This window comes from Epargyreus clarus, unplaced genomic scaffold, assembly GCF_041222505.1.
Source record: "Epargyreus clarus isolate Ecla_fem2 unplaced genomic scaffold, WU_Ecla_fem_2.2 ptg000032l, whole genome shotgun sequence".
NCBI classification, from domain to species: domain Eukaryota; kingdom Metazoa; phylum Arthropoda; class Insecta; order Lepidoptera; family Hesperiidae; genus Epargyreus; species Epargyreus clarus.
In genome coordinates, this window is record NW_027332237.1 from 1947810 (window position 1) to 2062911 (window position 115102).

The window sequence follows — 115102 nt, forward strand, 5'->3', positions numbered from 1 at the left end:
TCTATGTCATTCCTTCCTTAAAACGTTGTCATTAAATTTTCATCGGTACTTCTGGCTTTTTATATGAATGTTCCTCAAATTCCAGTAAACCCTACTTTTCTACATGCCTATCACCAATAACCTCTATTCGTTGTTTCGCCTTTTTGCAGTACATTCGTCAAGAGAACGAACCAACTTTGTAATAAAAAAACAGCACTATATTAATAAGCATATTAATTTTCCTAAAATATTATAACGCCTCGTGGCCAAGGGAACTTGGGGCGCTTACTCAAGAATGACATGACATGATTTTTCTACGCATTTATTTCTCTTTCTTCTTCTTTGTCGTTTTCTTCATTTCTGAAGGTCGTGCTCGTTCTCTTTTATTTCTTTTATTTCTCTTTATTTCTCTTTTCTCTCTCTCTCTTTCTTTATTCTTCTTTTATTTCTCTTTAGTAGATTCTTTATATGGTTGACATATCTCTATCTCATGCTTTGTTGGTCTATAGTGTAGCGAAAAAAATCTTAGTATATGGGCAGGGGATACCACAACGCTATTCTAGTCTCAATACTACAGACATTTTTTTACCTACTTAGTTAATAACGTAACTTTTACTTGTATCATCAACCCATTATTGTCCCACTGCTGAGCACGGGTCTCCTCTCAGAATGAGAAGGCTTAGGCCATAGTCCACCGCGCTGGCCAAGTGCGCATTGGTAGACTTCACATACCTTTGAGATTATTTTTTTTAAATCTCTCAGGTATGCAGGTTTCCTCACGATGTTTTCCTTCACCGTTTAGCAAGTGATAATTAATTTCTAATACGCACATTACTTTGAAAAATCAGAGGTGCGTGCCTGGGATTTGAACCTCGGACCCCTCGATCGAGAGGCCGAGTTTCTTAACCACTAGGCTATCACGGCTTTACTTGTAAATATTAAGTAATTATTTAAAACACCTTTAACCACTAAGCAGTTGCCTAAACGTTGAATGTCTCCAAACGACCTCGCGTATCAATCTGACACGGATTGACAAAAACAATCTCATTGTTTTGCAATTATGTATGTATCAATATGTCGGGGCGAGCCCTAGGGCTACGCGTATGACGTAATGTTTCAATGAAATTTACAAAAAGGCACAAATCGCCGCGGGGTGAAATAGTTAGGGTGGGTACACATTTTACTGATGGATTAAATAAATTGATAACTATGGATATGGAATAAGATTGGTTAGAAAGTATATTTACATCTCCTACCTGTCAACTACCTAAGGTTGAATGATGTGTTCCTACCTCAAAGGATTTAATTGCGATAACATGTATGTCTTCCTTACCACCATTTAAATTGGAACACAAAAGTACTTAACACTGCTGTTATAAGGTAGAAATAGGCGAGGTGGTGTTGTTTTCGGAGTCGAACCAAAACGAGTTATACCACCTTTAAATTCTGCGTTTGACTAGTTTTTTTATCAAATATATATTGTGTAAACATCTACATACTTCAGTAGGCATTATTTTTGTCTCTAGCGTCAATTACCACGCTTTTATTAGCTGGACCTGTATGTATGTATCGGTCGATTTTTACCTATTTTAACGTCCAGATTAATTCAAAATTTTAAATAATTATCTAGAACCGATGTTACACGATTTTAATACGTTTTTAATTAAAATATTTCGTTGTGTAAAATAATAATAATAAGCAATAAGTCAATCCATCAAATGTGCCGCTGCCCTAACATAATCCGTAAAGTTGAGAAAAGTTCATTGCAATCGTAAGAAGGACGCCGGACAAGGAATTTCGATTACCATAATTTATGTATGTAGATACGATAAATATTTATTTTGAGTGAATGCACTTGCTGGAGATATCGGTTATTATATGATAATACTTGCTTGATTAAGTAGAAGCAAGTACATATTGGTTTGAATTTATATTTGGCTGAGTCTATTAATACAGTTACTGTACGAATAATTTATAATTATTAATACGGTTACTGTACGAATAATTTATAATTATTAATACGGGTACTGGACAAACAATTTATTATTATCCGATTCGAACCGGTAGATTTTGAGAACTTATGGAATTCTGGAATTATGGAATAACCTAACCTAACCTAACCTAACCTAACCAATTGAATACGTTTAATTATATATATACGTTTAATTGAATGTACGAATAAATATATTTAAAAAAAAAATTGAATTTGTCACATTGGTTAAAGAAAAAAAAATGAATAAATGTACGAATAAATATATTTAAAAAAAAAATTGAATAAATGTACGAATAAATATAATTTATTAGTCCAGTACCTGTACAAATAGTCACATTGTTTATATTTTGTGGTCAGCGCGTAAACAAATATAAGTTTTTCTAAATTTTTGTATAGTCATCATCATCATCAACCGATTATTGTCCCACTGCTGTTCACGAGTCGTCTCTCAGAATGAGAAGGTTTAGGCATTAGTCCATCGCGCTGGCCAAGTGCGTATTGGTAGACCTCACACACCTTTGAGGTTAAATTTATTTTTTATTTGTTGTGTATAAAAGCAGTGTTTAAAGGTGGTGGAACCTCCTGGGATTTGACCCCGGCGGTGTTAAGCGCTATGTTCTGATTCGACGGGCGTGCTGAGGGAAACATTCTTTTCTGAGGCTTTCCAGTTTAGTCTTCAGGGGCAGTGGCGCATCTGTGGCCGACCTCAGGTAGGAATCTAATCTTATCTGGGGATGGTTACAGGTACATAATTGGCAATGGTCACTTACCATCAGGTGGACTGCATGCTCCTTGATTTATTTTTAAGCATGATTAGATTTTTAAGCAGACGGGTATTTTTGTAAATAATTGCTAGTTTTCACAGGAAAGATAATACTTTTATTTAAATTATAGAGGTTAACCAAACCCAAAATAAGTAAGTTACGAGTAGTTGCAAAATAAGACAGATCGCAAAATATAAGGTCTATAAAACTAACAGCATTAACCAATTAAGCTTTTATGTTCTGAATGATATTATATATTTTAAATATTTTCTGTATTTACTTATCGTTTGATATACCCGCCCAGTGGTTTCAAAGCCTTTACCGAACCATTAATCATTTGCGTCAGGGCTGTACAACGCGCGGTCCGCGATACAAATTTGTACGGCCCGCTTACAACATTTTTGAATAAATAATCATTCTATTCATTGTTTTAAGCGTTTGTCATAGATTAGTAAAGATTACTCACTCCTAACAAGAAAATGTACACAGTTTTGAGAATTGAAATAGTTGCGTAAAAAAGTTTTGCCACGTCTCCGTGCTAAAATGTCCTTAAATTATTTGAAATAATTATTTATTTATTATTATTATTGTGTAAATTACGCAGTATTAGTTATTTATTCGTAAATTATCTTTAAAAAAAAAAATATTTGTCAAGAATTCAAAAAAAGAACTTACTAAAATAAGCCGTTTGTGGCTTCAATCAATTTCAAGGCGGCGAAGTATCTTTACTAATCTATGGCGTTTGTATAAAACTCTTGTAGTACCTACATGGAAGCTAAAAAGTCAAATTTTTCTTTAACAGGTAATAACAAAAACTCAACAGCTTAAATATATAAGAAAAAGGAAGTAAACCCGATGTCAATCCTAAAATGTAGAAGAATGCAACGGTACGCTGTTATATATGTTAAAAAATGTATGTTTCGTCAAGCTGTCTGGGCTGCCAAAGAATGAGACTTTTTTTGTAATATTAGCGTAGCAGACGGGTATGGAGTCCCTCTGACGGTACGGTACGGTATCTGGCTACGGCCCCCCATTGACATCTGTAATCAACCCCAGATAGGATTAGATATTCCTACCTGCGGTCGGCCACAGATGCGCCGCTACCCCTGGACTAAGCTGGAACGCCTCGGAAAAGTATGTCTCTCTCACCACACCCTTCAAACCGGAACACAGCAGCGCTTAACACTGCTGTTATAAGCAGAAATAGGTGTGGCGGTGGTGCCGCCGGAGTCGAACCATTGAGAGTTCCACCACCTTTAAATGTACTTCATACATCCATCCATCCATACATACATACATACATACATACATACGCTTGAAAAACATTACTCTCCGCGGTCGGTTAACAATACCAGTCCCATAGTACTTTTATTGACCCGTAAACGCCTCTGACTTGGACAGCGTTGATTTATATCAACCACTAAAAGGACAATAAAAGGCGGCCTTTTTCATGTTTATCACACGTGTGCTTTATTGATATTTTATATACTTACTTAAAAGTTTTTAATATTTTAATGTGTGCAAATGTTAATGTATGTATCTTATTTTTATCGCAAAGTTGAGAGAGATAAAAAATGATTTTGTTAATTGTCTATCTTTCTGTTTGTCTTTAGAAAGGGCTATTCTTGGTTATGGCTGAACCAATTTCGAAAATATTTGCACATATTTTTCAGGGCTGAAATACGTTATGTTATTAACTGAAAAATATTTGCAATTATAATGAAACTTATAGAAAATTAAATATAATAAAATAAACTATAAGTAAATATAAAACAACTTATTTACAAAATTTACATATATACAAAAATGAAAAACAAAAATATAAAAACAAAAACACTACCATAAAAAATTGTCGCCGTCACTGTCTTTGGGCAAGGTTCCCAAGATGCTGGCAGCATTTCCTCTCTAAATTGCTATACCAATTCTTTGAGCAAAATGCAATACGTTATGTTACGTTATAATTTTTAATAGTACTCAGTACCTATTGATAAAGTCTTCAAAAAATGTAGCAATTACAACAAACGAGACGACAAACAGACAAAATGTATGTGTAACATAATATCTCATAAAAACAAATTTTTAGACATGATATCGCGCAAATAAGCATACCCACCCAAAGAGTATAGTACTTACAAAAATAAGTCAATTATTTCGCAACCACATATAGACTTAGCCACTTGTATTTATTTGGATAGATTTGATCACGAATATTCAATCCAGATATTTCGACATGCATACGGTCAGATGAGTTTACTTAGCGAACATATTAGCCCGGTGCGATCTCGAGTGATCAGCTAATTCACTCACGAATCTATGTTTACTGGTACAGGTGTTTTGATATGTTTGTGGTACAAGTTATGAGATGTGGCGATTGGTTCGCCAAAAATGGTAAAAGTTGTAAGCATATTGCCGTTAGTTACCGTACAAACATAGTTCTACTTTTTAAGTTACCACTCATAGAAAGCTATAGTTATCATCATCATCATCTGATAAGCAGTGATAGCCTAGTGCAGGGGTTCCCAAAGTGTGCGCCGCGGCGCCCTGGTGCGCCGTAGAAAGTAAAAAGGGGCGCCGTGAGTCGATCCTCTAATCATTGGACATCACAAATATTGGCGTTTTGGTTATCGATTCAAAATGAATATCCAAATTTAACATCCAAAGCATTAAACATTTTCATTCCGTTTGCAACATCATATCTATGTAAAGCTGGGTTTTCAGATGTAGCTGTGATAAAGAACAAATATCGGATCAATGTGGAGCAAGAAATGAGAATAGCAGTATCAAGTGATATTCCCCGCTATGAAAAACTGCGCGGAGATCACTTAGCTCACCCTTCACATTGATTTGACTGAATACATATCGTATTTAATTTTTGTTTTTTCTCAAGTCTTTCTTCTTGTTTTCCGTTTAAATTATTTTATAATAACGTATTGTACAATTTCATATTGTGGTGTTTTAAAATCGTTTCGATCAACCTAAGGTAACTACTATTATTGTAGTTACCTATTTCTTTCGACTGTCTTCTTCAAATAGTTAGCTAGGACAGGGCACAGGGCGCCGTGCAAGAATATTAAACTTGTAACTGCGCCGCGGGTTACAAAAGATTGGGAACCCCTGGCCTAGTGGTTAAGAAACTCGGCCTCTCGATCGAGGGGTCCGAGGTTCAAATCCCTGGCAGGCATCTGATTTTTCAAAACTAAGTGCGTATTAGAAATGAATTGTCACTTGCTTAAACGGTGAAGGAAAACATCGTGAGGAAACGTGCACACCTGAGAGATTTATTAAAAAAAATCTCAAAGGTATGTGAAGTCTATCAATACGCATTTGGCCAGCGCGGTGGACTATGGCCTAATCCTTCTCATTCTGAGAGGAGACCCGTGCCCAGCAGTGGGACATTAATGGGTTGATAGTTATAAATATGTCTTATTTATAGGTTACAGATCATTTGATATAAGTAACGAGGCTCATGAAAATGTGGGTTAAGAACTCGTATGTTTCGACTGGGGAGGTACTGCCAGACCTATTTCTAGCGTGAAGTGTGCGTTTTGTTAGAAGTGTGTGAATGCTGATTTATATAAAAGGCAATCATCGTAGCCCTCGGGATATCAACGACTGTGATCAGCTTCAGGTACAACCCCTATTATATATATATACAAATTTTCATGGGTGGTACTCGTATATATATAAATATAAATACTTACCATCAGGGTGGACTGTATGCTCGTTTAATATGAAATGAAATGAAATGAAAAATATTTATTATGTAAATAATTTTCATGCTTTGATGATGGTGATGATGATGATGATGATGATGATGATGATGATGTAAGATTACATACCTATGCGTTGCTACTCCTGAGATCTAATTTGAACTTTCATATATAAGTCTTTTGTATTAATTATCTGTGTGCATAAATAAATAAATGCCTCGGATACGTATATCTCCCTTGCAGACGGGACACCAGCAGCGCTTAACACTGTTATAAGACAGAAATAGGTGTGGCAGTGGTGCCGCCTGTCAAACAATAAATGTCGCCACTAGAAAAGAAGCGTCTTAAATAACTAATTTATTTGGACTAATTGGATTTGGAACAGTTTTACATTCAATTGCAAGCAAATGCATTGGTTGCAATTGCATTACAATTGTCAGCGGACAATTAAGTTCCTAAATAAATATTTATGCTCTTTGAAACACTCACAGGAATCAATCTTGTATTATTTAAAGATATTCACCATAATTATAAGTGGTTTTGTTTGGTGTTTAAAATGTATGATATCTTGTTACATAATACACGATAATTTGTACAGTCAGCTTCAAAAGTAGACGAACGGACATAAGAATGAAGGTTTTAAAAAATCCTATACACCCAAGCGTTCACAAATATTTTATTCCATCCATCTAATTATGATGCATCATAATTAGATGAACATCGTAAAGCGTCAAAATTAGATGAACACTAACACGTAAAAATCTGAACACCGTATGTGCAAACTGGCTAACGTCACTAATATGATATGTCACTGTTCTACTACTAGCTACTTTTTACACTGTAGTGTCCATCTTCTTTTGAAACTTTATGACGTTCATCTAATTATGTTGTTGTTGTGTTCAGCTACTTCGCTTGAGTGTATAGGCACGGCCGGATTTAGAGGTCTAGAGGCCTTGGGGCAACAAAGGAGTGGAGGCCCCCTGGCCCCAAATTATTTTCCGAATAAAATGAACAATTTTTTCAGTTGAGTTTTTCAATAAATATTTTATTGTGAAACGATTCTTCTAGTATTCATTTTTGAAAAAGTACTGTAGATAAAGGTAAAACAGCGAAAAAAAATATCAAAAGAAAAGATCTTTTTTTTACTAGTGTTCTAGTCGGAATTTAAAAAAAATCCGACGTCTCTATTGTGGGGTCCCCTCTTTTGTGGAGGCCCCGGGGGTGCCGCCCCGGTTGCCCTCGCTTAAATCCGGCCCTGTGTATAGGTAATATGTATTTATTATGGCGTATATTAGGAACCTTAATATGTTAATATACTTTTGGAGCTGGCTGTACAATTAAATGATAAACATTTCAATTACCGTAACGAAACTCCTTTATTAACACGCTTTATTAATTATGGTGTTAATCGTCGTTTAAAAGCAGGGCGCGATTATTTATGAATTATTTAAGTTATAGTAATTTGTCTTCAATTGAGCATGATTTGACAGTTAATCATTACTTATTGAGAGTAATAGCAATCACTAAATTATGGGACAAAAGTGGCGTTGCACTGTTACGTGAGGGCCCAGGGTCTCCCAAGACTCCCAACTGATAGGGGCTCAGAATATAAAAGCACTTAAAGAACTTTATACAACCGGGATTCTACTGGATGCCGATAAAATACGTTATCACTTTTGATGACTAAGATAGTCCACATCGACACTCTTCCAAAGGTTTTCACACTAGAAATAAGTGTAGCGGTGGTACATTCCCAGTTGACCAATAATAATCACACACATCAAACACACACTCACATCACATCACTTGAAAATCTATTCTCCAACCTAATCTACCTTCCAAGTTTTGCTTAAATTTTTTGACATATGCGTTCCTATTTCAATATTAAATCAGAACGGCGTATAAGACAATGTTTGTTAGTTTCCGCTCAGCTTCAATGTATCCATAATCGCTACGCTCATGACTCACACCATGACATAAGCCTCGTTCACGCTTATAGAACTTAAGTACAAACAAGTATGTGTGATCTTGACCTTATTATATTTTGGCATTGAAAGTATTGCGAATGGATATCGTGAGTGACATGTCAGGTCGCTCTTTAGGGTTCCGTGATAAATGACGGCTCGATAAGCTTAAAGCTTAGCTGACTAATGGGTTAAGCTTTGATGTTTGTTTTTATATGGACAGTATAACGTTTAAAGAGTTGTATGGTTCGATAGAATACCAATACCACACACATTTGTAGTGAGTGAAGAGTAGAGTGAAACAGGTCTTCGTTTCGGTGGTAGAATATGAACTTACTGAGACTTACTCACTTATTACTTACTAAACTTAGTGAGAATATTAGTCTTTAGGCGTGACAACGCAGCTGTCATTGGTTTCAAGTAGATTATATAATATGTCCGTTATTAATATTGAATCTATCAAATATTTCGACTCCAAAATATCGTCATTTAACAGTTTTCGCCTACAAGATCTTGTGAGATTGCCATATTTGGTGGGTTAAAATTCGATAAATTAAATATTAATAACGGCCGATAGGTTTAGTCACAGATTGTCCATGGATAGTAATAACCACGTACTATTTAAATTACAGTCGAATAATGAGTTCTACAGATTTTATTTTTAAATTAAAAGAATTGTAAAAAAAAATATTCAGGCAAAATTTCGTAACACATAAATAATACTTACCTACACATCAAACGTAACCACATTGAACTTGGTTTCAAAAACGACCAAATATATCACGTTTTGTATAACTTTAACTGTATTATTACGCCTACAGGAGGTTATTATTCAGCGCAACAATTTGTCAAAGTGTTACGTCTGATTAATGGGTATCGGCAAGTGACTGGGCGAGTCAGAGGTCGAGTGACTCGCCTCGTTTAAACGGGTCTCGAAATATTAAAGTTTGGTTAATAATTTCATTTTATTTGGTGAACGAATCCTGTAAAGTACAGTGGTGATTATAATCGCCCATGGTTCGATTTCGATTCGTGTTCGATTTTAGGCAATATCTCAGGCAGAACTTAATTTTATGTGGTGGTGCGATAGATACTTACTATCAGAAGGGCTATAAAAAGCTACGAAATAACTTCATAAAATGCTGTAGTCTATCTGATGGTAAGGGCGACTGTCGTCCATGGCTATCTATAGATAACCATTGATTATATCAATAAGGTGGTAGAACCCTTTGTGGTTCGACTCCGGCAGCACCACCGCCACACCTATTTCTACCTAATAACAGTAGTGTTAAGCGCTGCTGTGTTCCGTTTTGAAGGGTGTGGTAAGGGAGACATACTTTTCCGAGGCGTTCCAGCTTAGTCCTCAGGGGTAGTGGCGCATCTGTGGCCGACCTCAGGTGGGAATATCTAATCCCATCTGGGGTTGATTACAGATGTCCATGGGCGGCAGTAGCCACTTACCATCAGGTGGACTGCATGCTCGTCTGCTACTCCTATATTATAAAAAAAAATGAACCCCAGGTTACATAAGAGCTCTATCTGAGGTGTATTGTATACCTATCTCATTTTTTGGCACGCCGTGTAGCCCAAAAGGATTGACGTTTACGATTTTAAGATATAAGTTGTAACGACACAATGAAAATGGATTCGCCTAAATTATGGCATCGTCTGAAATCAACCCCAGATAAGACAAGTTTCCTATCAAATATCGGTCACAAATGCGTCACTACTCCAGAAGACGAAGTTGAAACCCCTAAGAAATGATATGAAATGAAATGAAATATATTTATTTTGTATAGGCCAACGACGGCACTTACAATTTGTCAGTTACAATATTTTTTTTAAACTACTATGTCAGCCTTGACAAGTATGTCTCCCTTACCCCACCCTTCAAACTCAAACACAGCAGCGCTTAACACTGCTGTTATTAGGCAGAAATGGGTGTGGCAGTGGTGCCGGAGTTGATCCAAAGGCACCTGTTTTTTTTTTTTTTGTTTACTAAAAAAGGGGGAACCATTCAAAAGGTACCCAGTGTCGTGGGAGCGACACGGGGTTATGTGGGATTCTTACTGCACTAACCCCAAGGTGGCCGTCCTTAGCGTTGCCAAGAGGATCTCCGACAGGCAGGGGCAGCATACCGTAGCCCTATTCTAGTCCCGAGACAACAGGGACAGATCCAAAGGCACCTACGGTCAATTTGACCCGCTACGTTTAAATGGCGGCCCTATACCCATACATTTAAAACCAGTAGCCTTTTGATTCGCAACAATAACGTATCATTGATATATAATCATCATTTATTTCTTGATAATGCAAAGGTTACACGGCAAAAAATAAAGTTTCCGAGCTCCGACCTTACCATTCGTACTATAAACAGCAATCGTATGAACAGACAAGACAAACATATATTTACTACCATTATCCTGTTGCTAAAGGATCTGTTGTTTTATTACTGAGACATAAGAACTGTTTTTTGGTGGTTCTTAAAAGAAAACTTGTCATTTGCTGTACCAATGTCGACAACGGAAGGAAATGAGGTCAAACGAGTCATATGTTTTATCTCGTATGGGAAAGTAGTTATAGATTAAAAGGAATTGGGTATCGGTCTAGTATAACATCATTCCTCTCCTATGCATGTTATTAGGAGATCCATACATTCCAAGAATAAATATTAAACATATTTATACAAAAAGAAATAACAAAAAAAAACGACTTCTATGTCACTACAAAATAAAAATGAATTCAAAGAAATGTTGGTTTACTTAGTACATATTTCTGAAGTCGACGCTCTATACATTTCATTGAATAACGGCGTAAACAGCGTGTCCAATATGAGCAATATATCAGGTACAGAACCGCCGGGAACTGCTGCCGTCAGTGAACTCATGAACGGTGGATAGCTGTCGTTAGCAGCCACAACAGACGACGACAATTAACGGCGATGGCGACAGTTTGCGATCGTCGGCGATCGTTGACTGTAGCCGCGTGTCGTCAGCGACCAACAGCAAAGCACGCCACTTTTCGTTTGTGTTTTCATCGGTTGTCAACAGCTAGCGACTGCCGTCGCTTCAACTGCCGTTTTTCCATTTGTATACGGAACCCTAATTGATAAGTTAATGAACAAAAGCGATAATTGCTGACAACTTATCCTTTCAAGTCCCTTAACGATTTCCTTTCCGCCAAGGTTCCTTCCTGCAATATTCAGTATGTCTAGGTCATCTACATACACACACATATGTACATGTCTCATGTGTGCACTCACACATGTGTGTAGAGGTAAATTGTACCAGTTTATCGTGTATTATCTGTTTATTGGCTATACATAGACATTTGGCAGTCGGTCTGTAAGTAGAGACTATCAGATAGGCTGCAATTCTTCATTAGAGTTTTCACTTTATCACTTCTAGCAGTTCATCTGCTGGTACATAATTGGTTAAGGACGTCGATTTATATGGACAATGGATATCTGTAATCAACCTTACGAGTAGATATGATAGGAGTTTTGTAATACATGTTGTTGGCTACAGATGTGTGCTACTCCTGAGAATTATATTGAATGTGGTAGAATCCTTTGTGGTTCGACTCCGGCGGCACTACCGCCACACCTATTTCTGCCTCGTAACAGCAGCGTTAAGCGCTGCTGTGTTCTGGTTTGAAGGGTGTGGTTAGGAGACATACTTTTCCGAAGCGTTCCAGCTTAGTCCTCAGGGGTAGCGGCGCATCTGTGGCCGTATGTAGGTATATCTTATCTTATCTGGGGTTGTTTAGAGATGTCTATGGGCGGCAGTAGCTATTTACCGTCAGGTGGGGTGCATCCTTGTCTGCTACCCCTATATTATAAAAAAAAACTCAAAATATTTCTATAATCGTATCACTGTGTTTAGAGTTTAGACCACGAATTCTGCATTTAAAAAGCTCTAGTAACATTTCAAAAGCTCGAAGGTCAAATTCACAATCATAAACTTTGATAACTCACTCACTTATCACACAATCTTATCAGTCAATCAAAAGCACTAGATCACTTAATAACATGAACTACATAACCGTGTTATTGTTATAACAATTACAATATTACATTACAATACGAGCAAGTATTTACATTTAATAACATTATAATCTTAATTATAATGTTCGTAATTGTGATCTTTAGATAATTGAGTTCTAATCGACAAACAAGGTCGGTGGGTGACCTCTGGCGTAAACAATTCCTAAAATTAATCTAAGTACCCAGTACCTAGTACTAAAGTATGACCTATTTGGCCTTTACTGGCGATCACATAGATAAATAGGGAAACAGTCTAAACGTCGTATTTATACACATGTAGATGTTAGAATCCATTAAAATGCTACAAATTTTGGTTCTAAGCAGTCAGAGATTTTTTGTTCTATAAGTTCTTGCTGTAACAAATTTTCTCTGATACCCAATAGTTTATCTGATAGAAAATGATAACAGTTGCGACCTTAGAAATTAGGATCTAGCAAGCCCCTTTTTACAATAACCTTTACAATAAACCCCTTGACATCTAAAAAAATTGCCTTCAACATTATTAATCTCTGCTACTTATTTTTTTAGATATTTTTTTGTAATACAGTGTACAGAGTAGCAGTCGAGCATGCAGTCCACTTGATGGTAAGTACTACTGCCGCCCATGGACATCTGTAATCAACTCCAGGTAGGATTAGATATTCCTAACTGAGGTCGGCCACACAGGCGCCGCTACCCCTGAGAACGAAGGAACGCCTCGGAAAAGTATGTCTCCCTAACCACACCCTTCAAACCAGAACATAGCAGCGCTTAACACTGCTGTTATGAAGTAGACATAGATGTGGCCGTGGTGCCGCCGGAGTCGAACCACAAAGGGAACCTTCAAAAGTTGCTAAGTAATACATCCTAGTTTTCGATACTTATAACTTTGCAAAAAATACCCAAAAAGTCGAATTTTATTTTGATCTTTTTTTATGCGTAGTGTATTATTAATACTTTTACCTAATATAGCTGAATAATGTACATACAAATAAATAGATAAGTCTGTTATTTTCCAATGGAATAGATACGGCCAAGATCTTGGCACATGACCTCAAACAGCGGTAGGTATTGCGAATACTAAACACCATTTGAAACTGTTGTGGAAATTATTAATGTTGATACACACTAACCTTTACAAATAGCGAACTATATAATAATATTTTTTTCAATCTAATAATTTTATGTTGTGTGTTTTGTGTGTGTTAAAAATGTTTCTTAAACGTACTGCCAAAATTCTATAGATTTTTATTACAAGGTAAGTAAACATATTTTTGACTGAAAATATGTAAGAAATTAGTTTCAAATTGCCAGAAATGAATATTTATTTAGAAATTCTAGTACTGTCTCTATTTAAGTAATTTATTGTTCGATTTTCGATTCTCTAATTCTTGGCCATGTTCCTATAGTCTAATATTTGTAAAAAAAAATATTTAAACAAATTATCTTTCAATGTGAATCATATTAATTTAAGCACAGATGTTACGTTGACAGTTCGGTAATTCTATTGATAGTGGAAAATTGTCTAAATCACCTTACATAATAAAAGGACGCCTAGAGTAAATTAATTAATATTCACCCAGTATGTATCTACCTTAACAGTTCGGAAATACCACAGTTTAGAGGACAACCGGAAGTCACGTTTATTGCGCTTTTCAAAGAAAACTAATTGACATGCGTCGCTCGTAATTATGTGGGTATCTTGGGTGCAGATAAACAATAATTAAACTCTAGTAATGAGTAGAAGTAATAGACGAGATTAATGCAATGGTGGCAGTTTTGTTATTGTTTTTAAGTTTATTCTAATCAAGATTATATAATTATACATTTAAATATGTTTTATTTTAAATTACAGATTAATAATTTTATATACATTTACGAATATTCAAGGCATTTCAAGGTTACAAACTGTCTTTATATTAATTAAGTATTAAATAATTTTAATTTAATTTTATACATTTTTTATTTTTGTTTTTTTTTTAATTATTTTTAATAGATGTTGTTCAGAACTATATACTTTTAAAAAATATTTTTCGTTTCTTAATGTACCTATATTATATTATATTATTTTTTCCCTATGTGTTTTTTTTACAAAATAAACAGTAAACATAATAGTATTTTTTCATATACCTAAGCAAATTAATTATTTTAACTTACACTAATAAGAATTTAGCATTATTTCATTAAAATGACAAGAAACTGCATCGTAGATTTACGAACTTTTTTTTATTTTACACAAAATTGTTATCATTAATTTTGTTCTTAATATCAGTATGTTTTAAACGATACCAATTGTTATAAACATTAAGTACTTTGTGGTTTGATGTAAGTACAGTGGTTTTGAATCACAATAAAAATAACTACATAATTTAATTACGCGCTACATTTTCCTTATGATACATATTTTTGACTGCCACGTCAACAGCCTCGGTGGCGCAGTAGGCAGCGCGTAAGTCTCATAATCTTAAGGTCGTGAGTTCGATCCTCACCCGGGGCATATATTTTTGACGTTTTAAATTGTTATTTACATTTTTCAAATGTTTGTGAATCTTCATAATTGACGAGATTTGCGATGTTTCTATTTAAAGTCAAAGGTATGTAATTATAATTTATTATTATATGTAATTTTCGTCAATTTTACAATATTATTATTATGTAATTGTTTATTTTTTATTATTATTAAAAATATCTTTTTATATGTTTCGTTTTACAGTTTCCAATTTCACGTTTTAATTCGACGTTCCTATTTTTCTTTTTATTTTGTTCTATTTTTTTTTGAAAACTTAATACTTGACTGACACGCAATAGACTGTCAAAAAATCATATGACAAAATTAAATAAAATCATCTTATATCATAAGAAAGCGGACGTTTATAAGCGGCGATGATATAAAATTATTTTATAATTCAATTAATTAAATTATTATAAATTTTTCGAAGTGCATAAAATTTTGCCCCGGGTGAGGATCGAACTCACGACCTTAAGATTATGAGACTTACGCGCTGCCTACTGCGCCACCGAGGCGAATGAGTAATATGTCAAAAATATTTAATTCTACTTGTATAACACACGCTTGCTACTTATCGTAAATTCAAACATATTATACGAAAAAAAACTAACGTCCATTCATAATTATAATTTATCCAATGTTTTGCTTAAATATCAATTTTTAATAATTATGTTCATTCTAAATACTATTACTAGGTAAAAAATGAATAGATTAATTATTCATAAGGGCGTTTAGTCTACGTGTATACATTACTTTTGATTTACACCTGTTATAATAATTCAATTTTTGCTTACCAAAGTTACAAATTGTCAATTTTTAGTGGTCAGAAACTGACAAATTGTTTTTTTATAACTTAGTACACAAACTTTTTTAAACGCTTTACACACAAGTTAGAATTTGTGACAGTTTGTTGGGGTTTGGCAAACGTGGATGCACCATTATAATTTTTCTTTCTTGCGACCTCAAATTGTAAATATAAAATTTACAATAAATACGATTCATTGTGAATACTTACTTAAAATATTTTGAAGATAAGCAGTTTTTATCACGAATTCTTCTGTCAATATGTTATTGATGGATAGTGATTTATTGATAAACAATTCGTACAAATATTTTGAAGTAGGTAGATACTCTCAAAGTGGGGTACCCCTTGGGGTACAACAGTTATTAGTAGGGGGTCACGCGAATTTACGTTGGTAATTGCGACTACTTGCTAAATATTTCAAAACTTACGTAGCGTAGTACCTAATAGGTGAAGGTGGTAGAACCTTCTGTGGTACGACTCCGGTAGCACTACGGCCACACCTATTTCTGCTTAATAACAGCAGTGTTACGCACTATTGTGTTCTGGTTCGAAGGGTGTGGACAGGGAGACATACTTTTCCGAGGCGTTCCAACTTAGTCCTTAGGGGATAGTGGCGCATCTGTGGCCGACCTCAGGTAGGAAAATAATCTTATTTGCGGTTGATTACAAATGTCTATAGGCGGCAGTAGCCACCTACCAGCAGGTGGACTGCATGCTCGTCTGCTACTCTTATATTATAAAAAATGTCGATATTCGCTACTCAAAATATTTAATGATAGATTATTGAAAACGAGCGTAAAACGCGATTGAAAACGCGGTGCACCGTTTGTATCACAATACATACTTAGTAGTAATTTAATTAAATATTCGTGTGCTCCGAATGTGCCGGAAAGTTCGTTAATCCTCGCTCCTATTCAGGGTTGACACTTTGATACTTTTTAGAAATTACACTATTTATTTCATACTTATTAATCATGTATATTCAATTTTGAATAAGATGTGTCTATTTTAGAATATTTGACAAAGCAACAGATTTTTTTTTTAATTCTTGAGTGTTTTTGTTATATTTATTGAAAATATACTCGATGTTTTATATTTTTTTAGTCTGCTGTCAATTTTGTACTTGCTTTTAGTATTTGGTATCAAACAACAGAATTTAACGAATCTTTTTTAATACTTTCTATAATTTCTGTTATTTTGTTCTAGCTACCTTTGTCTTGTGCAAATCTCTTTCTTTATGAGTTTAAAATTTTGCAATTAGGACATTATGCTAACAAAGATTGGTATAAAATTACCCTACAGTGAAATCCCACATAATAATTTACAAAGTACGATAATTTTTATTTCAAAATAATTTTATAAGTGATTAAAAAATAATATGTTAATTAGGGGCAGCCCTAGCTTAATAGAAGCCGTAGCGCCAACCCAGATATTTGGCGGACCGAATTGTGTCGAATTAGCGACAGGCACAGCTCCTGTTACCGCCCCTCACTGTGTGTGACTAGCGTAGCGTCACGTAACACTAGTCATCTGACACATTAAATGTATATAGAAAGTTTTTAATAACAATTGGTACTTAATTATTATAAAATTGGAAGGTGGTAGAACCCTTTGTGGTTCGACTCCGGCGGCACCACCTCCACACCTATTTCTACCTAATAACAGCAGTGTTAGGCGCTGCTGGGTTCCGTTTTGAAGGGTGTGGGTAAGGAAGACAGACTTTTCCGAGGCGGTCCAGCTTAGTCCTCAGGGGTAACGGCGCATGAGTGGCCGACCTCAGGTAGGAATATTTAATCCTATCTGGGTTTGATTACAGATGTCCATGGGCGGCAGTAACCATCAGGTGGACTGTATGCTCGTGTGCTATTCCTGTATTATAAAACAAAATACTGATTGCTTAAAATTATAGTGTTAATTTCACAATTTAGAAGATTCTAATGATTCCTAATTTCCTATAATTCGTCGAGGTATATGGACTGGTGGGCCTGCCAAAGAATGAGACTTACATGCATACGCTAAATCAATGACATTTTATACTATAAAGTATCTACTTATACTACTTACGTTAAATATTATCCCACGCAGTCGGGTAAAACCAGTTCATTAAAAATGTTTAAAAAATATGATTTTTATGATTCTCAGAAAACCCTTTCGTTTGATATTCATGTCATAAGTAGGTACATAAAATAATTGGTGCGCCATGTCGGGGCATCTGACATTGGATTTCTTGTAAAACAAGTAATTCCAATACCTAATATTTTGTGAGCGAGTATGATTGGCTTCAGTTTGACAGACAGAATACTTTTCAATTACTGTTTTTTGGATGCTTAAGCTTGCATCCAATAAACAGTAATTGAAAATTGGTGCATCTTGCATCCTGCACACACAATGCAATCATTAAAATCTGTAGTTATTAGTAGATTGGCACCAGAATATTGGAAATGTATCTCCTGCCTGTCGTAAGAGGCGACTTAAAGGGGATTCTAGGTGTTGCGAGCGGCAACAGTGGTAGTAGATGATAGTCGATGGTACGTGTGGCAAGTGGCAACGGAACTTCGTAAACACCTGAAGGGGATGATGCTAAGGGTACCTTTCCACCAGACGACGGCGACGTAGTTAAGCTACTGATGTGTGTCCGTCCACCAATAGGATTGCCTTATATTCATTTTTTTCGCTTAGTGCTAACCTAACCTAACCCAACTGGGGTGGCTAGCTATGTTTATATGAGGGGCTTTCCTTCACCTCCTTAGAGCCATCACGATCCCGAAGTAACGCTGAAGCAGGCCATCAAGGAAGTATTAGTGCGGAGTTTTTATGGTTGTACTACCTCTGTTCAGACCCTTTACTACATTATCGAATGGACTTTCCGTTACCACTATATTGAATGACTATGATGAAAGGTGTGACATCTTGCATCCTGTACATACAATGCAACCATTAAAATCTGTAGTTAGTAGTAGATTGGCACCAGAATATTGGAAATGTATCTCCTGCCTGTCGTGAGAGGCGACTTAAAGGGGATTCTAGGTGTTGCGAGCGGCAACAGTGGTAGTAGATGATAGTCGATGGTACGTGTGGCAAGTGGCAACGGAACTTCGTAAACACCTGAAGGGGATGAGGCTAAGGGTGCCTTTCCACCAGACGACGGCGACGTAGTTAAGCTATTGATGTGTGTCCGTCAATAGGATTGCCTTATATTCATTTTTTTCGCTTAGTGTTAACCTAACCTAACCCAACTGGGGTGGCTAGCTATGTTTATATGAGGGGCTTTCCTTCACCTCCTTGGAGCCATCACGATCCCGAAGTAACGCTGGAGCAGGCTATCGAGGAAGTATTAGTGCGGAGTTTTTATGGTTGTACTACCTCTGTTCAGACCCTTTACTACATTATAGAATGGACTTTCCGTTACCACTATATTGACTGACTATGATGAAAGGTGTGTTTAGTCTGCAATTCAAATGGAGATAATAACTTGCAACCGATATTGCAACGATTAATAAACCAGGAAGTTTCAAGTTATTTCTGTGATTAGCGTGTCTTGCGTAGGTTAGTAATTACTTTTACGATGTTAATGTTATTTTTATGATGATCTATTTGATAATTAGTTGTAAAATATTAATAATAAAAGTAAAAAACGTATGTGAAGCACTTTTCATCCTGAGAGGAGACCCGACAGGAGTGCGACAGTAATGGGTTGATGATGATGATGAATTTATTTATAATTATACCATAATTTATGCGTTAAAATAATCTGGATGATTCGTCGAAAATTTCACTGAGTAGCAAAATTTTATACCAATAAGCTTATAAATAAATTAAAGTTGTAAAATTCATAAGCCCGCTTTAGACTTAAATAAATTAAAAAAAAAACCATTCAAATAATCAATTTAACTAAGAACAAAAGATTGTCTCAGATATTGATAAAAAATTACAAGGTTTTTTATATATGTATATATATCCTCATGATGGTTTTCTTTACCGCAAGTGATAATTAATTTTTAATATGAGATTATCAGAGGTTACGAGGTGGTTCAGAGGATTCCTAGGATTGGAAAATCCCACGGTCACGATCGAACGGCCGAAACATTTTTATGATCGAAACTTCTATTAATAAGAACAATATTAATTTAGCACTCCCTGGGCAACTTATCTTAATTTGACAGATACAACATCTAGAACATGCGCTCCCGCTGAGCTCGGTTGTTTTTCAAAAAGAAAATAGTCGACAAGTAACTTTTTTGGGTCAATGTTGTCAACAATGACAAAGTTCATTAACAATACTTGTATCGAAATCGTGAAATCTTTGAAGAAAGAGAAATCGAATCGTTTCGTCTCGGTCACACCTCGATGGTAAAAATTTTTTTTTTGGCGGTTTTTTTTTGCATTTTGCATGTAGAAGTAGGAAATGCGTTACCATTGATAATAAAGGGTTTGCAAATAGACAGAAATATAAATTATGTTGTAAGAAGTTGTTCATAAATTAATTGTTATGTTGTTGTTAGTAAGGACTAAGTTAGAACGTTTAATGGCATGGGAATTCTTTTAATCGACTTTGAGAAAACAAAAACTAAAGGTTAACAATTCGACACCATTTTTTATTGCGATTAGAACAAATACAATTAAGGTTCATAATTAAAGAGCGGCAAAAATATCTCTTAGACACGAATGTTTTTTTTTTTTATTTTTCCAAAAAAATATGGTAGGAGACGCGAATGTTCTTTTTCTTATTTTTATTTTAACTTAGCAGTGATAGCCTAGTGGTTAAGAAACGCGGCCTCTCGAACGAGGGGTCCGAGGTTCAAATCCCAGGCACGCACCTCTGATTTTTCAAAAGTTATGTGCGTATTAGAAATTAATTATCACTTGCTAAACGGTGAAGGAAAACATCGTGAGGAAACCTGCATACCTGAGAGATTTATAAAAAATCTTAAAGGTATGTGAAGTCTACCAATACGCACTTGGCCAGCGCGGTGGACTATGGCCTAATCCTTCTCATTCTGAGAGGAGACCCGTGCCCAGCAGTGGGACAGTAATGGGTTGATGATGATGATTTTAACTATAAAAATATTCGAATAACAATAAAATTGGCAGTCCAGAAGCAAGAGCAGAAGTGGCACAAGGAAATACATAATTATATTCGAAGGGTTTTTGGATCTTTTTAATTAGCCTCTTTAATAACACCTTCGTTTTAATTATTTTGTATCATTTCCGTAGTTCCTTGAATTATTTTGGTAAACAATTTTAAGGGAGAGAAAGGGAGCAAGTTCCGAGACGCTTCTCAATGTTAAATTCTTGGCAACAGCTTCAATAAATTAATTAACTAGTTGGTTTAAATCTATACAACTATACATATAAATAAAGTTCGAGTGTCTGTTTTAAATATTGAAATAACCGCTTTTTACTACATGCATATGAATTTACATACGGTAGGTACATACACCAAAATAACATTTTTTTTAAATTTATTGTCTGTCTGTTTGTCTGTTTGTTCTGGCTAATCTCTGAAATGGTTGGACCGATTTTGACGGGACTTCTATTGACAGGTAGCTGATGTAATAAGGAGTAACTTAGGCTAGGTACTTATATTTTAGAACTAGCTGTGCCCCTGTTTCTTTTAACGCGGGTGAAACCGCGGGGCACAGCTAGTATTATATAAATGTTAAACTTCAGTGTATATAATGTTAGTCTTATATTAAAAATCTTTTACAAAAAATCTGGAATTTATGTTACACCATATTGTTCTAATAAGGAGTCCAGAATTATGCGAAAATTGATATTTCAGATTCAATTCTTGATACTTTAAGTTGTTAGATTCTCGCGTAGAATATTTTTTCGACTTGAAATAATAAATAATCTGCGAGTGAAAGTATTTTAAACAATGTATATATTATACTTTCAGATTTTAAGTACAATATAAATAAATAAGTATAAGTAAGGATACCTAATGTCACTCTACAATTTCGACGAGTCCTTCGATATCTCATATGTTAAATCCGTTAAGTCATTTGGTCTAAAAATTACGCATGAAAAACATTACAAATACGCATAAAAATCAGTAAAAACAATTTGATTCTTCGCCGACGAAAATACAATAACATTTTAAATTATTCAAATAGCTATGATCTCAGTTTCACTTAACAATTAGCGGATAATTACTTAGCAAAAAATCTGAATAGATAGAACACGCATGCGGCGCCGTTATCTGTGTATATTGCACACTTATCAGTAGATAATGTTTTTAATTACGAGATATGAGATCCCATTACTAAAGCTTAAAATGCATACAGATGATTTTTTTTAATTGTGCCAGTAGACGGCCAAATCTAGAACTAAGTATAAGTAATAGCCAAAAATAGTCAACGGAGTTATGAGGACGATTTTCCTAAAAGTGAATAAGTTTTTAATAATACTTATACTGTACTATTTGATCATCGGATAGTGTCGCTTATAAGCTTCGATCAGTTGGCATTACCGAAGGATCAAACTCATGATGAAGATGATGCAAACTAAAGGAAAAAAACGAAATTTTCGTATATTCTTCTTTAAGTATTTGTCGTTATTTCTCATAGTTTCTGATTTGAGCACACAAATAAATCGTTTCACTTCAAATCAAAAGTGACTGTGTTCGAATTTCGACCGCTGGGCGAACAAGCAATTAAATTAATTTCAAAGCTTACAAAACATTCAGTTACATTTATTAAGACATCCTATGCACGTTTTAATCACCAACAACCAAAACACAGTACGTAGCAACAGTATTCAAAGTATTACACGTAATTATTAACATGCAACGGCTAACAACAATAACAGACCATGACTGAATTCATTGCTCTCGATGATTCCGGCGAGGGCGTAACAAACAACAGAACGGACAGATTGGTAGTTACGTACAATTGTTTAAGCCTCAGAGAGGCATTCTTTAATGCCTTTAGTGCCCGTTCGAACAATCAGCGGATCGTTCTTGGTAAAGGTTGGATAATTAATATTTTGCATCCTAGTGTTCTCTTGCATGTGATAGAAGTGGTTGGTTGGAGTCTTATTTGAAGTAAGCTACAGTTCCACCACTAAGGATGGAAGAAAGGTCCCCTAAGGAATGGAGATGGGAGGTCAAGTGAATCTGTCATAATCAACTCTTCGAACTATAACAAAAATATATTATTGTTGACTTGCTATTCCTGAGGACCACATTCGAATGCTTTATATTCCTGTCTCCCTATAATGTTCGAACTAGAAAATAGTATGTACCGATGTTATTAGGCATATACGAGTAACTGTGGCGGTTGAGCTTATCTTTCTAGATATTTATTCTTTGCTGTTTATCGCAGGTCGTTTATCTGCATTGAATAGTGGTCAAGAAATCCAGATAAATATTAACACGATATCGTAGGATTACTAGAAATCAGTGGATCTGACAAATTTACTGGTTTATGTAAATGGTTTTTGACCTTAAAAGATTATTCTTTAAGTGGCTCTGTCAGTTTTTCATTTATATTCTATTGTGTAATTTTCTATCTTTATTCATTTGAGTTAAGAAGGTGGTAGAATTATTTGTGGTACGATTCCGGCGTCCGACCACACCTATTTCTACCAAATATCAGCAGTGTTAAGCGCTCCTGCTGCTGTGTTCTAGTTTGGAGGGTGTAGTAAGGGAGACATACTTTTCTGAGGCAATTCAATATATTCTCAGGGGTAGCAATGCATATGTGGCCGACCTCAGGTAGGAGTGTAATTACATCTGGCGTAAATTACAGATGTCCATGTGCGGCAGTAGCCACTTACCATCCTGTTGACAAAAAAACATTTTTATTCGGGGTCTTTTTAAAGTTCTAGAAATTTTATTTCTTCTTAGAATCTTTGAATGATTACTTCACTTATCTTTGAGTATCATGGAGTACTCTTGGTCTTGGACTTACAGATTAGCTCACAAAGTTTTCCATTTTTTAATGGGTTTGAATATTAAAACTGTGTAACTAATCCAAGTAGAATAAGATCGTCCGTTATGACAGATGTTACGTCATACATCAGGAGTTTCGTTACCATCACCCCAGAAGCCATGTGTCATGAGCTGATTATGTCGTGTAACAGGATCAGGTGGAGCGGTTACCATTGCGTAACTAATTGGCTTCGCGGATTATTATCCAACGATTGGCTGTTTCTAAGTTCAATAACTTTGCTGTTTCACCGATTACAATGAGGAGAGAATGGATGGATTTGTGGATTCGTTTTCTTTACTCGTAGTTTTGATTTAGATATGATCAGAATATTTCGATTGTTGTCCAATGATTGGCTGTTTATAAGTTCAATAACTTTGCTGTCTCAACGACTAAAATGAGAAGCAATGGATTTTAGAGAAAATTTATGGATTCGTTTCATTTATTTGATCTAGGAATCATTAAAATATTTGGAATTTTGTGTAACGATTAGCTGTTTCTAAGTTAATGAACTTTGAGAAGGGAAATTTGAGAAGGATGGATTTGCAGATTCTTTCCTTTTGTTTTGTAGGTTTGATTTATTTTAGGAATGATAGGAATATTTGGATTATTATCCAACGATTGGCTGTTTCTAAGTTCTATAACTTTGCTGTTTCACCGATTAAATGAGAAGGAACGGATGGATTTGTGGATTCGTTTCTTATTTCTGATTTCAGACTGATTAGAATATTCGGATGATTATCCAAAGATTGGCTATTTCTGCGTTCAATTTGCAATCACTTTGTCATTTGGCCGATAGAAATGTGTTCTCATTCCAAATTGATTTTTTATATCTCTTAGTAAATAAATTATGTATAAATATTTAATATGATTTCTTGGATTATTACTTCTTATCCAAGGATTGGCTGTTTCTAAGTTCAATATTTTTTTACGTTATGCTGATGGGAAAGAGAAGGTAATGGATAGAGTTTGGGATTAGTTTTGCTCGTTATACTTAAAAAAGATCAGTATTTATAGAATAAACTTTATTTTCCTTATTTCTTTCTTCAATACCGCCGACTGCTTGTTTGTTACCAATCTTATATAAAAAGATAGCCTCTCTGTGACCCTACAATGTATCATCCATTTCCATTAAGTATTCACCACCACATCCCGTACTTGACTAGGAAGTGTACTTGTGGATGTCGTGATGATTTTCCGCAAGAACGACCTTTGTTTTGTTGTTTTCCTCACCAACTGACTTACTTATACAAGATGAGTAAGAGTTTGTTTAATGTCATCGCTTATAGATATATAAATATATTTTTTTTATAATATAGGAGAAGCAGACGAGCATGCAGTCTACCTGATGGTAAGTGGCGACTGTCGCCCATGGTCATCTGTAATCAACCCAAGATTGAATTAGATATTCCTACCTGAGGTCGGCCACAGATGCGCCGCTACCCCTGAGAACTAACCTGAAACGCCTCGGAAAAGTATGTCTCACCACACCCTTCAAATCAGGACACAGAAGCTTAACACTCCTGTTATGTGTATTAGACATTAATAAGATATAATTAGTTACTTTAACGGGTAAGGAAAACATCATGAGGAAATCTATAAGGTTGGGAGTTCTTTAAAAGTTTTCAAAGATGTGTGAAGTCTACCTATTTGCTTGACTAGCATACTGGACACTAAACTTCTTACTTTGATACTTTGTCAATGAAACATTGCCCCATTGCTGGGTACGGATCTCCTCTCAGATTGGGAAAGGAAGGTTTATGAAACAGTTGGTAATTAATTTGTCTTATGCACATAAATTTGAATGCAGAGGTGCGTGACTAGGATTCCAACTTCAGACCATAGTTTGAAAGCCACAACCATTTAACTTTATCGGTTAATAGATGAAATATTGTTAAAGTTTATGTTAATATTGGTATTAATGCATGCTGTTTGTACCTATAATTGAGGTGCCACTTAGTTTGTCTCTGGTGACCCAACAACTGGCATGCATTTTACTCAAAGAATTGGTATAGCAATTCAGAGAGGAAATACTACCAGCGTCATGGGAACCTTGCCCAAAGACAGTGATGGTGACAATTTTTTATGGTAGTTTTTTTGTTTTTATATTTTTGTTTTTAATTTTTGTATATATGTAAATTTTGTAAATAAGTTCTTTTTTATTTTATACTTAGTTTATTATTTTTTTTTTAGTAATTGTAATTATAATTGTAAATTGTAGTCCTCGAATATTTTTTTTGTAAGACATTTAGTCGAAGCCTGATTATTGGAGGAGATGGTGTACACTTGATGGAAGTGATAAAGAAATAAATAAAGTTATTTTAACCAATTTTGTTATATTATTAATTTATTATCCTTGTTAATGTTTTATTCTAGCGTAAAAATCATAAGTCAATATTGGAAACATGTTCTCTTTATAAGACAAATTAATTACGTATGAGGGTTTAATTACTTCGATTATTATGATATTAGGTCGATATATAATTTATTATATCGTAACATAATTAATGCAACCTACTTTAGTTTTTTACGCTTATAATTATCTATTGTTTAGTTATAATATACTTTAAGTACTTAACTGAAACAGAGTTTATTTCAAAATAAATAATATTTCTGGGAAATAGATGTCTGATCTCTTTGTCTCGTATTGGCTACTTTTTTTGTAATTTTAAATGTCTGTTTGTTACCTAAATTAAATACCATACCTGTGATGAAAAAGGTACCTACATAGAAATAAAAAAAATACTTTAAGTGACTAGAAACATGGTTTTATCACGCACTAAAAGCTTAAAATATAATTAATTATAAATTGATTAATTAGAAAAGCGTGAAGTGCATTCATTAAATTAATTTAAAGTTGTACCCTTAGTTACTACCCTTAGTCTTTTTACAAACATACAAAGATGGTGCAAAAATAACCTATTAGATACTTTTTTTTATATAATATAAGAGTAGCAGACGAGCATGCAGTCCACCTGATTGTAAGTGGCTACTGCCGCCCATGGACATCTGTAATCAATCCCAGATAGGATTAGATATTCCTACCTGAGGTCGGCCACAGATGCGCCGCTACCCCTGAGGACTAAGCTGGAACGCCTCGGAAAAGTCTGTCCCTTACCACACTGTTTTTACCACCTATTTCTACCTAATAACAGCGTCTAACACTGCTGTTATTAGGTAGAAATAGGTGTGGCAGTGGCGCCGCCGGAGTCGAACCACAAAGAGTTCTACAACCTTCAAATTGTAATTGTACTTGTAATGGAGAAAAAAATTAAATAAGTACCTTTCCTAAGTAAGTACTTCATGAAAGTAAATAATCATATTAATTACATTACTGTAACGCGTTACAGTTAAAATTACCTGCAACAAAGCGATAAGTTAACTCAGCGGTTAAAATTAACTGCTTCGTCAGTTAATTGACTATTCATTAACCACACCCAGTACCCAATTATATTCTATTGTCTAGATACACATATTTTTTAAGTCTGCTTTATATTCAGTGGCTACACCTGGAAGCATTTTTAGCTATGCATATTAGGTATGTAGACATACGGAGATTTTTTTATATATTTTAGAAGTAAGAAACGAGCAGTAATTAGCTATGGAAATATATAATCAACCCTAGATAGAATCAGAGTTTTGTCAATCCGTTGCTACCTTTAACGCATTGTATAAAATGTGTTTCTATTTCCACTTCAAACCAAACCAAACCACTCTTCAAAGCGAAATAAAGCGCATAAAACCTATATTTCTAGAAACAAGTAAAAAATATACAAGACATAGTTATTTCTGTTCGTCGAGTCTCTCAATCATCATCATCATTATCATCAAATATATTTATCTCTGTAACTATGTTAGCTCTACATTTTTAGCGTAGCAGTCCACCTGATGGTAGGTGGCTACTGCCCATGGTCATTTGTAATCAACCCCAGATATAGTTTCCTACCTGAGGTCGGCCACAGATGCGTCGACCTCTGAGGACTAAGTTGGAATGCCTCGGACATATACAAATACGATAAAAATAAACAATGAGGCGTAAAAATAAATACAAGGATGCTCATACAAAGATATATTTTTTTACAAAACGTTATAAGTATTTATCTAATTAATAATGATAGGTACTCAATTCCTTTTATTATTTGAAACTAGTTTGGCATTTAAACTTGCTAAAATTTAAATAAAAGAGTATATGCTAACATTGATAAGGTCATTGTTGTTTGAACCGAAATGATTGTTAAAATAATTAGTTTTAAATATTTACAGAGTGCTAAATGTTCACGCCAGTGATGTCTGAAATTCGGTCTCTCAGTCGACGGGTCCGGGGTTCGAATCCCAGACAAGCATATCTGATTTTTCGAAGTATTAGAAATAATTTTATGATTTATCACTTGCTTTTAACGGTGGTGGAAAACATTGTAAGTAAACATATATGACAAAGTTCTTTAAATACCTTTAAGGTGTGCCCAGCAGTGGGACAATAATGGCTTGATAATAACTACCAAATTAAAGGTGGTAGAATATACGTCTTATTATAACAGCAGTTTAGTTACTGTGTTATATTTTATGAAGTCTACCAATTGAATTGACTATGTGACTTATGGTTTATGCCCTTCACGTACTGAAAGACCTATAACCAGAACCTTATTTACATAATAGTTTCTAGTTATCAGTAAGCAAGAAATTATCAAGATGGCACTATTAATTCTTTTGTGCTTTATTACTTAGCATATTATGTAAATATAGCACCCAGTTTGCCGAACCAATTCTGCCTGATACCAGTACAATCATCATGCTATCATAGCGCATTACTGATTCGCTTTGCAATCGCGTGCATTCAAATGGTATTTCGTGCGTGTTATCTTATTTAATGCGACCGATAAATATAGTTCCAATGCACCACAAACGGAATAATTCCAACATGTTAAATAATTAACGCTTACCGCCTCGCGCCTCTAAGTCTGCAATGTCATCTCATTTCGTTTCCGAACGCCTTTTACCGCACATCCCCCCGATATTATAAAAGAGCGGTGCACGCCGCCGCGCGTTCGCAGTCCGATCCGCGCTATCGAGTGAGTCGCACGTTCCTGTAATGCAATAGTGGCAATCCCACGCGCTACACACATGGAGGGGATACCTCTTAGCCAGGGCGTGACCGAACCGGACGAGGGCATCGCCACCGACCGCCGTCCGTCCTCCGACGACCATGCCGATCTCTCCGACACCGCTTCCGAGACAGGATCCGGAGGCGGAAAGGATTCGGGCTGTGAAGTCGCGCCCGATTCCCAGGAGCCACCCTACAACCCACCAGACGAGGAATTAGCCAACCGGATAGTGTCTCAAGTGGAATTTTACTTCTCCGACGCCAATATAACGAAGGATGCCTTCCTGCTCAAACATGTGAGACGCAACAAGGAAGGGTACGTCTCCCTCAAGTTAATATCGAGTTTCAAGCGGGTTAAGCACTTGACGAAGGATTGGAGGGTGGTCGCGGAGGCACTGAAGAATTCTACCAAGTTAGAGATCAACGAGCAGGGAACCAAGCTTCGCAGGATCGATCCCCTGCCTGCTTACGACGAGACTACTCCGTCCAGGACTGTGGTGGCTGTCAAGATGCCGATAGATCGTCCGACAGTTGAAAATGTTTCAAGATTATTCGCGAGTTGTGGTGAGATCGCGTTAGTTAGGGTTCTGCGTCCCGGCAACCCGGTGCCGGCTGATGTGCGGCAGTTTCTCAACAAGAATCCCAGTTTGGTGAATTGTGTGTGCGCTTTGGTCGAGTTCACTGAATCGGAAGCGGCCAGGGGCGCTCTTCGCCTCCAGAGTTCCGATGAAGAAGGTATGAGAGTGTATGAACTTAATGGGGTCCCTCGGGAGCCGAAACGGAAGACACAGGTGCGTCGCCCGACGCCTCGACGTCACGAATGCGAGTATTCTTCCTGTTGTAGCGGCTCAGAGCCCGAATACGACTACAGATACGGCACGCCGTACTATAGGAGGAATTCGAGCGGATTTTTCGCGCCTCGGTCCCCTGAAATCCAGACGTGGGTACCTCGACGACAATCGACGTGCAGCCACAGCTCGGATTCTGGGGTTTCCTTCTTTTGTGGGTCAAGACGGGCTTCCCAAGCGAGTACGGGCAGCGCTAGTAGTGCCGAAGGGTGGTTGTCGCGAAGATTATCCGGTTGTTCGCTGACGGGGACGGAGTGTGGCGGGCGGCGGCTGTCCTGCGCTCCCCGGTTCGAGCCGCGCACGCCGCTGGTTCCGGACGGCACCCGGGGCTTCCACGCCGCCGCACGCCAACGGAGAATCTCAGACCTCGCGCTGTATTCGCGCTAGAAAGCAGCGGCCAACCGTGACACCTTTCTAATCACGTTGGATAACTACCTTTCACGTTATGCCACTTGTTTAATATGAGGAAGCGTGTTCGCGTGTTATTATAAGTGCTGGGACGCTGGTGTAATGTAATGTAAATGTAAAAGTAAAGGAATGTAATGAATGACCAGTCGTTTCAGCGAATTGTATAGTTTGACGATTGTGATCGAAAAGCTCATTTAGTTTTAAACTAGTTTAAATTATGATGCCGTTTTTAATGTAATTTATTAGTATTTATTACTGTATTTATTGTCATTACGTTGTGGTCGAGTTTTCATCCGAGTATGTTGAGTTGTTAGCACAAAACAATTAATGCAAAGTCGACATCCATAGAGATTGTAGGCTCTGGTATACGAAAGTTGTAAATGGAAAGAGGTTAAATTGTTCATTGCAATGTAATGATAAATAGTATTTCATTTTAGTAGTAAAACTGTACTGTTGTTTAAAAGAGTATATAGGTAATTTACTGTCTAATAACAATGTTAAGCGCTGTGTTCTATTTAAAATATTGTGTTAAGAACACAGGCATTCGAATTTAGTCCTCATTAGTAGCAACTGTGGCCGATCTTAGGTAGGACAATCCTATCGAGGTTGATTACAGATGTTCTCTGCGGCAGTGACTTACCATCAAGAACTGTTATAAAAATGAATAGAAAGGCATTTGTTAAAAAATTGGATTATTTTTAGATGAAAAATGGAATACTATCTTAAAATTAACCTCTTTTCTTACTCTTACAAACATCTAATCAATCTAAGATTGCTTTCTACCGATAAAAATAAAGCCATCAGCGTTTTGACCGTTTGTTAATTAAATTTGTTAATTAAATTAAGTTAAGTTAATTTAGTCAGTCGCCATGTCATATACTTTCATTCTTTATGATACTGCCACATTTCACTTATCAATGTTAACATTAACATTTGTCACTTAACATTGTCACAAACAATAAATGATAACAAATTGTATTTAATATTAGTTAAAGAATATTTCCGTGGAATGATAATTATAAAAATGTTACAACAATCTTACTTAATTAGTGTGAGAGCGTTAAAAGATCTAACAAATCGTAACTAAACTTAACATTATGTTAGTTTATGTTACAATATTAGTTACAAATGATGTTACAATATGTTACTTTATGTTATAAATTTAGTTATTTAATTAAAGTTAATGAAATTGCAGTTTTAGTTAATGTCAATGTTTTACATATAGAAAATATATCTGGAACTCCGACGTTTGAATCCTTGGCACACACTTCTCAATTTTAAAGTTACGTGCAATAGAAATTAATTATTTCTTGCTGTAATAGAGAACGAAAATCTTGTGAACTATGTTTAAAAGTTTTTAGGAAAAATCTTAAAAGTATGTGAAGTCTACCAATCCGCACTTTGCCAGCGAAGTGGACTAAGCCCAAAATCATGCTCTAAAAACTCTTGCCTATCAATAGGTAGTAATGTAACAGCGTATGTTAAACACGAGTATAAGTGCAATGTGGCAGCACCATTTACTATAAGTTTGTTGTGATTTTATTATGTACGTTACGTAAGTAATGTTTATGCGGTCGGAAATGAGCACTGTAGGTATTGCGTGCGACTTTCGCCGGCCATTGTCTCAGATCAAAAAGAAAGACTAAACCTTTAACAATTTGAGTACGCTATTTGTTTTTTGTGTAAGGTTGTGGATGTTTTATGTAACGAGTACGGTACGCGATTTCTTTATTGTTAATATTACAACCGCGTATCGTGAGTATCTGTTGCCTATTATAATGTCACAATTTCGAGATAATTTTAGTCTAAAATCGTTTGTGTGTAAATTTGTTATGTATTGTTGAATTATTTGCACAATTTAGCGCCACAGGATGGCCTTATTATTTTTATGTGTGGAAAACGATTCTGAAATTTAGTTTAGACGTAATTGGCAATTTTATTGTATGTATGTAAATGTATGATGTATTTGAGAGGCTCAGTCTTTATTTTTTGGTCTGGGACGCGTACACTTTTGTATTTATTTCCTTTCTAACGCCGAGGCAAAGATACGTCTAGATTATCTGCTTGGTTCGAGGAAACATAAATACATACTATGTATATTATTCGGTTGAGGGATTTAATGAAACTGTCGCCATCGGTTCCAGGTTCGATCCCGGCTTAGGTTATCTAATGAATTTAGATATCTGTTCTGGTTTTTGTGTTTGCGTATAATATTGTGTTAGGTGTCTATCTATCTACCTACCTACCTGACTATTTTAGTCCTTAGTGGGAACTCATCTGTAATAGGCTTCAGATAGAACCTGAAACCTATATGATTATTAGTATATTTACGTAACACACACAAACAGAACGTCATACCAGGATGTCACACACACATCAATTTTTTGTAAAAAATCGAATGATTGTATGTGTCTCGTTTGGGCAGCGGTATCTAGACCTATCTTTTCTGAGGCATCGCTTTGCATTGCTTTATGAAACGCAATCTTTATTTGAACTGAGATTATAGATCTTTTTACTTTTTTTTCTTTAACCGACTTTCTTAAAGTATAAAGATTATTTATATCTACAGACAGTGAGCGTCATAAATCTAGTTTTATTTTATTGTGGAAGGTAATGTTTACCGGCAGTGGAGTGTAATGTTTTTCGAAATTGTGTGTATTTGGCATACTTTACAGTTCAAACGACTTGACGGATTTTAACATATGAGGTGTTGTTGGATTCGTCTAAATTGTGGGAGTAAGATAGGCTATATTCTAAGCATGTTTTTTTTTATAATGATTGGTAGTTCTATATAATATTTTGACAGAGTAGTATATAAATATGTACTTTAATGCACATTGTATAGGATACTATTTGTCTGTCAGACGTGCCTGACACGTGCCTGACACGCTCTATGCCTGTAGATATAAATAAATCCTAATTTTTCGTATTACTTATGTTAATAAAGAATTTATTTCCAATATTTTTTTTTGTATGATTAACTTTTTTTGCGCTTCAACCGATATTTTTTGAATTGTAGAGACATTTGGTTACATTTTGAAATGTTAAGAAAAGAAAATTCGAACTGAAAATGATGTGTTGAATTTTGTATTATTTTAATGTTTTTTTTATCTTAACAATTAAGGTTAGTTGGGGTAAGGCCGTATGAATTAAATTATATGTTTAGTCATATTTTTTTTCAAAAATAGCAACATTTTCATAAAGTGATATACTATGTTGCTAATTTTCAAAAATATGACCTAACTAGAGCGCCAAAAGCTCTGTTCTGTCACAAAAAATGACTAAAACTCCATCTATCGGATCGAAAAACTTCTTTTCAAGTTGGAAACATCAAAATTAACAAAACGTTTAAATCTATTGGAACGGTTTCAGATATTAGCATGTACAAATACGGTCACGTGATCATACGGCCTTGCTAGCGCCAATCTAACCTAACCTAACCTAACCCTAATATACCTTATTATTAAGAATGTTTGTCTGTCGGTGCTTACGCTATAGCGTCTCCTCTGTTAGATATTAATATTTTAATATAAGTTTTTGAGAGATTGCAGCGTTTTATTGACCTTCGGGATGGAAAGTTATTTTTGACCCCAGTTCGCCTTGATCGGTTCTCACCGTGCGACAGTTGCTTAATGTAAGGCCCGGTTTACACTTGCGACTGGTCGGCCATGTATGTCGGATGAATGATTCTTTTTTATGTTACAATAGTTGTAACGTAACCTTAAAAGTTGCTCTTATACATAATACCTACTTATGTATAAATCGATAAGAAACATGAAAATATATAATCAATTTAAATATTGATATTATTATCACAATGGTATGAAATTTAGTCATCTTTAATTGTCAAGTGCAGGGTTCGAACCCCAGGCCCTAATTTTAAGAAGTAAAAAGTAAAGTTAAGTCAAGTAAGTTTTTGATGTGCGCATGTAACATATAAATTATATCTCTTTCTTTAATGATAAAGGAAATTATCATTAAAGAAAGAGATATAATTTATATGAGGAAACCTACATATCAGAGAGAAAACAAGAATTCTTCCTAAAGTGGTGGCTTTCTTAATTCTTTGAAGGTGGTAGAACCCTTTGTGGTTCGACTCCGGCGGCACCACCGCCACACCTATTTCTACCTAATAACAGCAGTGTTAGGCGCTGCTGTGTTCCGTTTTGAAGCGTGTGGTAAGGGAGACAGACTTTTCCATCGGGGTTGTAGCGCATCTGTGGCAGACCTCAGGTAGGAATACCTAATCCTATCTGGGTTTGATTACACATGTCCATGGGCGGCAGTAGCCACTTACCATCAGGTGGACTGCATGCTCGTCTGCTACTCCTATATTATAAAAAAAATGTCTAACACAAATACTATGTGATATCCTTGAAAACCAATATGGAATGCCTTATATCGATAATTTCCTTTACCACAACCTTCATACCAGAACATAGCAACCTTATAAACACACATATAATACCGCTGTGGTTTAACCACGTTTGATTATAACTTCAATAAGATTAACATTTAGCAAAATATCAAGTTAACTTTGAAGTCTGACTCAAGAGAAAATGAAGACAAAGGTTTTCCTTTAGAGGTATTAATAGTGCTATGTAATTCCAGTTTTCATGACAAAAAGGTGTCCTTTTATGTAATAGTTATAACAATGTTGTCAATGAAAACATACAAAAACAATAATCCATTTATTTACGCAAGGAAATTATGCGCTAAGTAATTTCAGAAATGTGAATTTTTCACTTTTTAAAATGTTATAGGTAAGTAATATTTGTCGAATAAATATAGCTATTGGATCTGGTGCCTACGTCATCCTTCCTTTATCGTAGTACCCGTTGAAGGATGAAGTTCCTTGAAGTTGAAGGTAGAAGTCCCGGACTTATGGTGGTCTTCCCCAGTTATGTTTTACCGAGGTATTACCGGAGTAAGGTATCACATGGAGATTTTCAAAGGTATAAAAAGAGGTTATCACTTTTCTAGGTTTTTATACTACTATTTTTTTAAATAATAGCTAATAATGGATAAACCAATAAAAAAGTTATACATTTTAAATTTTTCGTCTGAATATTAAGGATTCGGAGTCTGTAGAATTTATAACTTTTCAACGATGGTCTGTCGCGATTAGTATGTAGTTAGTATAGATAGTTAGGTATGAGGACATTCACACATTGTCTCAGACTGTTGAATTATTATTAAATAAATTAATTTTCACACGATTTTGTGAAATCAATTTTGATTTTTCTAATGTACGAAAATTTATTTACATTGTACTTTATCTGTTTCTACCTTTAACAGCAGAGTTAGGTGCTGTTAGAGAGGGTGGGGTAAGTGAGAGACACTTATAGGTACTAAGCGTTTCAATTTAGTCCTCAGATTTTATACTTGACTTCAATCTAATCTTATGTGGGGTTGATTACAGATGTCTATGGGCGGCGATAGCCACTTACCATCAGGAAGACTGCACGCTCATTAACTACATCAATAACCAAAAAAAACTGGACTGCAAGTTTTAGCTACCCTTATAATTTAATTAAAATATAAGACTTGGTACACTACCGTGGGGCAGCGATCTGGCTCATTTATTTTATTTATAATTTTAGTTATTTTTCAAATATGTAGATACTGCAATTATTTTTATTTGATGTTTTTATTTATTTTAAGTTCTTATAATATTGTAAGTAATTAAATAGACAATACATTAATATGCAAAGATATACAAATATAAGACTTCTGTTTATTTTGGAAATCTATACTTATTCATTTTATTTACATAGACTAAAGATGCTTTAATCTGATACAATTAATTTTATGACTAATATAAATATCAATATCAAGTGACCTTTCCTCTCGCATATTAATTGTGTAAAGGTTAACCTTATTATATTTAATTAGTATGTTTTTAAATTGAAAAATACTAAAAGTTCTGATGGCTTAGTGGGTTGAAATTCGGTCATGCTATCTGGACCTCCGAGGTTCAAATTAGGCAAATGAAATCCTTTTTTCTTTTCGAGGGGGAAACCTTCAAAAGGTACCCGACGACGTGGGAGCGACGCCGGGTTATGTGGGATTTTTACCGCACTAAAACCCCTCCGGTGGCCGTCTTCAGCGCTTGTTGTAGAACTCCGGGATCTCCAACGGAACACAACCGGAGTCCTCCAAGTGCGATGCCCGGATCGGGCTCTGCCCTGGAGGAGCGTTTGCTCTTCCCACAACATCTGGTGATTACGACGGTATGCGACCACACATACCGCCGTCCTTCCCGGGGTAGCATACTGGACGGTTCGAGCTCCCACTCTTGCCGCCCGCAACCCCGGAAGCACCCTTTTAGTCGCCTCTTACGACAGGCAGGGGATACCGTAGCCCTACTCTAGAGGCAAATTAAATCCTAGACAATTTAAAAGGCAGACACACTCGAGTTTTTTCAAATTCTCAGGCATACAGGTTTCCTCACGATGTTGTCCTTCACCGTTTTAAGCAAGTGATAATTAGTTTCTAAACATATGTGGTAAATTTTTACATACATTAAAATATTACTACGGTGTAAGTAATTGTATGTGTTCGCTTTTTGTCGAAATGCGGAGGGTAATGTTTTTTAGTGTATGTGTGTATTATTATGTATGTATATAATATTATTTGATACGCCCTGCATTCCAAACCATTGAACGGATTTTCACATATAAGGTGTCGTTGGATTCGTCTAAACTTCGGGAGTAAAATATTTTAAAGCTATTCTTTTGTTATAATAATGCTGTAGAATACCTAAAGAAATATAGTTAAATAGCTTAATTATACAGAAACAATAATAAGGCAGATAATTATTAAATTTAAAGGTGGTAAAACCCTTTGTGGTTCAACTCCGGCGGCACCACACTATTTCTGCTTAATTACAGCAGTGTTAAGTGCTGCTGTGTTCTGGTTTGAAGGGTGTGGTGAGGGAGACTTTTCCGAGGTGTTCCAGCTAGTCCTCAAGGCTAGCGGCAAATCTGAGGCCATCCTCGGGAAGGAATCTAATTCTATGTGAAGTTGATTACAGATGTCCATGGGCGGCAGCAGCCACTTACCATCAGGTGGACTGCATGCTCGTCTGCTACTCTTATACTATAAAAAAAAATCACACCACTGTCCTTAATTTAGGACTCACAAATGTCCTTAATCTAGTTCACTGACCTAAAGTAAAATTACACGATTTTACTTTAACTAAACTACTAAAACTTTAACTTATTTTTTTTTAACCAAATCATTTAAATAAATCTAAGTTTTCAGTAAGGATACATTAGTTAACTAAACGCCTCTTTGTAACACTGAATTGTAAAATTACACAGTTATGTAAGATATGAGGTAATATGACCAATTATTGTAACCGTTAAAAAGATTATGTAAAGATGATTTAGAGCGATTTGACTGCGGTTTTGTGTAATATCAAGTAATTCAATTGTATGTTTGTTACAAGTTTACTGTTAAAATGAATAAGGAAAGAATATAAAATTCATGCTCGTTTGAAATTCGGCGTCTAAGACATCTGTAATCAACCCCAGATAGAATTAGATATTCCTACCTGATGTCGGCCACAGATGCGCCGCTACCCTCGAGGACTAAACTGGAACGCCTCGGAAAAGTCTGTCTCCCTTACCACACCCTTCAAACCGGAACACAGCAGCGCCTAACACTGCTGTTATTAGGTAGAAATAGGTGTGGCGGTGGTGCCGCCGGAGTCGAACCACAAAGGGTTCTACCACCTTCAAAATTAATAATTAAATCTACCTTTACAGCTTTGTACCTTTAAAATCGGCATAATTGTGCACTTATAAACTAGTACTAACATTGGATTTATGTACAGACAACATTTTATATAGATGCAGTGCAACTTACGAGTACATTAGTTAACACGATACACATGGATAAGCTCAAATGAATGCGATAATTAATTATCCAGTTTATGCATAATCGCTTTTTATTATATAAGAGTAGCAGACGAGCATGCAGTCCACCTGGCGGTAAGTGGTTACTGCCGCCCATGGACATCTGTAATGAACCCCAGATAAAATCAGATTCTTATTTGAGCTCGGCTATAGATGCGCCCTTACCCCTAAGGACTAAGTTGGAATGCCTCGGAACAGCATGTCTCCCTTATAACACCCTTCAAACCAGAACACAGCAGCGCTTAACACTGCTGTTATTAGGCAGAAATAGGTGTGGCGATGGCCCGCGGTGGTGCCGCCGGAGTCGAACCTACAGGATTTGATATATGGGTTCCGCTTTTACCTGATGCTGACCATAGATGCGTTTTTGGTTAGAACAAAGACCGCCTCATAATTGAATATGTGAGGTATATCAAATAACTAAGTTTTAAATTACGTTTTTTAAGTACATTTTTAAACAAGCAACCCCGCTGAAAAAACCCAGTAAAGCAATAAACAACAGCTGTAACGAAACAACTTACTTATTGTTACATTTTTGCAAAACCAACCAGATTGTATTAAGAGATAATATTTCGTTATTTTGTTAAAAACAACATTATTATAATTCCTCGTTACTTCATCTTGCAAAAAGGTGTCCAAGGATTTCGTGATTATTATCTAGTCATTAAGCTGAAGTCATTTCCATAACATTTTTTATTTTTAAGACGTAAGGCGTCGGTTTAAAAAGCCTAAAAAGACAAAGTCTTGTTAGTGATGAAATAACGTATCTACAGCAACAAAACTTAAAGAATAACAGGAAAATGCCGATAACTAAGTGATTATTAAGTAAGCGAAAATACTAGACATTTATTATAAAAACAGAAAACCCGAGTGCATAAATATATAGCGTGTGTCACTCCCACAATTGAGATGAATCCAACGACAACTCATACTCGTATCTTAAAAGCCGTTTGGGTTGCATGGCGTGCCAAGAATCGAAAACTAAGATAGTAAGCAAGATGACGGATGAAATCTTTTTTTATACACTACGAAATAAAAGGGCTTTCTCAGCAAAATTACGAAGAATACAGTTATGTTACAAAAATATTGTTTTTAATAACATTTTGTAATATTTTATTTTTTAGCTAGAAAATACAAAGAATACGCCTTCTATTAAACATGGAGGGGCTTATATGAATTACACTTACACTTACAAATCAATTACTTACATTTTTTTTTCCTATTATACTACTTGATCAAAACACGGCCTTAACTGAGAAAACACTAACATCATCCAAGTATAGCAACATTTAATACACTTGACATTATAAACACGTTTTACGTATTGAATAGTACAATGGTTCAAATAAATTCACAATAATCGCGATGTCTATCAAATGCATTAAGATATTGTTTAGATGAGTAACTCGTAAGATCATAGAGACGATAAGGTACAGTAGGGCAACGTTGTAAAATTATTAGGCTTTTATGGAACTACTGGGAGGTTCGGATTTCCTTTTTACTGACTTCCTTTTCGAAGTTTTTAGACTAGTGTTTTTTAGATTGAAATTTTATTTATTTTTAGATTGACAAGGTACTTAAATAAAACTAAATTAGTTAAAAAAATCCTCTGAATTACTTAAATAAAATTTGACCGCGGATCGCTGTACCAGGTAAGTGCCAATTTTTCTATTTATTATTGAAAAAAATGCATTGTTTCATTGTTTCTAATCAAAATACTCGAATATGTGTACCTTTCTAATAATACCTTTTCCAAAGTCTATCGAACATTGTAAATATATTTTGATACTATATCGCGTTAAATCAATTAACTCTGATTGATTGAGCATATGGTTGGCTCTGTAATTGATTGATTATGATGCTACAAAATTTATTGATTTTGGCTAAAGCATCCAACTTGCAGTGTCTCTGATGTCACAAAATTATGCGAAAATTCTATCTAATATAAATGCGAATGTGAGTTTGTTTGTTTTTTTGTTCGCTTTTGTGTCCTTACCTCAGCGATTCAGAAAAGGATATAGGGTACCTAATATCCCGAAAAAACGTGTTCTCGAGGGATTAATAATAACATCTCACTGAGAGCGAATCCGCGGGTAAAAGCTAGAATGGGCAAAGCCTAAACGACTTGACATTATTTTAACAAATGTGGTGTCATAACATTGTCTAAATTGTCAGAATGGCATAAGGTACAATACTTCCCGTTTTAATTATTTATTTTCAAACTGATTTTTCGCTTTTATAACATTTTTTTATTTTTTCATAATATAGGAGTAGCAGACGAGCATGAATCCACCTTTGGTAGGTAGCTATTACCGCCCATGGTAATCAACCCCAGATAGCATTAGATTCACCGCTACCCCGGAGGAGTAAGGTGGAACGCCTCCGAAAACTATGTTTCCTTTACCTTACCCTTCAATCCAGAACACTGCAGCACTTAACACTCTTGTTGTTATGCAGAGATAGGTGCACCTTCAACCAGTTCAAGTTATTTAAGTTTTATTTATCATTTTATTCTAAGCGTGTAAATTCTTGTAAAATAGTTAGAAGAAAATAAAAGTCACTTACTACAAGAGAACTTCTGGTCATTGTGTTGACTGTGGCCGGGTCGCTGGGTCACGAACGACGCGAGGTCGCGGTCAACAGTCAGGAAGTTGAAGGTGGTAGAAGCCTTTGTGGTTCGACTCGGGCGGGACCATACCTATTTCTTCCTCATAACAGCAGTGTTAAGCGCTATTGTGTCTTGGTTTGAAGGGTGTGGTAAGAGAGACATACTTTTCTGAGGCGTTCCAGCTTAATCCTCAGGGGTAGCGGCGCATCTGTGGCCAACCTCAAGTAGGAGTCTAATACTATCTGGGGTTGATTACAGATGTCCATGGGCGGCAGTAGCCACTTACAATCAGGTGGACACCATGCTCGTCTGCTACTATATTATAATTATTTAAAAAGTTGGGTAAAAACTTATAAAATATAAGTAAGGATAGGTTAATGTAACAGAACTTCTGGTCATTGAGTTGACTGTGGCCGGGTCGCTGGGTCACGAACGACGCGAGGTCGCGGTCAGAGTCAGGAAGTTTAATGGCGGCATTATTTACGCTGTGGTCTACCATACTAGATTTTTTTTTTTTTTTTTTTTTATAATATAGGAGTAGCAGACGAGCATGCAGTCCACCTGATGGTAAGTGGCTACTGCCGCCCATGGACATCTGTAAACAACCCCAGATAGGATTAGATATTCCTACTTGATGTCGGCCACAGATGCGCCGCTACCCCTGAGGACTAAGCTGGAACGCCTCGGAAAAGTATGTCTCCCTTACCACACCCTTCAAACCGGAACACAGCAGCGCCTAACACTGCTGTTATTAGGTAGAAATAGGTGTGGCGGTGGTGCCGCCGGAGTCGAACCACAAAGGGTTCTACCACCTTCAATAGATACATTACGTATGCATGCATGCATGACGCTTTCTACACTCATAGGGCCACATCATAGATGAGTATAGATATCTCACCGCCTTGTAATTAAGGAAGCCAGTAAATGACTTAAACGGCTGGAAATTCTGTCAGCTATTTAATGGCTGTCATGGTGTAATTTACGCGGAACAATGCCGACATGCGCAGTAAGTGGTGCAAAAATACGAAAACGAAGAAATAGTGCGGAGAAATATCGTTTCATTCGGACCCCTGGATGGGGAGACTGAGTTTCTTAACCATTAGGCTATCACTGTTAGATCCAGAATAGAGATTAAAATTTCTCCCTCGGAGGACTGACAGGGATTGAACCCGTAACTATTGATGTACGATTTGAAACGTTGATTTACAATCACATACAAAACTCAAATTAGTCAAAAAATCATTAAACATTAAATATAATTCAATTAAATTAAAAAAGAATCCAAGAAAAAAAAAAATTAAAAAAAAAAAAAAAACCAAGAATAATAATAATATTGTTCATGGGCGGTAGTGATCGTCATCAGATTGATTGTTATTTTAATTTTATCTTTTCTCGTTGTTTAATAAAATATAATTTTGAAAGGAGCAGTAAAATCAATAAAGAAGACAAGAAAACTATAAGAACTAAAAGAACAGCTTAGAAACGAGATATCAGATATTATTTTCAATGACGTAAGTCCGTAACATATCCAATTTACTTCATGTAGATCACAGACTAACTATACAATAGACTCCATATCAACCGCATGCCATTTTTGTTAACAATAAAAAGAAATAAAGATAGATTAAAAGATTTTTAAAAACATGCCTTTTATATACATTATTTTCTTTTTCGTATTTTCTCAGAAGATTTGATACCTATATAAAAGAGGTGAAGGCAAAATAATCTATCTGTCATTTTTGGACTGTCATATAGGTCTTAGAATGACGTCACTAAGGTGATCTTGCATTGTTATCCAAACCAAATGTACATGCAAAATTTCAGCTCACTTTCGGTTCGTATTAACTGTTGTCTTCACTCATCCAATCGACCAAGACGTAAGAGAAGACCGACAAGAACGAGCTTATGTTTGCTATGTAAATCGGCGTGCAATGTGCGCAAATCAACGTATAGTTAATTATATATTAGACGACCCGCGTGGCGGAGCGGTCACCATACCGGTCTGACGCGCAGTTCCCGGGTTCGATCCCCGGCCAGACAGAAATTTAAATGATGAATTTAGATTTCTGTTTCTGGGTCTGGGTGTTTGTGTATTTGTCTCTGTGTGTCCATGGCACCCACGACACAGGGAATCGTAGTGTGGGGCTGTGAGTGTAGAAAGCGTTGAAGCGTTAAAGCGTTATTTATTTATCATTGGGTTACACCAACAAAGTGAACATATACATTGTCTAGATATATCACATTGAACTGAAATCTAAGTGTCATCTCAATTACAGGTGTAAATACATTCTGAAAGCAACTACGTACTGAAACATTCAATAAAATAAAATAAAATTGACAATTAAATAGTTCTGTTCTATGCCTCACTATATTGTGACAAGTTTGATTATTCGGAGTCTATTGATTACTAATCAAAGTTATAGATGTGTCTTATATAATACCATTGACTGGTTGAAGACACGCCTACTTAATTTTTTTATATTCAGTTTATGAGAATTTTATATATTTATGGCGTTTTCAAACGACACGTCTATATAGGGCAGTTTGTTGTTATATGGTCATTATCAGTCATTTTAGTAATAAAACTTTTGTACGCGTATTTTATAAGTAACTATCTTTTTTTTAATAAAAATAGATGGTAACACTATTCTTTATTTGACTGTAGAAACAACACCGACGCTATGGTCCGAGGTTCGAATCCAAAGCAAGCACTTATGAAGTTATGTGTGTATTAGAAATTTTCTAATTAAATAATAACTGTCACTTCTTTAACGGATAAGAAAAATATCGTAAAGAACGTCTGAGAGAACATCTGAGACTAAAAACCATAATATAATTATCATCTGATTTTCGAAACGCGTTGAAAAGTATAAATAAAAGACTCGTTAAAGACATATGAAATTTAACAATCTTATAATAACAACAACTTAGCCTGTATAATGGATTATGGCCTAGATCCCTCTAAGTTTGCAAGGAGACTCGTGACCAGTAGGATAGTCATTTAGGAATTTAAGCGCTGCTGTGTTCTGGTTTGAAGGGTATTGTAAGGGGTCTCAGGGTATCGGCGCATCAGTGGCCGATCATAGGAATCTAATCTGTCTGGGGTAGATCACAGATGTCCATCGGCCAAAGTAGCCACCCACCATCAGGTGGACTGCATGCTCGTCTGCTACTCTTACATTATAAAAATACTATCGTAGTATTCGTAGTACTAAGTATTGAAGATAGTAACGTCGTATTCTACTGTTGGCGCAGCCTTATCATAACCCAAGACAATGCTAAACAAAAGAATTTGAATTTTACACGTTTCAAGGATGAGTGCGTGGGGAATTGGCGATATCAGAAATTCACAGCACGGCAATGTCGAGGAAAACAGTATTAACATTGTGTACAGGAGTATTCTGTAAGATCCTTGGCACTCTGGTCTGGTCGTGGTCTGCCATAGTAAGAAGAGTTTAGACCAATCATTTTTTTTAATTATTAAGTTTACCAATGGTTGTAACATTATACCTACATATTTTTAAATTAATTCTAGTTACAATGCAAACAATAAATGTAAGACCACTTAGAGGTAAACATCGCATGCAATACAGATGTAAACGTGTCGATGAGAATGATATATAACAAACTTTATACTCGTATACTAAAAATAAAACAACACAAAAATGAGAAAAAAGAAAAAATATAATATAATATTAATAGATAGGTAAATTAAAAATTAAATTAAATACTAATTATAATTTAAACACAGCCTTTCTAAAAGTGGTGGTCATGGTGGTCAATGTCAACCCTCATGGGTCAAAGATGACTTCAAGGGGGCTTTATGTGGGCGACAAAAGATTTGAGGGTCAATAAGATGGGAACGGGTGCTTATGGGGATCTACGATATTGGATCTTATTTTAGAAGGTTGCAGGTCTGTCAGGACCGCGGACGAGTGCTGTTAGCGTATCCATGGACCACGTTAGGACCACGGGACTAAAACCCCATGGTATTCCATGGGGTTTTAGTCCCGTGGTATTTCATGGGGGTTTAACCGGTAGGAGACCGGCATATCTCTCCGCTGCTGCTGCTTCGGGAAAACGTCGTAGGTGTAAATTTCTGTGACCCTTCACACGTTTTAGAAACTGTTTAGTCCTGCCCATTTTTCGCCGTTTATTTCTTTAAAAAAATTGGAGAATTCTACTCTCAGGCCGGACGGCATGAACCTCTTATTCTAAGGGATTAGCAATTAAAATATAATCACGACGCTTGCATTCCCCTATTCCGTTGTCTCTAGCTTCGAGTTTCATTTTCAAAACACGAATCCACGCACCTAATTATACTCTCCAATCGAGATTATATGTATTAAATATTAGTCATCTTGAAGGTCTTGAAGGCGTGTAATCTTATAGTCACATAAAAGGTACAGAGTAACGATATAATAACTATACGTAAGTAAGTTCACACTAGTGATTAGAAGTATTATAACTACACAAGTATCTCCGTTATTCGACTGTTCTTGCTGAAGTCTCCGACCAGAATGTCGCTCTCTGTTAATTCGAGCGCCGCCAAGGTGTCGTCCCCACTTCACCTACCCGCATCTGTTTTTAAACTGTAGTGTCAAATGAGTCACATATTACTTTAATGTAACGTTATAAAAATGTGATATCGTTAATATCCAAGCTTCTTATTAACGATGATAACATATGTATCAAGATTCGATCTTTATTACACGTAACTCGAATTATTGTTTCAAGAATAGCACCTACCTACAGGAAGGCGCAGTGAGTTCGTTTCGTTTCGCTGTTTCGACACTGATATTTATAACTGTAATTGCTCAACGTTTGATGTACGGTTTAATTGTTTAACGCATTTGATTGTTTTTTTGTAACTGCAGAAATAAGCGGACGTCTACACTTGAAGTAAATGAATACTTCTATAAAGGTCTGTATCTACGGCCAGTAAGCCCAGAATGTTTTCTCTCAGAATGAGAAGGATTAGGCCATAGTCTGAGATCACTAAAATACAATCTATTCTACTTATCAAAGGCCATAGTCCACCGTGCTGGCCAAGTGCGTATTGATAGACTTCACATACCTTTGAGAACTATTTTTAGATCTATCAGGTAAACAAGTTCTCTCAAGATGTTTTCTTCACCCTTAATGCAAGTGATAATTAATCTCTAATTTAGTACCGAACTTTAGAAAAAGTGGTAGAATCTAGTGGTTCGACACTGGATGCATCACTGCCTCGCGAACATTCTTATAACAGCAGTGTTAGTGCTGCTGTGTTCTGGTTTGTTACGAGGCATTCCGATTTAGTTGACAGAGAGTAGCAAAGTATGTGTGATTATTTCATATATCTTAATATTTATAGAGAACTAGTTTGTGCCCGCGGCTTCGCCTGCGTTTAAAAGGAAATAAAATAACATACTAACATACATAAAACTGAAAATTCGTACTTGCTAAAGATCATCACTTGATCAAATGCATAGTTTACGATTCAATCTTTACTAATATCGATTAAAATAATCGATGTTAGTAAGGTTAGTAAGGGTCCAAAAGATCGATTCTCCGATTAATCGATCTTAGACCGTCATCCCTAGTTCCTGTGGGATTTCCGGGATAAAAACTATCCTATGTCCTTTCTCGGGTCACGGACTATCTTTGTACAAAATTTCATTAAAATCAGTTCAGTGGTTTGGGAGTGAAGAACAGATAACCAGACAGACAGACAGACAGAGTTACTTTCGGATTTATAATATTAGTAAGGATTATTAAGGATTTCTAATATGATTCAAACCGCTTAGAAAGCTTAGAATGCTTAGCATCTGCTATTTCATGACAACAATCGGAAGCGAAGGCTCAAAGCGTCCTTCGAAATTTGGAAATGCATATGTTTGGCTACTAATGGTCACCCATCCAATTTTAAACCAATATTACTTAACTATGTAGATCGATTACGATTTACTCAAGTCGCAAAAGGCATTTATTTAGGTTAAAATCAATTTAATTAGATATTAAAACACCCATTACAGAGTGCCACTTGTTACATGTTACATAAACTATTGAAATATGAGTTCAATGGTCTGGTTAGGTGTATTGTATAAGTATCGTATTGATAATTTTAGTTGAAATTGTTATCTATCTTTCGTTAGTTAAGATGACAAAAAGAAAAGAAAGGAACTATTATAACAATGATTGCTTAATTAACGCTACTTAAGTTTACAATTTAAATGCTGCACCGTTCACTACGTAGTAGGAACTAAGATAACAGATTTGGGGGAAAGGTAGCGTAATAAAACCAATCCCGATGAGAGTCGGTTTTACACTAATTTATTGATGTGAAACATCTATAGCCGCACGTAAAACCGATTTCTTGCGTGGCGACGCGTGCCGTGGCGTCGCCACGCTATACGATGGTATATATATACAGTCTATATGCAGTAGTGTGTGTGGTGTGGCGACGCGTCGCCATGCGCTATCGAATTCAATAAATAGTCATCGTTATCTGGAAAAAAATCGTAATATTTTATTTTATCATTATGACATATTTAGTTCCTATCACAATATGTTCTTTTCTGCATATTACTTTTACAAAATAATGTCGATGTTTCACATCTGCCAGGCGTCCCGTGACGGCTCACATTTTTTTAAGTAGAATATGTAAAAATGATGACTGTGAAATTATGGGAGTGTGCATGAAATGTCTACATGTGTGCACTTACATACGAAAAATTGCTAATACGCATTATTGGCGTCACGTGTACGTGCAGTAGCTCGTACAAATGCTGATGTGGTAAGTAATGATGTGCCGAGTCGGCCATTTTTGGTATTCGAGTACTTTAGTACTCATATAAAAAATAATCGAGTCAGTACTCGAGTCCAAAGTATTCACAAAGTACTCGAGTACTTTGCACAACATAGTCCAATAGCACGGAAGAGCAAAAAAAAAAAAAAAAAACGCCACTCACTACACAAAATTAATCAAGTTTTTACTTGTACGAGTAGTAGTTGTAGTGTACGAGTATCGTCAGTATTCGAGTATTACTGGTACTTGAGTATCACTATTGGTACTCGAGTATGCGAGTTTATGTAAGTACTCGAGTCGACCTGACTCGGCACATCTCTAGTGGTAAGACTTGTGGTCGATCTACTTGACCGTAGGTAACTACACTAAATACTAGGGTCGTGTACCTAATCTAAATCGGAAGTTAACATAATAAATATATTATTAATAAAAGCGTAGTAAAAATTCTCAGATACTTGCATGCATGCCGTCCATCTAATGGTAAGTGACTACTGCCGCTCGTGGACATCTGTAATCAACCCCAGATAGAATTAGATTCCTACCTGAGGTCGGCCACAGATGCGCCGCTACCCCTGAGGACTAAGCTGGAACGCTTTGGAAAAGTCTCTCTCCCTTACCACACCCTTCAAACCGTTAACACTTGAGTTATTACGTCATCTTATAATATATCTTGTCAGAGCTAGCTTTCAACAAACGAAAAGCTCTAGTTAGCTCGGCCATTTTCCTCAATCATTTGTGCGAAATTAGTAAAAAAGACCAATGACGTCAAATGGCTTGTTTTACTTTCTACTTACTTAGCTACTTTTAGCTTCTTACTTAGTTTTTTTGCATGTATAAAGTACTCAATGAGTATTAAGGTACTTAATATTAATTACAATCTAGCCTTCTATAAGACTAATGGGTAATTCTAAGCTAACTTAAACTGCTAAATAATCATATAATGGTGGCGTCCTCTGACACTGCACTTCTTTGTTTTATCACTTAGCTACCAAATATCTTTTTTGCGCGGCTGTGGAGGGTAATGACACAGTAGAAATATTTGTAGTGTGGTAATGATTTTTGTATGTATGTATGTATGTATATATGTATCATTCTTGAGCAAGCCTTACAGCCCAAATGGCTTGACGGATTTGAAAGTGGTTGAGCCCTTTGCGGTTCGACTCCGGAGACACTATGCCATACCTATTCCTACTATTTCCTACTACATAACAGCAGTGTTAATTAAGCGCTGCTGTGTTTTGGTTTGAAGGGTGTGGTAAGGGACATATTTATCCAAGACGTTCCAACTTAATCCTCCGGGACAACAACGCATCTGTAACAAGTGACCACCCTAGATAGGACTCTAATCTTATCTGGGGTTGATGTCAAGCTACGAACGGCAGTAGCCACTTACCATAAAAATAATATAAAAATCTGTGCCACGTCTATTACAAGTAGGTATCATATATGATCCGTGACACGCGGGTAAAACTTGAAACTCCTTGGGAAAAGGATGAATAGAATTCTACGAAATCGTGTCTCATGTTTAACCATATCATCTCATTTAATTTAATAGGGTAAAACGCTAGTCAAAAATAGAAAATAAGTATAGTCTGCGTAAAACAGCTAGTCCGCTCTGAATATATAAATGAATCGCGTCGGCATAGTAAATTGTATGACTACACCTGCTTGCAACAACTTCAGAGCGGACTAGCAGTCTGGCGCGGACTATACCTAAGTCATAGATTAGTAAAGATTACTCACTCCTAACACAAAATCTTCTCTAAAAATGTTTTTATTTGTCAAGAATTCAAAAAAAGAACTTACTAAAATAAGCCGTTTGTGGCTTCATTCAATTTCAAGGCGGCGAAGTATCTTTACTAATCTATGACCTAAGTACAAATCTATGGACTTAAGTAACAAATAAAAAATAAGTTCATATTTTGATATTTGTTTTAATGTTTATTTGAATACAATTGAAACCGGATAATGTATTTCAATATCAACGTAAGTAAATTTAGCCTTAATAAAGCGCATACGGCGATTGGCGTTCAATTTTTTATATAACACAACATTTACTTTCACTCCCAGCGCCATCTTGCACACTCGTTCGGTGATCTAGTTTAGGGCGGTTACGTCGCTTAGGGATGGCGATCTGAGATTGATTGTCGAATCGATCTTTTGGGCCAAAATAATCTATTATTTTAGTCGATGTTAATGGATCGGTTCAGTGAATTGATCTTTCATGCTAGAAAATTGAAAGTCGATTTTTCTCGACGATGGCTGAATGTGTTATTGATTTTTTTTTGCTGACGGACACGTATTTCAGTGCTTCTTTGGTTGACCTATTTTAGCTATCTTTGCCCTTTTTAGTTGAAAAAATCGAAGATCGATTTTTGGAAAATCGATTCATTGGGCCTCGATGTCTTTGTGAATCGATTTTTTACATTTCGATTCCAATCGATTCGAGAATCGATCTTTCTCGGAAATAATCGCCATCCCTACGTGGCATACAGAATTAACGATCTGAATAATGAATTGTGTGAAAAATCAATTCATTTCATTCTAGTTGTGCCACTGACCTGAATGTTGACAATAGGCTGTTAATTCATTTGAATAGATATTGTTAGTAACTGCGCTGAAATTATTTCAGTTGACAATGCGTGGGTAGATTACTATTTTATTGGTTACAATACTCTAAATACATCCGAGCTATTTTAATTAATTAAAGTTATACTAACGTTATTTCGCTGTGTTGTTACATCTAAATGACTATACTTTTAATATTTTTGGTTGAATTTATTTATTTCGTGGTTGGTTACATATAGCGTTTTGTTAGGCTGAATAGTGCCATCTAGTATGTAATAGTAGCATTTCAATTTTTTATCAGTTACATTTAACGTTTCCAGCGCCATCTCGTGTCAAGTAGCTATAATAGAAGTTACTACACTATTTCACAGATGTCGCCATTTAGAATTTTTTCTTAAGTATTTAAAAAGAACAAAATTATATTCCACTTTCTATTTTTTTTGAACACAGCAAATTTAATGGTATTCAATACGTAGTTCTTTATTATTTTTTATTAAAAAAAGATAATTGTTTAACTTTGTTGTTTATGGAAGCCGCAGATGTCATAACCGTCGCATGTTAACAAAATTAAAAAATTGCTTTAGTTTATGGCGCTCCCGCCGCATGACAGTTGTGTAGAAAAATTGGGAATTATGAAGTGAGGTATTTTAGAAATTATTGTGTTTAAATGACAGCAGGAAAAGAAACCATGGGGTGAGTTTAATTCCCTGGATTATATTTTATTTGATTCGGCATAAAATACTTATGTTAATTGGGGAGAAAGTGTCGAAAACTGGAAATCGAGTTTCGCCAATGCCTGGGTATTTTAGGGAGGGGTGGTGGATGCACTTTACCCATGCGAAGGGATAATTTTAGGTGTTTTTCTGTGGAAACTGGGAAGACGTTCCTATTTTCGGAAATTGTGATTTCTATTTGTTGCATTCTAAAATTTAATAATCTTTTATTACAAAAATAAAATGATAGTAAAAACATTTTACGCTCGGTTCGTTCGAGTTATCGGGTGATCATTGATTGCACTCGATCGAGTGCTTTTGCCCTCTAAGGTCGTCAAGGGACGGGCTGACCTGCTATATATAAAGCTTTTGTTCATACTTGAGCGATCTTTTAGTCTGTAAGGGTTGAAGCTCTAGTTACTGTAATTGCGCTCATTACACTCGATTGAAAGATGGAAAATGATTTCGTATTTATTTACGTACTTTAAATTTTCATACTTTTTAATAAAAAAATGTTTTGATATTTGAAACGATTTTTATGCACCATTGAATACGAAATATGCATGTAATATCTGGTATAAAATGTTATTTGCATCAGAAAATCTGTTGTAAGTATCAAGTTGTATAGGACTCCTATACAACATATCTTAATTATTCCTAGTGTGGTAGGGTTGTCATTTCTGGAGGGCTAAGGTACATTACCACACCCTTCAAAGCAACACACTAAAGAGGACTATACATCCCATGAATGAACATTGAAACTTAATTCATATGAACAGTTTCTTCATCTACAGTCACTTATAATTTAAAAAAAAACGCTTTCTACACTCACAGCCCCACACTAGGATTCCCTGTATCGTGGGTGCTATGGACACACACATAGACAAATACAAAAACACCCAGACCCAGAAACAGAAATCTAAATTCTTCATTTAGAAATTTGTCTGGCTGGGGATCAAACCCGGGACCCTCTGCGCGTCAGACCGGCATGGTGACCGCTCCGCCACGCGGGTCGTCATGTTATAAGAATGCCTTGTTTTGGTAATGGACACATGTACAAATTTTGAGTAGATTCATCACATAGTTTTACACTTAATTACAAATAACATTTTCAATGAATATTTTTAATACTGCTGTATTTTGTCTAAATTCCAGTACTGCTAGTCAAAGTTAGTAGTCAGTTTAACAACAATCAGGTCTGCATTAGGTCAGTAATGGATTATCGGTGAAATAAATAACCAATGGTTTTTATACTCAACATGCTGTTAGGATTCATCTTTGCGCTTGTCGTGGATATAAATGGATTAGATAGAACTAAAACGGGAGTCTTCATTCACCAATAAGTTGTTTGTCTTGTCATAGGATTGAACCCGAACCTTCTTATTGTGAGAGTACACTACTGCGCAGCTTGTCCCTTATGACCTCATAATTTATTTTTTAATATAACTGATGGCAAGTGTAAATAAAATTCTAGTTAGAAATTGACTTACACCATACAGTAAGGTTGTATACCTGTAAATTGTTTTAGCATTGACCTTAATGAGTTATGGTTTGAAGTTACGCCAACAAGTCTGCCATGCATTGTGTACCAATTTACCAATGTTTGTTCAAACGTATGCAATAGTTTTTACATTTGCATCTTTACAATACCATTGACATAAGCGCAAATATCATGCACTTGAGAAAAAAAGCATTTGATTCATTTCGCCTTCAATTGGATTTTGATCCAATTTAATGTTACATCATAGTAGTATCAAATAATTCACGGTTATTATAGTCAGCACCACACTGTTAGTCTGCTCTGTAGTTGTTGCGAGCAGGTGTAGTCATACAATTTGTTATGGTAACACTATTCATTTCTATATTCAGAGTGGACTAGCATTTTTGCATGGACTATAAATGAGAGTAAGCGTGGCATTGGATCATTTAGCATTGTAATATGTATTTTTGCTTATACTACACTGGGTTTGGAAGGTGATTGAACTCTTTGGGGGTACAACTGTTAAATCTGTTTCTGCCAAATAACAGCAGTGGTAAGTGCTGCTGTGTTCCATTTTGAAGGGTGTGGTAAGAGAGACATACATCCAAGGTGTTCCAATTTTAGTCCTCAGGGGGTAGAAACACCTGACTTCAGGTCAGAATTTTTTCTGTAATCACAGATGTCCATTGATGGCAGCCACTTCCCATCAGGTGGACTACATGGGCATACTTAGCTTCCTCTATATTATAAAAAAAATACTGGTTATATTGCATGTTGTGGTGATGCTGTGTTCTGTTTAGAGGGTGTGGTAAAGGAGAGATACTTTTATGTTGCATTTCAAAACAGTCCTCTCGTAGTAGTAAATCAAATCAAATTTCTTCATTCAAAATAGGTACTTTTTGAATGTCAATACAACTGCCACCATAACATAATCTTGTATAGATCTCCGATCCTGTCTTGTATTTATTATTATAGATGTAAGGATGATTGTGAGCAGAGTAAAATACTGACCATGTAATTCACCTGATGGTAAGTGAATTCTGCTGTTCTTAGATATCTGTAATCAACCCGAAATAAGAATTAGACATCTGTTTGCAATTGGTGACAGATACCTTGCTTCACCCTGAGGACTAAGTTGAAATGCCTCACATAAATCTCTCCCATACCTTTCAAATCCAAACAAAACAGCACTAGATACTGCTGCTATTATGATAAAATATTTTTGAAATCAAAAAGATAAGAATAATTGCATAATCTTTGATATAAAATTCTCGTGTCACAATGTTAGTTACCATACTCCTCTGAAACGGCTCTACCAATTTTCACCAAATTTTATATGCATATTAAGTAGGTCTGAGAATCGCCTACTATCTATTTTTCATATCCCTAAGTGATAAGGGTTGTTCACCCTTAACATTTTTTCTTTATATGGCAACACAACGTTTGTGGGGTAAGCTAGTAGTATATAAGATAGTACATAGTCCCAAAAGTGAATAATGCAATTTGTTGCCATAATCTTATCAAAAAATTCCTTCATAAGTTTCTCACGCGGCTGTCATATTATTGATTGGTTTATCAAGTGCCCTAAATTTCGATTGAACGTGCAACTATGACCTTTAATACCAGATAATATGAACTTATTTGGTCTGAGAGTTTCGGTAACATTGATACATTTTATTCGCAATGTTGTATGTGTTGTAATAGTCCAGTTTCGATTGAGTTGTGTGCGAAAACTATTGTGTTGTAATGGATCTTAAAACCGATGTTAAGTAAGACAATTATTATTAGAATATTGGTTACTTAGATGTACTATATTTTAGCGAATTTACTTGTTTTTTTAACTTGATAAATGGATAATAAGAATTAAATTATGCTTTTTGTGTTATAAGTGTTGATGAAATGGTTGGAAGTTTTGTAATGTAAATTAAATTGTGTTTTTGTACAAGACTGAAGTAGCCTCACTAGTCGCTACTGTCACCTATGGTCATCAGACATCTCCAACCAACTCCATATAAAACAGGGGCTTTACTTAATTGACCACCTTCAATTAAGACTTAATTATTAAGTAACTTTTGTGGATCGACTCCGGCGGCACCACCGCCACACCTATTTCTGCCTAATAACAGCAGTGTAAGGCGCTGCTGTGTTCAGTTTTGAAGGGTCTGGTAAGGGAGACAGACTTTTCCGAGGCGTTCCAGCTTAGTCCTCAGGGGTAGCGGCGCATCTGTGGCCGATCTCAGGTAGGAATATCTAAACCTACCTGGGGTTGATTACAGATGTCCATGGGCGGCAGTAGCCACTTACCATCAGATGGACTGCATGCTCGTCTACTACTCCTATATTATAAAAAAAAATACTTTACGCCGATCATGGACGCGTTGCTACTTCTAAGTATTAAATCACCTCATCTTTTTGTCAGCCTATTTTCCCTACCTACTTTTTCCCGACTTTTTCACCGTACATATGTTGTATGTCTCATTCTTTCACACTCACGCCCAGCAGCCCAAAAGGTATGATGGATTTGAAAAAATGAGGTGTTTTCGAATTATTCGCGGGAATGATATTGGCTATATTTTTAAGCAGTCTTGTTTTGTATTTAATAATAATTTCTAGCCTTTATGAGGCTAAAACACTCTCAAATTAAGGTTGCATTGAATACTTCAGTTTTTTTAAACCTATGACACAAATACTGCGTTGGTGTAAACTGTATTGTGCTGTAAAATAAAAGGAACATACAATAACGATTTTTTGTGATGTAGTGACAGTATTAACAATGGTTATTTGATACATACTCAGACGCCACACCGACTATTGTGGTGTATACAATTAGTTTTCCCACACAGCAATGGCTTTGACAAATGGAGAATTCATTTACACATCGGCTCTGTATATTTATTATTATTTTACTGTAATAGTATATTTGAAGATGGTAGAACGTTTTGTGGTTTACTGACACTTATTTGTGTTGTACAGCAGTATCGAGCTCTGTTTTGGTTTGATGGGTTTGGTAAAGGAGACACTTATATGAGATGTTTCAATTTACGTCAGTAATAAATTTTGAATCTGTCCAATTTTTACCTAGCAAAATTCGAAGTTTGATAACTTTTGCCTACGTAAGTTTTCAAATTTCAAGCTGTGATAGGAAAAAATATTTAAAATTGATAATTTTTTGCGAGTTTTAGTCTTTAGGGATAGTTATGCACCTGTGACCGATCACAAGTAGGACTCCAATACTATATAGCGTTGATTATGGTGTTCATGGGCATCAGAGGTCACTTACCTTCAAGTGGACTATATGCTTGTCTGCTACTACTATATTGGCTCTAGCAGACATGCTATTTTCAGTATCGGCGATCGATACTTTACCTACTTTTAGAAATCTGGATGCAGCAATCGAATGCCACATCCCGCCCACGTTTGATCTCTGATCGCAGAACGTGTACGAACATCCACGAATTTTAACATATGAGGTATCGTTGGATTCGTCTAAATTGTAGTATTCACTACGTTACCTTCCCTTTATACCCGACAGCCAAGGAAGGGTTATGTTTTTCGAGTGCATCTTGTATGTTAATTCCTTTATTTTAAATTATTTTTAATTAGTCAGGTTCGTGGTTTAAAGGGTGTGGTAAGGGAGACATACTTTACCGAGGCGCTCTAGCTTAGACCTCAGGAGTAGCGGCGCATCTTTGGCCGAGCTCAGGTAGGAATATCGATCCTATCTGGGGTTGATTACAGATGTCCATGGGCGGCAGTAGACACTTACCATCAAGTGGACTGCATGCTCGTCTCCTACTCCTATATTATAAAAAATGTTGTTTTATAATAATTACTAGTACCTAAGCTAAGCTAACGGCTAACCTAACCTAACCTAACCTAATTTTGTTTTCCAACAGAGAGCAGCCGATCTTTACGTGCAAAGCGCACGTGTTCCACATAGATCCGAAGACTAAGCGCTCGTGGATGTCGGCCAGCTCGGCGGCGGTGTCCGTGTCGTTCTTCTACGACTCCTCCAGGAATCTGTACAGGATCATCAGCGTTGAGGGGACTAAGGTATGTGGTATTGTATACCTATATGGGCAGTGATAGGTTGAAACGTGGCCTCTCAGTCGAGGGGCCCAGTTCGAATTTTAGGCACCTCTGATTTGCGTATTATAAAAAAGAATATAATCATCACTTGCTGTAATGGCGAAGGAAAACATTATAAGGAAGCCTAAACGATTGGAAGATCTTTAAATAGTTCTCAAAGGTGTGTAAAGTCTACCAATTCGCTTTTGAGTAGCACAGTGCACTATGCCCTAAAACATTCTCTTTCTGAGAGGAGACCCGTGACGAACAGTGGGACTGTAATAGGTTTACGACGACGATGTATTGCTATAGATAATGTTGCTAAATGTGCTACTACGACTACCAGATTTAAGGGTTGCAGGAGTCTGTTAAACGATGGTTTAATTATGGTGTTTTAATTTATACGAATTGAATCACAACTTTTCACTTTCTATTATTGTTTCTCTGTGGGGGCGGTATTGATTTCAACGTCGGGTTGATTATTGCGTCGTAGGACTGCGATTTAATGCGATATTACGACTCGAATTTTCTCGATAAGTTCATTAATTTCGCTCGTGATGTTATATATAACGGAATATACGAGAGTAAAAGGAAAATTCTGATATTCATGGTCGATACATGTGTGAATGAAGAACAAGGTGGTACAACCCTTTGTGGTTCGACATTACCGCACATCTGCTTGTGCCCATTAACCCGGCGAGCATGAGGTGAAAAAGAAATGAAAGAAAGTTTATAATCATGAAATAATATTTTATTTTTAGTTTTTTTCTTACACTATGTAATTATGGTTAAAAAAATTTAAAGGTTTATTAAAATTAAATTTTCAACTAAAAACATTACTCTTTGGAGTGTAAATTGACTTAAAACATAAGAAAAATGAGATACTCTTCTAAGAAGAATTAAAAATATATTTTTTAATTAGAAAAATCAATTTAGGCACTATCGTTTAGATCAGCACAATTTTCACATGTCAATTTTGCATGCTCCATACATATGGGCTTACCACAAGCGCTGCATGAGTGTTTGGTTTTCCTATCCTTCTTGGATGGACAATCCTGGCATCTCACATATCGCCCTGGTACATTTACATGTTTGGGTGAGAGCTCGCCCAGCCGTTTTAGGATTCGCTGGTGAATGTAGCTGGGATTTTTTTTTTCGATTTTCTTGTACGAAGTTGTTCGTATATCATTGATAAACCCAAATTACGAATAAATTCTGTTCTCTTTATTCCAATGTCTTTATTCATGCTCGGTTATGATATTTTCTGACCTAACCCTCACATTTGGACGCTGAAAATTCTTGTACCACTTTGAACCATCTTTGGATATATAGAAAGGCCCACGTACATGCCGAGAAGCTGATACTCTTGCACTGAGAAGAGACAAGGGTAATTCATCCTCGGGATCGCTTTGTGGTTTATTAGTTACAGCATCTTTTTGTCTAATGTTAGACGAAACGTCACCGGGGTCATCGCCCTCTTGTTCCGTGCCAGAATTCACCGCGTGTTCACTACATTGATCAGTTTCTCCTTCCGAACTGGAGTCATCTGAAGAATCAGTTGCAGCCTCCTCTAACATAGCACCATCCAATCCATTCTTCTTGTCTTTCACGATCCATTTCGACCAGGAACTAAAAATAAAATAAAAAAAAAAGTTGCTACTAAAATATAAAATTAAAATGATATAAACTTGTAATGTAAAATCATAAATAATAACAAAAGTAATAAAAGAACAATAAAAATTAATTACATAAAAAAATACTTAAAAAATGACGTGGGGTATTACATACCCGTGACAGGTTTGCTCACGAATTACTCAGCCGATGTCCGGCGCAACACTGCGATCACGCCACTGTCCCCTCCTGCAAACCCTAGCCCGCAGGTACTGAGCGCACGAGTGTGGCCACACGAATATTTTAAAAAATACATAACTTTTTAAGTATACCCGGGTATGAAATACCCTGGGTCATGCTCGCCGGGTTAACAGCAGTGTTAAGCGCTGCTGTGTTCTGGTTTGAAGGGTGTGGTATGGGAGACATACCTTTTCGAGGCGTTCCAGCTTTATTCTAAAGGGGTAGCGGCGCATTTGTAGCCGACCTCAGGTAGGAATATCTAACCTTACCTGGAGCTAATTACAGATGTCCGTCAGTTGGACTGTATGCTTGTCTACTCCTATATTACATAAAAAAAGATCTGCCAAACATGAAAATTAGTTAACCCGTAAAACTGGAACACAAACAGACGCACTTATTTATACATTTTATAATATTAGTAACATGCTGTATACATAAAATCATTATTCAAGTCACGGCTAGTTTCAGATGAAACTACACGTAGAATATATTTACTAGTATATTGAAGTAGACACCGTTTCACTAGGGAATAGCTGAGAGGATACCAAAGGCTTCCTAAGATTATATATGACGCAGTAGGGTTGTATATTATCTTAGTTAGTTCATATACAGGATGATTTTATTATTTTTTTTTTGCGTTGAAGTGGGACTGTAATGTTATGATAATTATTAAGAATGCTAGACTAATAAAATGTTACAATTTTTGGTTCTTAGGGTGTAAAAATCTGGGGATGCAATTAAATTTTTATACGTCAAGAGAGGGTTAGTTTGAAGATAAAACCAAGTTTGAGGTGTCGTAACTTTTCAGCCGCTCTCTTGGAAAAGAGCAATTCAAAATGCTCTGACGTCAATTTTCTTTAAAATTGCTTCATTTTTTTAAATAAACTTTGTTCAAAAACGAAGTTAGTAACACAAAAAGATCAAGCTTTTTTGTAACTTACTTCGTTATTTTTGATTATACAACAAAAACTTATAGAAGTTGTCGATAATTCAATTTGGGGCGGCTCTTCGAAATTTTCTTTGTGGTGAAAACAGTTCACCTTATAAAGCGTGAAAAAGATTTACTTTAACCTGATGATAAGTGGCTACTGCCGCCCATGGACATCTGTAATCAACCCAAGATAGGATAAGTCTTACGATTCAATTTCGGGATGCAATTGTTTTTACAAATTTTCTTTGCGGTGCAAACAGTTTACCTAAAGCGTAAAAACGATTTACTTTATAATTATTTAGGGATACAACGTAAAATTGAAAAACCATTCCGGGAGCACGATTGTACTACAGTTAGTATCACGTAACAAATAAAGCAATCTTAAATCTCAATTCCCGTAGCGGATTTCCGACTGCTATCTTACGATAAAGATCGGGCGATCTTAAATTTCAAATGTCCCCAGGGAATGGTTTAACGAGATGTTTAATGATAACAATCATTATTGTCTACTTGTCTTACAGCTAAACAATAGTGTTGTTTGTTTAAAGTGGTATGATGTTTTGGTTTTTGTTTGATTGCGGAAGGTAATATTGTACGTACTATGTTTCGTTCTTTAGCACGCCCTGAAGCCCAAACGGTTTGGTGGATTTTGATAATTTTTTATTTTTATTTTTAATGGTAGTAGGTAAAAATATAAGTAGATAGCAAACGAGAATGCAGTCTATCTGACGTCTAGTGGCCAGTGCCACCCGTGAACATACATAATCAACCTCAGATAGGATTAGAGACTAAACTGAATCACCTCGGATAAGCCTATCTCCTTTACTCTTCAAACTAGAAGCACTGCTATAACGTATGCCTGCTCCAGATCGCCTTCTGTAGTGGATATACCCATGTCCATCAGTGGGACGTACCTAAAAGGCGAGCATTACGTAGCAATATATTATTATGAGGAACTATTTGACCTGATGCCTACGTCACCATTCCTCCATCGCACCACTCACCGAAGGATGAAGTTCCATCCACACCAACTGGACCCGTGGCGGTCCTCCACAGTTCGGTTTGCACGGACATTCTTGCCACGAACGTGCAAGATGTGGAATGAACTTCCTCCTGAGGTATTCCCAGAGCGCTATGACATGGGGCTCTTCAAAAAAGTTGCAAAAAGAGCTCTCCTTCAAAGCCGGCGATGCATTGGCGACTCCTCTGGTGTTGCAAATGTTCATAGGCGACGTTGCCTACTTTCCATCAGGTAGCACGTCTGCTTTATCGGTAGGCTCAAACATATAAAAAAAAAAAATTAAACATATTGCAATACGCATTCATGTGTTATGCGGAAGTGCGGTTCCGTTCAGTTGGCGTTTGGATTTCTAATGGCGCTTACATTGACCTGACAGCTGATGGACTTTGGTAAAAAAGGAAGAATATAATGTGTTACAGAATACGGAAAAGTATAGTCCGCAAGGTCTAAGCTGAGTTTTGCATTTGTGTGAGTGCACATGGATAGTGTAGGTGTGAAGTCAGATTACGTCGTTTAATTGATTTAAACCGGTTTATACTGCTTTTTGGCAATCGTTCATCTTCTTCACTTCTTGTACTGGTAGCAGATATGTTTAATTTTTAATATTTTGTTTTTGTGTTCGATGTTTAAGTAAAATAGTATCCGGTATACATAAACGTGAATGTGGCGAATAATTTAAAATATTATTTTATTTTTTGTTGAAATGTAATTTAAAATAACACATATATTTTTTTTAATTAACTAAAAATGAAACGTTAATACTAGGTGCAATTCACGAAATTGAATCTTATAAAAATGTGAAGACAGACTAAAAATTAAAAAATACTTTGTAATAGTTAAATCCACCATTTTTCTACATTGTACAATTTTCAAATCACAGACTTAGTTCTAATTCTATCTAGACTTGCGTGAAAATTTTCGCGATAAGCTTTTATTATAGAAAATCTAAACTTTTATTATAAAAATCTACTATGTAACAAAATGGTGGGTTTAAATACTACAATGTTATTTTAATTAATTTCATCGCATATTGTAAAAACATTTTTTACTATATATTTTTTTAAACAAGAATACCTCTTCAACTATGTACCGAACTAAAAATAATAAAATTTATTTTTGAAAGTTTTTTATCTGACTCTACTTTTGTGTTCACTCACACTAATGCAAAGCTCAGCTTAGAACTCGCGGTCTTTACCAATATAATTGATTTTACTACCGAGTTACCATTGTAACGCATAATCGCAGATTAATTGTCATTTGTTTATCAAAACAATTTTTACAAAAAATACAACCGATTTCTATGTCACTACAAAGTAAATAATTAAAAAAATCAAAAAACCCGACTGCACTATAAAAGCTGAAGTAGAATTACCAAAAACGGTGAAATAGGTCTTTTATTATTTTTATGCAGAAAGCCAAATACAAAGTTTCATAGTAGGTATCTGCTTCAAAATCAAAAGATGTTCAACCAATATTATCCTATTTTATTTATCCTCGTATAGCATTTACGCTATATAAAGAACCTATGAGTAAAAATCCAGCACTCTCAAGTTCTGCGGTTTCCCTTTGCGTTGATCTTTATCACAGCAACACACCAACTCATTTAGTCAGACAGTCATCTCGATGAGTTATATATATGTATATATAATAAAATGTATGTGTAATCTCTTTTAAGTCGCTTCATTTATTTTGATATCCTACTCGATAAGTTTGGTTAACTTTTTTTAAAACGTGTTACTATTTCGCAAAAACAATCCACCATTTAGGCTCCATAAAGTATATAACTTCAGTAATTCAAAGTTCCGGTCATTATTTTACCTCATAATGGTTAGAATTTCATTATTTTTATCCAACAAGCCAAATACAAAATTTCATAGTGTTTGCTTCAAAATTGACGATTGTTTAAATGAACTTTTAACCCTTATTTTACGCTCTACGGGGTTAATTTTTTGGATGGGGATAAATAGGTGTGTCCTTGTTCCTATCCAGAAAGCCAAATACAAAATTTTGTAGCAGTTGCTACAAAATTAAAGAATTTCAGAAAAATTGTTTTCCCCTATTTTACCCTCTTAGGGGTATAATTTCCAAAAGGCCTTTCTTAGTACTTATTTAAGCTATATAGCAAACCTTTGTGCAAAATTTCAGAACTCTAAGTTGAGCGGTTTTGGCTGTACTTTGATTTCTAAAAAATGAAAAAGTCATTTAGTTAGTCAGTCAGTCAGTCACCTTGCTGTTTTATATGTATACAAATATGTTTTCATAATCTCCGTTTAATTTACTTTCATTTGATACCCTATTCGATAGGTTCGGTTAACTTTTTTTTTTAAACGTGTTACTATTTCGCGCCAAAAATCCGCCATTTTATTTATTTTTTTCTTATACCTATCTAAGGACACTCGGGTCATTGAGACGTATATAATGACAACTTAACTGTCGAAATTCATCCAGCCGTTTGTTAGATCCGATCAAATAAAGAAAGACAAACATACAAGATACGCGCGAAAAACATAACCCTTCCTTGGCAGTCGGGTAAAAATACTCAATATATTTTGTTGGATAACGGCGTAAACAGCGTGTCCAATATGAGCGCCGACTTCAGAAATATGTACTAAACCAACATATATTTCAATAATTTTTTATTAGAATTTCAGAAGTGCCAGGGATTTAAACCTCGGACCCCTCGGCTGAGAGGCCGAGTTTCAACCATAAGGCAGCTCCTATATTATATAAAAAATCTCTGCAACAACAACTACAACAAATGGTCGTCCTATGCCGCGGTGTGACTTCGCCGCATGGCGCAGGGTTTTCGGGCCTCGAGGGATCCCTCCTCAAAAATCCCAAAAATCTCTACACATAATCTGTTTTGTTCGCAGGCGGTGATCAACAGTACCATAACGGCGAACATGACGTTTACCAAAACCTCCCAGAAGTTCGGACAGTGGAGCGATGTGAGAGCGAACACGGTGTACGGGCTAGGCTTTGCTAGCGAGAGTGAATTGGGGAAGGTGGGTACTATATTTCATTTCCATATAAACTTTCTATGTTATAGTATAGTTGTTATTGTCGTGTAGTACACAATTGGTTATATATGTTAAGTTGTGATCGACGGAAAATGGCGCTACTATCGCTTGAGCAACTTTTAGCTTTAGCGACCGACGCGACTGTCAAAATTGCTTGGCGATTCCAATAGATTAAGGATCAAAATTGTTGCCTACGCAACTATTGCTCAAGTAATAGTAGCCAAAGGCTGGTTAGACTTAAAAGTGGTAGAACCCTTTGTGGTTCGATTCCGGCGGCGTCACCGCCACACCTACTTCAGCCTAATAACAGCCGTTAAGCTGTGTATCTGTGTATGTAAAAGCTGAGTCCTGATCCCCCCTTATCAGACCCTTCAATTTTATACTTTCACGAGGCGTTCCAGCTTGGTCCTCAGGGGTAGCGGCGCATCATATATATTTTACACGCCACAAAGACAATAAGCACTTACTTATCGTGACGTTTAATAAAATCGATTCCTTTATAGCGACCAAAATTAAAATTAGTTTTCAAATTCTTTGATATAAAATTGTTTCCAATTTATGAAGCTGTTGTGTCTATTTTTGTAGCGGCATTTTAACAAAATAAAAATCTTTTTCATACCACGAGAACGAATACACTTTATATAACGTAAAAGTTTCTTCAAACAATTTCACGTTTTATCACTCCTAAGGCTTCCCTTTGTCGGCAGTTCATAGAAAAGTTCCAAGAGGTGAAGGAGGCGATACAGGCGCAGCAGTGCGGCGCGGCGAAGGGCGCGGCGAACGGGTCGGGCGCGGCCACGCCGGTGGCGAGCGCGACCGCCAGCCCGCTGCTCGCCGCGCGCGCCACCGCCGCCGACGACGCTCTGCCCGCGCCTGCGCCCGTACAGGTGAGTGCATATACGAGAGATAGATAAAAACATATTAGAATAGGGGAAACTGGGGACACTTGATCCTTACTGGATACTAGGTACACTGGATTTACAGAGCTTCTGTGAACACTATATGTGGTTAGTGTGACAACATTGGTTGTTTATGATACGTTATAACTTTCTAAAGTCGGTACTCTTGTCCAATTTGATATTCAAGCAGATGGCGGATGATTGTGTGTTTCATGTCGCAAGAAAATCTTTTTCGTAAGTTTTCATTTTGATTAAATAATTGGTTAGTAAACTTATTTTGGGTAAGTATCACTTTTAAACTATTCATTATCTATGTTTTTTAACGTCTGCTTTATAGAATAGTGTTAATAGTAATAGATTTTTTTACAATATATTTTTATAACCACAGTATAGCTAGGGTACACATGGTACACTTTCTTATGGGAGATATGATCCCACCGGATCAAGCGTCTACTAATGTTTATTTTTTAATATTTTTAGGATTTAATATGCCTAGAGTATATAAAACAATAGAAGGTGCAAGAAAAAAAATATCTACCATAAGATTCTGTGATAATAGGAACATTAAGTAATGTTAGCTGAAAACATAGATACTCGTACATATGATTTATCAAAACAGTGGATATGTTGTTGTTGTTGTTTCTACTTTACCTACTAAGCAAATAAAACAATGACAAATCAATTGAAACCATTTTTTTTTCATTTTGGTATCATATGAAAATATAGGAGACTTATTTCCCTTAGGATCAAGTGTTCCAGAGGGGGGGATCAAGTCAGACATATATATGGGACACATGATATCATTCCCTATACGAAGTTTTCGTGGGCTGGTTACAAAATTTATAATAGTATAATAGTATAGCCAATGAAATTCCACGTATTTCAGTACCAATATATCTAAAATCGGATCAATATTTACCAAATAGTGGTCAAAAAACAAAAGGATCAAGTGTCCCCAGTTTCCCATATTGTTGGCACAGGTAAGTGTGTAAAATATAATAAAAAAACATGAGAACGACAGGAGCTAGAAACGTTTCAAGGAGTTACGGAGGTGGTACGGCATGGTAAGAAATGTAAAACGAAAAATATAGAAAAATAAAAGAAAAAAGTTGGAAAGATATAAAAATGACAATAAATAGAAATGTTCCAAGAAGTTGCGTTGGCGGTATGGTACGGTAAGAATTGTAAAACGTAAAATATAGAAAAAAAGATATTAGAAAGATGTGAGAATGAGAGTAGATAAATTTTACGATTTATATCAATTTCTAGCGGAAAGGTGGTAAAAATCTTCTAAAATTTGATTAAAGGATACTGAAGGGTTAAATTGAGAGTAAAACATCTAATGTAATTAATAGACTCTTATGTTAAATTTGAATATGTATGTAACAGCCGTCAATAGCGCTTATTGTTCGCTCGTTAATATCAATGAGTTTCAACTGTGCTTTTGTTTCAGCCTAAACCAGAGAACGATGAGATGATGGTGCACCAACGCGCCCATTCGGTTTCTTCCACACTTCAGGTACAAAATAATACTTGTTATATTTCATTACTTTTATAAGATCAGAGCTTCATAACTTTATCGTAATAATGGATTGTTTAGCACAGTTTTTGTCTTGAAATATATCACTAGTAAGCAAATTATCTTGCCGCTTTAATAAAAAGAAAGATTTTTTTTAAAACCTGTTTGAAAAAAATTGAAAAGAAAGGTCCTGCTAATTTTGAGATTTCAATAGGCAGAAATCCCCGACCAGATATTAGATATATAAAGATGATTTCTATTCCGGGTCTGTTTGCTTGTGTATTTCTCCATGTGTGGCATTCACGCCAGGAAATTCCAGTGTGGGTTGTGAGTATACAAAGCGTCTTAAGAACTAAAAGTCTTAAGAAATTTATCTTTTCTCACCTATTCCAAGAGGAGGGGAGAAATTCGGGCCTGCTAACATTAGAAAACTGGTAGGTGCCGGCCCGAACCCTTGTCCTTTAAGAAACACTGACCTTAATGTGTCTCCTCCAGGGTGGTTACGCGACAGTGGGCAGGGCTCCGCGCGGGCCGCTGGCCGCGGCGGTGGCGCCGCCCGACGTGGGCGACAGCGCCGAGCAGCAGCTGCGCTACGAGAACGACAGGCTCAAGCTCGCGCTCGCGCAGAGGTTAGTGCACACACACACACACACGCGCGCGCACAAACACACGCACGCACACACTCAAACACACGCACGCGCACACACAAATACACACACATACATACACACACACACACATACATACATACATACATACATACATACATACATACATACGTCAGCTAAGACCTTCCCCCGTGAAGAAATACTTAACGGTGATCCCACGGGGAACAACGAAGGCAGAACGAAGGCAGTCGGTACAGGTCGCTACCAGGCCAAGTCCGACATACGGGGTCCAAAACATCTAGACCCTTTTTTTTTTTTTGTTGACGAGGGGAAAACCTTCAAAAGGTACCCGATGCCTTGGGAGCGACACAGGGTTATGTAGGACTCTTACCGCACTAAAACCCCCCCGGTGGCCGTCCTCAGCGCTGCGTAGAGGACTCCGGGATCTCCCCAACCCGTATAAGTTTTGTAAAACATCTAGACCCTATGATACGTAACAAAAACAAAGACACATACACGGAGACACACATACACAGAGAGGCACATACACTCAAACACGCACGTACTTATACACACACAGAGAGAATGAAAGACATTTCGTCGTATAAACATGGCACAGACGTAGGGATACGTGTTCGTACAAAAGCGCGCATATATTTGTACCTACGGACTGAAGAATAAAGAATAGCGAATAGGCATTTGAATTTTGAATGTGATATTGATGAAGCTATATAACCAGTTAAAAATTTTTAATGAATATTATACCAAAACCTTTCTTGGAAAATAGCTTTTAAATAACGAAAATACCAATGAAATCGAATCAGTAGTTTTTGAGAAAATCGCGAATATAGATATCCGGAATTATTTTTTAAAGTCTGTTAAAAATATATATTTTATTAACCAGAAGACTAATGGTAAACGCATTAAAAAAATACACTGCTTTTTGCTCGCTTATAAGAATTAACTTATAAAAAACTATTCAACGGAAAATCGGACTTTAATTGTCTTTTAATAAAATAATATGTACAAAACTTATAAAAAAGTTTGTATGAGAACGCATGGAACGTTTTTCTTCCGCTTCCGCATTCCGATGCTAAATTATATCCTTCGTTTTGAAAAATGCACACGCGTAAAATATGAAAATTTACCTACATTTACAAAAGGTAGTTCACGTTCCAACCATGAAATCTAAGCCTAAACCATAGATTAGTAAAGATACTTCGCCGCCTTGAAATTGAATGAAGCCACAAACGGCTTATTTTAGTAAGTTCTTTTTTGAATCCTTGACAAATAAAAACATTTTTAGAGAAAATTTACGAATAAATAAATAATTTACGTAATAATTACGTAGTAATAAATAAATAATTATTTCAAATATTTTAGCGACATTTTATAACGGAGACGTGGCAAAACTTTTTTACGCAACTATTTCAATTCTCAAAACTGGGTACATTTTCTTGTTAGGAGTGAGTAATCTTTACTTATCTATGGCCTAAACGCAACATAAATGAAACAGCAATATTCATAACAAAAAGTTTATTCGATAGCAAGTTTTTGTACAATACTTATTTCTACAAAAAATAAAAAAAACAATACAGTCTCATTAAGATAAAAATAGTGTAACAAGACAAACACACAGACAATTTTACTCTAATAACAAGATTCATACAATAAATAACAACAAAATTTCACAAGCATTACTCATTTTTTTCTATATATATAATTAATTTGAGCAAAAACAAAAAATGAGTCTACTTGCAAAATATCACAAGGGTACTGCAAAGTTTTATTCTATATTATATGATTGTATATTCTCAAATATTTTTAAATTTTCGGAATATTATTAAAAAAAGATTTTTTTCATCTATAAGTAAATAAGTCAGTCAGTCATTTTAAAAACTCATGCAAATTATTTAAAATTATTAATTTAACATTTTTTTTCGTTTTGTCTTTACGACGAAAAACTAAAAAACAAACTGAATATTTTTTTTTCTGTGTCTACAAATGGAGGCGTCGTAAACGAATAAATTCTACCTTCATTAATAAAAAAACTTAAATCACATAAAAATATTTAAAATTGAGCAATAACAAAATTAAAACAAAGATAAAATAACAGGTACATTGCCTTTACAGACTTGTAAGATAAAGCTATGCCTCAAAATTATATAAAGCTTACATAGAACATAGTCTGTAGAACAAAAAGTGAATATTATTTAAGTTATGTAGACAACCTTAAAGGGTTTAAGTATACTAGGTCAATTTAAGACTTGGTTTTATAATCTGTTTCGAAATATATGTTACAAATTTGTAAAGTACGAATTTTATAATAATTTATTAATAGTTGCATTTCCTTTGTTGTAAAAAATATCTTTTATATTTGTTTCATTAAAAAATGATTTTAAGAACCCAGCAAAAATCTACATAATTATTATAATATTTCGTATCTTTACAACAAAAAATATTTATAATACTTTTTTTCAATAACTATATAGTTGAATAATAATACACGACAATTTTTTTCATTAATGGAATTGTACAGTTAACTAGGTTTGTAAAGAAATACTCTAGCTATCTAACTAAAAACTCAAAGCACAACAAAATCTTGACTATTAGCTAAAATAAAAATATACAAAATGAAAAACCGAAGTCAATTTAACATTATACCACCCTCAGGGCTTTAAAGATCTAATGTTCGTAACCGCCCACAACGGGCACGAAGCCGCCCTGGTCGAAGTGGTGCTCATATTCTGGTTGGTAGTGTACTGGCTCGTAAACGGGTTTTGCCAACTGGAAGTATGGAAAATTATAATAATTAGCATTATATACAAGCTTGGTCAACGCGAATAATATAATCAATTTGAAAGGGTCGGCATGGCTTGTCCTGTACCAGGAGTGCCGGCAGGTTGTATCGTCACGGGACTCTAAACAGTTTGATTCGTCGGGCACTTGCTACCGTCTCTATACCTGCGACGTTAGAACCTCCAGGCCTTTTTAGAGACGATGGCAAGAGACCCGATGGAATAACTCTAGTTCCATGGAGTCTCGGACGACCCCTGGTATGGGACGCGACGTGCGTAGACACCTTGGCCCCATCGCACGTAAGCAATACATCTGTGTGTGCGGGGGCCGCAGCCGACCATGCCCAGACTCTCAAGCGCCGTAAATATAATAATTTATTAGACAATTATTTGTTTGCGGCGCTTGCAATAGAGACAATGGGTCCATGGTCATCTGACATGAAAAAAATCATGTCAGATATGCCGGCCAAGCTTGTAACTGCTTCCGGTGACCAAAAAGCTGGCGGCTACTTTGCTCAAAGGCTAAGCCTGACCGTTCAACAAGGAAACGCCGCCAGCGTTTTGGAAACCATGCCTCGCTCGGCAATTTTAGATGGTTTATTTTATTTATGATTTTATCTTTTTTACTCTTGATTGTATATATTGTTAATTAGAAATAATTTGTATATATTTTAGCTTTAATAATTTCTTGTTATTTAGTTATAAATTTCTTATCCGTAATTGACAATAAATAAAAATAAATTTGAAAGCGATGTTTTAAGAAGACTAGAAAATAATTGAAAAAAAGCTAATAAACTTCGATTCGAACTGGAATAAAAAATAGCATTATACACAGGCTTGGCCAACGGGACAAATATAGTTAATCGGAAATAATGTTTTCACTTTTGGAAAATGTTTTAAAAGGTGCGAATAATCTTATGATGCTGTATGTTAGTGCCATCTTTAAGATCCATTATGAGAATACTAAATCAGTATTGTTTTTGAACTGAACCTTGTGTTTTATAATTACTTTACAATTTTTTACATTTATAATTATTTTTTGGAATTTGATTATTATAAGAAATATTATCGTTTAGTTTTTTCTACAACGAATTAGTTATGTTCCCAACTTGATCTGGGAATTCCCAATTAGAATGGAAGGTTTTTTTTTTCTAAATTTCAGTTTTCGCTATTTCTGATGTTTCGGATTAACTATCCACGCCTAGTTGTAAAATTCACTACTCATATATAAAACACTTTCATGTACCGGTCATATCACGATCATAGTACGGTACGGTGTTGTAACGTTCTACTCACCTTATATTCCTCGTGGTCTTCCTTCGGCGTGCCGATCTTGTGCACGACAGCGTTAAAGCCGTTCTTGTCGTCCGCTTCGTATTCCACTACGCGTTTCGTTCCGTCTGTCTCCATGAGTGTGTATGTGCCTGTTGCAATGGATTGGTATAATTTGTAACGTTAGATGATAAATTGAAAGGTAGTAGAGTCCATCGTGGTTTTGCCGAGAAATCTCTAACAACTTTCTGCTTTATTTTATACTAGCTGATCCGGCAAACTTTGTAGCGCCTCAAAATCAATTTATCAAATATATTTCATATAAAATATAGCTTATGTTACTCGTAGATAATGTAGCGAATGGTGAAAGAACAAACAGTGATAATAGTCTAGTGGTTGAAACTCGGCCTCTCGATCGAGGGGTCTGAGGTTCAGATCCCAGGGACAAACTTCTAATTTTTAAGTTATGTGCATATTGGAAATCAATTATTGTTTTAACAATTATTGTTTTGAGAGATGTTTACAAAAAGTTATGTGAAGTCTACCAATACGCACTTGCCAGCGCGGTGGACTATGACAGAGGTTCATTAGCAGCAACGACCAATTTACAATAATAAATTAAATCAATTAAGTGGATTGTATGATCTTTTCTTATTCCAACTTATTCATAAAAATGTGTACCTGTTATCGGAACCCAAAGACCTTGATTAAAATTTCTAAGTAAAAATATTCCATTGAACTTGTATAAATAAGAAATCGTTTTTATAATTAGTAAATTGTGTACCTTAATCACAAGGAAAGCTTTGATTTATTTGTAACAAGAATCTCTTAACTTTATTGGATTTTTGTAAGTAAATGTATTTACATCCGTATTGTTTTCAAAAACAAAGTACCTTTGTAGGTTGTTGTGGTAACTCTCCCTGTGTGGTCGTACACAGGGAACAAGTCTTCAAATGGGGTTGGAATAAAGGATGTAACTTTTGAAAATATCGATATTCATACAGAAGACAAATATTGATGATCGATAATATCGAAAATTTCACGCAATACTTTGGATAATTCGTAAAATTTTCAAAAAAAATAAAGATACATTCTCTTTTAACGACAAATTTCAAACATTATTAATTTTGTCGTCTTTGTTTTTCGCCGACCTAGTCCTATCACTATATAAAATATTTAAAATTTCGATATTGATGTTTAATTTTTTTTCGATATGACAATATCGTGTCCACAATAGCCTCTATGTCGAAAAAATATCGAAATTCAGGGTTGGATATTATCGACATCTCGATATATTGTCGCATCCCTACTTATGGTGCTCATGGTGTAGGATCATAATTAGAGTAATTGCACTGAAGCACGTTTCAATAGTGCACACTGCATCAGCGAGTTAGCTTAATGTGATTAGTCTAGATCTAGAGTAAGTTTATTAACTAGTTTATTGATCTGAAAGTTCTGTGGTTCTGGATTTCTTAAGATAAATAACAAGAATTTGTAATTTTTATAAATGAAATTATCGCTATAAGATTCTTTTATTATATAGGAGTAGCAGACGAGCCTGCAGTCCACCTGATGGTAAATGGCTACTGCCGCCCATGAACATTTGTAATCAACCCCAGATAGAATTAGATATCCCTACCTCAGGTCGGCCATAGATGAGCCGCTCCCCCTGAGGAATAAGCTAGAACGCCTCGGAAAAGTATGTCTCCCTTACCACACCCTTAAAACCAGAACACAGCAGCGCTCAACACTGCTGCATTAATTTGGAAAATTCAAAGGCTTACGATTCATATACTGAATTCTATTATTTACTTAAAATTGAAATTCATTTTAAGGCTTTCACTTCCCAACCATTACCATAATATTAAAAGTTTTAATAAAATATTCGTAAACTATACGGGGAAATTTTCAACGTAATCACTCATTATTGCTACCTCGTGGGGTAGGCGATAATAACATTAGCCTTTAAAGGCTATAGTTTTAATTGCCCTAATGGATAAAACGGCGGTCGTAAACGTTTTTGTATGAAACCAGAAAATTATTCATAAATTTAGTTTGTTATAATTTACTGGGAAGGACTGGAAAATAACGTTTGGTAAAGATAAAAACACGCTCTATTTAGTAACGCCTAATGTAAAAGTATGCCTAAGCAAAAACTTTCGGTTTACTATAAGATTTTCACTAGGCGCCAACATTTTCGCAAGTCGATAATGACTCGTAAAGTTTGAACTTTGACAATTATTGCCCAGAAAAATAGATGATATCCTCTATAATATCCATATTTTCATCTTTATTAAACCATTTCCGATACGATATTATCATATTGAAAAATATATATAACAAACTAGTGAAATGAATTGTTTCTTCCGCATTTGTAATTCGGAAATTTAATATAGCATTGTCGGCGAAAAATATGTTCTTATTTATATATTTTCTAAAATTATCGATCGCATTGCAACTTCGATCTATCGATTGATATAAATTATATCGATTACTTCAACAACATGTAACTCTACCTTCAACCCTTGGGCTTAGAAATTAAGTCTCACCCTTAACTTTGTCGCCATCCCTGGTCTCCCAGTGTTCCTTGTCGTCTCCCGTATGGGGGTCCTTCACTGAATAGTCGAATGAGTATTTGGGATGCGCCTGGAAAATAGATAAAATACATTAAATTAGTTGTATGTATTTAATATCGTGTTATATAACTGAGAAAGTTTGGAAAATAAAGCGGAAAATACGAATATAGGTTTTACCTATTTTCAGTATTATTTTTAGGGTTCTGTATCGAAAAGGTAATAACAGGAACCTAATACCCTTTTCTATAAGCCTTCCTTGTATAGAATAATATTATAGAATATTATTATAGAATAATACTAAAAATAATATAAATTAAAGGAGGCCTATACAAATAACAAATACCTTTCGTCGTTATCGATTTATCAATTGAACCGTAATTAATAGGCTATTTTAAGGATAATAAAAACTAAAATTAAAATTATATTGAAAATTTGGTGACCGTTGAGCTTAACGCGCATTTGGGTAATTCTTTTAGCTTTTTAATTACTAATAAACAATAAGTAATTAAATAAACGCTTGTAATCACTGGCTTGTAGATATCTAAGACTAGCAGAGGGAGGGAAAAATTATATAATATAATTTTTCGTTTTAATGAAATGAGCATATTAAATTTTAGGTTAAGCATGGAGACTTCAATTCAAAAAGTGTTTTTAAGGACTAAATTAAAGGATGTTTTAAACTTTTAACACGTTTGTGAATTTGTGAATTCAATATGAATTAAGATAGCGTCTGTAGAAGTTTATAGTTTAAAAGGTGGTAGATCCCTTAGTTTTTGACTGGCGGCACCACCGCCACACCTATTTCTGCGTAACAACAGCGGTGTTAAGCGCTGCTGTGTCCTTTGATGTGTATGGTAAAGGAGATATAACTTTTCCGAGACATTTCAGCTTAGTCCTCAGGGGTAGCGGCGTATGTGTGGACGACCTCAGGTAGGAATCTAATCTTATCTGGGGTTAATTACAGATGTCCATCGGCAGTATCCATCTATTACCAGATGTACTGCACGCTCGTCTGCTACTCCTATATTATAAAAAAATATATATAGAAGTGGTGGTTCTTCTGTCTCTTCTTAACTCTTACTTCTTCTGTCTGTACTTCTTCTGTCTCATCTTAACTCTTGTCTTTGTCTCTACCTTTCAAAATATTTATTAATAATGAATACTCACATGGTAATCCAGTTCATACTCGTCACCATGGTGGTCATCCAAGTGGTTGGCGATCTGCTGCTTGAGATGGTAGCCGTCGAAGCCGTGGCTCTCCAGCTCGCCGTAACCCTCGTACTGGGCGAGAGATGATGCCACCAGGAGTAGTAGAGGGGTTAGTCGCTGGAATGTACAAATTTAAGTGCGTTTTATCAGTTGAAATAACTATTGTAGATCCGGTTCGTATTAAAATAATATTATATATATTTTATTGATCTGTCCATAATATTGTAAACAGAATAAAGAATAGCCACATTAATATTAAATTAGGCGGACAAAAATAAAACTATTATTTTTAAACAATGTTGATAATAACAAACAGTTCCTATTTCTTTACTTGTTTTGTTTATTATTATTATTATTTATTTCAATTGTGGAATAATTGTGCAATAATAATAATTTAATAATAGTCTCAAGTTTTTCGGTCATTCTTCTTTCATTTCTTTATTATTTATTTCTTCTTTTCAATTCATTAGTCTTTCATTCTATTGAATTATTTGAATCTATTTTGATAAAACATTATTTAATCACTTCCGAAGTTGCCTCACGGTGTTAATACTTTGAGGACAGTTTTAAAATTGGTTTCTAACGCGCCTTGATTTATGTTCTGTGACATTGTTTAAATTAGTAGGTATTGTGTTCTTCAATGCTAGTTGATAATATATATGAATTAATGAACATATTTAATGGTGTTCATCTTTAGTGACTTTACTTTAACCTTCGAAGTATCATACTTTTCCAAGGCGTTCCAGCTTAGTCCTCAAGGGTAGCGGCGCATCTGTGGCCGACCTCAGATAGGAATAACTAATCCTATCTGTGGTTGATTACAGATGTACATAGGCGGCAGTAGGCACTTACCATCAGGTGGACTGCATGCTCGTCTGCTACTCCTATATTATAAAAAAAAAATCTTCCACGTCGAATCACTAATGCTTCTACTTTTAAATTATTATTGAATATTATTTTTATATTTTATTAACGTCAATAAAATAATTAATTTGTGTTTTTGAACATAAGCAAGCTTATGAGCATGACCTAACGGTAAACGCTGCCCATCGACGTCTGTAATGTATCCCAGATAGTTCTCACATTCGTTTCTATCTCTGAGTACTAACTTGGAGTGCCTTGGGTAGGTATAGTCCGCGTAAAAGTGCTAGTCCGCTCTGAATATAGAAATGAATCGCGTCGCCATAGCATATTGTATGACTACACCTGCTCGGAACAACTTCAGAGCGGACTAGCAGTTTGGCGATAATTATAACTGTCTAACTTCACACCCTTAAAATCAGAACACAGCATCGACTTACATTGCAGGCAGGAATTGACGGGGACAGTGCCTCTGAAGTCGAACCACAAAGGGTTCTACCAGCTTAAATTATATAGATTTCTTTGAACTATGATTCTGGCCGTTGAAATGAGTGTTGTATGGGTTACTCGGGTATTTTGCCGATTTTTTTTTATAATACAGGGCAGATGATCATGCAGTCCTGATGTTAAGTGGGTATAGTCGCCCATGGCCATCTGTAATTAACCCCAGATAGGATTAGTGTTCTACCTGAGGTCGCAGATGGGTTGTTACACTTACAGACTGAGCTGGAAAACCTCGGAAAAGTAGGTCTCCATAACACACACCCTTCAAACCAAAACCCGGTAACGCTTAAAACTGTTTTTATTAAGCAGAAATAGGTGTAGCGGTGGTGCCGCTGCAGTCGAATCACAGAGGTTTCTACCAGCTTAAAAGACACAGATTTCTTTGCAATACATCTAAATCTAATCGCAAAGTCGATAGTCGATCGGCATGTATCTCCCCTACAGCACTATCACATGTGCAAAGCCGATTTGCATATTCAATTAGAGCGGTAATCTCTTCCGGTTGCGGTGCACCGCGACCGCTTCGCGGAAATGGGAACTTCAGCTGAAGGGCTCGTAATTGATGAGGTTTTAATAATTGGATGAATTTGTAATAAGTTCCAATGGTTTGTGCATTTTGTTTATCAGTTTAAGTTATGATTTAGATTGTAGAAATTAGTGTGCGACGGATACATAGAGCTTTTTGTGCATACAACTTATCATACATGAACACAGATGGCGCAATTGGTAACGCCTTGGCGTTGATTTATTATATGTTGATTCCCTTTTATGTTTAACATTTTTTTTATTTTCGATGATTGTAGTTATAGCGCCTACCTTATATATACTCTACAGAAATTTCAAGTGCTTGTCTATTACGGCTCAAGAGATAGAGTTCAGTGGCAGACAGGCAGACAGCGGAGGCTTAGTAATAGGGTTCCTTGGGGGAATCTTAGTGCGGGGATTTGAGTATAGTAAAACACTTTCTATACTTCCAGCCTCACACTAAAATTGTCATGTGTTATAGGTGCCATAAACACACAAAGACAAATACACAAACACCCAGACCCAGATATCTAAATTCAACATTCAGATATCTGTCTGGCCGGGGATCGAACCCGGAACCCTTTGCGAGTCACATCTGTATAGTGACCCCCCGCCACACGGCTCGTCGTTAACGAGCTATTGAGGTTAAATTCACGCGCGAAGTTCAACTTCTCTAAAGTTTACATGTGTTCTGCGACTAGCAAGTCTCCGTCATTACTGAAAATTGTACGTGATGCCCGGTAATGACGTATCATTACTGGGATTTAGTAAGTTTTAATCAAAGTTATGATTTTAAGTAGTCAAACTGCATGTATTTTCAGTTTTGTGCAAACGACACATACGCATACATTGAAGGTGTTTTGTTGTTCGACTCCGGCGACACCACCGCCACACCTATTTCTGCCTAATACCAGCAGTTTTAAGCGCTGCTGTATGCTGGTTTGAAGGGTTTGGTAAGGGACATTTACTTGTCTGATGCGTTCCAGCTTAGTCCTCACCGAAAGCAGTGTATCTGCGGCCGATGTAAGGTGTGAGTCTAATCTTATCTGGGGTTGATTACAAATGTCCATGGGCGGCAGTAGCCACTTACCATCAGGTTGACTGCATGCTCCTCCTATATTACAGCTATAATATAGGAGTATTATAAAGAAAGACATCTGAAATATTTCCAATTAGTGTTCAGGTAGTTAATCTTATCTGGGATTGATTACAGAAGGAGTGGACTGTATGTTCGTTTGTTACATCAATGTTAAAAAAAATGAAACGTGTGCAAAAATTGCGAGCCCCTCTCGCACTTGACCGTCGTCTTATCGCTGAAACATAAATGGGTTAAGAGAACGACGTAATTAACCGACGACATAATTAAGAAGGACGCTTAAGAATAAAGCAATTTATTCGTAGACTTTTAACTTAAGATGGAAAATTCTATTCAAAGGATTTTGTAGGCTACGTCTTAATTGTTCGGGCGTTGTGAGTTATGTTTGAATTAAAAAGTTAAATAGCACTAAGTCGTATAGCTAGCCCTTGTGGGAAGGGACCCATGTCATAAAGTTTGTACTCATACATGGGCGCTGGCAAGGCGTTGCCTAGGGGATACACTTGCACCCCCACGCCAGGATCTCTGAAATGCGTATGTATCAGCGAGAAAATAGCTCGTCAAGACCAAACAATCTTTAAAATGTGTATGGGTATATCAGATACTAGCTGACCCGGCAAACTTTGTACCGCCTCAAAATCTATTTATCAAATATATTTCATATAAAATATAGTCTATGTTACTCTTGGATTATGTAGCTTTCGAATGGTGAAAGAATTTTTAAAATCGGTCCAGTAGTTTTTGAGCCTATTCATTACAATCAAACAAACAAACAGAGTTTTTCTCTTTATAATATTAGTATAGAAAAAAGAAACTTGAAATTTCAGATAAAAAAAACTTGATATATTCATATATTCACTTGATGGAAATTCTGTTAAGATTTGCAATAGATACGTCACTTCCCCTGAGGACTAAGAGTAGCCTGGGATAAGTATGCCTCCCTTACCATACTAAGATGTAGAGATGGTGTATCGAGAGTCGAACTACGAAGGTTCTTCCTTCAAAATGTTATCAAAATAGCATCAGAGACCAGATAACGTTATACACTTGTATTTTGCTTATTGTATTACATGAAAACTATATTACAATACATAGACCTCTGCACACCATTTCATAAATTTTATTAACAATTGAAACAAGCTCCTAGTTCAAAATCGTGCGTGTTTTAGCGATTATGCTATCGAGCTTTCACGTAACCGAATAAAATGTCAGCCTTAAGGTAGATAAGTGGTGGATTTGTATGTGAATTGTGATATGGTTATGGTAAAAGCTAAGCTCTGTATTAGGAAATGGTATATACCCTGTAAGGTAGTTATTTACGCTTGTATATTTTAAAGGTGAGCGAGCGCCTACATTTTATTGTTGGTGATATATAAAAATCTTATATATAAAATTCTCGTGTCACAATGTTAGTTACCGTACTCCTCCGAAACGGCTTTACCGATTTTCACCAAATTTTATATGCATATTCAGTAGTTCTGAGAATCGGCTGCTATCTACTTTTCATACCCCTAAGTGATAAGGGTTGTTCACCTTGAACATTTTTTTATTTACATATATGGCAACACAACGTTTGCCGAGTGTATATATAAAAATGACGCTTTCTACACTTACAGTCCCACATTGGGATTCCCTATCGTTCTGTATCGTGGGTACCATAGATGACAGAGACGTATACACTAAAACCCAGACCCACACCAATTTTGTGAATTTGATTTTTTTTAAGCGAAATAAATGTTATCCATTTTTTGATAACTGAAAAGATTGATTTTTTATAGTTGTGCTAGGTTTGGTTAAAACATATTTCTGTCATAAAACATCTGCATCATTCGTCGTATTTTGGTTGAAAGGGTGTGGTAAGGGTAACATCCAATATCGTCAACAACCCATTATTGTCGCACTGCTGGGTACGGGTCTCCTCTCATAATGAGAAGGATTAGGCCATAGTCCACCGCGCTGGCCAAGTGCGAATTGGTAGGCTTCATTTACCTTTGAGATTTTTTTTTATATAAATCTCTCAGGTATGCAGGTTTCCTCACGATGTTTTTCTTCACCGTTTTAAGCAAGTGATAATTAATGTGTAATACGCACATAAATTTGAAAAATCAGAGGTACGTGTCTAGGATTTGAACCTTGGACCCCTCGTTTGAGAGGTCGAGTTTCTAAACCATTAGGCTATCACTGCTTCACACATACAATATGTGTCAATTTAACTCCGATGTCAGAAAAGTGAAATACGTACCCTTTGAATTTGAACCCGGATCTCCATTAGAAATCTGATCTATGTTTCTGATTATCATTTCCATTTTCTATACCCATTGGTTTATTTATCTGATATTGTTTGCAATATGCCGCATAAGAATTAGGTATATGCCATTTTGTAAGGCCTTATATAATATCTGCGATCGTTTTCTGCTAGAGAAAGCTAACAAACTTAAATATAAGTAATATCAACAAGAAACTGATTTGTATGTAAACTGTTATTGTAAAATGTTTGTTTATGTGTTTTTGAGTGTACTTAAGTATGGTGTTATGTCCGTCTTAAGTATAATATATGTAACGGTAAATATGTATTTTTAACATATATTTTTACTTAGCACTTCTATGTAAGTTTTATATTGTTTTAATATCACACATGCTGTTTTTTACGCGACTACGGAGGGTAATGTTGTTCGAGCGTATGTATGTGTCATTTTTAGGCATGTCCTATAACCTAATTGGCTTGAAGTATTTTAACATACGACGTGTCGTTGGATTCGTCTTAATTGTGGGACTGACATAGGCTATATTTTTATGCAGTTGGGATTTTTGGTTCCTATAAATTATTTAGTTATTTTAAAAATTGTCTGTATAATGTCCATATATTACCATGTGAGTTTTGTAGTTCAAAAACATTAAGTCCCTCTTATGTTGAAATATAATATCTATAACTAAAACATAAAATGTTTAATTAGAACCAACAAGTAAGGTAAGTAAATTTATAATCATGAATATACGGTAGCAACTCTACATTAAAATAAATAAACTAAAACCAGGCTTTTAATATTGATAATGATTATGATGATAATAAATCACACGCGCTCTCTAGCTTACAATAAGCGGTCATCTTATAACGATAACATACATTTTGTAAGGTAAATGTTTGCAAGCTTATATCACATTTCACAGTTTGGTTTCATAACGTAACTTTTGTTACGTTCGTAACACTAGTTTTGCCCTAAACATGTATACGAAGTACGAACCGAGTTTGATACGTCAGTTCCCTGTATTTGTAACGTAAACATAAATTTCAAGGAACGTCAGTTCCCTGCCTTAATAATACAATTCCAATTTATACGTATGTAAGTGGAGAATCGATCGTAAATAATGAGATTAATTATTATTGTTTGCGGACGAATGGAAGACTATTATGTCAGAGTGCCTGATGTATTGCGAAATGAATATATGAGTTAAGTCTTTGTGAATAAATCAAATTAAATTCTTGTACTCGTATTTGGTAGAATACGCACCTATATTTTTTATTGAAATTTTATTTTATTTGAAATTCAATTTTATTGTACTTGTGTTAACTTTGTTTCTTTTAATTTTTTGATATTATCAATTAATGTATTAAGGCCGTGTAAGTTAATTTAAACAAATAATGTTATTTTATTGGAAAAATAGCGTCATTCGAGAAAAAAAAACAGATGTTAAATTCTTAACAAATTTCAATTTTACAGTGTATTACTTTCAGTCAAGACGTAAGCATTACTCGCAAAAGCAATAAAATACGTGTGTGATAATTTTATGGAGACGTCAGTACTGTGGAAGCGGATTTCGTCGAAAGTTAGTGTAACATAGATTAGCTTCGGTAATTCACAGCATAGTCTCACATTAAGCCGACACACGATATTCTGTCAAGTAACGTGTACACACATTGCGTCACGGCCATCAATTTCGCGTGACATTGTAACTTTCGTCCCGTTCATTACGCTTATACTAAGCCGTGTTTAGCAAGTCACTAACTGTAATTATTGCGGACGCAAATACAAATGACCGGCCACACACTTGATTATGTTTGATAAGAGCGGTAGTAGCGTAGTGGGTGTTAATGAGTGTCAAATAAATACGTTTGCTGTGTAATTCGCAATTGCTTTGCTAATTTTGGTTGTTTGCTCTGTTCAAAATTGCGGTGGATTGGAGAGTCTGAATGATGTTAGTGTTTAATTAAAATATTGCTATTTCAAATAAGTTCCCGCGTAGTTTTAGTAATATTATAGCAATTTCGGCTCATAGACAGTGTAGTGGAGTTAATTGTTACATGAGACATTCCAAATAATTACTTCAGAATAATCTCAAGTAGGTTTATTTTATAATGTATTAAAATTAAAATTCATGTTTTTTATTTTTTGTCTCTTAATTACCATCGAGCCTGTTTTTTTTTCTCAAAATGTCTCAATTCCGCGATAATTTTAGTCTAAAATCATACATCGAGTATGATCTGATATTAAATATGACCAGTAATATTCTGTAGTGCTCCTTGATTGGTAATCATAAATAAGTTGCTACTTAAGACATTGGATTTGTCTTAGCAAATCCTTCAAACCTGAACACAGCAATGTTACTCTCCTGCATACATAATTAGGTGTAGTTTTGTGTCAGGCAATAATCCGAGTTCCATTACCTTCATTAATTTGAACAATATCGCTTACTCAGTTATTCTAACCATCACTAATACATCTCCGTTGCGTGCTCAACGCTCACGCGACTAGATTTCACTCTACGCTTTTTTTATAAAACGATGTGTCTAATGTTTTACTTTTAGTTTTGAAATATCATCGATATTGAATCGAAATCGCTGAATAAGTTTCACTGTAACGTTATTGTACATTTTATTGGTGTTACGTCAAAACACGTGTATCTGAAAGTTACTGGAGGTATTGATATTTAAAAATCTGGTGTTAATGAAATCCTAAGCTACATCATCTTCCCATTTTTTGAGAACTTCTCTGCAACATTGGGATAATCATGTGTTAATGAGAAAATATCAAATGGCTCTACTCCCTTTTATATCCCATGTATAAGGGTCTTCCAAACAGTTGAAGAAGACCAAATATGATCCGTTATAGAGCACTTTCCACTACCTTTAGTATGAGTTTTTACAAAAATGACTGTTTTTGTATTTGTTTACGTATTTCCCATACATTTCTAATCAGTTCTGATACAGTGCGCTAGGGGAGCGGATGGGAAATGTATGGGTAAATTTAGTAATGGGTTTTTACTCATACTAAGGGTACATGTTTCAGTCATCGAAGCAACTTTCTTCAGTCATCGAACACTAGATGACAGCAAATCTATTAGCAATAAGTAACTCACACGAGAGGAAACGTTCAATTATTTCGCGTGCCGCAGAACGGTTAGTAACTGTCGTTATGCGTTTTCTTTGCATGATGATAGGTAACAATTTTTAATTTTTTTTTTGGTACTGTTGCGTGATTTATATAAGGAAAACTAATATGATTAAGAGGTAGAGTGTCAAAATGATATTTTCATATACAGATATTTCGTATTTTAACTTATTTTATTTAATATTCTTCACACTTTGTAAAAATAAACATATCCTTTATGAAATACGGTCACAGATTAAAGTAGAATTTAGTATGAAGTAGAAGTAGCATTTTATATAGCGACGTCTCCTTGCACCACTTAAACAATTATAGAAGCAATACCACAACACTACATTTTTAATGATATCGTGACAGAGTACTGATTATGTAAAAAAACCTATTAAAGCGTGCATAGTTCCACAACGATGACGATATATGACCACGAATATTCATTACGATAACTCATTACCTTACTAGGAAGCTGAGAAGGAAACGTCAGGTTTAGCGTTGACTTATTAGCCTCAGTACCCTGGTTTTTTCGGTAATTGAATTTCTAAGTGCACTGTATAATCGATAGTCATTATCGTTTTATTAAGTGTATTAATGTAATAATAATTTTTAAATTCTATTATTCATAAAATGCTTTTGAATTTTAAACAAAGCTTTAAAATTTTACGCTTGATAAAACTTTTTTAATGTCCTCTAAAATTTTGGTATTGCTAAAATATAATAGCTAAGTCAAAGTAGTAAGGTGATATTAACCTTACCTTATTAAAAGTACTTTTATCAATTTAATTCTAATGACAAATTTAATAATTCTTTTGGTTTCGTAAAAAAACCGCTTAATTTGTCAGTTATCCCTACACTAACTTAACTTTTTAGATAAATAAGTTACAGTTGATGCCGCCCATATTTTTTTCATGGGGCTGATATGTAATATCCAGTAATCATAATTCGGTTCATTACTGAACAAGGAAATGACGCCAATACGTCAATGTCAGTTCCCTGCCGATGCGTTAATGGCTTCAGAACATGCATGTTACATGCGTTAGACTTGTATTGATGGATTATATGGTTTATGTAAGCCAATGTTATGCACGATATAGTGCGGTTATGGATTTGATACACGAGTGGTTGATTTTAGGGTTCCTTAATCCTCCGCTAAGTCCCCCCTGTCCGTCTGTCATAAGGCTCTCTTTGTTAATTTTTTATTATTAATCTGTTAAATTTTAACTGACAGACACTTGATTTTATTATTATTTAGAGTGTGTATAACTATGACCGCTATAACAACAAATACAAAAAATAATTTAATAAATGTTCACAACGCATATATTATTATAGTTGCCATGCTGTAATTATATAGCAGTATACTAAAAAATGAAATCATAAAAGAAAACAATAGCAATACGGAACCCTTTGTGTGTGAGGTTGACTCGCAATGAGAATATATTATAATTATTCGTTCGCTTTTCATTGTCGAATTTAGAGATGGTACTAAAATATGCGAATTTTTTCGTCGAAAAATGGTAATTTAGTATTAGATAAATTAAATTGTTTAAGTTATTTACAGTTACACTTATTTAACGTAATAATGCATTTATGTGAACGGAAATAAGATGGATTAATAATATGATCACTTGCGTGAAAAGATGATTTTATGGAAAATTGTACATTTTCATAAAATCATCTTTTCACGCAAGTCATTGGTAAAAAAATATTCTCTTATTATCTTGGTAAATTCATATGTGGTCAAAGTGGACGAACATTTCTTGAAGGGAATGTAAGCGATATTGTTATTGTACATATTATGTTTAAGATATTTGAACTTTTCGATAATATCATTAGACTATTCTAATTAAATAATAACACTTAACTCTTATTAATTTTCACGACACCACAACCACAAAAACTCGAAAATTACTCACGATAGTAAACTCCATTTTTCACGTATGCACTATATTTGAAATTTAAAAACAAAAAATATGTATTTTATCAACACTCGTACCGATTCGACGTTCAAATGTAAATTATTTCTTTACGCGTGCCCACTTATACCCGAGAAATAGTTAATTCTGTCCATCCCTCCACCGTTTCTCGATTCTAACACGCGTTTGTGTGAAGTGTGTGTATGTGGCCTCTATTCGCATCGGTGTAAGGTCGATTGTAAATGAGAGATGAGCTTTGTGAGAACTCGGAGTAGGGGGCGTACGAAAGTTCTTGGGATTTGTAATGCAAGATGTTTATATATAGTAAGGTATACTTTGAAGATGGACTCGCACTTGAAAACTTCAATAAAAAAATCTTTACAGGAACATTTCTAATACATTTTAAAATAATTCTATCCTTATGAAAATAATTATGGGTATGCTTGTGATATTTTAATTTAGTTCTCTTCTTTACATTCATGAATTATCATTTATGTGTATCTGTTTAAAGTGATTTACCTCGTAGAACACTGAAATTATTCAAATTAATCCAATAGCAATAATTAGGCCCAAAGGTACTTACTATGCCCTCCGTAAATATAATCTTGAAATCTCGTATGAAATTTAACACTAGCGGGCACCCATTCAACACCCGACTGCGATCGGCATTGCTTAACTTTGAAGATCATGTAGGTTCTACATACGCAGAAGCAGACTAAACTCTCTTCAACCCGAAACAATAATGATTTATTAGTTTAAAAATTTAGATTTTTTTAAATAATTGCTTAAATTGGACATAATCGATAAGTGATTTTCTTCAACGTATTGCGAAACGCCAATACGCATTTCTTAGTAATTTGCTAACGCGTCCAGTGTAACGGATTACCATCCTATTATTGTACCATCGTGTTATTAGTAATAAGCTATGATTTGTTTCAATGAATAATGTATTTGAAAATGGCGGCTTTTGCTTGTATGTCTCACTTACACACGGTAGAGAACGAGTGGAACGAGAGGTAAATAAACATTACACTATTCTGAATTACATTATTTGCTGAAAAAAGTTAAACGCTAAAAACGCTATCTACACTTACAGCCCCACACTAGGATTCCCTGTGTCGTGGGTGCCATGGACACACACATAGACAAATACACAAACACCCAGACCCAGGAACAGATATCTAAATTCATCATTTAAATATCTGTCTGGCCGGGGATCGAACCCGGGACCCTTTGCGCGTATGAGTTGTATGTATAAACCGTGGTCATTGCCGCACCATACAAATCGGGGGTTCTATTTGAAAACGATCACATAAGCGGACTTCTGATCTAAGATGTTCGCCTCATATGTCATATGAGTCAGTTGGCATCCACGGCCTTCCACTGAAACGCAAGAACTGCTCCATAAAATTAAAAATGCACGCCTGATGATGGCACGCCTTTGTAGCACATTCCGCTTTGGAGCTCTTATAGTTCCGACGTTATTGAGTGTAGACTAGTCGATACCTACTTACAATTTTAAGAAATAAGTTATGAAGGAGAATGTTTTATCTCAATCGCCGCCGTTGCCGTAAGCTTATAAAAATGTCCTCGGAATTTTCACAACATGAAAATGTCGGGATAATCTTTTGGCAATGCATTCGACACGTTCAATGTACCCGACTACACCCCACCATCCCCCTCATCCCCCTGTCACCTCCTTACCCAAGTCCTCATGCTTGCCAAACTTAAACAAACCGTTACAAATTCAAACGTGAGGATGGAGAGTTTGACTTGGTTCGTGTAGGTTTGCAAACGCTAAAAAAACAGTGTTTTAGAAAATCAAAGGGAATTTGCCGCAAGGACTTGCAATGCATGCACACGATTGTGCGTTTGAAGCGTAATTTTTTTATGATACGAAGAGTAACAGACGAGCATGTAGTCCACATGATGGTAAGTGGCAACTGCCGCTTAAGAACATCTGTAATCAGCCCCTGATATGATTATATCTCTATCTGAGGTCGACCACAGACGCGCCGCTACCCCTGAGGACGACGCCGGAACATCTCGGAAAAGTATATCTCTCTTACCACACCCTTCAAACCGGAGTCGAACCCCAAAGGGTTCTACCACCTTCAAAAATACGCTTAACAATTGCGAAGCGTGCGGTTACAACATAATATACTCATATCTATACTAATATTATAAAGAGGAAAACGTTGTTTGTTTGTTTGATTGTAATGAATAGGCTCGAAAACTACTGGAACAATTTTAAAAATTCTTTCACCATTCGAAAGCTACATTATCCACGAGTAACATAGGCTAGGCTATATTTTATATGAAATATATTTGATAAATAGATTTTGAGGCGGTACCAATCCACGGCCCGGATTTGTACAAAGTTTGCCGGGTCAGCTAGTCTTTAAATAATTTTCCCTTGTTCCTTTTTATTTTATATCTTTAAACAATATTGCCGTTTGTTTGTAAAATGACGATGAATATTTTATGGAATACTCAATGTTATTGCACTCGACACGTTCAATGTACACAACCACTCCCCTGTGTCCCCCTTTCACCCTCTTATATATTCATATCTTTAAACAGTATTGTTGTTTGATCTCAGATCGCTATTTGAATATGTTTTGAGGTAATTTAGCTTTGATCTTTTGAGGGTGGCAGAACCTTTTGTGGGTCGACTCCGGAAGCACCATCGTCGTACCTGTTTCTGTCTAATAACAGCAGTCTTCAGCGCTGCTGTGTTATGCATGGAAGAGTGTGGGTAAGGAAGGCATATTTTACGAGGCGTTCCAATTTAGTCTTCAGGAGTAGAGAAGCATCTGTGGCCGATCTCATGCAGGGCTTATCTTATTTAGGGTTGACACATGTCCATGGCGGCAGTAGCTACTTTCTATCAAATGGAGTGCATGCTCTTGAAGGTGGTAGAATCCTTTGTGGTACGACTCCGGCGGCACCACCGCCGCACCTACTTCTGCCTCATAACAGCATTGTTAACGCTGCTGTGTTCTGGTTTGAAGGGTATAGTAAAGGAGACATACTTTTCCGAGGCGTTTCAGCTTAAACCTCAGAGGTAGCGGCGTATCTGTGGCCGACCTCAGGTAGCGATCTAATCCTATCTGGGGTTTATTACAGATGTCCAAAGGCGGCAGTAGCTACTTACCATCAGGTGGACTGCATGCTCCTCTGCTACTTCTATATTATTAAAGAGGTAAAAAGTTGCTCAAATATAACTACAATCAAAGATTTCGCAATTTATCCCACATTTTTATTCTGATTACAGTTTAAATTATCTGTCCGCATATTTGTAACATTACGAGTGGTTTAACGATACACGATAATTTTATTGCAATAGCACTTGCATTCCACATTTATTGATACATTTGTAATAATCACTTTGTATAATGAAATAATCACTTGTGTTCACGTAATTCATCCACTTCATACCGCCATTAATCACTCGGGGCAACGTTCTTTCATCCAGAAATAAAAGTTGAATTGTGTTGTGTTGTGTCTGATGGTCCATGTGGCGTAGTGGTTGGCCTGATATGCAAACGGACCGGGTTCGATACCGATCATGTAGACGTCTATATGATAGATTTAGGCTTGATTTGGATGTTTGTGTGCTTGGTTTTGTCGTTGTCTCCACGGGATTTGGGGAAATGTTATGAGTCGAAATTCTACCAAGATAAGTAAAATCGGGCGTGGTCGCATGTGATGGGTGACCGTTGGTGGTGACATTAGCTTCGAAATGCATGGTAAGCCGTTTCGGTTGTGTAAGGCCCGTGTCAGATACAGGCCGTGTATTCTGGTTTGAAGGATGTGGTGAAAGGCATTCTTATTGGAGTCGTTCCAACTTAGTCCTTATGGGTAGCAACACACTTGTGATCTACATCTTAATCTTATCTGGGGTTAGTTACAGATATTCATGGGTAGCAGTTGTCACTTATCGCCAGAAGGACTGCATGCTCAGACTTATCCGAAGCGTTCCAAATTAGAGCAGAGGTAGCAACACAACATGTAGTCTTCCTCTTAATTATGATTAATCTTAATCTAAAATCTAAATTCATCTTATCTGCGGTTGATTGCAGGGGGGTTACTACCATCTCATAAAACAATATTATTTTAATCATATTTTAACTTTTTTGCAGAAATTTAACTTTTTAAGCAAAATATGACAATTTCAGTTGGTTTTATACAATTGATAAGCGAAAAAATAATAAGGGTTTTAGTTTGTTCAACTGTGTATGACGGAATATTTTACTGTTTTAAGGAGGCAATAAAACTTTCCTGAACTATGATGGTCTTTAAAAGATGGTGGTAGGCCCCCAGGTGTCCATAAGCGACTGTTGCGACTTACCATCAGGTGGACTGCATGCTCGCAGTACCGCTCGATCGCCGTCAGAGCAATACCGTGTTTGTTTACTCTTACATTATTTTGCTTTAAAAATAGCGTAAAGTACAGTTGTATAGATAAAAGTTATATAGTTTTGTAGCTAGAAAAAAACAGTATTTGGTGCAATTTGTTTGGTGCGAATCGGTGAAGAATCAGTGGTGATATAAGCAAAAACATTTTTAAATATTTCATAACCGTTCGAAGACCTGACCTATCCCAACCCGCAGTTCTCTCGCATCGTATGCATCGGGTCAATGACCGGCAACGGATGAATCACGCACTGCACTTCACGCAACACTATTGACCACTAAAACAACGAGTATAAAGTGCACTTTTTTACTAACGCTTTACGCTTCACGCGCTTTCTTACTATTGACGGAACTATTCAACATGAGTAATTGCGCTATTTGTCTTGCTTTTATTTCGCATGACGATGGGCTGCATTGCATGGCTGGCAAATGCAATAATATGTACCATCCTACATGTGTGGGCGAGGTGAACCCAGGTAAGAAATTCTGGTTATGCCCCGAATGCCGCAATGCTTCTAATATCACTCACCGTAGAAAGCTGGCAGCGAATGATATTACGCCGGAATTAACCGAAGAAAGTCAAGCTTCTACGGCTATGCACTGTTTGATGCAAGAGATTACGTCGCTGAGGCAACTTCTTCAAAATTCCGTCTCAGTTATACAGAACAACGAGACCAGAATTAACCACTATATGGCACAAATAGAGTTGCTACATGGCAAACTGGCACACTATGAAATAGCCAATGCGGCACTTACCGCGGAACTTAAACAGTGTGTAGCCAAAGTTGAGCGGATTAGTAGCGAAATTAAGCTTCCTCAAAATGCTTATGTCGGGCACGAAAACGAAGGATTATCTTCTATTATTGAGTCACCCGATACGGAAAATGAGAGCACTAGACAAGAAGTCGCCGAGGCACCTATATCGGAGGTTCAGCCAACGCAAAGCACTAAAACTGTCTCGTCTCGCCCTAAACGCACGCAAAAGCCGAAATTGGTGAGTGAACCATCGTCTAAGCAACCGAATAGCACAAAAGAAACAGATGAGACGAGGGATCACTTAAATCAACTGAAGGTAGCGTGGACAGAGGTTAAGTCGAAGGGCCGACGACAAACTTCTTTGTGCGGCAAAGCTGGTCCCGCCGTAACTACCTTAAAGGCGGTCGAACCACGCAAACATTTTCACTTGTGGAATATGGAATCCAGTGCTGATGACATCAAGATGTACCTAAGCCGAATTTGCCCTAATGGAACGTGTACAGTGGAGGAGCTTAAGGCGAAGGGTAATTACCGATCATATAAGGTAGGTGTTCCAGTACCTTATTACGAGACCTGCTTTTCTGTTGACGTTTGGCCAGTGAACGCAAGAATAAAGGCATGGGTAAACCTTCACAGACCGATTGGTAACCGGGTACCACCAAAAAATAACCAGCCCTTTCGTGACATCCCAAGCACCCAATAAGGTCAATGTCAGGTTGAGCTTTCTATATCAAAATGTCCGTGGTCTTAAAAGTAAACTTCGAGTGTGGCGCAACCACCTAGCAACTCTGGAGCATAGCTTAGTGGCCGCCACAGAAACGTTCCTCGACAACTCCGTAAGTGACTCGGAAGTGAGCACTGGTAATTGGTCCGTGTTGCGCCGTGACAGACACACGCCGTGCGGTGGCGTCCTGCTCGCCGCGTGCGCTAATATAGTCATACGCCGTCAGCGTAAGCTTGAAACAGAACACGGCGAAGATCTTTGGGCAGTTTTTACATGTCATTCTCGTGCCTTCTATGTATGCGTTGTTTACATCAAGCCTAGCGCAACTGACGAAGATTACATGGTTTGGTTCACTACGGTAGAAAGACATATACATGAACTGAGTGGTGAAGTAATTATACTTGGGGACATTAACCTAAACCGTGCATCGTTAAATGTTAAAAAATATTATTGTTATTTTTTGGCGATTTGTAATCTTACTGAGAAAAATTATGTTTTCAATGATTATGGTGGTAAGCTTGACGTTGTATTAGTTCGGGAGAGTGCCGATATACGAGATGTAGTGGTTACTTGCACATCGGGATTAGTTCCCATCGACGTTTATCACCCGGCTTTGGATATTGAAGTCAATTTAAAAGTAGTTCGCACTTGCGAAGTTATTCCCCCCAGCAACATTAGTTCAGTGAAGGATTGGAATTTTAACAAGTGCGACTATGCTAAGTTGTATGGTTTGCTTTTGTGTGTCTCTTGGGACAAAGTCCTTAATGCAAACGATACAATAACAGCATTACACCATTTTTATGACATCCTATATAACTTATTCGAGTTATGTGTGCCTAAAAAACTTCGTAAGAAAGATGCAGTAAACCGGTACCCGGTCTGGTTTACATCGGATATCATCCATGATGTAAAGCGTAAGCTGAACCTGCATAGGTCTTGGAAACGCAATAAATGTGACGACACTTACAGGCCTTTTCAAGCAATAAGAGAATCCTTGAAACATAGAGTTGCACTTGCTTATGCTTCCTATTTGAAACAAACGGAGAATAACTTAAAAAGTAATCCTCGCGATTTCTGGCGGTATATTAATAGCCTGCGATCCAAGGGGGGGTTCGAGCCGGAAATTAATTATCAGGGTGAATCTTTCTCGGGAGTCGCAGCAGCCGAAGCTTTTGCGCGGTTTTTTGCTAGTGTTTTTTCTCCAAACATACCACGTTTAGATCATACATTGGCGCAGTCAGAAGATTTAAAAAGTAATAGCGATTACATAAACATATTTAATTTTAACATTTCTGATGTAACGTACGGCATAAACAAATTAAAAGTGAATAGCTCTATTGGACCGGACTTTATACCTCCCATACTTCTAAAAAACGTAAAAAATATTATTTGTTTTCCTTTGTGTCACATTTTTAACGTCGCTTTAAAAACTGGTATTTATCCTCACCTGTGGAAGATATCAAGAGTTTCGCCAATACCGAAAACATCTAATAAATCAGCTGTTGAGGAATACCGACCGATTGCAATTCTTTCTTCTCCTGCCAAAGTTTTCGAAAACGTGCTACACCGTTACATCTATTCGCAAGTTGAAAAACATTTGTCGAATTTCCAACACGGCTTCAGGGCAAAACGCTCTGTCAACAGTAACCTTTTAACGATTGCGAACTATATTTCAGCACATTTGGACTACGGTCATCAAGTAGACGTACTGTACTTTGATTTTAAAAAGGCATTTGATAGAGTCGATAATGACGTATTGCTTGCAAAACTGTGTAATATCGGATTCGCTCCTGGACTCCTGAGACTACTCGCTGATTATTTGCGTGACCGCCAACAATACGTTAAATTGGGTATCTACGAGTCATCCCCATACCACACACGTTCGGGAGTGAGTCAGGGGTCGATACTAGGGCCCTTGCTTTTCCTCCTGATGATAAATGACCTACCGGACGTTGTTGCGCACTCAAAGTGTCTTCTGTATGCGGATGATCTTAAACTGTACGCAGAGATACGATCGGAAGCTGATTGTTTGTTACTTCAGGAGGATGTTCGTGCGGTGCATGAGTGGAGCACAGTAAATAAAATGGAATTCAATCTTTCCAAATGTTATGTTATGACTTTTGGTCGAATGTTGCGTCCGATTATCTTTAATTATAAAATTGGCACCACTATCATGCCAAGAACCATATCGATGAAGGATCTGGGTGTAACATTCGATCAAAAGTTGACATTCCATGAGCACATTGTGCTTATTGCAAAGGAATCTTTCCAACGGTTAGGTTTTGTTCTAAGAAACTCGCGTGAATTTAAATCTGATCAGGTAGCTCGTCTGTTATTTAATGCACTAGTACGCAGTAAATTGGAAGCCAGTTCTTGCGTTTGGAATCCTCACGAGTCTTTCTACGAGCTACTACTTGAGAAGGTTCAGAAAGCATTTCTAAGATACCTTTACACACGTAAGTTTGGATACTACCCATTCATGTACCCCACGGCATTCCTCCTGGGATGTCTTGGCTATAGCTCGCTTAAGACCAGAAGAGCGAACGATCAATTAATAACTGCATTCAAAATCTACAGAGGGATGATCGATGCTCCTGATTTACTAAGTGAGTTGGTTCAACTTTTCGCCCCAAACAATTACTGCCGGTGCCGTAAGCACGAATTACTTGTGGTTCCATTTAGCAGAACAGTTGGGCGCGCAAATTCACCGATACCTCGTATTCTCTCAGCTATCGGCGCTCTCCTAAAAGCTTTTCCTGACTTTGATATTTTTGCGGATTCATGGCAAAACGTGTTAAAAGTGTGTCTAAAGCACACTGACAAATAATATTGATTTTTTATTTTATTTTTTTTTTCTTCTATTTTGACATCGACAGTTATCATTTAATGTTCATCTTAAATTGTATTTTTTTTTTGTATTCTGTTTTTTTTTTTCTTTTTTTTTTAAATATAATTATTAGAATTTTGAATAATCATGGAAACAATGTAACATTTTATACTTAACTATTGTATTTTCATAACTTGTCTCTTATCATCATTGACATTATTTTTTTTTATTTATTATTATTATTATTATTTTTTTTTTTTTTTTTTATTATTATTATAATCAACATCGACATTGTGAAATGATGTAATTTATTTTATCTGTCTATTGAAATTTATTATTTATAATGATTGTTAATAAGTGTAATTGGTGCATAACCGTTCTTCTTAACATTAAACAATAAAATAAATAAAATGCTCGTTTATTACATCAACATTATAAAACGGGAGACATACTTTTCCGAGGCGTTCCAGCTTAGTCCTCAGGGGTAGCGGCGCATCTGTGGCCGACCTCAGGTAGGAATATGTAATCCTATCTGGGGTTGATTACAGATGTCCATTGGCGGCAGTAGCCACTTACCATCAGGTGGATTGCATACTCGTCTGCTACTCCTATATTATAAAAAAAAAGAATAGAATCATATTTCATTAATTGAAGCCTTGTTTTAATACACAAATATGTCATCGCGATTGGTAAGTGGTACGCGTGAGTTGAATTGCTAATTAACTAGTAGGAAATTGTAAAAACACGACAAAAAGCTGAATACGTCTTTGTTGTAGATTCTATTGAAGTAGGAATTCCTATTTATTTGGGCTTCTTTTGTGTGATACTGAAGTGGTAAAAGTATGGAGTCCACCTGATGGTAGGTGGTCGCTGCCGCTCATGGACATCCGTAACCAACGTCTTATAGAAGAGGGTTCTACCTGAAGAACTCTTCAGGGTATCCAGAATCAAATTAATTATTCCTTGTTTTAATGGTGAAGGAAGACATCATAAGGAAGCCGACACCTTGACAGTGCTATATTAAAAAAGAAGTTCTTAAATGTGTGTGAATTCTACCGATTCGCACTAGGCTAGCAAGGAAGGCTATGGCCTAAATCCATCTCACTATGATGGAGACCTGTACCCTTAGTATGGGCTTTTACTTTTTTACAAAAAAGAAAAACAAAAACAGTCATTTTTGTGAAGCTGTGTTATCAATGGAGCAGTAAAGGGTTGACGATGGCTCTACCGTCAAGAAATCTATACAAATAAATAAATTGAAGTGCCTGCTTGCAAAATAACAGGTTTTTACTTAATGCATATGAAATGAAAAAAAAATTGTACTTTTGTCTGTCAAGATCAGCCATTCCGGCAAATTCTCGAAATGGCTAGACCGATTTTGAGGGGAATTTTACTGGCAGTTAGCTGATGTTAAACAAGGAATAACTAAGGCTTTTATTTAAAAAAAATATGGGGGTTACGAATTTTAGATAAGGTCACGTGTCCTGCGAATTTAACATTTTTTTACCCATATAAAGAATAAAGAAGTTTTCACTAGAAAAAAACAGAAACCATGATATCTCTACATTATTTACTATTTATATACTTTTAACGCGGATGAAACAAGGGGCACAGCTCTTAAGGAATATTTATAAGGAGTAAAAGAATAAGAGGATATAAGAACGAACGATGTTGTAAACGGGGCAAGCGCATCGGCGTAAAAACAGAAGAGATATAATTTCGCATAAACGTAACTGTATGTTATTACGGACGTAATTCACTTTACGTGCGTGACACGCGAATTATATTATTATTGGTGATTTTAAGGGTTGCGACGAAACGTAAATATTTTCATGCGGAGAGATAAACTTTCGTAAAAAAATGGAAAAATAAAATTACAAGAATTTTTTTTCAATGACTTGTATGTAATATTTTCGAGGAAATATTTACTTATAAGAGATTATTATGATGTGTTTATTTATCTATATGGTACAACTACATGACCTTATTAGAACAAACAATTTGTATACAGAACAATTTGATACAGGGGACAATTTTTAAAGGAACAATAAACGGTTTATGAACTTAAATGTAAATCGTATATAAAGTAGAACGAATTCAGTATCAGTACAATGAAAAAAAAAGATACGTAAAGTGTTGTATAGTTTTAAGTCCAGACGTTTTCTTTTGGGACGTCGGATAGGAAATAAAATAGTATGTTTTTATTAAAGGTGACAACCCTGATATCCATCCATAGCACCTATGTTATCGTCGTTTGAGTTGCGATGTTGCAGTGACAATCATTTTATTGGCTCTATAAAATCCTTCAGTGAGGTTGCAATGTCTAAAGGTACTACTACTAGAAACTTTCGGAAATGACGCGCGATTCGCAACAAAACAGAAGATATCGCGAAAGTGATCGTTACGCACAATATGGATGTTACGAAAATGCACTTGAAATATTTTGAATCTTGTTGATTGACTTGCATGACGCATTGGCTATGATACTCATATAGTTACTAGTGTTTTTTTATAGTAGCAGACGAGCATGCAAATAGGTAAAACATAGAACTCCGGTTGCGTTCCTCTGGAGATCCCGGAGTTCTTTACGCAGCGCCGAGGACGGCCACCGGGGGGGTTTTAGTGCGGTAAGAATCCCACATAACCCCGTGCCGCTCCCACGGCATAGGGTACCTTTTGAAGGTTTCCCACTCCACTACCACTACCTGATCGTAAATGGCTACTGCCGCGCATGGACATCTGTAATGAACCCCAGATAGGATTAGATATTCCTACCTGAGTTCGGCCACAGATACGCCGCTACCCCTGTGGACTAAGCTGGAACGCCTCGGAAAAGTATGTCTCCCTTACCACACCCAAACCAGAACATAGTAACGTTTAATACTGCTGTTATGAGGCAGAAATAGGTGCGAGTATCTGAGTTCTGAGTACTACGCAAAATTTCTCGTGTCTTTCTTTCACCACGCCCTTAAAGGGTTGATCCTAATTCAGATAGTACAATTAAATGATGAAATCAGAAATACGTACTGGGTCTAGGTGTTTGTGTACTCACTCTTTTTGTGTTCATCGCACCTACGACGGCCGGAGTCCTTCTAGGGGATCATGCGGTTCGCTTTTTGTTTCTCTCTATATTTTTTCCAGTTTTAATCCCAAAAGGGCTTTCAGTTTTTACTGAAGTGTGCTGAAGCTTTTCGGATATTTATTTGCTTGTATGTTGTAGAATATGTCTGGATTTTAAAAGTTTTTTTTTTAAATCTGAAGTGCCTTAGACGTGAGAATATTATTTTCACGTCTAAGTATTTTGTTACATAATATGTATAACGTTTTATAACACATGCAATAAATTAGTTTACTTGATGATAAGTGTAGCTTATGGATATTTATAATTAATCTCAAATAGCACATAAGTTCTACCTAAGGTCGGCCAAAGTTGCGTTGCTATATCTGATTACTTTTTGGAGAACCTTATACATATAAGTGTCTCTCCGTCCGTATAATCGTTGTCATTAGGAGGTATGTGTGTATAGCTGGTGTAGTGGTGTCTCTGGAGTCGAACCCTAAAGAGTCCTATCACTCGTTTAATTTTTAATTTCATAACATAATTTCTATGAGCGATGGCCAATCGAACTTTGAATAAGTTAGAATAATTACATGGCTCCGGTTGAACGCGCTTCAATTATTACCGCTTCATTGTGACTACATATCAGTCGGTTATTTATCGTTCTAATCAAACCACCGGTACGGAACGGTAAAATGATCCTTCCTCAATTTAAACTCATATGCATATTAAATATATTTATGGTAACGTATTAATTTTCTAATGCAATTTGCGCACCTGCTTTGCGTAAAGAAAGTTTTTTTTTTTTAAATTAGGAGTTGTTATGTTTAGTTTTAGGGTTCCGCACTCAAATGGTAAAAAACGGGTGTCTATTATTAAGCATCTGCGGTCCGTAGATTATTATTGTGATCACAATTAGGCAGGTACTATAAAATACCCTTTTAAAATATAATGTTATATAAATATTTTATTGACATTCTTATTCTTATTTCATCTTCTTTTTCGTATTCTTAGAATATCCTTTAATTTGATACATAACATAAATTTGAGACGTATATAAAAAATAACAGATCCGCCATCTTAGGGCGTCCGCCATATTGGTTTTAGTAAGGCGTTATAAAGCTAATCATGTATTATCATCCAAACCAAATATGTACCTTTGTTAAAATTTTACATAATTTTAGCTCAATTGGTTCAGCTTAACTGATTTAAAATTAAGTACGAACTAACTAGCAAAAGCCTGTAAAAAGATTTTCTTCTCTCGAATGGAGTATTTTTATTTTATTTCTTACTAGTGGATATAAATATCGTACCGATAGACACAGATACATAGTAATGTCCGTATGGAGTAAATGTCATGTCAATTCAGGTGACAATATTGACGGAGCGGCTACGGGCGTCGGTATAGGTGTAAACAGATCCATTTATAGTCCCAATTTATACACGAAAATAAGATTTATGGTACAACCCATCGCGGTTCGACTACAAAGGCACCATCGCCACACCTACGAGGGTGCGTTTTTAAGTCCGCGGAATGGCAGGGTTGGAGGGGGGATAGCGGGCTCGTTAAGGGCGGTACGTGTTAAGTGACTCATAAATAGTATAAATATAAAGTTTTATCACAATTGCATCATTAGTTTTAAAACTATCGACAATTAAACAACTCAATCCGGAAGAAAATTGGAAGTATGGAGAAAATCGAGCATCGCGCCGTTATAAAGTTCCTTACCAAGCAAGGAAAGTCTGTGCAAATCATAATGGAAGAGATGTCATCGGTTTACGGGGACTCTTGCCCTGGAAAAACGATGGTTTACAAGTGGAACAACCTTTTTAAGCAAGGCAGGGATTCACTTGAAGACGACCCACGACCAGGACGGTCTGTTGAGGTGACCATTCCGGAAACGATAGCGGAAGTCGAAAAATTAGTACTGGAAGATGCTCGGCTAAAGAAGAAACAGCTTGCAGAAATGGTTGGAGTATCGGATACAACCATTTTTAAAATTCTGCATGACCATCTTGGCATGACTAAGGTCAGTGCGCGGTGGGTGCCGAGAATGCTCACGCCGCCTCAGAAACAACAGCGCGTTGAATGTTCCCGTGCGTTTTTGAACCTCTGTGGAGAAGATAAGGATATTGTACAGAATCGAATTGTTACTGGAGATGAAACTTGGGTTCACCATTATGAACCTGAGTCTAAACAAGACTCCATGCAGTGGCATAAAAAGGGTACAGCACCTCCTAAAAAGTTTAAGGTGTCACAATCGGCCGGCAAACTCATGGCGACAGTCTTTTGGGATGCAGAAGGAATTTTGTTAATAGATTACAAAGATAAAGGTGTCTCTATAACCGGAGAATATTACGCAACAATCTTGGAGCGGTTAAAAGAAGCCATCAAAGAAAAAAGACGAGGAAAATTATCCAGAGGTGTCCTGCTGTTGCACGACAATACGCCCGTACACAAGAGCCGTATTGCACTGGCTGCCCTGCATAAGGTGGGCTTTGATATTTTAAATCACCCACCCTATAGTCCAGACCTGGCTCCCAGCGATTATTATCTCTTTCCAAAACTGAAAAAAGAGCTTCGTGGAAAGAAATTTTCTACAGACGAAGAAGTAAAGGACGCAATTTCCTCGTATTTTTCCGACAAGGACAAAACATTTTTTTATGAGGGTTTAAATAAGTTAATACAAAGATTTGAAAAATGCATTCGTCTTGCAGGAGAATATGTAGAAAAAGAAAAATAATTTTGACATTTTATTTTCGCTCCTTGTCCCTCATTCCGCGAACTTAAAAACGTACCCTCGTATATCGATACCTTAAATCGCAAATCAGCCAACTCCACTTATTATCAAAATGTTTTTTTTTATTTATTTTGATTTCGTTCAACGCCATTTGCTATCAATATAAATAAAAAAAAAACATTTTGACAAAAAGTTGAGTTGGCTGATTTGCGAATTAAGGTATCGATATGTCACTTTATAATAGCCCTGTTGCACGTTGCTGTCCTGTGGAAATGCTTTGTACAGTCTCTACCTACACTTATTTGGAGTGTTCAGGCTCAGACGAGGTGACAACTTATAGGTATGTGGCTAATCTCTAAAATATATAACTCAAAGATGACTGACTGACATAGTGATCTATCAACGTACAGCCCAAACCACTGGACGGATTTGGCTGAAATTTGGCATGCAGGTAGATGTTATGACGTAGGCATCCCCTAAGAAAGGATTTTGATCAATTCTACCCCTAAGGGGATAAAATAGGGGATGAAAATAATAATTCGTAACGCGAGCGAAGCCGCGGGCAAAAGCTCGTCTCTAAAATGGATGGATTTCAGTGTTATTTAAAATTGATCATAAATGTCATTTGCGACAGTGACCATTTACCACCAACCGTAAAAAAAGTAGGCGCCTTTGACATTTGCAACATTTCGTCAATTATGTCATTGATGATCAAAAATATGCTTAGAATTTCTCACTAGTGGGGTATAAATAAATTTCTGTATCACACACCTAGTAACGTCCGTATGGAGTAAATGTCACGTGAAGTACAATAGCAGTGTACAAGGGGACAATATTGACGGAGCGGACGCCGGCGGCGGCGTCGGTATGGGTGTGAACTGATCCATTTATAGACCCTATGACCCTTCCGACCTAATAAAGGTATGTTCGTGTAACGGCGACACTTTTTAATTAATTTTAGATGATCGGACAGGTGTTTACGTGGATTTTTATTTGGAATTCAACAAGTTTGCTTTTTTGACAGTTTTGATAAAGGTAAGGGATGATAAATTTGTGATTAATCTATGGTGTAATCGCGTCGGTAGATTTAATTTTCATTATAGCCTTGTTGCTGATGAAAATTATGAATAAATATTCTAACCTGAATCATAATCATAATATAGATAAGAAAGAAAAAATAATGTTTATGGAATGTTAAAATTATGATTCGATGAAACGACAGTAAAATGTTGTTTTTTTTTCGTAAGATCGTAAGATAGTGGAGCCATGTAAAGTAAGGATTTTAGCCAGAAAATTATTAATGTCATCCAATTATTCGTCCGAAATTTGGACGAAACGAATAATTACGTTTCTCGTGTATAGTCATGTTCCTCTCTCAGTTACGAGCTCCGTCGATATCAGAAAAAAACGCTTTCTAAACTCATAGCCCCACACTAGGATTCCCTGTATTGTGGGTGCGATGGACACACAGAGATATACAAAAACACCCAGTTCCAGAAACCTAAATTCATCTACACTAATATTATAAAGAGGAAAACTTTGTTTGTTTGGTTGTAATGAATAGGCTCAAAAACTACTGGATCGATTTTAAAAATTCTTTCGCCATATGAAAGCTACATTATCCACGAGTAACATAGGCTATATTATATATGAAATATATTTGATAAATAGATTTTGAGGCGGTACAAAGTTTGCCGGGTCAGCTAGTCATTTAGATAGCTGTTCGAACCCGGGAGCTTCTGGGCGTCAGATCGGTATGCTGACCGCTCTGCCACGCGGGTCGTCAAAACATTACATTAGCTCAATTGAATCTCCGTTCGCCTCCTGTAGCACATCTCGCTTATTGCAAAAACTGTAACAGCCCGCTGTTGCATTATTGCACAACACAAGAATATAGCTCATAATATAATTGAGCTCGGCGCGTCGTTGCTCAACCGTTGTTGCTCGTTACGATCGATCGTTGGGCGCATTTTCCGGATATTTCTGTAACGAGCGTGAAGATCGAATGATTTCCCGGTGCGGTGTTACTGCTCTATATTGTAGTACAGAACCTCCAATAAGGTATGTAAACTTTTAAATATTAAAAGAAAAGAAAAACTAACTGATTAAATTTATTACCTGTAAAGGGAAGTAACATTACTTCTCACTTCCACAATTTAGACGAATCCAACGACATCTCATATGATAAAATCCGTCAAGCCATTTGGGCTTTAAGGCGTGCCAAATAATAAGACACACGGTCGAAAAACATTACACTCCGCAGTCGGATAATAAAATACAAGTAAGCCCAAGTTTATACTTAGTTATATGCCCTATTTAAAAAGAGTACTATCAATTAAGTGATTATTTCACTGTAAAAACGGTGTGGTCTAAAGTAGCTCCAGCTCCACATGTATCATTTGGTTAAGTTTACCATTGTAAATATTTTTTTAAGATGTTTGTTATTGAGTTTCATTCGCCCCTTCTTCTCTATAACGAAACACCTTGTGAAGTAGCTGTAGGTAGATGTATTGACGTTCAAAAAGAGTTCTACAAAGGATCTGTTTTGTATAAAATAATTTGATTTTATTTGATTTAGGTATCTTAGTATGTATGTACATCATAGAACCACCGCGCCACATTAATCCTACTTGAATATTATCTTTCCAAAAGTCGAGAGCTTTACCTAATATCTACTTAACAACCCACGACTTCGTAACTCATAATGGCCCAAAATAAAAGAGCCTCGACATTCATAAAAAGGTTTCAGTTCTAGAGGCCTACATAAATTAACAGTTTACATCTTTTTATACTGAAACAAAATCTTCTTTGAAAGCTAAAACCGGTCTGTTCTATTCATGTCGCGAAGGTGACATGAATATCACCTTGCTTGTGGACAAACAAACTTTGTGGTACATATCCATGTATATGTACTGGAATGTGGTATAAGATAAATGTCAATACCTATTTCTGCCATATTTCAGTGCTAAGCGCTACTGTGTTCTATTTTGAAGGGTGTGGTAAAAGAGACGTTCTAACTTAGTCCTCAGGTTTAGCAAGTGTAGCAGCGTATCTGTGGCCAAACTAACGTGGGAATCTAATCTTATCGGGGGTTGATTACATATGTCCATGGGCGGTAGCTACTTGCCATCAGGTGGACCGCAATCACCTTTGCTACTTCTATATTATAAAAACATATTATTATTTTCGTGAGCATTTGCGATATATTAATAATTCTGCATCTACCCTACTGATATTTGGTATAAGCAGCTTATAGGTTCTTCTATTAGTAGCAATCATAACTAAGTGGTTGGAACTTAGCTCAATAGCCCATCATCATCAATTATTGTCCCACTGCTGGGCACGGGTCTCCTCTTAGAATGAGAAGGATTAGGCCATAATCCACCGCGCTGGCCAAGTGCGTATTGGTGGACTCGATTTGCCTTAAATTGAACTACACATTCCCCGATTTAAGGCCCCATTTTAAACCAAGAGGCCATCACTTTATAATACAATTATTGTACTTATTCGATTACAATGGAAATGCGGGTAAAGCGAATAATCGAGATTCATAAGCGAGATGGACACGCATACCGGCTGGTCATAATTGATCCATCAGTACGTAATACAACGTAATTTGATATAATCTGCTACATTCCGTTGCTCACGTGACTCCATTCGAGAGGTCCTGTAGGGAAGTTATGATAGGATTTCTATGCCGTATGTCTGTTATGTGGTAGATTTAGGTGTACCTGACTTTTTCTTCTTGTATTTTATTAAATGGAAGTATCAAACAAGATTGAAGTTTTTTTTAACCAATTTTTTTTTTTTTTTTTTTATAATATACGAGTAGCAGACGCATGCAGTCCACCTGATGGTAAGTGGCTACTGCCGCCCATGGACATCTTTAATCAACCCTAGATAGGATTAGGTATTCCTACCTGAGGTCGCCCACAGATGCGCTGCTACCCCTGAGGACTAAGCTGGAACGCCTCGGAAAAGTCTGTCTCCCTTACCACACCCATCAAACCGGAAGTCGACGTGATATAAATATATGTGATCACAAATAGTTTCGATATGACCAAGATACGTGCAACTTGGTCGAAATTTCGGCAAAAGTGAAATTAAAGACCGTGTATCGTAATTACCAGTTATATATTAAAATATCTCAATTCCGCGACAAAATAAGTCTAAAATCATAAATCCTAAGTAGGTTGGTCAATGATGCCTTGTTATCCCTAAGTACTAAGTTTAAAATGTTTAAATACCTCGTATATCTCGTACCTTACCATACTTTACAACCCAAGCCACACTTAACTCTGTTGTTATAAGAGTCAGTGGTGTGTCTTCGTGGTCGAGACACGAGGTTTTACCACCGTTCTTACCTTGAAAGTGATAGCTCATGTCCCACAATAACTTGGTTAGTTAACCGTTCAATGTGACTATGCAAATCACAACGAGAACACTATGAGCGCGCTCAGCGTGTAATACTCGGTAATAGTTGCATCAAAACGAGAAAAATTACATACGCGTTATGATTTTATCACGTATGTGGACCGTTAAGTTGAGACTTTACGATCGAAAGTGTTTGTTTCGGGTGTTTTCACACGAGACAATGCACGGCAGCGCATCGGGTCGTTGGTCTTTGGGTTTCGCCTCGTTTTATCGTATCGGCGTATCGGATTTTATTGAAGTATCGATCGGTAGTAGGTAGTTAGGTATAGGAACGAATCATTTCAATTGTAAGCGTTACTAGCACGGCTTTAAAACATGAAGATGATGAATGATGATGAACATGATGAAGATCTCTCTGAGGTTTGAGATGAACGAACTACGGCGGCACCGCTACCACACCTATTTCTGCCTAATAACAGCAGTGTTAAGCTCTGTTGTATTTTGGTTTGAAGGGAGACATACTTATTCAAGGCTTTCCAATTTAGTCTTCAAGGTTGGCAATGCATCTGTTACCAACCTCAGGTAGAAGTATAATTTTATCGGGGGTTGATTACAGATGTCCATTGATGGACGTAGCCATGTACCACAAGGTGTGTACTATGGTTGCATGCTCTAGTTGCTACTTCAATGTTATAAAAAATTTGGCTATTAACATTTACTTGCTTTACAATGTCTGTTGTTTCTTGTTGGTTAAGACTTTAAAACTCCTGTGAATCGCCTCGTGATCCATGGTTAGTTGAAACACATATTTTCTTGTTTTTTATTTTTTATTAACATCTCGTCCAAAAAGCCGAAAATATAGATTGTATATAAGAGCTCTACGTCATCTCGCTAGTTCAATTTCGGGTCGATAAATGAGGTCACACTCCATGCAAATACGTGAAACATGTCTTATGCATAATAATGAAATCGAAATGAAGCTCAGTATTGCGTGGTATTGAATGTGAAAGACTAGACGGTGTGTTGGGATAATAGGCGTTATTGGTGTTGCATGTACTTAGTTCGTTATAAAGTAATTTGCTAACGTAATAATATATAACGCTTTCTACACTCATAACTCGTGCGTATTACTATTACTAAATATATAATTAGGCGTATAGGCAATAAAGTATAGTAGTGGAGCTCGAAGCAGGAACGCAGTGGACACACTTCTGCCATACATATTATACTGCATACAAACTTTTTTTTTTGTTTTTGTTTACGAGGGGGAAACCTTCAAAAGGTACCCGGTGCCGTGGGAGCGACACAGGGTTATGTGCATACATACTTATTACGCCTTATACTGTCAGTGTTAAGTGACGCTGTGTTCTGGTTTTTAGGGCGTGGTAAGCTAAACAAGGCTGTTCGAGGTAGTCCTCGGCGGCAGTAAGATGTCTATAGTTTATGCTTGACTTTGGATAGAATATAAATTCAATATGCTGTTAGGACGAAAGCTCGGAAATCTCGGAAAAGTTTGTCTCCCTTACCACACCCTTTGCACCAGAACACAGTAGCGCTTAACTCTGCTGTTACTATGCGGAAATAGGTCTGGCAGTGGTGCTGTCGGAGTCTAAACACAGGGAGCTCTACTACCATTAGTCAGTCGTAGGGAATTTCAGTAGGGGACCACAAAGGATTGCAACCATGCAGCCACGAGTATCAGTGGCTACTTAACGTCGAATACAATGCATCGGTTCTCCTCAATCTAAATGTATATATAATAGATGATTTCTCTTGTCCACCAGCTCTGCCAACGCGAAGAAATGGGAGGTGGAACTGGCGACACTGAAGAGCAACAACTTACGACTCACTGCGGCTCTGCAGGAGAGCACTGCTAATGTTGACGAATGGAAGAGGCAGCTGCATCAGTACAGAGAGGAGGTGGCGCGCGCCAGACACTATGCTGGGAAAGGTAAGTGCTTATGAAGAAGAAAACGAGCTTGCAGTCTACTTGATGGTAAGAGTTTTCGAAATTGCTGTAGAAAAAATGCACCCCGTTTGAAGGATTGGTGCGAGGAATGGATATGGAGTGCTGATGATGTTGGAGTATCAATAGAGCAAGCTGTACATTTGATAGAAAGATGCGGGAAAATCGAAGTAAGCTGTAGTCAACGATCATGCATGATGATGGTAATCTGAGGAGAAAGATGATAGATTATTTACGGAATTAAGGATGGGAAGGATTGGAAGTAAACAGCCTGACATGGATAAAACCATCGGTAAAAACTGCAAATGGAATTGGAATTCAAACTAAGGTCAGCAACAGATGCGGTGCTTACGTGTAAATTCGAATGCCTCCAATTGGACATAGTTGATTGAAGGCAACAATTGATAGGGCGCTTGCATTTTGTTACTTTTGCCTGGTGATTAATATACAAAAATCTATTTTTCAGGCGGTGATGCTAATGAAGTGGAGCAACTTAGGCAGCGCGTGGCTCAACTGGAAGCAGAATTGGCACAGAAGAACGAAGAGTTGGCTCAGATCACTAAATCCAAGAAGAGTGAGCAGGTAAGGATTTTGCAAGAGATAAGCAAAAGGATGTCGTGGAATGGTCTTCATCTGTTTTAGTAATATGAACAGCCTAATTTGATCCTTGGCTATGAAGAAATCATGAATTTAGATAGGTGTTTTCGGCCTAGGTATTTTTGGCGATCGGTAACAGTGCAACAGTAATATAGTGGATGGTTCATTTTGGTATCTCATTGCTTGGATATCTCATGCTACCTCTTTGAGCGTCTTCCATTTTTCCAGTTATTGGCTAGAACCATTCAATGGAGTGCCTCGAAAAATTAATGTTCTAAGCAAAAAACATTTGTCATTGCAGGATGCAGAAGCAAAATTAGCTCAGAGTCAGCTGGAGCTGGCTCTGGCTGCTCAAGACGGTCAGCGGCAGGTCATTCAGGCTTTGAATGACCAACTGGCGCGTCAGCTTGAGGAGCTGGTGAGTGTCATTAATTTTTGTCATGCTTTGTGCAGTAGCGATAAATTCCCATCTAGATTGTAATCTAGCGTGAAATTTAATGTACAAATTGAAGTAATTTTTGAGCGATTTTGAATTGGAGCATTTGTGTATTTATTTGTTGGTTTTGTGTAGATACTATCCGTGCGATTACTATTATTTTACATGTTTATCTATTTGTAGTAGACAATCTGTCATGTGACTTTAACGTGATACATACACAATTACACACGCACGTAAACATGCATGTACGCTCGCTCTCAAGAACATACACATATGCACGCATATACGCATTGACACATTTACGTATAAAAACACGCACTCGCTCATACAATCACATACACACAACTACACACACAAACACACACACACACACACGCGCGCACACGCACACACACGCTATACATACACACAACTTTAATTTACATTTCAAACACATAAACACATAAACTTTAAATTTACATTTAAAGAAGAAATTTACAGTTATATTTAAGAAATTTACAGATTTTCAATTACCAATTGTCTAAGCGTGTTTAATAGCCACACTACATTGTTACTCTTTTCCAATCATCCTGTTTATCACGATCTATCCGACGACGATCCACATTAAACCTACCATACATGAGCCTACTATACATCACTACAACTTGTCCGCAGAGCACGATCCACCGCGAGATAAACACGGCGCTGCAGACATGAGGCGCGGGCGGTGCGCGGGCGCGGCGCGCGCTGCCGCTGCTGCTGCGCGCGCCGGGCCCCGCGGCGCCGCGCGCGCACAAATGAACGCCGCTCCGGGTGTTTCCGCACGTGCACGAGGTTTTTTGAACTATTGTCTCTTTTTAGAATTGGTTTCGTTTTGTGTGAGGTGTTCTAGTTTCGTGTAGAAGTGGTTTTAGGGTCGTGAAAATTAGTTAGCGGTGTAATTTTGTTAAGTGTCGTAAAAATCAGTTGATCTCCATTTCTATAATAATTCTCTCTCTTTCTCGCTAAAATTTTGTTCTTTTTTTAATGATCAGCGTTTCAATTTACATTCAGTGTAAATAGGTTTAATAGTAGTAACATATCTACCACTAGTAATCATTATTACGTGTACTTCTTCTAAACCTTTTCTAAAACATGTATTGTTTTTTACAATTTTTATGATTCTCTAAGGGGAAAAAGAGAGAGATTAGTATTTGACGTTACCGGCCGGTTGATATTTGATTTTCTTTAACTGTCTCGAATTTTCTATGTACCTACTGTTCGTATACGTAAATGCTTACTGATTATGTTTATTTACTCTATATTTATTATTTTTTGTGGAATACGTAGTAGTGCCATCTTGTGTTATAAAAGAAGTTTTTTTACTTGGCTCGATTTGTCTCGACAATTTAAAACTATTGTGTTAATATATTGTCTTAGTATTTTTTTAATTGACAGCTATTTATTCAAAATTGATATTGTATAACTTAATTTATCATTGTATTATTCTTTGTAAGAATCGCTCTGTGTGATTTGCTTTGTAAAGATACAATTTTAATATGTATAGAAATGTATGTAAAGAATAATTGTATGAAAGTTGACATTTTTTGCCAACGCGCACATGTTAACTGTATTCGTACAAAGATAACTCACACAGCGCCGCGAATATGTTATTTTTTTCAGAATATTTTAGAGTATTATATTGTATAATTTTATCTATTAATATGATCGGAATTTCCTTAAATTGTTATTATACTAAAAATGTTATTAGTTTTAGTTAACGGCATATAACATTTCATTATGTACTCGATTTTTTAAAATAAGTAAAGTTGCTGTAAATATAAATTTACAAACTGTTTTGGTAGGAATAGGAGATGCCAAATAACACCGTTAGGGGCGCTGGCACTGTATGAGACAATCATTTTAATATGGTTTAATGGAATTCTTCACATGTACGGCTTACGACACGGGGAAACGTAATGTGAGGATCTGGCATTTTCTGGTTTAAACCGGATTTAACATGTTTCTATTGAACAATCTACCCGTATTTTATGATTCATACGATGCAAGCGCCACCTACATAATGGCTCTTTTCGAGGTTCTTATGCCAGGATTAGATACTCGCCGAGTGCAGGCGAATACGAGTATGTAAATAACCTACTCGATACAACTCGATGTGGGGTTTTCAGTGGCGAATGATTACGCGTTCGCAGCGTTTACATACGCGTCATTGTTCGGCTCGTTACTCGGCCATTGTTCGCGTGTATCTAGGTGAAGAGTTACAATTCTCGCGAGTAATTATTGATCTTGAGTAGGTGCAATATAATTTGAATATATAATTTAAAGATTATTCTAATTTTAATTTTTATCGGATTTTTATTGTATGTTTTAAAATATTGGTTATTTTTACTCAGTTGTACTCATACGAGTATATTTATTTTAAACATTCCGTTATTTCTTAAAACAACTTGGTTAATTGTTTTTATTCTTACTATTATTTACTTAAAAAAATGATAAATATTTCCAAATATACGGACTCACAAAAAGTAAGAAGAACAAACGCGAAAAAGAATTTGAATTCTCTTGTATGTGTGTGTGACAAATGTCGCCTTGTACGTACACTTTAATAAGTTTGTGTGAGAGACTTATAAACTTTATACATATAGTGAGTTATTAAATAGTTTGCCGAAGAAGCGCCACGGAATAAAACTGCTCTCTGTTTTTTATCTCATGTTTTTTTAATATCATACAATTGGTCGCTATGCCCCTAAAATATTTAACTTTATTACTACGAATTAATTGAAGCGTTTTCTTATTACGTACAGTGATTTCACGCAATTATCTTTATAATAAATCTATCTCCGTATATGCTGTAACCATATTACTACATGCCAACTTAATAATGTAATTTTAAACTAGTGTGTGTTCCACAACTCTACATGGTTTCGTATTTAACGATCTTTTGTTATTTTGTATGTGAGGGTCAAACCTTGAAACGAAATTTTAAAAAAGTTACCCGAATTGATTGAGCTGATTTTTTTTATATACGTTTGGTTTGGATGACAATGCATTACTAGCTTAGTGACGTCATTCGTAATCTAAAATGGCGGACTCCCTAAGATGGCGGTCCACCCATTTTTATGCTCTCCTATGATATGGCTGTCAAAGTATTATTATTTTTAATTATATTTTCGTGGTAATACATTACAATATGGGTACGATGGCAGCTATTTCAAAATCGCATTTTAATTAAAAAAATTTAGGTCATATTAACAATTATATGATTGTATTATGTAAGAAAGTAACGTTCGTGAGTCAGTATTGTGTTGTTATAGTATTTGATTGAGAACTTACTGAGGTATTAAATGAAAAATGCGGTCGAAACACTTACTTACGATAATGTTCTATATTAATAATAATCGTTAAGAAATACTTCATAATAATGATGTTATAAAACTCGAATGTTGAAATAAACACTATGCTTTGATCTAAGTAGTTTACAAATAAACATGAAAAATATATAAATAGTTTAAAAATTGTAACTTTTAAATTTACAGTAAATATTAATTACGTTTTATTCGAATTTTGTTTTTAAAATAATGGAATGTTTAAAATAAATATTGTTTTCACAATATAATGAAAATTAGAGAGAGATTATATTTTTATTGTGTTCAAAGTGTAAGTAGAAAGCACATAAAATATATATTTTAAATTAATTTTAATTGATACTTCAAAAATTTTATTTATTTAAATTTGCTTTATGTGGAGATTTTAATATATATTTCGTTTATCTTAAGACACTTTTGTAATATTGGGCAATATGGAGAATTATCCATATTGCTCAGTAACAATATGAACAACTATATTGTAATTGTTTAAATAAGTTAAGTAATGCCCACCCACCCTTAAATTTGATGTAAATAAAATAAAAATTATGTTATCACGATGTAATGCCAAAAACACTAATATAATTTGTAAATTTCTAATTAAGTTTAATTATTTAGTTTAAGAAAAAACTGGATGCACAGAGAAATACCGATTTTTTTTTCTGATTCTGGAAAATGGCGTTGCCATATCCTATGTGTATATTGACAATTCCTAAATTATTGATGCAACACATTCAATATATTGATCATGCAATATTCACGAATATTAATACTTTTTCACTAAGCATTATTAGTGATTCTAGTATTATATTGTTATTGGATTAGTTGGCGTTTAGTGGCCATTCCTGCCCGTGAAATTTGCAGTCCTAATAAATTATGATAACTCGATATAGGTATTAGAATTGTGACGGATTTATTCGAAATGTGAAATCATAGTTCGGTCATTATCTTGAATGAAGTCCCACTGTTAGGCATATATAGCCCACCACATTGATAGAGTAGTGTGAAATATTTGTAAATATAATTCAATCGTATACTATTTCGCTTGTATTCAGTTATAAAGTATTTTTAATTTTAGATATAGTCGGGCGCCATACTGCTAGTCCGCTCTGAAGTTGTTGCGAGCAGGTGTAGTCATACAATTTGCTATGGCGACGCGATTCATTTCTATATTCAGAGCGGACTAGCAGTTTTACGCGGACTACACCATATTGGGTAATCCTATAGTATTCCCAATTTCTTGCCCTTTCAATCAGTGCCCAGCAGTGGGATTATACCGAGTTGGTGGTGATTTCAATGTAAAATATTTGTGGCGATAAGTATTAGTCTATGATCCTATATTATGGTCGTATTCCAGCGATTCTTACGCGACGCGTATTTAAATTATCTAATTACTAGTACTTTTCTCTAATGGGGAAAATCGTTAGGATTTTTATTAATTTGGGTAAGCTATAATAAGATTATGGGTCGAGAAGATATCATGATTTATTTAGGCACCCAAGTATATTTAGGATCGACGATACGATTTTTTCGTATCGATTCGTAGCGAAAAAATCGCGCGTTTAAAAATTGTATGTTACTGAAATTCTAACAGCATTACTTCTACAGTAAACAACCTGTAATATAATACCGTGTGTGATTTTTTTAATGGATTTTCGGACGAAATCTTATTGTTTCAATGTTTCTTAACACAATTTTTATTAATTGAAGTATTATTATAGATTATAGAGACTTATCGTATTAATATGCATCGTTTAAGAATCGCCCTATTAATAAATTAGTCGAAAAAAAAAATAACTACTTTTCGCCGATTAGACGTCCGGTGCAAATAAAGTATAATCTAGAATTATTAATTCACCTTCGAACAACTATAACTGATACACTTTCGAATGTTAGGTAAGAAACGTATTACGTATTATGTATTATTAGCTAGTTGTAAGTATTTTATATATAGCCGTTGTTGTATCTCTATATGGTAATCTAAGATATGTTATATGCGTAGATACTTAGTCGCATGAGACGAAAAGTGGTTCGGTTTTTAGCTGAAGCTGTTTTACATACTGTAAGCCTTGGTAATAGTATTCTATACGTAAAAAGTTATAAAATTGTATAGTTATTTGCACAAATTATAACTTAAATATAAATTTCAAAATTATTATAAAATCAAAAAAATTGGACTGCTAAAAATGCAGCCTATGTCACTCCCAGAATTTAGTAGAATCCAACTACACCTCTTTAAAATCTGTCAAGCCGTTTGGGCTGTAAAGAGTGCCAAATAATTAGACATACGCTCGAAACATATTACCTTCCCCAATCGGGTAAAAATTCTAGCAATTACTTTTTCTATTCGATTTGGAGGGCAGGTGATTTAATATGATATTTTAGTTTAACTGGAGAGCCTTTTTCGTATTGCATATTCTTACTAAGGCTTCTGTGAATGTGTATGTGTGCGTGAGTGTTATGCGGCGACGCACACTAACGTCGATAAATGACACCATCACGTTTTACGCCCATTATTAATTATCTATCCATTCTTTTACCTATCAAAGATCGAAATTTAACAAGGTGTACAAGTAAAAGATGTCAAATGTCGATCTTTGGTAGGTTTTGGATAGATTGGTTATAAATAACGTGGATTTGTATTATGACGTCACAGCCGACCTGTATCTACGCATATGTTATATCTTTAATGTTAATATTATAATGATTCCTCGAAACTCGATCTGCAATCGCATTTTCTACTTTACGTGCATTTTTTCTTGTACTCGAATGTTTTTTACTCTTTTCGTATTGTATAGAATGTTAAAGTGGTCTTTACTTTTTATTAGACTTGTATTTATAGATCTCTTGAGTTTTTTTATGTCTATGTCGCGTTCTTAGTTCAGTTCTAGCAACTTTGCTAGTGAATTGACGGAAAAAGGTTTATTTATATTTACAGACATTGAGCGGGCCAGTCACGGGCCGTAATAAGCAAAGTATTCTCCTATACAATGTGTATTAACGTATTTATATCTACCGTAACAGTTGCGCATGTATGCGTGGGTTATGTCTCAAAGTATTGTATAGAAAAGTATAGAAAAGATTTTGTCTGATATGTTGTTTGTAGGTTGTGGATATAAATGTTCATTTATATCTACAGACAATTACCGCGCCAGACACGGGCCGTTTCAGGCAAAATAACGTTTGTCTATATAATATTAAGGCCCACGGCCAGTGTCTTTGCGGCCTATCACGTTTGATAATAAAGCGACTTCCCGCGACTCATCAAGAGATGGCGCTAGGTTTCTAAATCACGCTATCGAAGTTTTCACAACATCTTGTACATATACAAGCCTCGAACTGAGACTGCCGGAGCACGGCCGCTTCCTGGGCATGATCACCGAGCCAATAGGAAAATCTCTCTTTTTCAAAATATAAATACGGTAATACACATTGTATCTATAGTAAAAAATATTGTGCCTGTGACGGCCCGTGTCTGGTACGTTCTAAGCTTGTAGATATAAACGGGGACAAATTGTTGAAACTCACCGTTTTATATTTATTGACACTGAAAATAATGTGTCCTATTTATAATAGATTACGTATAGTAGGATATCGGGGATAAAGATAAGCTGAATTAGTCAAAGCGACTGCAGAAACTAACCTAGACTAAATGTTCAATCATATAAGCCCTTTATGACTAATATTAGTCATTTTGGCTAAGTATGACGTCATAAGATTATAATGGTAGCTACTTCTTAAAGACACATTACAATTGTCGTTTTGGTGATCCCAAAGTCGTTTTTTTTTGTAAAAAAATATGGATTTCAAAAGGAAATCTTTGCCGATATTGTATAGAAAATTATGACGAAAAAATTTCTATACAAAATAAGAAATTCTGTTTTTTAAAATGTGCTCTTTCCAATGTTAGTCAATTCTGTGGTAAGCGTGCAGCTTTATCGAATAAGATTATTCGGAAAATCTTCTCGAAATTTTATAATAAAACTTGACATACTTCTTATATATATTGTGTATCGGAATATAATGTGTATGGAAAAGTAAGTCTTATCGATTTTTTATTTGTGATGTGAGCAGTTAAATGTGTCAGTATTCAGTAATGTTAATTCTGTAATAAATACAGTGGGGAATAAAAAAAAATAAAGGTTCTCCTATTTCTTTAGTGTCGCCCTCTAAATGCCTACGAATGGGCTTAAACTAACAGACAGTTGCATAAAAGACCGTTATATCGCTTAGAATATAGCGCAGTCGCTAAAGCCGCTGTTGCTCGGGCGTCCAATTTGTTGTTTGAGCGACCAAAAATCTGTCAATAGTCGAGAATATAGTGGCGTGGCAAATTTGACAGTGGCTTTAAATACTATTTGATCAAGTTATCAGTTTCTCAAGCGATAGTAGCCAGCCAGCTTTGAATATGTACGTGATTTTAGATGTGGGTCGAGTGGGGGAGGGGTGATACCCTAATCATACTGGATACGCCAGTCTCGTGATGTATTAAAATTATCTATATCATACGTAATCTTAGTTACGGTAGCGTCACAAGTTTACTTTTCCATATAAATTGTATTTCGAATGTGTTGTGTATAAAATTACCATTCCTAGTCGTAAGAGTAAATAAAGTCAGCACAGTATCCGTCTAACTATTTCCCAGTTTAACGTTAGTGTTTAAACTTCCATTGAGTTATTTGTTTTATTTATATTTTTGTTTTGTGTTTTGTTATCGAGACCCTGTATTGCATAGATCCCTTAGCAAATTAGTGTTTAATATTCGACAGATAATGGCTGAGAGTAATGTTTGAATGTAAGTTTTTATACTGGTTTTTTAGAACAGCGTATTAGGGATGGCGATCCGAAATCGATTAATCAGAGACTCGATCTTTTCGGCCAAAAGAAGTCGATTATTTTAATCGATATCCAGTAATGGGGCGATTCAGTGAATTGATCTTTCATCCTAGAAAATCGAAAGACGATCTTTTCAAAGTTGGTTGACTGTGTTTTTTTTCGCTTTTTTCGCCCTATATAGCTAAAATGATCGCAAATCGTTTTTTGGAGAATCGATTCTTTGGGCCGCGATTTTTTTGTGAATCTATGTATCACACTTCGATTCGAATCGATTCAAGAATCGATCTTTTTCTGAGAGAATCGCCGTCCCTACATATGTGTGTGTAAATGTGTACGTACGTTGTCTCCACACGTTGAAACACGCACTCGCCCGTTCCACGCGATCACATCACAAGTCATTTATCTGTCGACATATGAAAAATGGAAACAAATGATATCATTGAAAAAGGCTGAGGACCCAATTTTTAAAATATACAATGTCTTCTAAACAGGGTAATTTCGTTTACTGTTGTGTACTTTTGAATAGTCACGTTGTTATTCGATTTTTACTCTCGTCTTGACAATTACATTTTAGTAGGTGACATAAAAACAAGTGATTCCTTTTTTTTAGTATGCTCGATTTCTTGTGCGCGATTTTAATGTGTGCGTGGTATGTCTTCTAAATAAATAATATAAATATGTAACAGACTTGTAGCCACATACTAATTCAGTTTAAGCTATTGTTGCATTAATATAAAAATAGATGAACATAAACATTATTTGTTAGTTAAATAAATAATTATCTAGTGTTTAGCGGATTGAATTAATGTTTTATAGTGTATCACTATTTATTTGTACATGTCTGTTTATCAC

The 115102-nt window shown here is 36.0% G+C and overlaps 3 protein-coding genes and 2 non-coding genes across 5 annotated transcripts; 3 read left to right on the plus strand and 2 right to left on the minus strand.

Moving 5' to 3' along the window:
- Positions 1-14858: 14858 nt before the first annotated feature.
- TRNAM-CAU (transfer RNA methionine (anticodon CAU)) lies at positions 14859-14931 on the plus strand. Its single transcript has one exon. It is a non-coding gene; the product is annotated as a tRNA-Met (tRNA).
- A 454-nt stretch (positions 14932-15385) lies between these two features.
- On the minus strand, positions 15386-15458 carry TRNAM-CAU (transfer RNA methionine (anticodon CAU)). The gene has a single exon. It is a non-coding gene; the product is annotated as a tRNA-Met (tRNA).
- Positions 15459-28715: 13257 nt separating this feature from the next.
- Achl (La ribonucleoprotein translational regulator Achilles) lies at positions 28716-33581 on the plus strand. The gene has a single exon (XM_073090181.1). The coding sequence runs from the start codon at positions 28801-28803 to the stop codon at positions 30013-30015; it is 1215 nt and encodes a 404-aa protein (XP_072946282.1). The 5' UTR covers positions 28716-28800; the 3' UTR covers positions 30016-33581.
- A 16940-nt stretch (positions 33582-50521) lies between these two features.
- Positions 50522-106794, plus strand: homer (protein). Its single transcript, XM_073090077.1, has 10 exons — positions 50522-50617; positions 56014-56170; positions 62862-62993; positions 63716-63895; positions 65361-65426; positions 65922-66055; positions 104853-105019; positions 105501-105616; positions 105933-106049; positions 106725-106794. Exons 1-10 carry the CDS (start codon positions 50592-50594, stop codon positions 106764-106766), a joined length of 1137 nt encoding a protein of 378 aa, XP_072946178.1. The 5' UTR covers positions 50522-50591; the 3' UTR covers positions 106767-106794.
- Positions 67556-84327, minus strand: CPR133 (cuticular protein RR-2 motif 133). Its single transcript, XM_073090079.1, has 5 exons — positions 84170-84327; positions 73848-74006; positions 72654-72750; positions 70129-70256; positions 67556-68821 (listed from the first exon to the last, which is right to left on the minus strand). The coding sequence occupies exons 1-5, from the start codon at positions 84182-84184 to the stop codon at positions 68720-68722; spliced, it is 501 nt and encodes a 166-aa protein (XP_072946180.1). The 5' UTR covers positions 84185-84327; the 3' UTR covers positions 67556-68719.
- Positions 106795-115102: the final 8308 nt, after the last annotated feature.

Excerpts from the sequence above, each read along its gene's own strand:
- homer (XM_073090077.1), top strand. The coding sequence starts at position 50,592 with ATGACAGCAGGAAAAGAAACCATGGG. Across the intron at positions 63,896-65,360 it reads CCGCGCCTGCGCCCGTACAG|CCTAAACCAGAGAACGATGA; the intron begins GTGAGTGCATAT and ends CTTTTGTTTCAG. Across the intron at positions 105,020-105,500 it reads CAGACACTATGCTGGGAAAG|GCGGTGATGCTAATGAAGTG; the intron begins GTAAGTGCTTAT and ends TCTATTTTTCAG.
- CPR133 (XM_073090079.1), bottom strand. Across the intron at positions 72,751-73,847 it reads AGTATGAACTGGATTACCAT|GCGCATCCCAAATACTCATT; the intron begins GTGAGTATTCAT and ends TCTATTTTCCAG. Across the intron at positions 68,822-70,128 it reads AAGACCACGAGGAATATAAG|TTGGCAAAACCCGTTTACGA; the intron begins GTGAGTAGAACG and ends CCATACTTCCAG.
- Achl (XM_073090181.1), top strand. The coding sequence starts at position 28,801 with ATGGAGGGGATACCTCTTAGCCAGGGCGTGACCGAACCGGACGAGGGC.